At 44.7% G+C, this 117675-nt stretch overlaps 3 protein-coding genes across 6 annotated transcripts; 2 read left to right on the top strand and 1 right to left on the bottom strand.

Moving 5' to 3' along the window:
• The first annotated feature begins 16700 nt into the window (after positions 1 to 16700).
• Positions 16701 to 84355, top strand: mical3 (microtubule associated monooxygenase, calponin and LIM domain containing 3). Of its 3 annotated transcripts, XM_023956088.1 has the most exons (46): positions 16701 to 17064; positions 37054 to 37468; positions 38326 to 38533; positions 38608 to 38724; positions 38837 to 38938; positions 42170 to 42325; positions 43851 to 43951; positions 46832 to 47089; positions 47160 to 47275; positions 47562 to 47688; positions 48910 to 49009; positions 49128 to 49157; positions 49505 to 49652; positions 50877 to 51073; positions 51941 to 52059; positions 52149 to 52211; positions 52296 to 52475; positions 53786 to 53887; positions 53988 to 54071; positions 55411 to 55521; positions 56323 to 56433; positions 57262 to 57363; positions 57819 to 57932; positions 58102 to 58288; positions 60103 to 60197; positions 60277 to 60376; positions 62373 to 62568; positions 62638 to 62891; positions 63116 to 63208; positions 63572 to 63715; positions 63972 to 64034; positions 65506 to 65580; positions 65935 to 66096; positions 66951 to 67045; positions 67121 to 68984; positions 69061 to 69155; positions 69440 to 69607; positions 71025 to 71075; positions 73445 to 73552; positions 73965 to 74058; positions 74551 to 74562; positions 75638 to 75688; positions 77996 to 78061; positions 80083 to 80182; positions 83046 to 83119; positions 83197 to 84355. In XM_023956088.1, exons 2-46 carry the CDS (start codon positions 37190 to 37192, stop codon positions 83379 to 83381), a joined length of 7257 nt encoding a protein of 2418 aa, XP_023811856.1. In that variant the 5' UTR covers positions 16701 to 17064; positions 37054 to 37189; the 3' UTR covers positions 83382 to 84355. The 3 variants fall into 3 exon arrangements, with proteins under 3 accessions (XP_023811856.1, XP_023811859.1, XP_023811857.1); XM_023956091.1 differs by lacking the exons at positions 16701 to 17064; positions 49128 to 49157; positions 53786 to 53887; ... (8 more) ...; positions 75638 to 75688; positions 77996 to 78061 and having other exon boundaries at positions 37123 to 37468; XM_023956089.1 differs by lacking the exons at positions 16701 to 17064; positions 49128 to 49157; positions 53786 to 53887; ... (9 more) ...; positions 74551 to 74562; positions 77996 to 78061 and having other exon boundaries at positions 37124 to 37468; positions 65986 to 66096.
• A 997-nt stretch (positions 84356 to 85352) lies between these two features.
• ttc38 (tetratricopeptide repeat domain 38) lies at positions 85353 to 99270 on the top strand. The gene is made up of 14 exons (XM_004069856.4): positions 85353 to 85485; positions 85713 to 85790; positions 85868 to 85949; positions 86218 to 86389; positions 86882 to 87055; positions 87373 to 87448; positions 87692 to 87811; positions 88936 to 88995; positions 89206 to 89244; positions 90149 to 90230; positions 92182 to 92347; positions 94294 to 94453; positions 94886 to 94959; positions 98806 to 99270. Exons 1-14 carry the CDS (start codon positions 85456 to 85458, stop codon positions 98891 to 98893), a joined length of 1401 nt encoding a protein of 466 aa, XP_004069904.1. The 5' UTR covers positions 85353 to 85455; the 3' UTR covers positions 98894 to 99270.
• On the bottom strand, positions 99046 to 113711 carry LOC101158193 (tetraspanin-33). 2 transcript variants are annotated; one of them, XM_004069857.4, is made up of 8 exons: positions 113498 to 113707; positions 107721 to 107778; positions 106728 to 106855; positions 106546 to 106620; positions 103828 to 103923; positions 103315 to 103443; positions 101616 to 101777; positions 99046 to 99415 (listed from the first exon to the last, which is right to left on the bottom strand). In XM_004069857.4, the coding sequence occupies exons 1-8, from the start codon at positions 113591 to 113593 to the stop codon at positions 99347 to 99349; spliced, it is 813 nt and encodes a 270-aa protein (XP_004069905.1). In that variant the 5' UTR covers positions 113594 to 113707; the 3' UTR covers positions 99046 to 99346. The 2 variants fall into 2 exon arrangements, with proteins under 2 accessions (XP_004069905.1, XP_020559940.1); XM_020704281.2 differs by lacking the exon at positions 103828 to 103923 and having other exon boundaries at positions 99210 to 99415; positions 113498 to 113711.
• Between the last annotated feature and the right edge of the window lie 3964 nt (positions 113712 to 117675).

The following is a 117675-nucleotide window of genomic DNA, read 5'->3' as shown; positions in this document are numbered from 1 at the left end:
CCTTCCTCCTTTTTCCCTCAGAGAGGAGGACAGAAAAGACTTTTCTTTCTTCCTGCGTCTTCATCTTTTGGTTTTTTTTTTCATCTGAGCTGCAGGGGGGGGGGGGGGGGGTCTCTCCTCAGCAGCAAAAGTCTTTTTTTCTGCATTACAGAAGTATCAAAATCAGCTGTTGGTTGGTGTTTCTCAAGTGGGTGGGGGACGTGTTTTGCAGAGCTTTCCTCCTCCTCCTCCTCATGATGAAGCTGCGTCACTCTGAGCCCCCCGCCCTCCTGAGCAGTAATGTGTTGTGGAGTCCGGACGGCCTCGGCGCCACAACGGCACGCCCAGCACTTCATCTGGATCGTGATGCTGGTTACCGGCAGGCTGTCGGGCCTGCAGGACGGGGCTGTCCGCTGGAGGAGGAGGAGGAGTCAACCCAGCAGTTCTTCCCACTGACCTTGGAGAGAACTGGGAGGGAGGGAGGGAGGGAGGGAGAAGAGGAGGCAGGCATTAGCACACTGACAGAGTTCCAGCACCTCCTTCATTCAGTCTTCTGGTGAAACAGCAGCGAGGAGGATGAGTGTGACAGAAATCCCCTGATGGATGACAGTCCAGGAGTTCTGACCCGCCTGACCTCCGCTGCTCTGTGAGTATCCGCCAGAGCGGGAAAACGTCTCAGGGGGGGTCGGGAGGCCGTTGTGTTTGGGTGACGGCGGTGGTTGCTGAGGGTGGAGGTCGCTCCGGCCCTCCTTGTTTACATCTTCTGTTATGCAACCCCCTGCGTGCCGCATGCAGGAGTCGGTGGCAGCGAGGCGCTCTGCAGCATCCGTGCAGATCCTCTGAAGTGACGGTTGCTGCATCTGCTGCTGACGTCTGCAGAAAAAGAAGAGCATCATCTCTGGACGGTCTGGTTTCCTTAAGCCGCCAATCAACTCCAGCAGTTGGATGTCAGAGCTGGAGAAGAGGACGCGTGACGTCACGATGTAAAAGGAGAAGACACCTGTGTGTTTTCTTCGTGGGCAAACCTTTGACCTCGAGGTCGGAGAGGTCGGCCCCCCGTCCCACCAGGCTGGGTCAGAAGACACAGTGGGACTTTGTGCGTTCTGGTGTCCGGGTGGGAGGCAGCGCTCATGTGGTGTTCAGGGGGGGGTGAAAGGCTGTCATTCACGGGAGCGCAGCCTCTGCTGTGACGTCACACGCTGATGCGCGTCGGCTCCGTCCCTGACACGCATCAAACACGCTCGTCTGCTCTGCAGAACATCTGCTCCTGCCAACCCAGAACTCCTGACGTGTCCAGTGCAGAACCCAGAGGTCCAAACGCTTCCTGGAGCTGTGACCTGCAGCAGTCCTGATTGGTGGACCTGGACTGAGTCACGGTGGACCGGGTTCAGTCCTGATTGGTGGACCTGGACTGAGTCACGGTGGACCGGGTTCTGCATGGTTCAGTCCTGAAGCAGCAACTCGTTTTTCTCTGTGCAGCTTCAGATTTAGTGGATTTATGAAAGTCTGGTTGAAAATTAGCCGGTAACCTTCTTAATCTGCAGAAGCTGATTGCCTCGTTGGGCTGATTTCAGGATGATTCCTAAAGAAAATATGAGCGATGAGCTCATGAATGTGCATCTGTGGTGATTTCTGCATGTTGGGCAGCTCTGTCTTCTTCCTCCTGCTGAGGGGGGGGCAGTTCTGCTCAGGAAATCTGCTGAGCTCAGCAGCAGCTGGAGGGGAAAGCAGGAGGCCTCTGATTGGTTCAAATGTTGCGATCCAATCAGAAAAGCTTTGAAGTCCCGCTTCGATCCTCTTCAGATCTATTTTTTCAAATCCTTCCTGGTGCCTTTTTGACTTTTAATTATGTCGTTTTTAGCCTAAATTTTACAAACGTGATGTTTTCCAGGAGACAGTTTCTGCAGAGTCGCCGTGGAGCAACCCCGCCCCCCTTCCCCTCCTTGTTGCTGAGAGCGTATTTTACATACGATCTCTTTCCAACTGCATTTTTTTCGTCTGCTCCAGATTCACAGCGATTTGATTAAAGGAATACTCGGAAATTTCAATCTTAATTTTCTCTGTCTGTGTCCTCCATCGTCAGAAAAATGCTGCAAAACCCCCCCCCCCCCCATCATTTTCATGGAAGTCGGTTTTGACAAAACATCTGATTTTTAACAAAATTATGACTTGAAGCTTAAACTTCTAACTTATACACAAAAAATCCGACTTAATTCCTATGAAAAGGGAATTAGAATTTTAAAATAGTCTAACTTTTTTCACGTAAATTTAGAATTCTAATTCACTCCCATTGTTTCAAACCTTTTCTTCTGGGATGAATCCAAATGTTCCGGTTCATCCGTCGCCTCTTCCCGACGCGGTTTTTTATATTTCTTTAAGCTAAAACAAAGAAATCACCGGTTTGTTCACAACATTTAATGGTTTTTGTCTTCGATCGAATTCTTTTTCACAGTTTAATGGAAAACAACAGACCTGCATGTTGAGGCAAATAAACGTTCTCGTCCATAAATTTTAACATTAATCTGAATATTTTGGAAAAGGGAGGAGAAAACAAGTGAAGCAAATGTTCTCAAACATCCGTGTGGGAGTGACCGCCTCCTCAAAGAAGCTCCAGCATCCCCTTCACAGCTGAAATGGTTGTGAGGCGACGTCTGATGATGCTGGGCGGACACGTGCTCGCCACATGGCCATTGCTGTGGAGCAAACGGCAAAGAGAGGCTCACGTCAACAGACGGAACACTGAAAGCTCAGCTTCCTTTTCCTGGTTCGGTCTCTGAGCAGCTGTTGTTATTCAGAAACCGTCTGAACGTTTGAACTCGCTCAGACGTGGACGCCGTTCATCTCCAGAGACGTCTGGAGAAGGCGGGCCCTTTGGGGCCGCGTTAAATCGGATGGCTCTTAGGTTTTTTCCCCCAAATTCAGGCTTAGCGGGTTTCTTTAGGATGCAAACAGACACTCCGGAATCAAACCCTTAAGAGGATGCTAAGCAGAAAACTGCATGAAGACACAATCTGAACTGCGTGGTTCTTCTGGGTTTGGACGGAGCCGCCGCCATCAACCGTGAGAGCGTTTGTTGGAGCTGAAAAACCAAACGAGGGGCGGCAGAAACAATCTGAACTCAAAGCCACTGACTGACTGACTCATAAATGACGTGCTCTCCATAAACCAGAAGAGAGCCAAAACTTTTGGGATTTTGGAGAATCCGTTCATCTTGGAGCAAGAAAGCGGGATGAGACGTTCCAAAAGTTCCTGTTCTACCGTAGGATCCCATTACGGAAACCCTCCAAAGTGAAGATCCACCCAGAGCTTTGCAGTGAAAAGAGGAGCAGAGGCGTTGGAAAACCCTCTGGGTCGGCGCCCACCCTCCATCCCGGTTTTATTTGCATATTAGACACCCTGATTCATCTAGGGCCTTGTGGGGAGGGTCTGGTGGAGGGGGGCACGGTGAAACATCCGTGCTCATCTTTAACTGGTCCCCCCCACAATTTAAACTTCCACTTTAGACACACACACTGCATGTTAGCAGGACACACACAGCGAATACACACCACACACAGAGGGACCCCGGAGTGGGGGGGCTCTGTGGCTTGGCAGCGGGGGGCCCCCCACACTGGAAACCTCCTATTTTACCTGCAGCACACACGCAGCACACCCACACCTCCATACATGGGTGGGGTCGGGGGGGGGCGGCCGGTCTTCACCCGCCTGGTCCTCTCAGGGCGGCCGGGCTTATGGGTATCCTGTCGGCTGCAGTAATTGGTCGGGCATGCGGCGCTGGGGGGTCGGTCGGCCGGAGGGGGTTACTGCGTGGCGGCGGGGGGTGGGGGGTAACCAGAAGATTGTATGTGTGCGAGAGTGCATGGGTGGGACGGACCTGGGGGCTGGCTCGCTGGGATCCTCTGGGGCTCTCCCGCCTCCTCACAGAGGGGGGAGGGCATTATGGGGGTTGGGGAGGGGGGGCTTAGATAATATGGCGGTGGAGGAGGGTTGTAGAGGGTAGGGTTATGGGGGGTGGCTGTGGGTGCGCTGCGATCTCTGGGATCCTCGGGCCGGGTGCCGAGGCTGGCTCGCGGAGGCGGGGGCGCCGGTTGGGTGTTGGGCGGCTCATGGGTTCTCGGGGCCCTGGCGTCGTCCCTGGCCCTTGTCTCGGTGTCCGGCGCCCGGTGGCCCCCATGGCTGCCGCCTGGTACGGCCAAGCGCTCCTGTTCTGTGGCCTTGGGGCCGGACGCCGGGTTCGCTTATGCCTTTGGGCATCGGCGGGGACCCCTGTGGGGGGCATTCTCTGCGCCTGGCTGGGTGGTTGGGCGATCCCCTCCTCCCCCCCTCCCGGGCTGCCTGGGTCCAGTGCCGGGGGGCTTCTGGCCTGGGGGGCTCTCCTCCCCTCTCCTGGTCTGGCTGGTCTGGCTGGGTAGGATCTGGCTCCCCTCATGAACACACGGTTCACGTCGACAGCATGCATGTATCTCCACCCCCACGTGCACGTGCACACTGCCACACTGCTCCCTGTCTGCTTCATCCCTCCTCCTAACCCACAGTGTAGGGATGGACAGATGTTTTCCACTCATCTTAGTGTCAGATTTCCACCTTTGATGTAATATTTGTCTTTCCAGCAGATCTGGTATAATTGTTACAGCTTAAAATAATAACTTAGTCAAATCAGTGCTTGTATCCCCCACCTTTTCACCTTTCTTCCTTTTACTCTCTTCCACCCCCCCCCCCCACATTCTCCCCCTCTTCCTCCCCACACACACTAAATGTAACAAATAAATAAAAAATAATACAACAAAAAGGGGTTTATACATATCTACACTCTAGTTTCTTGAAGCTATATAACCTCTTTTTGTGATAGTAAAACCTGTCCAACACAAAAAGCCTTCAGCTCTGATCTGTTTGCTCAGCTGTTGGACAGAACAAGTTAAAAAGGAGAAAAAAAAGGAAAACCCTCTGGGATTATGTGGGGGGCAGCTTCATAATCCTCATCCTCTCCTCTTCCTCAGAGCACCTGAACTGCAGGAGTCCAGCTCCTTCAGGCGTGGCGGCGTGCGTCTCACTGCGGCCTGTCTAAAGTTTGCAGGGGATCAGACAGGAGGGAGGGGGGGCTCTGTCTGAAGGTGTACGGTTTCCACGGTGACCAGTTAAAAGCTGACTGCAGGACTTTTTTCTGTAACACACCCAGGCTGGGGAAGGAAATTATGGGATGTCTGGCAGTGGCGGTTCTACCCTGAATTACTCCCCGGGCGAGACCCTCCCCAGGCGCCCCCCCCCCCCCCCCCAGTCACAACAGAACTTTGTTTGTCTTTGTCAACTGACATGTTTTATTGTCATTGAAATTAAGAAGTGGATACAAAAGATGTCAGAATTCTGAACAGCATTATAATAGTTATAAGAACACAAAAAATAAAAGACCATAAGCATGGCAAAAATACAGTTAGCTAAGAAAATATTGAATCAAACTCAATATTAAATAAATAATTTAAAATAAATATTATAAAGCACAAACCTTTTATCACACAAATAACACGCTCATCTTGAGCAGTGGTAGACGATCCAAAATATCTTAGAAGTGCCCCTGAAATTGCATTTGATACTGACTTCAAAAGACCATAGACTACAATATAGGCCTTAGAAAAACATTTATGAATTGGAAATTTAAATTGTCATGTTCTATCTCGATCTCTATTTCAGAGAGGAAAAATTAGCTCATGTTTTCCGTCCTCAATCCTTTGATTGGCACATTTTTAGTTATGACCTGTTACATTATGTTTTCTCCCCATAGAGTTGCAGTAAATGGTAAATATTCATTTTTAAAACTACCTACAGATTTATGGAAATTCTATTGGCTAAAAATATAACCCAACATTTGTAAAACAAATAAAAAATAAACTTCATATGCAGGCTCAAAATTAACCCCTAAATCCCCAGTTAAATGTCAAAAAAACATTGTCAAAACGTTTAGGCTGCCACAAATGATTATTAATTAATGACCAATCTCAAATTATTTGCCCCCTTAGCATCTTATGGCAGCAGCAGCAGCATGCTGTGTAACCATCACAGCTTTTTTAACATTATGAACTAGTATACAACAGCAAAACACAACAAAACCGTTGTGTTACAGCACAGCAGACAGACACATGAATCATAACTAATGTTACAAGTTAAGGCAGAGCAAATTTTTAAGAATAAAATCTAAAAAATAAAAATAAAAAATGACGCTATTTGCAACATTTGGGCCTACTTCAGTGTTGGTCATCGACCAAAATAAAGTTTTCATCGGCAACGTTGTTGTAGGGCCGGTAGCATTAGAATTTAGAAAAGACATGCATCAAGCTGTGAGGAATTACCCTTTTCTTTATCTCTTTTCTCCTCTTCCTCTTTTCTTTTCTTTCTAAATTGGGCACCAGATGGCTTTGACCTTTTTTTCCTCCATATTTTAGATGTTTTTGGCGTTTGTTTGGCATAAATGTCCTCACGTCACGAAGAAGGCATCAAGTCCGTCGACTGAACCAACTGTCACCTTAGTGACAGCATTGTTTTGTGTTGCCATTTTTTCATTTGGGCATTTCACACAAAATTAACCCAAAAAAGCAGAATATATTTTAATACCTTTATTAAAATGTTGGTTATAGAATGTCACCTTATGACTGACTTATAAAAAGGTTTTATAAAGTAGATTCAAACCCCCGCCCTTGTCCCCACATAGCCACTTAATTTGGAAGCGTCCCACAATTGAACTGATTCCCCGCAGCCCCCCCCCCCCCTTTCTTCACACATTTCCAGCAGGAGCGCGTGCAGCTATAGCCAGGGGCGCTGATTCGCTACATGACGGCGCAGTCGCAGTTTATACTTTTATTTTTTTCATCAAGCCCGCGACCGTCGCCTCCCCTGAAAGATGAGCCCGTCAGGTTTTGCGCATGCGCAAACGCGGTGGCGCTCCGTGCTCCCCCCGTGCCCCCTCCCTTCTTCTTCACACACATTTGTGTCTACTTCTCAAAGACAGGAGAGCGCAGCTGCGGGGCGAGGGCGGCGGCGCGGCCAGGTTCAGGCTGTTACAAACTCACAAACTGTGACATAAGTAAACCAATAGTGGTGCATATAATATTTTACAAGCGCTGAGCCGCCGGTGCCGCCCCCCTTCAGTTTTCCGCCCCAGGCAACCGCCCGGACGGCCCGTGCCTAGAACCGCTACTGATGTCTGGTCTGGTGTCAATGGATGTTTGTGTCTTTTTGACGTCCGTTGCGGACATAGAAATGCAATCAATTTAATTGAATCTGGTCCATTTTTAGAGAACAGCTGGACTGAGAGAAACTTTCATGTCGAAGGAAAAAAGTCATCACTTTGCAGAGGTGGAGGAGAAAAGAACAGACACGACGTCAGAAAAACAGCCGTGGGATTCAGCGACATGTGAAGTCACGGGCCGACTTCAGAGCCGGCAATTACCGTCACGCAAGCCGTGATCATGTCTGCCAGAAACCCCGCCTTCAGTGGCGTTTCTGTCGGGAGGATGGTGAGGTTAGTCATGAAGTGATGGGGAAAGCTGGTTTTCTGCTTCCTCGCATGGATTCGTCTGTTTCTGGGTGAACCTTTATGTTTTCAGAATGTTTACGTTTATAATCTGATCAGATCAGAAGAAAAACGACGAAGGCGGAGCCTCAACACAAGGCCTCTGTGATGCCGCCACGGCGCTGGAATCATAAAAATATCTCATTATATCATTGTTGCCTGCGCAGTGGTGCAGTGGTTAGCACCCTTGCCTCACGGTGAATTGGTCCTGGTTCAAATCCCAGCTCGGTACTTTCTGTGTGGAGTTTGCACATTCTCTTCATGCACGTCAGGGTTCAATCCAGTTTCCCCCCACAGTTAAAAAAAATGTGTAATATAGGGTAACTGGTGACTCTAAATTGCCCCCTAGGTGTGAGTATGAGTGACCTGCTCCCCCCATCGGTAGCTGGGATAGGCTCCAGCAACCCTGTGTCACCAAAGGGGTTTCAAAACCGGATGCGGTTTCATAGTTCTCAGGCAGAGAAAGCTCAGGAGAGTCATGTTCTGCAAACGCATCAGAGGGGCGGAGTCTCAGACGTCAATCAGCTGATGATCCACCACATGTTAATACACGTGCTCACTTTATGGAGTCGTTTTCATCAGAAACTATATTTACGTTCATAAAATACGTTTCAGTTCAGCTCCGCCTCCTTCGGACTCCTGACTTCTGGTGACCGGGGAGCTTTCAGGCGGATCGCCGCTCCTCCGTCCGTCTGATGGAGTCCTTGCTGTGTGCCGTCCGTCCTCGCTCTCTCTCAGTCCCGCTCCTTCATCACAAGCCGCCTTAAGTGGCGGCTGACAGATCACATGTCGCCGTATGTGAACAGCTGCGGTCAACGGTTGTGCGTTTGCTCTTTGTCAGTCGACACGGATGACTCGTTGAAGCAGACAGAGGGAAGCTGGAAGGGACAAGGGGTGGAGAGGTTTCTCCAGAATCAGCCCAGAATGAGATACGGATCTAGTGGAGGGGATTCTCCTTCCTGTGTTGCGATGGGTGAGAGATGGACTCGGGTTGGTGAAATCATTGACTGACGGCGTCACGTCTGACCTGAACCATTCAGTCTATCGATATCAGCTCAACAGTGACCCGAGCCTTGTATACCTTGTTCTATCCTAAGCACGTTAACATTGGGAGATGGGTCATCTAGACCCACTAGACAGTGCTCAGAACCTTTTTTCTTCAATGATTTGTGATCTTCACTGGTGTCCATGGATTACATGAAATCTTTCCACCTTTATCCACCTTTGTCATGGTAGGGAGAACACGTCAATTTAAGGGGGGGGTCATCTGGACCCTATAGGATAGCACAAGGGTTTAAGCTGAGCAGCTAAATAAACTCAGACAGTGTTGGAATCACAGCTGGTTGCAGATTTAGCCTAAGTCCAAACTGCCCTTTCGAGGGGATGCCGGGGGTCAAACCTGTATGGGGGCGGGTCCCGCATGGGAAATTTCAAGGTCCCACACGTCTCAGAGAACTCTGTGGAGAGAAAATGTTCATGCATGTTTATGTCTACGCTCTGCGGGTCGTGGCGAGCACTCATGACACACAAGGGTTGAGCAGGTGAGACGCAGGCGTGTCGTCCAGATTTTCCCTGATTTTAACCCCGCCCATAAATCCTGCAGACTATGCAAGACCGTGCACGCCACCCTCCATGGACCCGGACAACCCAAAAACTCGCAGCACAGGAACAGGTCAAGCCCTAGAAATGCCACTTCTAGAGTTTCCATGGTAGGAACTGCTCTCTGTTGCCTTTTAGCATATGTTGTATTTTCCTTTGTATTTAAATTGTTCTGAAAGACTTAAAAGGTTGACATTAAACTGTTAGTAGCTTTTGTTTTAATCCTACTTAAAAATACAGCTTTTAGAAAAAACGCAGCGTTACAGGACAGGAGCCGATTGTTCTGACTTTACAGTGAAGACATTCAGCCTCCTGCAACAATGCTCATTGTGAAAGATGTGTGCATGTGCGCACGTGAGCGTGCACGTGTGTGTGTGAAGGGCTCATTCCCCATTGGCGTAAATACATGTTTGAATTATTGTGCCGTTCCGTTTGCACTGTTTAGACACCATAAAGTTGTGAACTTTCACCTTCCTATTTCAAGCCCAGACCATGACACTGCCCCCACAGGCAGCAGCAGACGTGATGGAGATGAGTCCATCGCTTCATGCGTTCCTCCCTTCTCTGATCCTCTCTGGACTCTGTAGACCCACCAGACCATAGAGCGTTTTCCCATCAAGTCCATCTAGATCCGGGCTCTTCGGCCTTCAGCCATTTTCTTGGCGCCCAAACCCAACATGTGGGTTGGCCGTGTCACACAGCGTCTGAACGGCGGCAAAGCAAAACCGGTGGAACTCGGCAGAACCTTTGCAGCACAAAGACTCCCCGGTGTTCATTTCAGAGGTGAAATCCTAAACTGCAGCAGTCGGATTTCTTTTCTAATCTGCAGCACAGCTATCTGAAGTGGTGGATCAGCTGCCGTTGAACCTTTTCTGTTCCGGGATGTTCCTGACAGAGACGACACATTACTAACATGCATCTGATTCGCTGTTTTAACGTTTAAAGTCACGTTTTTCCTGTTTCGCTGACTCAGACCTAACATTTGTCAGCTGTTGCTCTCCTCCCATGAGAGGAAGAGGTTAAAGGTCACCGCCTGCAGCGTAATGAAGCTGCATCTTCCAGCAGCTGAAGCTTTTCTGGTCTGACTGCAGTCCCACTTGTTGGTGGAGAGGCCCGAACGACTTTATTCTAACTGTATGAAAACATATTTAAACCATCCACTTTTTTCAACTTTTATTTTGCTTTTGGGATGACTCTGTTTTGATGGTGTGAGTGTTTTTACCGTCAGGTTTTTAACTAGAGTCTATCTTTTTGTGAACAATGGCTGACATGGTGAAGAGCGGACGGGCAGCGGTGGGAGGAGCTTGCAGCAGTACTGCAGCTTCAGCTTCGACTCTGGCCACGTCTGAGGGCGCCTAAACACCAGCTGTTAAATTTAGAGCGCCCCGCCTGACCGCAGGCCGGCGCACCTCCTGACGTCTGCACTCATTGTTTTCCTTCCTCCCTCCTCCTCCTCTGATGTGGTTTCACTCTGAAACGTTGATGGCGTCCCGTCTCACACACTCATTATTCCTTCTACCCATCATGCTCTGGGGCGGCGCGGACTGGAGCTGACTTGTGCGGTGTTTGCTCAGGGTTAGTGGTGTTGGCTCTGAAGGGAATAAAATGCCGGAGTTACGGCTCTGGCCAGATTCATGTTCCCTAAAATACAGCTGAACTCTCCGGTTCTGCCATCGGAAGAAAGCTGAGCGGAACCGGAACTTCACTGAAACGTGGCGTCCTGATTGTTGCATCAGCATAAGAAAGAAAGGCAATAGAAGTGAACGTGGCATGGTTGTTGGTGCCAGACGGGAGGATTTCTGAGGATTTCAGAAACTGCTGTCCTACTGGGATTTTCACTCACAACCTTCTCTAGGGTTCACAGAGACTGATCAGAAAAAGAGAAAATATCCAGTGAGTGACAGTTCTGTGGGAAGAAATGTCTTGTTGATGCCAGAGGTCAGACTGGTTCCAGCTGATAGAAAGACAACAGGAACTCAAAGAACCACTGGTTCCAACAGAGGTCTGCAGAAGAGCATCTCTGAAAGAACAACACGTCTAACCTGGAGGCAGATGGACTACAGCAGCAGAAGACCACACCGGGTACCACTGCTGTCAGCTAAGAACAGGAAACTGAGACTACAATTCACACAGACTCACCAAAACTGGACCATAGACGATGGAAAAACCTTGTCCGGTCTGATGAGTCTCCATTTCTGCTGCCACATTCAGATGGTAGGGTCAGAATTTGGCCTCAACAACGTGAGAGCATGGATCCCTCCTGCCTCGTATCAACAGTTTAGGCTGGTGGGGGTGGTGTCATGGTGTGGGGATATTAACTTTGGACCCCTTCGTACCAAATGAGCATGGTTCCAACACCACAGTCTACCTGAGTATTGATGACTGAGTATTGACCATGTCCACCTCTTTCTGACCACAGTGGACCATCTTCTGATGGCTACTTCCAGCAGGATAAGGCTCCATATCATCAAGCTGGAATCATCTCAGACTGGTTTCTAGAACATGACAATGAGTTCTCTGGACTCAAACGTTCTCCACAGTCACCAGAACCCAATAGATGTGGTGGAACGGGAGATCGGCATCATGGATGTTCAGCAGACAAATCTGCAGCAACTGTGATGCTGTCATGTCAACGTGGACCAAAGTCTGTGAGGAATGTTTCCAGAACCTTATAGAATCTATGCCACCACGGATTAAGGCGGTTCTGAAGTTGGAAGATCCTTTACAATGTAAACTGTAACAGTCATCACTTCTGGTGATCTTATTTCATTAGGATATTTGCAGAATGTGTTTTTTATGGCCACTCACAGTAACGCATCTTCTCATGTGTGTCCATCCCTGCAGCAAGTCGGCTATTTTTAGCCTCATACGCATTTCCCAACATAAAAAAGCCCATTAGTGAGGCCTCTTTAGGCAAACGCGCACAGCTTGACCTTTCCTTCGACCCGAGTCGATTGTCCTCTTTGTCTTCCAAAGGACACATTTACATTAAATTAAATAATCTAAACTAGATTAGTCTGTTTGGACAATGCTCCTCAGTCTGAAATTGAAGTTTTTGATCGTCCTGATAAATCTGTCCGTACAGAAACAGACATTGAGCTTCGGCACCATGAGGGGGTTTACGAGGAGTCATCAAGTGCCCTGCACGAGCTTCCTCCTCCTCCTCTGCAGTGCTCACTGGCCCATAGCTGGTTGTTGATGGCAGTCATGACCATGATGAGATCACCTATTAGCACAACAGCTCCCATTATCTTTTTCACCTTCGTGCTGACAGAACAGAAAGAGGGCAAAGAAACGGGGAGCCTCAGTTAAGGAAACGCACACACGTCATCCTTTCTTTTATGGAAGCATTTCTGTAGCATAATTAAAAATAAGAGTCAATACCAGAAATGCATTTTCAGAATGAAGCTGTATTTGTTGACTCAAAATTAAAAAGAAGAAGAAAAAACATTTTTGGTATTGACTTTTACTTTTAATTATGCCACAGAAATGTTTCCATGTATTTTATTCTAAAAAGAACCAACACTGCGTCAGAAATGAGCTCTCGGTGCTCCTGCGAGGAATACATACAATTATGGTTATTGTGATTTTGGTCCAAATACTCACGAATCGGATCCAGAATCTGGTTTAAATCTAATTTTTCGAGTGTGCTGGAAGGAAACAGCTGGCAGTACATTTTAATTACTCAAAGGTGACAAAGAAAAACTGTCAGCGCGTGGTGTCTGCAGATGAACAGATGGCTCTGGAGACTGCAGAGCATATTTTATTAATAAAGTTCGTGACCCAATTTCAGCTTGGGAGGAAAAATGGCTGCTTGATGTGCCGCCCGCTTACTTTTGGGAAAACATTTTTACACATTTATGTTTGGTTCAGGTGGAGTTTAGCAATCCGAAGTTGAGGACAGATTTCCAGGGAAAAAGCAATCCCTGGAAATGTTCATGACGTCGGCGCTACCCTTCCCCGCTACTTTGCTGAGAGCTTTCTGTTTACATGCTCTCTCACACCCCCAACCTAACGTTATCGGTGCAACAAAAATGGTGGCAATATCAGATCTGTCCAGCCGTCCAGTTTAGATCCAGATTCCAGCTCAGACGCAGGAAAACAAAGACGTTCGTGGATCTGTTTGTCTGCAGGTGGATGCATCAGAAAGGGGCGGAGCATGGAGCCTGTGGCCCCGCCTGTTGCAGATTTTACGTCATAAATGTGAACTTTTTCAACCGGCATTTTTTTCGTCTGCTCCTGATTCACAACGATTTCAATAAAGAAATCCTCAGAAAGGCAGTTTAGAAGTGTATTTTGTTTATTCAAGTCCTCCATCATCAGAAAAATATCACGAGAACACGTTAAAAACACCAAAAAAAAACCTCCAGAGTGGGTCTGTAAATGAATATGGAAACCCCTTTGTGCCAGTATTTCATCCACTCCAAAGCCTAAAAACTCTTGCAAAGTTTGACAAATGTGCAGTTTTTTTAAATGTCATTTTTATTTTGCTCCACGATACTTTAGTTTCCTTTTATCTGCTGGAATTGTGTGTTTGGAGTGGAATTCCTTTGCAGGACAAAACGAGCAGCAGCTGCTCTGCTCGGGTCGCTATAAATAGGTTCGTGCAGCGCCTGCAGGAAGCTGCGACGCAGCAGCAGGTCAGTCAGCCGTGCGTTGGCCGTTTCTTTAGCGGCAGGCGGGGACGCCGTGGAAAAGGCCGATGGCTCAGACTGGTAATCCCTGGAGTCAGTCATCAGGCTGCTAATCCAGCCACTCACCCACCTTAAGAGGACCCCCCACCCACCCCTGACCGTGTGGACTCCTCCTTACTTCACTGCATTCGTCTAATCAGTGCTGGAGGAGTTCAGGTCACGTGAGTCCCCCCCCCCAGCCCTCTCAGTTACCATAACAACAAGCGCCGGTCCAGGCAGCATCTGTGGTGAGAAGAGGAGGTGGGAGGACGGCAGACGTGAAGGAGGAAGGAAAGCGGATAATCGGAAACAAGGGGAGCACCTTTGTGGCTCCTTTCTCCTGTCCTGCTCCTCCTTCAGCGGCGTAAGTCCTCCAGCGCTTTGATCCTCCTGCTGCTGAAGAGCAGACGGATGGAGACGTGTTTGCTGTCTGCGTTTGATGTGGAAATGCGGCCGCTGCCTTTTGAGGATTTCTGGAATGACATCATGTGTTTGTCCTTTGTGAGGATGGGAATAAGTGTGCAGGCCGCCTCACCTCCGGCGAGGCAACGCTTTGTCTGTGAGCTTCATTCAGCATCTGCTGATCCCTCCTGACAGCTCTTTGGTCGACCGAGGTGCGGTGGAAGCCAAGAGCATCGACACAATCAGAGCCAGCCTCTCCCACTGATGTATTATGATGCAGCAGAAAGCCTTGCATGGGACCACAAATCCACCTTTGTTCTTTTGGATTTTCCGTCCCTCTTTTATTCTCACTGGAGCAGATCTGCCTGCCTGCATTCTCTTGTGGTTTGTTTAATTAGAAGATGTGTACAGCCAGAACTAGGCCAGCTTGTTCTGATGTGACGTCCTTGTGATGGTGGAAGCTGGAAGACTTCCTGACTAGAAATTGTACTCGGGATTCAAAAGATCTAAAAAACCTACCAAAAGGACGGTCTTTTCCGTGAGTCACTGTTGTCACGGCACTTTAGAGGCAAAGTCAGGAAGTCGGTGACACGTCGTCCCATTCCTCCTTCAAGCGAGTGAGCTGTGGAGCTGCAGAAGCTCACGGCGGTTGCCTTTTTCCTCTGAAAGTTGTGGGTCAGTCCAGAGCACACAATGCCCTATTCTTCCACAAAGGGTGACAATGCACGCCCTCTGTTTGATGACCCATCCAACGTGCCTCTGAGCTTATAAATGACACCAATTCTGGACAAAGGTGATGTTTTTATGGCATCAAAGGGGTTGAAAAGACTGTTATTTAGTGCAGGACCCCAGAAACTGAATGAAAATGTAGAGGAGGAGGCAGCTGGATAACAAGGATAGCTCATAGTTGTTATAAAACAAACAACAAAAAGCAAAAAAATGGACTTTCTAAAAGCAGGAAAGTGAACAGACACTAGAAAATTAAAAACGCAGGGAGAAAGAGAAACGTATCATCAGAAACCAGGAAGAAGGCATTTATTAAGGGCAGCTGGAACAACGGAGTGAAAAAAATGAAAGAACTACAAGAAATTGTAAAGAAAATCCAACAATTAGTTTATAGGCAGTGAGAAAATGATCTATTTTCTATCATACTGGTGTGAGAAGAGACGCCATCCAGGATGTGACAGGCGTCCGCGACCAGCTGGTGTTCTTCACGGGCCAGATTTGATTCAACAAGAACCTGAATTTCAGACCATATATTTAGTTTTTACAGATTAGATTGTTGACAAGAATTTTTTACTCCTTTCAAAAAAAAATTTTATTTTATTTCTGGTTTTATTATTATTTTTTGAAACTTGAAACTATTGAAACTTAACTCAACCATTGATCGCCGCTTTGCTGTAATATTTTTAAAGCTTCCAGCCGTAGAAGCACAAAAACAGTAATTTTTTTTAAATTTCTTTTTAGAATTAGAATGAGAAAAATTGGAAAACAAAGCAAACATCATCTTCTAGAAATGGGCTAAAACTAAATAGTTGTCATTTACAGATTGTCCATTTCAGTGGTTTGTGATTCAGCTGCTTTGCTTCTGTGATGGATTAAAGTGTCGACAAATATACCCAGAGGCCCTAAAAAGGCACGAGGCCAGATTTGAAACGTTAATAAAAAACATTCAAATGACTAATGATCATCCAAAATGAGCTCACATTTTTAGTTCTACATATTTCAGCCTGTCGGGCAATAATACCACTAACGGATTCTTCTCATGCAATATGCAAAGGTAGGACTTTTAAAAAGAAAATTTCATTCTGATGTTTTAAGCAAACATCAAGACATTCAAAATTAATTTTTTTATGAAAAAATGTGAAATTTATCATGTGTTTGAAATTTATGTTGTGCATGTTTAAACGGGCACAAAATAGCTGGGAAATTAGTCTGTGACAAGTAATGGCTGCATGCAAACGTCTGCAGAATCCATTCATAAAAGCAGGGACTTAGAAAAAAATACTTTGTACTTGTTAAGAACTCAGATATTATTCTTCAGGACTTTAGCCAAAGCAGATTTATTTAGTGTCCAACTAAATGAAAGACAACAGGATTTTTGAGGAGCGCCGTTTAACAGAAATTAAGGTGTCAAATATCCATTCTTCTAAGAAGTCTTCAGCTGCTATTATTGCTACTTCAAGTTAATCGGGTTTTTTAACTGCTATGTTTTCCCGCCTTCAATTTTAGGCAAAGTAACTCATTGTTTTGCCAAAAATGATCTTCATTTCATTCATGACAAAGAAGAAATTAAGGTTAAATGGAGTTGATCAACGCGGGGTGCAATATCTGAAAGGATCATTTGCATTCTTTGCGCCAGAATGAGTCGGTTAGAAATTTTCCTGGATAATTTGAACGCATCACTCACTTATTGCGTCACGCCAGAAAAAGACCTATCGGATTAAACTGAGCTTGAACGGGCGGCTCCACTTTCTTTTGTGATGTGGGTTGTTTGCTTTGCTCAGTAAACCGAAATTTAGTCAAATACCCGTATTTAAGTAATTTCCACAGTCTTGAATCATGTCCGTGTTTTTGTATTCACACCAGTCTGTTGCGCCGTCCAATATATTTCTTTTTACCGGATTTTGTTTCCCAGCCGCTATTGTCCCCCCTGCCCTTCGTCGTGTTGGTTCGGTCCAATCCTTCTCCGTCAGTTTCAAGTTGCGCCTTCTCCCTCTGCTGTTCGCCTCGGTGCTTGGCCCCCAGAATGCATTATTAACGAACGGATGGGGATTTTTAACGTGGAAAAACGTCACGTACGCTCGGAAATGCGCGCGTGCTGAGCAGAAAAGGATCTAAAGGATCTAGGTAAGAGAGAGAGACCATTTCGATCGCTGTGTTTGGATCTGAGATGTTTACCTTGGCACAGTTTGGATGGCTCGCTGTGGTTAACTGCTCCTCGGTTTAAGCCACCCGGCCCCCGTAGAATGGGATGTTAGAGGGAAAAAAAAACAAAAATCTATTTTTGAGGTGTACTGGTTTGCGTGCCCGTGCGTGGTGTAATGGGACAGCCTTAGGAATGCAGAGGACGGTGACAACATGCCGCTGCATTCTCCCCTCACTGACTGTTCTGCAGTTTGAAACTTTTTCTGTTGTTAGCTCACAACAGCAGCAGGGGAATGTCTGTCAGCCTGAGCTGTATTACTGCAGAACCGTGCGTGGGTCCATTGTGTTGGGACTCGTTTAAATACAGTAGGTGTCTGCAGCCAGCATGCTTTTCCAGCCTGCTGTAATCACGTGGTGGTGACAATGACAGTGTGTCCACTTATTTATGAGGGGGTTCTCTTTATTCTCTCATTTAAAGGCCATACATTTGAAGTCATCATTTTGAATCTATTCCAAATGCCTTCACAGTGGTATTTTAATGCTATAAAGTATTCAACCCATTGTTTTCCTGTTTCTCTTTCTTTATTCTTGTATCTTCCACCATTTTTTGGTGCTTAACTCCTACTAGACAGACTGGCGACCTGTTCAGGATAGGCTCCAGCAGCCCGTGACCCCGAAAGGCATAAACGGAAGAAGATGAATAAATAAATGAATTAATAACTCCAACAATATTTCACCTATTTTTAAAATCCAACTATTCAAATGTTCAGCTCTTTCCAGCTGTGACTTTTGGTCCTTCAAACTTGAACTTTTCAAGATATTTCAGGATTTCTAGGATTTTTTCTCCATTGAAATCCATGGGGGATCCTTGGTGCAAAAACTCACTGGTTCGATACCCGGCTCTGGCACTTTTTCACAAAAATATCTTTTTTGTTATTTAGCTGTTTTGACTTTATTTACGGTCAACTTTGATCATTCCTTTATTTATTTTTTTGTTGCCAATTATTACCCTTTAAGTGTCATTTTCATTCAGCAAAATAGCATTAAACTCTGTATTTTCTTCTGAAAATGCAGCTCCTTCTAGTTGTGATTATGATGTTTTTTTTAGCAAAATAAAAATAAAAACAGAGAAAACCCGGTCATTTTCTAGGACATAGATTCTGCGGAGCGGCAGGAGTTCATTAGAAATTCACCTCTGAATTAGTCGTGCCTATTTCCCATCTTCTATCGCAACGTTTTTCAACCAGTGCAACTATAACTGTTTTCGGAAAAGTCCCGCCCCTTAAAATGTCTCCACCAATCATTCTTGGAGGCTTAATCACACGTCATCAGTCTGACCAATCAGAAGTGGTTAAAGTCTTCACTTCCTTGTTCTGATTCTGCTCATAAAGTCTCTCAGTTCTAACAAAAAAACCAGCTAAAGCTCGTCTTTAGCGGTCTAGCTTTCCACAGAATGTGGTGTCAGACCGTGGAACAAGTGAACAAAACCATGAAGCTCAGAGACGCTAGTCTGTCTGCGTTCGGCGGCTGTTTGCACTACATCTCCCATGATGCATTGGGTTAAAGGGACATCGTCTCAGCGCACAATGAGTCTTCCTTTGACGTCTTGAAACCACAACGAACACACATAAACCAGTTTTTAAATCTTTTAACTTAACTTTTATTCCATCTTTTAGATAAAACAGCTGCAGCTTCCAGCTTTTTCTGCCACAATTATCACAGAAATGCATGTGAGATCATGGAGGGACTGTAGATCAATACAGACTGAGTTTCTCCTTTTAAAAAAATCTTTGGATTCTGGTGTGCCGCGGAATTTTTGTCGAGGTTAAAGTGTACAAAAGGTTGAAAAAACTGATCTATGGGGTTACACCCTCTCCTGCTAGCTTACAGCCCCTCACACCCCCAAGCTAGCATTAACACTGCAGCAAAAATGGCAGCAATATCAGAGCTATCCAGTCGTACCGCTTAGATCCAGATTCCAGCTCAGACGAGGAAAACAAAGATGTTCATGGATCTGTCTGTCTGCAGGTGGATGATGCATCAGAAAGGGGCGGAGCATGGAGCCTGTGACCCGCCCACTGTAGCTCTGAAGTCACAAATGCACTCTTTTCCATGATTCCTTTTTTCTTCTTTTATTTCATGATTTCACAATGATTTGAATGAAGTGGTCAGAAATGCAATTTTAAGCTTAATTTTCTGAACATTTGACCTCCATCATCACAAAAATACCACAAGGACAAGTTACAAACACTATTTTCATGGGAGTGAGTCTTTAAATGGGTTTGCTGCCCACAGTGCTGAGGTCAATCCATGTAAAGACTCTGCAATCATGAATCTTTGAAGTAATGAGGCATTTAGTTTCTTTGAGTTTCAGATCATATGAATCTGATTTCACTGCCCTTTAGTAACTGTGCAGACTTGACACAAGCTAAAGCTTTTTAAAGGAGCATCGTAGAGAGAAATGACTGACGTGAACAGAGAGGCGGGAGTTCAGAGGCGTTTTCCCGCCGGTTGCGTGAACATTTCCTCTGTGCCGGATCACGCCTGAGCCGCTGGCAGACGTGTGGAGGCACAGTCTGACGCTCCTGCAGATTCTCCCAACAGCCCTCCTTCCTCAACAGAAAACAGGACGGTTTGGCTGCAGTTTATGATGCAATCCCACATTTTACATTTGTATTAGTCTGCTTTGGCACACTTGCACCAACCTTCAGTCTGGCTGACACACCAACCAACCCGCCGCTGCAGTCGGGGTTAAATCCAGCAGCAAGGTCCTGACCTGACAAATGTTTCTGTCAGATGAAGGCTCCTATTCTGCCTCAGTGCGGTGATTTATCCTGTTTTATTGATCTGTTCTATTGAACTCTAGTTGTTTCTTACAATTCAGCAGCAGGACACAGTTAAATAATAAGTAATGCAACCCAAATGTTATTATTTATTAGATGCTGAGTCACTAAAGGGCCTCTGCGTTTTGTCACTTCACTGAGTTCATAAAGATGTAAACATTAGCATAAAAGTGAAAAGCTGAAATGTAAACATTTAAACGACTGGCTTTCTGCTTGCGTTGACACACAATGTCAACAGAGTTGATGTTTTCTGGAAGTCCCTCTTCTGGTTCTTCATGTGGGATGAGAAGATTTGACACTTTTTTTTTTGTTCTGCTTTTAAAGCTGAATTTTTTTCTCTAAAACTCACTAAAAAAGCATACAGAGTTTTAACAAACCCAAACCACCGTCCTACTGCTTCAGCTGAGCTGTAGTTTGGATGAGGAAGAACGCTGGACGGGAGCGGGAGGTCAGCAGTGAGAGGTTCTGTAGGTGTGACAGAGGTGGGACTGCACCAAGGATCCACTTTGAGCTCCTTCCTGTTTGCTATGGTGATGGACATACTGACAGATGAGGTCAGACGGGAATTTCTGTGGACCAGGATGTTTGCAGATGACACTGTGATCTGTAGTGGCAGCAGGGAAGAGATGGAGGAACATCTACAGAGATGGATCAGGAATGAATCCGTCCAGCTCGTCCTGAAGATGTCAACGTCACCTGACGAGAAGATGGTGAAGCTCCCGGTGTGTCGAGAGTCGATTCTCAGCGATCAGGTGTTGCCCAGAGGGTCTGTTGCTGCTTGATTCACCAGAGGCACGGTGGCCCCCTCAGATGTCAAACCACCACGTACATGGTAGCAGGCGGAGACGGCAGCGAGCCCCTAACAGGAGAGGGTTGTGGCTCCATGCTAATGGAATGCTGTTAACCGTCAGAGGGTTACGGCTTTCGGCGGCTGCTCTGTGAGAGGAAATGAATGTGTTGAGGGACAATTCCCGTGTTTGGCTTCAAGTGAGTCTAGCATGAGGTGCTGGTTTGGCTGCTCTCATGACATCATCTAGTTTAAACAAACTTTACCGTAAGATCCTTTGTTCAGGTGATTGTTTTTGTTTTACAGAGCAAAGTCAGAGGGTTGGAGATAGTGTCCGTCCTTGTACCTCACCCTTCTGCAGCTTTAAGATCTAAGCATTAGAGCTGAAATACCCATGTTGCATCAGGTCTGAGGGAACTAAAGGTTTGAAGTTGAAAACTGCAGCTCTCACAGGTCATACCTGAAGGATGACCTGTGAGAGGACGACTTAGTCGGTGGCTTCTGACCATTTGTTTTAGTGGTTTCCCACAGCTGAGGATTAAAGTCTTTACTCTACTTGGCTGTTTCTTCTGTCGTAGAAGTCAAAAGTGGGTCAGGATGACAAATGCATTCCTGAGGCCACGCCAGGGAGGTTGTTGGTAGAATCTGAGGGTTTAGGATTCAATCGGTTTGGAATAAATGAACTCATCATTGCATAACTGATGGGAAATGGGAAACAACACAGAGTAGTTACTTTGACAGTCCTTGACCTCAAAATTACAGACAGTTAGAACCCTTTTCCATTCTTCTGACTGCTGTAACTCCTCAACCGTTGACAGAGTTAACATTGTGGATAAAGCAAATGCTGCACTGAGCAAAGCCACTTCAGAATCAGCTGATTGCATGAACGGTCAAAGATTTACGGTACGTCAAAGAGCGCGTGTTATTTAAAAGTGTTAAAGGTTGAACTAGAACCAGGTGGAGTTTATCGGGGAACCGTTTAGGGAGTGAGGCATAAAGTAAATTTACTTCAGTTTTAACAACAGAAAACAAAGCAACAGCCTACTTTTGTACCGGGGATGTCCCGATCCGAACATTTGATCGGAAATCACGACGTTTCAGACCCGATCGTTATCGGAATTTTACGTTTGATTTTTTTTTTTTCATTATTTTGATCAACGCTGTTTATTTTAAATAAATGTCCTAGTAGAAGTCTGCATATCATAAACCCAACACAACATTTTATTGCTATAAAGTTCAGCGGAAAACGGACGCAGTTTGAGCAGAAGGCGCAGAAAAACAGCTCGGTGAAGTTGGCGAGATATTCACAGATTCGGACCTCGAGGCTCATGTTGGCGTGTTGTTGGGCCTAGAGACAGCGAAGAAAAGACGGGAAGCAGAGCTGGAGGCAGCAGAGATGGAGTTGCTGAGGTTCTCTTTGGGAGTGACCAGGATGAATCAGGAATGAGGACATCAGAGGGACAGCACATGTTAGAGGTTTTGGAGATGAAGTCAGACTGAGATGGTTGGCACACGTCCAGAGGAAAGACGGTGAATATGTTGGTAAGACCAGTGTTTTTCAACCTTTTCTGAGCCACGGCACACTTTAACCTTAAAAAAAATCCCGCGGCACACCAGCATCCAAAAATTAAAAAAAAAGGAGAAACTCATACTCTGTATTGATCTACAGCCCCTCCACAATCTCACGTGCGTTTTTGAGATAATTGTTGCAGAAAAAGCTGGAAACTGCAGCTGTTTTTTTCTAAAAGATGCAATAAAAGATAAGTTAGAAGATTTAAAAACAGTTTGATGTGTGTTCGTTGGTTTCAAGACGTTTAACAACAGATCTCCGTATGCGCTGTCACTCTCACAACCCAATGCATCATGGGAGATGTAGTGCATAAAACGGCCGGAGATCGGTTTTCGGAGCTTCATTGTTTTGTTCACTTGTTCCACGGTCTGATACCGGATTCTGTGGGAAGCTACACCGCTAAAGACGAGCTTTAGCTGCTATTTTTTTTTAGAACTGAGCGACTTTACGAACTAAATCGGGACAAGGAAGTGAAGACTTTAACCACTTCTGATTGGTCAGACTGATGACATGTGATTAAGCCTTCAAGAATGATTGGTGGAGACAGTTAAAGGGACGGGACGTTTCCAAAATACAGCCGAAGGTGCAGCTGAATCGCGGTACCTTATCAAAATGTCTTTATTAAAATAAAAAAAACACAAAGAAAAAGTATTTTATGATCTTTTATATTCCTAACTCCTCAGTGTTTTATCAGGGCCTGTTTGGATGAACAGAGAGCTGAAATCATGGAGATGGTAATTGCTTTTAGATCAGTTAATGAGGGCAATTTCCCAAGGCACACTTGACCATCTCTCACGGCACACTAGTGTGCCGCGGCACACTGGTTGAAAAACACTGGGTAAGAGGATGCCGAGTCTAGAGCTGCCAGGCAAGGGGTCCAGGGGAAGACCAGTGAGGAGGTTTCTGGATGCAGAAGACAGGGTTAGATAGAGCAAGCTGATTGGCTGTGGTGACCCCTCAATAAAAAGCTGAAAGAAGAAGAGGACTTCAAGGTTCAAAATCTCTTTCAATAAACATTTCAAACTGACTGCTAGTGTCTCTGGCTTTTTGTCTCAACGCCTACGACCTACAAAGGTTTTTAAAAGAGAAGTATTTGGATTTTTGTTTTTTTTTCCAATACGAACGGCGCCGCCTGAGAGACGACAGTGAAAAGTGCAACCTCTGGAAAAAAAGTCATAAAAATGCAATAAAAAAAAAAAAAAATCTATAGTCCTTAAAAAAAAAACAGCCCAAACCAATGATTTGTTCTTTTGATATGATCTAATCATGAAATCTCATCATCACATTTTTTCTACAACAACGATATTGGAAGAAAGTCCTTGTTTTTCATTTTTAATAGAGATTTGAATCACATCTGATCAAAAATGTTGAATAGTTCCGAAGATCCTAAAGCTGCAGTCACCAAACTTTCCAATATGACTAATTATCAGCTGACTGTCTGTCATAGTGCAACAAAGATTTTGGGAGAAAATCTCTTCTATTGTTTTTTTAAAGATTTTTTCATACATAATTACTCCAAAATAACCGTATAGTTCTTCAGGAACCAACGCTACAGTTTCCAAATGTTCTCACATGACTAATTATATAATTATTATTTTTTTAATCAGTGAATATATTTACCAATTCTTTCCAGTTATCAGTTGGTCTGTTTTTAAAAACTTAACTGTTAAAGCTACTAGGGTTGCCGATGGACGATACCATCTTCCATCCCAATGGTTTACTGCAAACATCGTCAACTGCCAATTTAAGGGACATCGCCCAACCCTAAAAGCTACGTCACAGAATTTCTCTGTTTAAGTGTGAAGTGATAAAAGAAGGTTAATGGAAAAAAAGGTACCATTGGGATCTGTCAATAACTTTTTATTTTCAAGTATTACAAAAGTATTGGATCGGGACTCGGGATCAAAATGAATCAGACTGGGGCCATCATCTGTGTAAACAGTGGGGATGCTACAACTCTTGGTTTAAAACCGAACTGTGTGTCACAGCGTTGAATTGAATTGTGGGAAAAGTCAGTGGTTACATCTCTACTGCAAACCAGTAAATTTATGTTGAAAATGAAATACATTTACTGTAGTATTTGTCAGACATTACACTAGGCTTAGTATAAGTCACCCGAAGGGTTGACTCCACCGTTACTTATTTTCGAATTTTAAAGAAGTATTTTTCAGCATTTTTGGTTTTTGTTAAACGCAAATTGTATATAGAATAAAAACAGGTCAAGGTTTGAACTGAACTTTTTTTGAACTGTAGTGTTTGGTAAGTTTTTATGAACCTCGTCATCTTATTTTCATTTGACCTTGGAGGGAAAATGGTGCACAGCGTTTTGTTTGATCTCAGTTTAGAGCCGAGGCTCGTTTGCTTCCTTTGATTCTCCATTTCTGAGAAGACGAGGGTTTGGTGGTGCCGCATCTGGTCAAGAGGTTAAGGCATATTAAGCTAAAACATGGATTCCACTCATCTACAGGGTTGACATTCCTTGGAAACAATTCATTCATCTTCTAAACCTGTTTTGTCCCTTTCGGGGTCACAGGGCAAATCCCAGCTACTCATGGGCGAAGACAGGAGACATCCTAGGGACGATAAGCTATGAAGCTTGTTTTTGAATGGTGGGAGACAGCCGGACTCCCACGTTTAAGTGCACATGGAGAACATGCAAACTCCACACAGAAAGGTCCCCCATTGATGGTCTGTTTCAGGTCCCCCAGCTGGGACTTTAACCAGGGGCTGTCTTGCTGTGAGGCAAGAGCACTATAACCACTGCGCCACCGTGCAGCCCTCTTTGGAAAACGTTTATGAACCAAAAAAGCAGCATCCCTGTAAACTAAGAATGGGTTAATGGTTTCTAAATGAAGTTATTTGGCAAAAAACTCTTGTTCTTATATCTTTATGGTTGTGGTGATGTCGTTATTTGTGTTCTTTGGTTTCTGCTGTTCTTTGGTTTCTAGTTAGGTTATTTACTGAAACATGACCAGCAGAGAAGGAAACTTCCATCCTGTTTGTACAAAGCCTGAGCAACACCTGCCAGAGAGAATTATAGACTTCTACTGTTATTAAGTTACAGGAGAAGTCAGGAATATTTTCGTGTTTTGTTTGTTTTTCCGCTGTAGAGCCCGCAGCGCTTCTCCTGACTTTCTGTTTGGTTGTCTTCATTCTGCAGCTTTGTAGCGTCCACACGAGGAAAGCACTAATGACTTCCTCTGCTCTGTCTTGGAGAAGAGTTTCGGTATTGACGAGCCTTCAGGTCTTGTCGATGCTTTAGAGCGAAGCTACAGCTTAGACTTGTACTTTCCATTAATCGAGTATTTGGATGTCACGCGTTCCTGTCCCCGCGGCGTCCTGACTCTTGTTTACCATCCGAGCTGCACACGGCCACACCCACACAAACCGATTAGAGAAAGCAAGTGTGGAAGTCCAGGGATTAAGGTCTGTGATGACTGGAGTTCACGGTCGGAAGACCCGTCGAGGCTTTACAAGGCGAGCTCCTGGTACTTTGCCCCAATCGGATAGTTTTGATCATAAAGTGTTTTAAAATGTTTTTAATTGATCCTAGGAAAACCATTTGAAACTATCAATCTATCAAAAATATAATAAGAATTTGGGGCTGTAAAAATGCTGTTTGTGTGGTAACATGAATTTTCAGTGCTATATTTGACATCAAACAGGATTTTACAGGAAAAATGTATTCGACTGTCTGATTTCTGATGTCTCTTGGTTTTTAAAAACCAGTTACTTATTATATGTTTTACATACCAACTATAAAGTGGAAATGTGTTTGATTTACAGTTTTAACATGGGCAATCAGACACGCTGAAATAAAAACTAGAGTTGTTCCGGGCTTTGAGCATGACCTGCTGGAACAAGAAACTTTGCGTTAGAACCTTATGCATATTTCGGGCTGTTGGTTGGTTTTCCTTGTTGGATCCCATCTGTTTGTGTTTCTGTCCATCAAACCATCCGGATTAACGACCGAGAAATGCTCAGTCTGTCAAGGAAAACACTAAAACTGACAAGTCATATCCTGTTGCCGTAAATCCTTTCCAGATTGTGTTACTTCTTTTATCATTTATTGGACATCTCAATATCAAAGGGTACATTTTAGAAACAGAGGTATAAGGTTTTCCAATCCTCACCAGTTCAGATTAATGCTGCTGGACTCGTCTCAGATTACATCTATCAGTTCTCTGTGAGGGATGGATTCAGGTGTTTGAGTAACCAAATACAGTCCGCCATCTCAGGTTTAAAATATGCAAACGAATGTCACGGATAATCAAATGTTCAAATCCGTCAGGCTTGCTTAGGCTAATCCATTAGGAGCGTAGATTTAGGAGAAGATGTGCTGTTGCTTTTGCATTTTTCCATTTTGTGGTTATTTAGTCCTCCTGGCTGCATAGCTGTGGCGTCTGCTTCATGGTAGTTTTTGATATGCATGAAGGTTAGATAGGTAAAACTGGACCATTATTTATGACTCGGAAGTAATTAAGGAGAGGGAAGTCTGCCAGTATTCCCCTTTGTCAGCAGCTCACATAATTTTTATGAGGAAAATAACATTTTATTTCCAACATACTTTCTATAACAAATATCTGAAGATGTGAAAGCTTTGAAAGTTCTCACCCGCATGTCCCAGACCAGGGATGGGCAACTCCAGGCATGGAGGGCCGGTGTGTCAGCAGGATTTCCAAATAGCCAAACCCTACTCATGACTGATTACCTGGTTCAGGTAATTGGAAAATTGGAAAACATGCAGGAATGCGGCCCTGAGGCTTGGTGTTGTCCATCCCTGTTTTAGACTACTTTTATCACAGCCAACATCTATTATAGTCCGGTTCCCTCTCCAATGAGTATACATTCAATTTCAGATACACATAGAAACATCCATTTTTTACCCCCAACACACCCAAATGCACCCCTGAACAACTCAAATTTATAGTCTTACATATTTACAGAGATATTGGTAATTTATATTTTTTATCTGAACATATGCCTCTATATTTAAATTTCTATATTTATTCTTACACTTTGACACTTAGTGATGCAAATATGCATCAAACCACTTTTGCTTCAAACTCGCCTTAATTTAGCAAAAGCATAAGTGAAGATTCTTTATTGCTGAAAATCAATTCATGCGTCAAAGTGTTAAACTCTTATGTTTGGGTGTCGTGACGCATTGTTTTAGTTACTAAACTGGTTATGCTCCACATTTTCATTGGCAACACTTTGTTACACTTTAAAAATGGAACAACATGCTAAGATTAATTGCAAATGCCCCTATGACAATAAAAAATATTGTAACCAGTGGTGTTTTAATGACGTTTTTAACTAAAATAACACAAACGAAATGTCTTAAAAAGCCAAATTTATCTCTAGCCTCTGTTTCCAGAATCTCCTCTACGTGGGCGTGGCCATTGGTTCTAAGCAGAGTAGCCCCGCCCTTGACCCCCCCTTTCTTATCATGATGGCTGTGTATTGCATGAGTGAAGGGGGGGGGGCACAAACGACACAGACTGTCTTTATTCTTTAGCGATGAAGAAACAGAGAAAAGTGACTTATTGTTGGTTCCAAATCGACATTTTGTGAACAGAATGACAAAATGAATGCGTGTACAAGACCCTGCTGTTTAATAAAATGACACTTTTAGAACTATGATAAGTCCATGAAAGATGCTTTGAATGACATGATAATTTAGGCTACATTGCACTGGCTGTGGCTCAGAACTGATGTGATGCTAGCACATGCAGGTTGTTGAATTACCTTGCACAGCAAATAAGTTGAAATGCCAGAAAGAAAGTTTTTGCACGTAATAACTGTCTTTGAGACAGTTTGATTGACAGCAATTTAAAAAGAGAAATACTCAGAAAAGCAAAAATTAAATGACTTCTTATTCCATTTATTCTCTTTCATAAGAAAAATGCCACGCTTGCATGTCAAAAACTCAAAAATGATTTCTATCAGAGTGGGACTCTAAAGGCCCGTACACACCGGGACGAATTTCGCGCGCGATATTCGCCGACGTTTAACGCCTCGTGACTAAACAAAAGGGGACCAATGTGAGTGTGCAAACTGACGCAAAAACGCCACGCGTAAAAGCGTCATTTTTAAAAAAAACGCAACGGGACAAAACTGTCTTGCTAAGCACACATACGTCACGGCGAAGAAGATATACGCCAAGTAGCGTCTACACTGCCGCGAAGAAATAAGATGAAGATGCACTCACTGACGGACATTCTAAAATATCCCCGAAAACGCTCACGATACATTTTCAGCTCTTGTACCAGTAGATAAAACTCCCCATGTTGTTCTCTTCTCGTAACTATGGGATGTAACCAAAATCGACGTCTTCTCCAGGGTCTTTCATCATTCAACAGAACAATAATTTCTTCATCGTTGGAACTGGAGCTGGAGCTACTGGTGTTGGAAATATTCATGTTTTCTTTGTATGATTCTGACAAGCGCGTAAATACTTTCTCTCTTCTTCTGAGTGAAAAGCGACTTTAAGAAGCGTAAAGTTGCGCAGCGCCACCTTGTGTACAGGAGTATTTCTGTTTACATTAAGCGCCATCTAATGTCAGGGAATGAAATTGCATGTTCGCTCGGCTCATCGTCAGCGAAAATCGCCTGGGTGTGAACACAAAAAACGTGTTGAAAAACGTTGGCGAAAAACGGCTGGCGAATATTCGTCCCGGTGTGTACAGGCCTTTATACTATATTTTAAGGTCGTGTCCCACTACGTACACTTTGAATATATTGCACGGATGAGAATTGGTCATTCGTAAATATACATAGAAAAAGTGAGAAAGGTCTTCATGTTAAAGTTTTACAGATGCATAACGAATGAACCACGGAAGAAGTATGAATAAACTATGTAAAGAAAACATAAACCAACGTAAAACATGAACCGTGCGTGATTATTGCGCCGTTTGTATGCAGTTCATCATGTGCACCGTATACGTGATATAAATCTGTACTTCAGTGGTTCATGCATGGAAAGGCTGTAAGGCATTTTAGGAACGGTCGTGGAAAGACACAAATTTGTGTATGCACCTTACAAAAATCACGCCCAATTGCATAAGATTTAAGTAATAATTGCATATAAATTACGCAAAATATGCACAAAATGTGTAATTATCAACCAACCAAAAAATGTGAACAGTTCAAAACACAATTTGCGTAAAAAGCCGTCAGCACAAACCCTTGATGAACATTACTGCACATCGACAAATGAGGAACGCAAGAAACACGTATGAATTACACGTATCACGGAAGACCGAAATCTCATGTTCAGACCGCGCACAAAATGCATGGTGGTGAGTAATCAGGAGATGTCCCCTTAGTGCCCTACTCGCCAATTTTAACTGCACCCCCCTTAGTAAACACACCCCTCCCCCTTCAATATATACACTCAAACATAAACACACACACATGCACACAAACACCCTCTCAAACACCCATACACGCACACACATTTTACAAGGAAGGTGGGACCTGGGTCCATCTGTCCCCTACCCCTTCCCTGGTGGGGGGTGTGGGCCCCTTGGCGATGGCGGCCGTGTCCCTTGGGTGCCGGCTCCCTGGGCCCGGCGGTGCTCTCTCCGCACGGTGGGGGGGTTCATATTACACCTGAGCCGGGGGTGTTCGTGTCCCTGGGGGGTGGGTCCTGGTCCTTGCCCCTGGGCGCTGGGCCCCGCCAAACTTCCAACATGGCCGAGCCTGGTCGGGCCATATTTATAACACCCCTTGTGGGCCACCCTTTTTTCCCCGGGGTTCCCCCCTCCTGGGCGGGGGCGGCGGGCCCCTGCCTTGCTCCTACCTGGACCAACCGTGGGCCGGGTGGGTGGCTGCCTGGAGTGCGGAGCGGGTCTCCCTTGGGGGGTCCTGGCTCGTACCTGGGGTCGGGGCGGGGGGATGCCCGGAACTCCTGGGTGGTGGTGGGGTGCTCGTCTGGGGCTGTGGGCGTCCTTCTCCGGTGGGGCCCTGCGTTGGGCTCTTCCGGCGCGGCGGGGGGGCTGCTTTCCTGGCTGGGCTGGGGCGGCGCTCTCTTTCCCTCCGCGCCTCCCTGCTCTCTGGCTCTGGGGGCCTCGCGGCGGTCCTGCTGGCCCTGGCCTGGGTGGCGGTCTTGGTCGCCCGGGGGGCGGTTGTTCCCTGCCTGTTCCCGTGTGGCGTTGGGGGAATTCCGGCTGCCGCTGCTGCTGCGGCGGGGGTCTGGGTGTGGGGGTGGCTGGGCGCTCCTCCTCCTTCTTTTCACATTCCACCATCCATTTTAGAAGAACATAAACACTCACTTGAGCACAGGTGTTAGCTCACCTTTGCACTAATAGTTTGCATTATTGAATGAATGAAATATTTCACACTAGTTGGTTTAAAGGCATAGGTATGCGTTTGTGAACACTATCTGTTTTGTGTACATGTTGACATGTGGACATTTTTGCAGCTAGCAGGTGTGTTGATAATATTTGAGTGTGTGTGAACAGGCCCCGCCCTTTTTGTACTACATTTGACCGTACCGTAACGATAAACAACCAGTAAACCTGTCTGCTCTATGCTGCTTCATGGTCTTACCCCCCTTCCCCTCCTATTATCACCCTCCTACCCCCCCCTCTCTCTAACGTCCCTCTCTCTTTTTCCCCTCTTTCCTTTTCCGTCCGGTCCAACACCAAAGATTTTCAAACATGATTGCAATTAATAAAGTTTAGCCTCAATTACAAAAGGGGTTTATTCAGACATACCTTTGGTTTGTCTGAAGATTAATAACCTCTCTTGTTAAAATAAAATATGTCCAACACAAGAGGCCCTCAGCTCTCATCTGTTTGCCTAGGTGTTGGACAGGACAAGTTTAAAAAAAAAAAAAAAAAAAAAATGCATGGTGGGTGTGTGACACGGGGATGACTAGGAACTGGGAAGTGTGAGTCATAGTAAAACTGGAGAACAGGTAGCATTACTCTAGTCCAGCAGCAAAATTGCAAAAATAAATTAAACTAACTGGGCAAAAACTTTTTCATATTGTAAACAGAGCCAGTGATGGACGGATGAAGCTTCGTGAGGCTTCAGGCAGTAACAAAAATTTAAAACAACAGTGACACCTGGTGCTCGAGCGAAGCCAAAGCACCTTTATAAGAAAGATTCAACGCTAACAGTTTTAATCCCATGTTGGAATTAAACTTCAGAATTGGGAATTGGGTCATTCCCAGAGGTCCATGCTCCTCAGTGGCCTGGCTGGCATTTTTGGCCAACAATGTCAGTACTTGAAAGCACCACATATGTATCACATTTACAACTGTTTGTGGCTTAAACCAATGTTGTCTACGAAGGGAAAAGCGATGCCTCCCTGTATTTTGAACCCCCGTGAGTCCGTTTCTTCACCTGAGTGCCTTTTATGACTGTTGACGCGTCATGCCGTCCTCTTGGACGGTTCATCTGTCTAAAGGTCGAGATGGCCATCTATGACAAAGGTCTTTAATATTCTGGCGCATTGATTATTTCATTGGCATTTTATAAATATTTCTATTCCAAAAACTGGAAGTAATTTTGGAAATCTGAGCCGTGCTCTTTGTAAATAATTTCATATATGGCAGCATAGTAGGCTTGACTGACAGCTATTTCTTTTATCATAGTGTAGAAAAACCTGATAATGTATCGGTGTGCAGAAGCCACCTTTTCTTTCTTTGAGTGAAAGCCACTGATTGGTTTCCGTGTTATTTGTTTTTTTCCCAATTCCTTGAAGTTTGTCCAAATATTGGACAGTTGAGTTCATTACTTTGTAATCAAACTCCCCCTTGTTGGTTTTATGGTTTAGGGACAGCTTACAAATGGACCACACCTCTCGTCACGCTGCTCCATAAATAGTTTTCTGAGCTACTGCACTTCTGTCACCGTCATCATGCTGAGATGATCATTAACGCCGGACACCAAAGCCAACAAGCCACCGCTGCTTTGGGAATAAAAAAGGCTCCTGATCACTGCAGATCTGCTCCTTTCATTTTTGCTTTTGTTAATCCTCCTTTAAATTGTACACTAATGTACAGCCTGTCTGCTTTGATTGACGACTTGGATTGGATGAGAGACATTGATCCCAGAAGGGTCCTCTGAAAATCTGAGTCGACAAACGCGTCTGTGAGGATGCTGTTCCTTTGAGGGTGAGGATTTCGCTCTCTGATCCTGAAATCTGGATTTATCTGACGCTTCTCATGAATCTGCGGTTCGCTGCGTGTTTTGAACAAACGCCAACATCGCCTGCTTAAGTCTGGAAAAGGGCCGGATGGCATTCGGTCAGAGAAAAGGGATAACGGATCGAGATTAGACCGACAGGCTTTCATATTTTACCGTACACTTTGTCTTAACTCTAAAAGGAGAACGATCGGATTTGTCAGACGTATCGTCTGAAAGCATCGCTGGGAAGTGTGCTGCCTCCTGGCTTTATCCTTTGATCTTTTTGTAGGTTATTAAGTGACGTAATACTGCAAGAAGAAGGCCATAGTGTCTGTGGAATGTCATCCATGCGAGGATAGGCATCCAAGTGGAGGAACGCCATGGGCGAGTAAAATCCCACAGTTCATCCAGTTATGTAGTGGTCGGATCTACACCGATTATTTTATATCCTTAATCGGTGAAAGAAAGTCTTCCTCAAATAATGAGTGAGGTCCATCCTCACTCATTATTTGATTGTGAATTAATTTAACAGTTTGATTTCTATGTGAATATGGATTTGATATCTATGAAGACATTTTGTAAACCCAGACCTTTTATCTTGTGCGGTAAAATCTGCAATAACTCCACCTGACAGTGAATCTTAATTTCTCCAGGGAACTGGTGCAGAACGCTGATCCAGTGACTGTAAACTGGACGACTTTAATCCTTTTTAATGAGACCGGAGCCAAAAGGGGGGCAGAAGGTCGTCCTGAGGGTGTAGGAATGTCCACACGAGCCGCACTGAAGTGCCCCCATGGGGTCAGCTGGCCGTCGTTCAGGATCTGCAGAGCAGCATGATCTGCATCAACCCGGATCCAGTCAAGTTCCTAGTTCTTCGTTTCATGAAGAGTAAATTCACAGCAGAAATCGTTGAGTGTCATTTTGTTGGTTCCTGAGGAATGCCTCATAAAAAAAGGCTTTGGACACAGATTAGCACCTGCTTAATGACAAATTAGCCCTTATCAGTGTTTATTTAAGCAAAGGCCAAAGGCCTTCATGCGTAAGCACTCAACTCAGAGACGTAGTCTCACATCTTTTTATCCTCTATTTTTATTTTTGTTTATTTTATTTATTTTTGTTTCTCATTTTCGTAAACACATTTTTAATTTTGTACATCTTTACTATAAACATTTCAATCAAATGATGCAGTAACTTTGATTTTTAACGCCTTTGCTGATTAAGTCTGTTTGAAAGACCTCATGGTGTTCAGAGGAGTTCCTGTTTACAGTTTGAAGCAGTTTCTTTTATGAAGGGGACTAAATGTCATGTTTTTGGGCGTCTGTGTGTCGTTGAAAATGGCTTTGAAATCTGTGGAAATGCTGGTGTGAAGTCAGTGGTCACATGTTTGTGCTGATGCTTCTTGCTCATACGGTCAAATGTTTTTGTTTTCTTAAAGGGTAAAAGGTTGGTTGGTCTAGTCGGTGTCTGTTCTGCCCGGCCTGTTCCCCTTCCAGTCAGTATTTTTTTAACACTTGGCAGGCTGTGAAAAGGAGGCCTGACTTCCTGCACTGGCCGGTTTCCTCCATGTTGCCACTGGTACCGGGACCACAGTACTTTTTATAAACTCGCTCAGTGTCCTGGTCAGTAGAGTTAAGAGCTAAGACTTTGATTTAAACAGGTTTCCCATGCTAAATATTTCTTTAGACTTCCATATTTCTTTGTATTTTTTTGGTATAGAACAGAATAGATACACCATCTACTATATAAGGTTGTGATGCACGATAATGAGTTTTTATGACCAATAACCGCTAATTAAAAACTAATAATTATTTGTTTTAAAGTAACGGTGTATTGCTCTGAACTGTGCTTTTGTTACCTGCAAAAAACTTAAGGAAAATGTAGACAAACACGTTTGAATGGCTTTTTCACGCTCTGCCATAGTGAACAGTGAAAGGCGGTTACTGTCACAAGAACAGGCAGACGGCTTGATCCAAGGTTTATTAGCAAAGCTAAATCAGGGTCAGGGGTCAATAACAGGCATGAGATCATCAGAGGAGAGACAAGATGGCTAAAATCCAGGCGAGGGTCGGGGCAGGCGGCAGGCAAACAGGGTCAGAGTCTGGGTCAAGAGACAGAAGATCAGGTCCAAATACAACGCTCGGTAAGAGGCACAGTGGCACAAACATTACTTCGCACCAAGCTGAGCTCAGTGGCACTGCAACAGGCTAAAGTCAGCCCACACGGGTAAATGCAGCGCGATCGTCCTGCTTTATTCTGCCTATCGTAATTATTGGGATGGAGTCATAATTGTTCATTATCAGCCGATAATTATATATCTACAGTAAAAATGTGTTTTAATTACTTACGAATTATATGATCTTAAGTAAAAGCTGTACAAACCATCAGCATACTGGGGTGGAACTACAGTTTGATCTTTTTCCTCTGTGCCTGTTTGTCTGTTACACACTCTTGTTGTTGTCTAACCCCTACATGACTATATAGTACAGGACTGTAGGCTCCTGGACTTCAATGTCATTTGGACATATACTCACTACTTTCTGTTTTTTAAATGCTAAATATTTACCATTTAATATTTAAAATATTTAACATAAAAATGCCTTTTTTTTTCTTTGAGCTGCCATGATGAGTGAATTTCTCCCTGTGAAATTTGCAGAAGTAAAAGCCTAATAAACATTTTATGAAGACTATTTATGAATCTACTGTGTTCTGATGATGAAAACCTGGATGGTTTATAAAAATAAATGAATATACTTTTTTTTTTAAATTAAAAAATCGCAATGCATTGTGGTTTATTTTTGCCTCAATGGCACACTGGTGTATTGCAGAGACTTCTGGGAAATTTCCAGTACATTTTGTGTACTAAGTAGTGAAGGAATTCGTTTTTTTTCTAAACGCCGTTGCGTAGGATAAGTGTGCTGTTCTATCAGCTCTGCAGCTGTAAAGCTTTGAGGTTTAAGGCTCTTTAAGTTTAACGACTAATAAGTTAGCACGCTGTTGCTAATGTGATAGCATGAAACTAAAAGAATGTCTATGATGTTCTGACCGATGGTCTTTAAATACTTAAAATATCCTTTGAATTATAGAAACCCACTAATAATGCAGACACACTCACCCTGTTAAGAATTAAGCTCTAATTTAACTCATAATTCTAACCAGTTGCATTGTTTAGACAGAACGAGGAAATGGATGTTTTTAGAGCGACAACTCAAGTAATTGTAAAAATGATCAAAAGAGGAAATGACGACCAACACAACTGTCATTTGCAGCCATGTTTTTCCTGATTATTTGTTTTGACAGTTTGTTCTCACAGCCAGAAAACACAGTTTCAAAATATTAAAGTTATAAAAAGCTTCTTTTTTATCTACTTTTTACCACTTCTTGAGTTGCTAAAGCTACAGATCTCATTAGGAAAACGCCAGCTCCCCCCTCGGTGCCTCCGGCGTTTGGCGCGGAGCAGAGACGTGGGAGATCAAGGGCATTTTTTTCACTAGGTGATCTCCACGACCGCTCCTCTGTGGCGTTCACGCCGGCTCGGCTTTGGCTGGTGATGACGTTTAAAGAGCTGCTTCTGTCAGAGTTAAACTGAGCCTTATTACAACATTCTTCTTTTATCAGCAAAAGGTTTAAGGCCTGTTCACACCGGGACGAATTTCGCCGGTGATTTTCTGCGACGTTTAACTCCTCGTGACTAAACAAAGGGCACCAATGAGAGTGTGCACACCGACGTGAAAAAACGCCACGCGTCAAAGCGTCAAAAAAAAAAACGCCTCGGGTTCGTTTTTTTTTTTTGACGCCTTGCGTCGAAATCTATTCGACCAATGAGAATGGCGCTTTTGCACACGTGTCTGGAGCTTCTGAAGTTACAGTAAAACACCACTTGTGGGCGCTCAAACACAAAACTGCCTTGCTGAGCACACATACCATCGAAGAAGATAGACGCCGAGTAGCGTCTACACTGCCGCGAAGAAATAATGACGGACATTCTAAAATATCCCCGAACCAAGCACCAGTTGGAGCTACTGGTGCTTGAAATATTCATGTTTTCTTTGTATGATTCTGACAAGCGCGTAAATACTTTCTCTCTTCTTCTGAGTAAAAAGCGACTTTAACAAGCGTAAAGTTGCGCAGCGCCACCTTGTGTACAGGAGTATTTCTGTTTACATTAAGCGCCATCTAATGTCAGGGAATGAAATTGCATGTTCGCTCGGCTCATCGTCAGCGAAAATCGCCTGGGTGTGAACACAAAAAACGTGGCGAAAAACGCTGGCGAATAACGCCTGGCGAATATTCGTCCCGGTGTGAACGGGCCTTTACACGTATGTTTGTACATGTTAACACATAGACGGTCATTTGATTTCAGTATAAAATTTCTATTTTACACATGTTTTAACATGCTCTTGTTGCATTTTTCTGATAATGGAGGACATTCATTGAGAAATTTAAGCTTAAACTGACATTTCTGAGTGGCGTAGAGAATAAGAGGGCCGTGCCCTTTCATTCTGATGCAGACGAATAGATTCATGAACGTCTTTAACCGTCTTTTCTTGTGGGTATATAATTGCCAACCTCTGCTTGTCCCTTCAAACCCCTCAAAGTGCTGACGATGTCTCGTTTTGCTTTTCCAACAGAATAAGAATGCTCGACGGTGGGAGTTAGAGCCATTCATCGGGGGTGGGGGGGTGGGGGGAGGCTGTTTCAGGGCAGGGGGTTGGACCCAGAGTCCCCTGCCTCACGGGGGGGCCACCACAGACCTGAGTCTGGACCATGGGGGATGGAGGCGCCTGTGCAGGTGGAGGAGTCGGGGTGAACAAATCCCACGCCCTGTTCGACAACTTCGTCCAGGCGTCCACGTGTAAAGGCACGCTGAAGGCCTTCCAGGAGCTGTGTGAACATCTGGAAGTCAAGCCCACCGAGCACAGGGTCTTCTACCACAAGCTCAAGTCCAAACTCAACTACTGGAAGGCCAAAGCGCTCTGGACGAAGCTAGACAAGCGGGCCACCCAAAAGGAGTACAAGAAAGGACGTGCATGTGCCAACACAAAGGTGAGCCTCTGCCATCAGACATAAACCCCTTAAACCGAGGTTACAGCGACTGGGGGTCCACCCCGGTACAGGTGCGGGCGACCCAGGTTTTACCCAGGTGGCGCTGTCTTAAAGTTGCGTCATGGCATCTGGATTTTAGACCTTTTTCCTTGAAGCCTTTCCTCACTCATCCAAGTGGATGAGTGCCATTCGGATAGAGTCCAGATGACAACCCAAAAACTCGCAGCACCCGCACAGGTCAAACCCCCCCCCCCCGTACAGGTGCAGTTGACTGAGGCTACACTTTCGTGTCGTATAAATGTTCACTACAACCTGTCGCTCGCAGCATGCCCAAGGAAAAAAACGACTTAAAGGTTTTCTCTCTACGGGCTCACCGAGTGATCTACAGCCTTCTCCTGCGGGCCCGTACCCTTTTTGTTTATAGCCCCCCTTAGGGGCAGGTGGGACTAAGGGATTACAATAGAAATATTATCAGATGTGAAATGATCTTGGAATGCTTGTGAATTGGCAGAACAACACGTGTGAAAATAAAACCAAGTCTTCTGAGTGATAAATCCTCTCTTTGTCATTTAGGACAATGCGACCTTTAACCTTTGTGTTATCCTAGGTACTTTAACATTGGGAGTTGGGTCATATAGACCCACTAGACAGTGCTCTGAACCCTTTTTCTTCAATGATTTGTGATCTTCACTGGTGTCGATGGATTACATGAAATCTTTCCACCTTTATCCACCTTTGTCATGGTAGGGAGAACACGTCAACAGAAGGGGGGGGGTCATCTGGACCCCATAAGATAGCACAAGGGTGTTAAACCGATTCAGATGGAACAAATTTTGGTTTTTCTGTCTCTTGTTTAGTGTCTGATCATCGGGGCGGGGCCATGCGGCTTACGTACCGCCATCGAACTGGCTTTTTTGGGAGCCAGAGTGGTGCTTCTGGAGAAGAGGGACGCCTTCTCCAGAAACAACGTGCTGCACCTTTGGCCCTTCACCATCCAAGACCTCAGGGGCCTCGGGGCCAAAAAATTCTACGGGAAGTTCTGCGCCGGTGCTATCGATCATATCAGTGAGTGAATACTTTAGTCCGGCGTTCACCTGGAGGTGGACCACAGTGGTGTGAAAGTCTTCTCTGCTTCGAAGGTATTCGTCAGCTTCAGTTGATACTGCTGAAAGTGGCTCTCCTGCTGGGCATCGAGATCCACGTCAACATAGAGTTCAAGGGTCTCATCGAACCCCCCGAAGACCAAGAGGGTGAAAGTAAGTGAACCGCGCCGCTACAAGCAGACAGAAGGAGGACTTCCACGCTGACGCTGTCAACTCGGCTGTGCCAGATGCATTTCTGTCTGATTCCGCGGTTGTGTCTCCCCAGGGATAGGCTGGAGGGCCGAGGTCCACCCCAGGACACACCCCGTCAGCGAGCTGGAGTTTGATGTCATCATTGGAGCAGATGGGAGGAGGAACACGCTACCAGGCATGTTTGCAACCACAGGCGAGAGTTTGCCTCCCAGGAGTTGTTAAATTCCTCCCATCCGGACTTCACCACAGAGTCCGGATGGAAGAAGCTGCAGGTTCCCCTAAACCCCTCGTTTCCACTGAGTGGTACATTCCAGTCCGCTTTGGTATGATCCAGGATGAAGCATAACGAAGATCGTATTTTGAACTTTTAATAGTGAAAAAGGTCATAAAATCCACGTATTATAACGTGATCAAAAAAGGGAAAAAAGCAAAGAATCAAGAAAAAAAACACAAAAACGGAAAAGGCCGTCATCAAAAAATACGGCAGGCAACCCAGCTTACCCCCCCTTCCATCTTACATGGGGACAAACCACAGGTGAGTTAAAACTACTTGTCTCCACCCACAAACATGTGACCACCTGGGGGGTATTCCAGGAAGCATGTTTAAACTAGCCTGACTTTAACCCTGAACTCTGGCTGAAATCCACCTGAACTTGTTTACTCTGGGTATGTCGGTTCCAAAAGACCGGATATGAGTTAGCGCAGGGGTGGGCAATTCCAGGCCTCGAGGGCTGGTGTGTCTGCATGATTTCAAGATAGCCTTTCCCTACTCATGGCTGATTACCTGGTTCAGGTGTGTCCAGCCAATAATCTTGCCCTACTCATGACTGAATACCTGGTACAGGTGTGTCCAGCCAATTAGAACATGCCAGAGCAGGGTATGCTGGAAAACATGCAGGAATGCGGCCCTCAGTGCCCACCTCTGAGTTAGCGTAATTACGCTCCACTTGGTAACCCTGGGTTAATGCACGTGCACAGCAAGTACCGTAATTTCCGGACTAAAAGCCGCTACTTTTTTCCTGCGCTTACAGCCCTGCGGCTTATTTAGAGACGCGGCTAATTTATGGATTTAATTGGCGGCCGCCATGAACGTACATTCGGGCTCGGTGAATGGTATTGTATTCGCCATCCGACACCAAGCGCAAGTCACTTGTTTTTTAACACGCCTTCAAGCAGCCAAACAGCATGGACCTCACTTCAGGTCTTAGACACTTCAGTCATGGTTCAACAAAAAGAAACACGCATGCCCGGCCGCATCCCAGAATCCTTTGGTGCCATTAGACCCAACGTGCACGTGATCGCTGCTACAATATGATGAAGCTTTCAAGTTAAAAGCAATCGTTAAAAGCAGCGTGAAAAATCCCCCATCAGTAAATGGAAATGCCGGTCAGCTGCGTGACGGAGAGAACAGCGCATGCTCAGAAGTGTATTTACCTCTGAGTCATAGTGACTCGGCTGGCTGCACGTAAATATGTGTGAATAACATCAGCCTTTATTTTGTCGGGACATGACTGGAAACACAAATCCATGTGGTCGTTTTTACGGTTTCTGACTGAGCGGAATTTTGCATTGAAAAGCTCACAGCCTCCGTGTGAGCTTTTCGGATAGGAAGGGGAGACAAGGAGCCCGCTTGGCGAGCGCGGAGCAACAAGTGTTTGTTGTGAAAGGAAGCTTCTGACGAACGCGCCGCGCTGAGGCGCGCGTATTGCGCTGAGGCGCGCGCTATTTTACTGGTGTTTTTTTAACCAGCCCCGTTAGTACCATAATGCTGCCGCGACACAAGTGGAAGGAGAGTTGTTCCTTTTCACCCCTCCATGCACTGCTGCTCCTTGCTCATTCTTAAACACGTACAACAGTGTGGCGAGCCGGGCGTTGGCCCCGCCTTTAGCCCCTAAGACTCATGGGAAATGGGGGATCGCGGATGTAAATTTCCTCATCATAACTGAGGGATGTAATGTTGATTATATGGTTACTGTTAGTAATTTTATGTATGATACCTAGTTTGTCAATAAGTAAAAAAAAAAAAAATCAAATAAAAAAACCCATAACTGAGGAACTTGTGAACAGAATAGAGGTCCATGCTGTTTCAGATGTGGGTGTATCTGGATACATGAGCTTGAGTCAAAGCAATACCCGCCCACAGTGTGGTTATGAGACATGCTCACTCTGGGAGTCAAGATGCACTTTGTCGAGGCAGCGGCTTGTAATCTGATGCGGCTTGTGAATGTACAAAAATAATTAAGCACGTGATTATAGGTGGGTGCGGCTTGTAATCGGGTGCGCTTTGTAACCCGGAATTTACGGTACATAAAGACATTCTCAATGGATCGCCGATTTCTGGAGTCACCATGGAAATGCGTGGAGAAAAAAAAGAGAGCGCTATACTTCAGTGAAACGGAGTCTGAGATTTAAATGACGGCGTATGAAGATTATACGTCCATCAAAAAAGAAACACGACTGCATCATCAGCAAAAGAAAGAGTTTCTGCTTGGAGCAAAAGAACGGACTAAGTAAACACACGAGTTTCTATCTAATTTCTATTTTCATTGTGACGCATAAATATATAACTTATCCAACTTAAATTAATTACTTCAATTGGTAACAAGTAATTGAGTTAAATTTTTTTCAACCTAATTTCTTACGTCTATAAAACTCAATATTTTTTTTACAACTCAAATTTACATATTTATCTAACTACCGTAAATGTCATATTACTCCAATTCAATTAAATGTTTTTCCATCTTCATTTGTTGTAATTCTTGAACTCTCATATGTTTAAGTTTGAGGCTGCAGACATTCTCATTTGTACAACAATAAAATGATTGAAACAAAATGGGTTCACATCATGAAACATAAAATCATTTACCATTTCTCCAACTTTAACATTACACCACTATGCACTAGTGGTGCTAAACAAACTCATCCTCTCCCTCCCTCTCACTCATGGTGCAGAAAGAATTAAACATAACTAGACAAATAACTCGGCAAAAGACAGTAAAACAGCTAAACGCATTTGGTCAAAAACCCACACTTAAACCCAAATCCATCCAGACAGGCAAAGGGAATGGTATCCCACAATTCTCCTGGGAATACCCCCCAGGTGATTACCGCCAATAATACTATAGTCAAAACAAAAAACCATATTCATTCACCATAATAAAGACCACGCTTAAAGAATGGCACCTACAAACCCGACCAGACTGCACCGGACCATGGCTCAATGGAAACAAGGCACAAGAGAACCATGAACCTCAGCTTTGAACTGGAACCTCTGCATGCAATTAGAACAACATTTTTTTTCCAAATGTTAACCTTCTTTGAAGTTTATTTTACGTCAAACCCTCTGAAGTTGTTGCCGTTTCCTGTTGCTGACCTGAAGCCCCCCTTTCTCCGTGTTCTCCGGCAGGGTTTCGCCGCAAAGAGTTCAGGGGCAAACTCGCCATCGCCATCACCGCTAACTTCATCAACAGGAACACAACAGCGGAGGCCAAGGTTGAGGAGATCAGCGGCGTGGCCTTCATCTTCAATCAGAAGTTCTTCCAAGACCTCAGAGAAGCCACAGGTTGGTCAAACTCTTCCTTCTGCCTTCAATTCTGTCCACTGCTGAAACCTAAACACACGTGTTGGTGGGCTATCCAAAGAAAGTTTGACAATCATTATGGGATGGCTACAGGGCCAACTGCTGGCACAGTGTGAAATGTGGCAGTATTGGGGGAAGAACGTTCGTTTAAGCGATCTTTGCAAAATTTCACTCACTCGCCACCGGGTTAAGTCTCCGACCACAATGGAAGTTTTGTTGACCTTTGACCTCAGGAAGAGGCCGCCATCTTGAATCCTCCAAAATATTCACCTTCTGTACCTTCTAAAAAAGGTAAACTCCTCCCAGGGATCCCGCTCTATCGCATCCTAACTTTGTGGAGCATCATTGGGAAGCTGTTTGGGAAAGTTTGCGTCTGAACTTGCAAAAGCGCCGTTTCCTTAAAGCTTGTATGGTTTTTTTTCTACCAGAATATTATAAAATTTAATAAAGGAATCCTTGGCTTCAGCTACATTAGCAAATAAGGAATATTGGATATTTTTAACTAAAACCTCTGTTGCTAAGGAAATTAAAAAACGTGCGACTAAAAATAAATAAATATAATATAAATAAATAAATATAAATCGACCTGTTCGCCACCGTCTGGCGACCAAAAAATAAAATGGTTGCTATGGAGATAAAACCAACAGAAAATTTGAAAACTTCCAAATGACCAGGAGTGGCAGTTGGATGTTTTTGTTCCTCAAAGGTTCTTCACACTACAAAAAACTGTGGGTTTGAACATATGTAAAGAAAAAAAATAAAGCGTCAGAAGCAAATCCAAGCTCAGAAGAAAGTTTTACAAAATCTTTTCCCTGTGTTCAGTTCTGGACCTTCACGTTATAAAAGTCACATGGTTGACGTACCAGACCGCTCAAAAGCTCCAGAATCTGCTTCAGCAAAGCCGCTGCGGCGGCAGAAACGCCAGCGCCGCAGCTCTTCAGCGTAAACGTCCTCTGCTGCAGAAACGCCTCTGAAGGTTTTCTGGGTGAGCCGCGGGATTCACTCAGGGGAGCCGCTCCAAACTTCCCCCGAAGGCAACCATCGGAACGTGACGGCGGGCAACGAGCGCGGCGGATCTGACAGCCGCCGAAAACTAATTGCTGTAATTGGCTGCAGGAGCCGAGGCCTGCAGCAGCTCGTGAACACAAACGTGGGAAGGTAGATTGTTGCAAAGTGCTGACGCAGATGCAAAAACAAAAGACAAAGACCTGACAGAGAAACAAACGAGCCTGCAGTTATGCAAACGCTTTAGCATCTGGTTAACTCTGCTAATTGACCCACATTAGTTTAAATGACTCCACGAGTTATTTTCTTATCATATGCACCTGTATTTAGGATTCAAACAGGTATTTGTGGTTAATAAATGCAGATTATCCTGATCATTTTTGCCCTTTCTAACACAGATTTGAAGGAGTCTGCATTCCTGTGGAAACTTTAGCTCCCAGATAAAATTGGCAGGAAAGTTATCTGTTTGATTTATAACCATCTCCCCCCTCTCCCCCCACAGGTATTGACCTGGAAAACATCGTCTACTACAAGGACGACACGCATTACTTCGTGATGACTGCCAAAAAACAAAGCCTGCTGGAGAAGGGAGTCATTTTGCATGTGAGTGATCAAAGCCGCGTGTTTTTGCAGGGATGCACGTCTGTCTCCGTTATGTCCTCCAGTTTTCAAGGTTTTTGTCCTGCTTTGGTGTAATGATCTAACAGAGCCAACGGGGTTCAGCAGCAAACTCGCCGCCGACTCGAACCGAGTGCCGCGCCGTAGACAGTAGCTCTTCCCACGGGAAAGACCGGTTTTCCATCCTTGACTTTGTTTGTAGACAAGACTAAAGGTGTGCCGAGGTAACTTGATGTAAAGTGGCGTTTTTATCACATGTTGGTGAGACAACTCCCCCATCCCACATCACCATGAGCAAGATTACGCTTTAAAATTCACCAAAATTCAAATGTACCAGTTTTTGTGTTATTAAAACTAAAAGGGACATAAAAAATCTCCTGAAATATGTGTATTTATCACAAAGAATTCCTGAAAATAAGAATGATGGGTAGAAAACAGGCCTCAGGAGTCATGTCCCACCTCGCTGTAATGTTGGGGAGCCACTGGATGGATGGATGGATGGATGGATGGATGGATGGATGCACGTGTCATGCTCTTCCTGCAGAAAACATGCGCCTTTGATGGCATTCTGTGGTTGAGTGCTGATTAAATGAGCTTCCTGATGGTAAATCAGCTCTTTATTGCTCATTTATTCATAAAAAGGAGACCAGTGAACAGGTTAAGTTGTTGTTTACTCTCCATAACATCTCCTAAGTCCTGAATGAACAATGAGGGTTAAAGTCGGATCATCTTCTGATCTATTTTCAATTCATTCCCAGTGGACTTTTGAATCTGATGACGTCATTTTTAGCCAAAAAAAAAACCTGTTGTTTTGTCGGACTTAGTTTCTGCAGAGGGGTGGAGCTCTTGGCATGGAGCAACCCCGCCCCCTTCCCCCTCCCCGTTCCTGTAGTTTTCTTTTTTCCTTGACAGAAATCCCGCGGCACACCAGCATTCAAAAATAAAAAAAGGAGAAACTCATAGTCTGTATTGATGTACAGTCCCTCCTTGATCTCACCTGCATTTTTGTGATAATTGTGGCAGAAAAAGCTGGAAATTGCAGCTGTTTATCTAAAAGATGGAATGAAATTAAATTTAGTTTTCCGTAATAATTTTCAACTAAATTATTTGACATTTTAGCCTTCAGTTTATTGACATGACATTTTATGTAACCTCACAAAAAAAAATATATGTTCTTTCTAAATAATGAATCATTTTTAAACATGTTTTTCAATGTTAGTTCAAAAGTAACTATAATTTTGGAACAATATGTTTGATAAATTTTACACAAAAAACAAACATATTTATATTTTCTGTAGCTACACAAAAAGTGAACATGTTGAAGTTTTATTAGTTTTTCTAAAGTCTTTGAAAACTTAAACAAAAATGTTTTATTTCATTTTAGATGATTAAATTGTTTCAATTTAGTTTAATTGTGTCTGTTGGGCACTTCACCTTAATCCTGTTTCTTAAATGTTGTTATTACTTCTTCTTAAGTTTAAACACCTAAAATAATCCAGACGTTATTATAAAAGTGTTTCAGTTGTAAAGATGACTTGGACCAAACTCTGGGATGTTTGTCTGCTAAGAAACACAAACCTGGAAGGAGAACTAAACTGTTGACCTCTGATGTCATCAAGAAGATTTATAAACTGTTTGATGTGTGTTCATTGTGGTTTCAAGACGTTTAACAGGGAAGACTCATTGTAGAGCAGAGAAGCTGTCACTTTAACACAATGCATCATGGGAGATGTAGTGATGTCAGACAGACTAGCATCTCTGAGCTTCATTGTTTTGTTCACTTGTTCCACGGTCTGACACCACATTCTGTGGAAAGCTACACCGCTAAAGACGAGCTTTAGCTGGTATTTTTGTTGGAACTGAGAGACTTTATGAGCAGAATCAGAACAAGGAAGTGAAGACTTTAACCACTTCTGATTGGTCAGACTGATGACATGTGATTAAGCCTCCAAGAATGATTATTGGAGACAGTTAAAGGGGCGGGACTTTCCCAAAAACAGCGGTACCGTCATTCTTATCAAAATGTCTTTAATAGAATCAAATAAACACAAAGAAAAAAGTATTTTATGATCTTTCATATTCTAACTCTTCAGTGTTTTATCAGTTTGGATGAACACAGAGCTGATATCCTGGAGATGGAAAAATGTTTTTAGATCAGTGAATGGGTCATTTCACACGGCACACCGGTTAAAAAACACTGGGTTAGGAGGAGAAGAATCGTTTATTGTCGTTTTTACAACAATGAAGTTGTCTTTAATGCACGCACAAACGCACAGGAATAAAACGAATAAAGAAAATAGAATAAACAACAGTAAAACACTAAGAAACAATTCATTCATTAGTAAAACAAAATTGATTAGTAAAACAAGATTTAAATAACATATTTAGAAATCTGAGGTAATAATGAAAGACTTATTAAAGGAGACTTTAGGAATTCCTTTTTTTTAAAGAGCATTTTTGGGCGGGAAATGAGGCCTTTTATTTGTGACCTGTCGGCACACAGAACTACGTTTGTCAATCATCTTCTTTCCTTTCTGTAGTGGAACAGCTGAGCGTTTCCTCCTTTCTGTAAATGGGAATATTGCTGCTCCTGGTTTTTGGTCAGAGACCCTGAGAAATGTGTCGAGCTTGTTGAGGGGTGAATAGTTCAGATAAAGAATCACTACCGGCATCAGTTTTCCTGTGAAAGCAGACTTCAGCAATATTTTCTTTTTGGGTTTGTTTTCTTATTTACACATCAAACTGGTTGCAGTCAAAGAAATGAACAAATTGGATTGGACATGCCGTGATGCATTGTTTTGGTCAGTACTACTGCATACGTCTTGACCGCCTTAGCTGACCGTTTTCCCGCCGTTGGTCCTGCAGGATTATGCCGACACAGAGCTTCTGCTGTCCAGAGCCAACGTCGACCAGGCCGCCTTGCTGTCTTACGCCCGTGAGGCGGCAGATTTCTCCACCAACCATCAGCTGCCTACGCTGGACTTTGCCATCAACCATTACGGCCAGCCGGATGTCGCCATGTTCGACTTCACCTGCATGTACGCGTCGGAAAACGCCGCCATGGTGCGGCAGCGCAACGGCCACAAGCTGCTGGTGGCGTTGGTGGGCGACAGCCTCTTAGAGGTGAGCGGGTCCCGCCTGTTTCTGTTTTGTTTGACCCTATTCGGTGCCTGAATCCTGCTTTCATCTGCAGCCGTTCTGGCCCATGGGCACCGGCATCGCCCGCGGTTTCCTGGCAGCCATGGATTCCGCCTGGATGGCGAGGAGCTGGGCGCAGGGAAAAAGTCCTCTAGAGGTTCTGGCTGAGAGGTGAGCGCGTGGAAACACTGATACACTCTGAGGTCCGAGTTGTTGTTGCACTCATATTTCCACACTCGTGCACACGCACATGCATGCATGCATAATCTCTCTTTAGACACACCCTGTTATCTCTAAGTGCTGTACTAGGAAATGTGCCTTCAGTTCCTCTGAGTCCCACCTCTGCAGCACTAATGGTATAAGAGGGCGGATGCCATGCGGCTCCAGTGTTTTGTGTGCGCTGAGAGCGCGGTAACGATTTGTTAATGCGCTGCTTTTGAAAACGACTGTTCTTCAGGGAGAGCATTTACCGACTTCTGCCGCAGACCACGCCAGAGAACGTCAGCAAAAACTTCAGCCATTACAGTTTGGATCCCACCACACGCTACCCCAACGTCAGCCTCAACTTCCTCAAGCCCAGCCAGGTGAGTATGAGTCAGGACCATCGACTGTATATGAGAACTGGACTGAGTGGCTCCAAACAGATGATGATGGAGGGCAAACAGTAAGGTGGAAAAATGTTTATTTATTCAAATGTTTGTGAATAAGAAGCAGATTAAATAGAAATGCAGTTTAAAAAAGATCATAATTGTGATGTAACTTTTACAATCTGTGACGCACAAGCTCCAAGCTCCGCCCCCATCCTGATCATCCACCTGCAGACCAATAGATCAATGAACGTCTTTGTTTTTCTGGTCTGAGCGTGAATCGGGATCTGATATCGCTCACCGTTTTTGAGGCACCGCTAATCTTAGGTTATGAGGGGCCGTAAGCTAGCAGGAGAGCATGTAAACCAATGGGAAATGAGGCCGGGCTTACTCTGCGCCAACGACTCCGACCACAACTCAGAGGTGAATTTCTGACAAACTCCAGCCGCTCTGCAGAAACTATGTCCTCGAAAGCGACACAGGTTTTTAGTGTGGATTCTGTCTAAAAATGGCGTTGTTATGATTAAAAGAGAACTGGGACCGCTTTGAAAATGGATCAGAAAATGATCAGAGTGGAATTTTATAATACATTTTAAAAAATGACAACGTGTACAAAAGACTGTCATACTGTAAAATATTAGTTGGATTGCTAGCATGCTCTATACTGTAGATGGATGGATAGATAGGTAAATAGATAGAGAAAGGCGGCTTTGCACCAAAAGGCTTTCCTAACAAAGTGTTGCATAAAAGCTGCTTTTCTCCCCGACAGCGTAAACTCTGCACCTTCTTCATTTTAGCGCGAGGCTGCTTTTCTGCGCTTCAGAATCGATTGGAATAATGTCAAACGGTTGAAATGTTACGGCAGTCGAAAGAATGTAGAGTTTAGTAAAGAATCAATAAATGTGAAAAAAAACCTACTATCAAACCATACTATCAAAGATTGAAATGTTCTTCTGTGCCCACTTTCAAGTGGGAGGGGTGTGGACTTCAAACAAGCCTGATTGAAGAGATTGGTTGCCATAGAAACAAGCCGGACCAATCGCGGCTTATTAATAGTTTTTGGTTTGCCAAAAAATGGGGACTAAATTGACTTGATTTGGTTGGAGCCGGAATTTTCTATGGGTGATGTCGGAACCACTGGGTCCAGTTCTCACATACAGTCGATGTAACCACGGCGATGTTTCTGCTCGACGCGAGAACTCACTCTGGCGCTTGCAGGTGCGGCACCTCGTCAACACGGGCGAGGAAATCCCCAGGGAGATCCGCATCGAAATCGAGAACGTCATCAACTCGTCAACGCCCAAGCTGTCCCGCAACGGTTGGTACCCCCTCGCCGTAATCCCACAACGACATCCGCAGCGCTGAGGGGAAAAGCGGCCAGGCTTCCCGTTTGGGTGGGACAGACCTCATGTGTCGCCTTTGTATTTTCATTTTAGACGATTACCTGCTTGACGAGGAGTCGCAAGGTAACATGAAGCCCAACCGCATGGGTTGACCGGATCTTTTCAACAGCATTGCGTCCAAATTCCTGAATGTTCTCGATCTAACGAAGACTAAGGGACTGAGGAATGACGACAGCTGTTTGAGCTCCTCGGCTGTTTTGGACTTTTAAGGCATCCCCCTCTAACCTTTCATGTGGTTTTATATCGTAAAGTTGTTGACCTCTAAACGTCTGCTTTAGGTTCACATTAACACCAGATGCTTTTTTTCATGTCCACCCTAATCCTCAGAGCCGCCCGTCCCAATCTAGGAGACGTCTGTGGCCGAGCCGACGCTGGATTCCTCTCTCCTCATTGGCTCTTTTCTTTTCCAGAGTCCATCGCTCGGTCCAGTAAGCTGCTGAACTGGTGCCAGAGGCAGACGGAGGGCTACAAGAACGTCAGCGTGAAAGACCTCACCATGTCCTGGAAGAGCGGGCTGGCGCTGTGCGCGCTCATCCACAGATACCGGCCCGATCTCATGTGAGGATTCAACCCTTTGGTTTCGTCACAACTGCCCCTATCTGGGGAAACGGGCTGTCTGCGGGTCAGAAGGTCGTAGACCGCTCAGGGAAAGAATAGGACGTGCTGCAGGCCGCAGGTCGTAGTGAACACTTCAACGACACGCAGGGGGAGGTTTAGGGGAAGAATGCACTTGCACCTCGCCGGCGACTAGAGGGCGGCGTACGGACACCGTACGACGGCATCAGGCGTACGTCTGGAGCGCCACACCCGTCTATGCATGACCTAAACCAGCACAGTAGTGACCCACGTTCAGGATAAAGTGTTTACTTGGACCACGATCGGATCAACAATCGTTATAACCCAACTATCTCCATTGGAAAGAAACTTTGATCCGAATGAGTCTGATTGGTTCAGATTATTCAGAACGGCGTGTTTACACGACGCACCTTTATTCTGATCCGGTGTTCATTCTGATTACTTTTGTCCATGGAAACACAGCTAATGTTTGATGCTGGGAAACGGATGGATGGATGATTGATGGATGGATGGATGGATGGATGGATGGCAGTGATTGCAGCTGCAGCATCATGACTTTTGCAGGAGATCTTTGATATTTTTGTCACAAGCTGACGTCTGTGTTCATCGGTTCAAATAAGCATCAAACCACATTGACCTTAATGTAGAATCGACACGCCAGCGTAAGCATAAGGTTTGATTTCATAGCTGGAGATGATTTCAGGCATCAAAGCGTTAATTCTGCTGTTCTGACGTTGGTCCAAACTGCTGACTGAGCGTTTCAATGAAGGATTTATCTCATGCGAATCATTTTTTTTTTTTTTTTTTGCTGCCATCGTGTGGTGTTTTTGTTAGAACTCGACCCAGAGAGTTTCTGTTTGGATCCAGACCCCTCTCTGTTTTGTTTTTGTTTTTAAAAGCCAGTTCAGTCAGAATCGGAGGCATTTTCCCTGCAGACGACGCAGAAACCTGAAGAGTGATGCATGTGGCGGCATTTCCCGGACAAACCTCTTGGTTTGGATTTGGGGATTGAACGTGTGGCTAGTTTGTGTAGGAAGAGTGGTAGAGCTGAAACAAAGTCATCCGGGGTTCTGAGGCGCTTCGGCACTCAGACGTTCATCCTGGAAGCCGAACAGTATTCAGGATAACTGTGTTTCACAGACACGCATTTCTTTCTTTTTTTGTGTGTTTCTGTAAACACTCTGCTGCTCTTTTTCTTCTCTGCAGCGACTTCGACTCTCTGGACGAGCGAGACCAGGAGAGGAACAACCAGTTGGCGTTTGACGTGGCTGAGAGGGAATTTGGCATCTGTCCATGCATGACCGGCAAGGAGATGTCTTCTGTGGTGGAGCCAGACAAGCTGTCCATGGTCATGTACCTCAGCCAGTTTTATGAGATGTTTAAGGACACAGTGCCACCTGGAGGTAAGACGCTGTCTGTGCGGCTGTCCAAAGTGGTCTCCACCCGTTTTCAGGCCGCAGAGCGGTTTATTATCTCCATCTAGCCGCCTGTTTGAGGCTCAAATGGACGGCCGTGTTTTTTTAATATTAGGCTACCTGTTTAACTTTTCAGGGTAAAGTTTATCTTCATCCTCTGTAAAGTATCTGCAGCTGCTTTACATTTTTTAGATTTCATGTAGAAACCATTAAAATATGATCAAGAGTTTCTCGTAACCTAAAAATGTTGACTATTTCTGACTATTGAGGCGGACAAATACAAGGAAAACGGTCACTCACTTTCTAAATATATTACCAAACGTGGATCCCCCGTTTTTGAAACTTTATCAGCAGCATCCTCATAAGATTAGTCAGCTGGTTGATGAATATTCTGCATTATTATTGATGTCTGTGGGGATCAACTGTTATAATAAATCCAAATTTGGAGCAAATACTCCTGGTTTTTGTTTGTTAAACGTGGATTTCTTTTATTTTGAAGTCCAAGGCTCTCTGCCAAATGAAACTCTCTAAAGGCTTTTTTTTTAACTTTGCCAGTTTTTGGGTTTCAATTTAGCGGTTGGAACGGTCGCTCACAGAAAGCGGCGGGTGGATTTTCCACCAAGTGACCCGGCGTGCGTCAAGAAGGAGTCGGATGTGGCCGAGAGAATCCAGTAGATTTCCAAGATAAAACTTCATTCTGAACCAGATTCGAAATTAAACGGGGAAAAATGGATGTAGATTGTGTTTTGTGGCCCGGTACCAACTGCCTGCCTGTCCGGTACGGGTTGGGGACCGCTGGTCTGGTGATCATAAAAGCGTCTGGTTAACGGCGTCTGTTGTGTTTGAAAACCTCAGACAACCAAAACCTGAGTCCGGAGGAGCGGGCCGCACTGGTCGCAACCACCAAATCCCCCATATCCTTCTTCAGCAAACTGGGTCAGAGCATCGCCATCTCCAGGAAACGGAACCCCAAAGTGAGTTCCGGATCAGTGCCGGACCGTCTTCCAACGTTTGGAGCTGCTGTGTTTAGAGAATGAAGATCTCCTGACTGCTCTGTCGACAGGACAAAAAGGAGAAGGAGGCCGACGGTTCCGGGAAAAGAAGGAAGACGAGTCAGTCTGAAGACGTGAGGAGCATCCACGCGCGGCGCTTTGTCCACGTGACAGCAGCGGCGATGCGCTGACGGGGCTGTTTCTGCTGCTCTCCGCAGGAAGACGCCTGCAGGCCCGCCCACGACGAGCGGCCGCCCGTCCCCGCCGGCCTGTCAGAGAGAAGGATCGACTCCTCCGCCGGGGGCAACAACAACAACAAAGTGAAGGTCATGGCCACCCAGCTGCTGGCCAAGTTCGAGGAGAACGCCCCCGCCCAACCTGCCGGACTGAAGAGACAGGTGAGCAGCGGGAACACGGGGGGGGGGGGGACAGGTGAGCCTGGAAGCAGAGATTCCACAAACTGTGGTTCTGAATGAAAGAGTGGAGTGAGCCTCGGCGCTGATTCTGCATGAACTTCACGAGTCAAGCAAGGGTTAGCGGCCGACAAAGTGTGCATTATCAGAAATGAATGCTGATAATGCACACTTTGAAGGCCGTTAACCCGCCTATACCATGGTTACTTACTAAAGAAATAAATATTAACCACTTTTTAGGCCTTTATTCTCATTGTCTTTACGGTTTGGATCGCTTTTTTCACAAAAGTGGACTTTTTGTTACGTGGTGCGGTGTGTTGTGCAGTCAAGGTCTGGTGATATGAAGCGATATCTATGCTGATGATCATGATGTGATAAATAAAGCATCAGATCAGAGAGAAAGTTCACCTCTTCCCGCCTGTTTTCGTCCACATGATGAAGATAAAGTTTGTTTTGAAGAAGCCAGTGCAGTGAAACAGAACATTTAAGCTATGTGACCGGAACTACTTTTGCGTTATCACTTTCTAATGCACACCCAGCAGCCAATCAGAATCCAGTATTCACCCGGAACATGGTGTAAGCTCAGAATGGTAAACCGGTAAAACAAAGGTTTGTTGTTCGGCTGCGTTGGGGTAGCAGGGGGGGCATCTGCTGGCTGTTCAGTGGGACCTTCTGGGTTTATAAACCCTTTAGAAGGGTTTCATATTTACAGTTTATCACCATTTTCATGCATGAACCCCATTTGTGTTCCCTCCTCATGTTTTCATGCTGTTCACCAGCTTCCCAACCTTTTCTGCAGAAGCGCAACTCTGATGCTGCGTTCACACCCGGCACGTGATGGGCGTTCAAGGGCGAGCTGAACGCGGGTTTCTGAACGTGTACGGCGTCCACACCGGTCGGTCGCTATCCGACACTCGCGCACGTTTGTGCAGCTGTGCACACCTCACCAATCTTGCTCCAGGCTTTTTCTTTCCCATACATGAAGGACGTAGAGCCGGGCACAAACTAAAAAAGGTTCATAATCGATTTTCAAACGTCTGGCCCCTCCGTGAACTGAAAAGGACGCCGTCCAGGTGTCACGTGCAAATCCGAGTCACTGGTCGTTCAAAATCCAACCTTCCAGTTGCGTTTTTGTAGGAAGAGCCCCAAACGGACTTAAACACAACGTAAACGGAGCGTCCTGGAAACGTGGACGTGTTTCGGCTTTTGGCCTGAACGGTGTGAACGTAGCATCCGCCTGTCCTGTTCTTCCCACGGCTCCATCTTTTCTGCTCCATCTCTTCCTCGCCACAAAGGGGGACTCCCTTCCCAATCTGGACCGCCTTTCGCCCCCCTCCCCGCCGCGAGTCCCCGCGAGCGAGCCGGTGCGCCTGGCGCCCGTCCCGGCGTGGAGGAAGGTAAAGCTCGTCCTCTCAGAGGACTGACCGTTAGCTCCGCCCTCTAACGCTTGTGGTGGGTGGGGGGGTCGAACGGTCACGCTCTTCCTGTCTGCTTCAGAGGCGGACGCAGCAGCAGGAGCAGCTGAGCTTCCGCTACAAAGAAATGGTCAGGTGTCAGACACTCCCCCACGCGGGGGAACAGGTACGGTCCGGACGGACAGGTACTGGCTGATAGTCCACCCCCCCCCCCCCACCCCCCACCCTTTCACGCCTAGTTAGCTCTAGAAGCCCGCCTAGATGCCACAGAAGCTCTGGAGTCACAGAGAAGAGGATCATGGGAAATAAACGCACTTCTTCTGTCAGTTGCGTCTGTTTGTCGACACGTTTCCCAAAAAGTGAGATCCGTTTGTGGTCGTTGGACCTTTGTGTGGCGTCGGACAGACGGGTAGATAGAACTTTACAATTTAAAATGATGTTACCATAGATCCAAAAACCGCAGACGGCACAAAACTTTCAAAATAAAAGCATGATTTTCAATATATGTTTTCTGATTCTTCTGAAATTTGAAATCCTTTGAGACCACAAGAGGAAAACATACGGTAACATTTTCAAAATAAAATTCAGCGCTCGCACATCGGGAACTGTGAGGCTTTTTCCAGCCGGACGGTTTTCCTGGTGTGAACTTCAGGATTTCAAATGTAATAAAAGCAGGATTTTAATTACATAAATCAGTTTTTTCCCTTGTAAATGCTTTGCTTTAAACAACCTTTTTGTTTTGCGTCTTTTCATGACGGTAACAGTTTCCTTGTCGTTGCCTCCTGTCCGTTTTTGTAATCGACGTTTTTCTCGCCGAAGGCTTGCCGTCCATCAATCATTTCTCACGTTCACAGATTTATTTTTGCCTTTTTGTGGAAAAACCAGCTTAGACATTCATGTGAAATTCCACTTCCTGCTGAGCTCCAGTCGTGTTTTTTCTCTTCCTGTGAACTTTTTCTTTGTTTTCTTTTCTACTTCCTGTGCAGAAGAGTGCAGATCCTTTTCTTTTAGATCACTGACCTCATGTGTGTTTGCTTTAGGTAGCAGTAAGTATGAAAGGAAAGAGGCGCCCTACCAAACCTGACCATCCTCATTAGAGCTGGGTTTAAACAATTGACAATAAATAAAAATGGATTTTATGCATCCATGGAATGATTTTCCATTGATGTCATTTAAATAGCAGTCATTTCCAATATTTTTTATTGTAAGAATTAAAATGTTTATTATTTAAAAATCCACATATGTTTATTTTAAATTTATGGTAAAATAGTTATTTGTTACCAAACAAAGATTTTGAATAAAAATGTCCTAAATGGAGTCATTTGTCAGTGAGACCCGGCTCTAATCCTCACTAGATCAGCTGGATTTTTTACGTTTGCATTGTTGTTCCATTGTCGTCTGAATAATCTTCATTTTTTTAAGGTCAGTGCATCTTTCTGAGTGTTTTTCTTCCTCCATCTCTCCTGCTGAACATTTTTTTCCCCCCCTGCTGTTCGTCTCTCAAGGCCAGAACTGTTGCAGACCAAGAGTCCGGCTTGAGCTCTCGGAGCTGCCCAAAGAAAACCATTCTGCTCCCCTCTTCCTCCTCCACCTCCTCGCTCTCTCTGCACTCCGAGGTGACGCTCTGTCTCTTTACTCCTCTTCCTCTCCCCACATCCGTCCATCTGTGTGTCACCCTCTTCCTTCTGTCCGGTTAGAATCGGCGTTCCGTTAGTCCGTGTCGTTCCAGCCGGCGTCGCTTCTGGATAATCTCATGGGGCGGAGCTTCTGCACAACAAGCAGGTTAACGGATGACAAAAAGTCAAAAAGCCTGTTTGTTCGAGAGCAGAAAAGGAGCAAAAAAGATCGTCTTTCCTTCCATCTTTGAGGAAACTTTTTCGGAGGCGTCTGACTCTAGGGCGCCGATGGATCGCATCAGAACCTGGTAAAACGTCAGACGCCGATCCGTCATCTGTGAGCCTCACCTCAGCTCCTTTGGCAGGAGGAGAGGCGTCGGATCCTCGGCCCTGTGGTAAAGCAGAGGCTCGAGCGCCTTAAGAGCCAAAGGTGATGCTGCGGATGCTGCGCGCACGTTTGTAGAGAATCGGCGGCTCGAACTCCCTGTTCCACTCATTCCTCTCCTCTAAAAAGCCGTCGCGGTTCTTTTTAGAGCAGTGGTTCTCGTCCCGAGGCATGAATCTCCGCCGTCCTCTCCTGATGCCTCCACAAAGGTTTGGTGACGTCTTCCGAGACTTTTCACTGATCCCATAACTTCCGTTCATTTCATTTTTCCAAAAGAGTTGCTGACACTTAGTTCAAATCTGGGGCTTGCACAGATTTAAAGGCAGTGATGAATAAACCAGCATTGCTCTGAGTTTGTGTGGTTTTTCACGTTGAACCGACTTCCTGTGGTGATGGAGTCCGTCGTTTGTCTGCAGGATCCAGCAAAGCCCCTGGACTCTGGCCAGATGCCCGTTTATGTGCTCAGTATTCAGGAGAGGGCCGAACAGTTGGCCTCTATGTTGGAGGGTAAACCCGCCAGACCCGAGGTGAATGCCCCCCCCCACGGCAGGTTTAGGAATTCAACATTCGTTCTTAATTCTTTTGATTTTTCATCTTTACATGATGAAATGCCTAACGTGGTGTGAATTATCAGAAATGAATGGGCTTTGCAGAAACGACTGCTTTGGTAAACATCTATGGATGCATTTCTGTAGCATCATTAAATAAAAGTCAATACCATAAATGCTGCATTTGTTGACTCAAAAGAGGGAAAAAAAAAGAAAAAGCAATCCGCCCCTCAACGCCTCTGTCACTTCATTAAAATGATAAGGAAAATGGAATTTCATTTTCCCTTCTGGAAATGCCGACTGGAGTTGAATCATTCGACACTTTTCGCACGGTGAAAACGTGAATGGAATCCACAGAATGAGCGGTGTTGAAGAAGAAAATGAAAAAGCATTTTGGAGGATTGATTTGTAATTTTATGTTTGAGGCGGTTACACTGTGAAAAGGAAAAAGCATTTCTGGTATTGACTTTTATTTTCAGTTATGCCACAGAAAAACTTCCATACACTTCCGTCAAGCCTGGCGGCAGACTGAGCTGCGCTGTGACTCACCTACAGCGCCCTCTAGAGGTTGTTGCTATTTAACACATATAAGTCCCGCCCCTACGCAAAAAAAAACCCTGAAACGTGTCATCAGATTCTTCTGAAGCCTTGAAATGACGGTCACTTCAGGACAAAACGTTTAACATTTCTGAGAGATTTTCTTTTCCAATTATTCACCAAAGTAAAAGATGAAACTGGCAGAAAAAAGTGCTTGAGGTCTTTGGCTTCTCCTCTAAGGGTTTATTTTTCTCCCTCTGTCTGTTGGAGCCCAAGAAAAAACCCTCGCGGTTTTTCATGGAGCGTTGGCATCTGGCCCGAGCCCAGAGTCCCCCCGATTCCCCCCGCTGCCCCTCTGACGCCCTCAGACAGGTATTCCTGCAGCCGCCAGAGAACGGAGTGCAGTGGACGCTTTGAAGATGATTGTGGGAACTAACGGCACTAAACCGATTCACAGGATGCTCACAAAAACGAAAAAGTTCAATTATTGTTGAATTGAACTTATTTATCGAATAAGGACAAATATAAAAGATGGACATAATGCTTTTAGCTGTAGCTGTTTATATTAAGAAATTGGTCAGAGGCTTTGGTCCGGTATGCTTTTATTCTGAAAATCTTTGTCTTTACTCATTTCTGGTTGGTTTTTTTGGGTTTGTTTGTAAAGAAACTGCAACCGCATGATGACTCCTCGTGCATGAACACGATTTCCCGCTTCCCTCCTAACAGAGTTTTTGTTTTGTCCGTCTGTTCACTCCCCCTTTTTCCACAGTTGTTTTGCCTCATTTCTAACGTCTTTGTACGCTTTCCTCCCTAAATGCCGTTGATAGCAGTATGTCAGGATGTACACGGGGGGAGTCAGCTCTCTGGCTGAGCAGGTAACCTGCCAGCTTCAGTCTCAGGACCATTTCCGGCCCACACATGAACCCGAGAGGCAGGATTCGGTGAGCACTTGGTAGAGTAGACGTGGCAGCACCAAATCACATGTGATGCCCTCTGGGTTCAGGTTTCACCACCTGTAAAATGAATTCCTCATTACGATCCTGCTATTTAAACTCTTCCACTGAAAAACATCAGAGACGTCCCTCTTTTAAGGCCTCCTCCCTCTTTTAGGGCTCGCTCCGGAAAGAGTTCCCGGCGAACATCGGAGGCAGCGACGTCTGCTTCTTCTGTCGGAAGCGGGTGTACGTGATGGAGAGGCTGAGCGCAGAGGGGAAGTTCTTCCACCGCAGCTGCTTCCAGTGCGACTACTGCGGCACCACGCTGCGCCTGTCCTCCTACGCCTTCGACGTGGAGGACGGTAGGACGAACCTTCGAAAAAACTCACCCCTGTGCCTCTGAATAACAGCAGAAACATCTCAAAGGAGGAAACGAGTGAGAACAGCCATCATTGAGTTCTCTGGCGCCCTCTAGTGGCGGCATTAGAACTGACCGCATCTTACTTTTGACAGAGAAGATTATTTATACATTTTATTTTCCATTTTATGGATTGTAATCCATTATTTCAAAGAGGGTGGAGCTTATGACAGACCAGGAGTAAAGTATCAGATGTTCGTTAATAAGTGATAAGGAAAATGCAAACAATTTCAAAATAAAAGCAAAGATAGAAAGGGTAGAGAAGGAACTTTCAGATCTTTTTTTGCTATATTTATTGTAATATTGATAAAAAAGTTTTTTTCTTTTCTATGCTGGGATATTGACCATAACGTCTGCCAAATCCATCCGCGCTTAAAGTACGAGGAAGATATTTAAGATTCATTCATTCATGTGCCTCATTAACATTTGTTTTTGCCTCACAAAAGGCTTTATTTTTGCTTTTAGATTGAGCGTTTATTTGCATAATTTGTGGTTTCATAATTTAAATAAGGATAAAACATCACAATTTCATAAATATTTTCTTTTTTTAAAACCAAAATAAAGACCTCCAGTCCTCCAATAGATGTTATTGGATGTATTTGATGGAATCTAGGATTTTAAAACCTGTAGTTCAAGTGTTTTTAAAAGTTTGAGAACAGCTTTATTTCCTTCTATTTGGCTGTTTTCTGCAAAAAAAAATTAGTTTGAGCAGAAAAATAACTATAAATAAAATAAAATTGATTGATTTCAAGCATTTTAGTCAAAGCAATAAAGATTCATCAAACTCATTGCAGAAATGATGAAATGCATAGATAAAGAAAAACAGAAATAAAACATTTGCTATTAAATATAGTGATTATTAACTAAAGACGAGTGGAGCTTGATTTATTGCTTGAAAAGGAGCCGGAAGAAACGCGTTTATGTAATCCCACTCCTACTTAATTAATACATTTTAGAGTTTTACATCCAATCCACTTTATTTATGGAGCACATTTCCCAAACAAACAGTTTCCAAACTTCTGTACAGTGACTAAAATTAGACAAAAAATTATTAAACAAATGAAAAACCAGCAAAATACAACAAAAAATGAATAAAAATAAGACAAAAACGCAGGTGAATTGCAGATAAGAACACATAGTTTCTGTAATCCAGTTCTGATCCAATAGATTCTTTTTAAGTTACAAAATCCAGTGCCTATTAATGATTGATCGAGATAAATCAATAAATCAAGAATTGTTTGTCCTTCAGACATTTTTTCTGTATATTTTGACAAAACATAAAATTATTTTTTCCTTTTTTTAATGACAAATCAATGTTTTATTCCTTCAAATTGAAAACCTTTTTATGAAAACGTGAATCTTTTGATGTTAGTAGATCCTGCTGTTTCCACAGGATCCACAAAATCCATCGTTTACATAAAGGAAAGAAGAATTGATTTGAAAAATGTTATTATATGTTTAAGAACAGTTTAGTTTTTAGGAGGTTCTTGTGTGCACGAGCAGCTGCGAGGACCTCCGGGTCGCGGGGGCGACCCCTGTGGTCTCCTGATCCAGGATCGGACCCTCTGGGGTCGGTCCTCATGAGCTCACAGACAGGCCACAGATTGTTCAGACAAACACTGCGTCTTTCTCTCCAAGTGACGGTCAGGAGGGAGTTCCTCCCCCAGAACGGACGCAGCAGCGCGTTCAGTCACACTGCACAGATGGCGGCGTGGCCTCAGCACGCCGTGAACGTTCTTGGTTTCTGTGCTTCTGCAGGGAAGTTCTACTGCAAGCCTCACTACTGCTACCGCCTGTCCGGATACGCTCAGAGGAAGCGGCCTGCTCCCTCCCCAGCTCCAGCCCCGGCCAAGGTTCCTCCTTTTTGTTCTCTGGACGCCTCCCCGACGGTTCTTGAGGGGTCTGTTTCATGATTTCTGCTCTCACCTGCAGTTTCAGGACCACCAGACTCCCCAAAGCGCCACGATGGCCACAGATGCCCCCGGAAGGGCGACCACGGCGGCGGCTCCCTCGGCTGAGCTCCAAGCCTCAGGTACCCCATTTTCCTCTTTAGATGCGCCGGCGCCCTGCCGCTTGGCCATGGCGGTGGAGATCCCGCCGCTCCTCGGCGCGCTCTCCTGGACTTACCAGCAGGTGGCGCTCGGCCCCTTAGCCTCCCCCCTGCTGTGTGCCTTCTGCCTCTGCCTCCTCTGCTGCTGCAGCATCTGCCTCCTGCTCTGCCTCCTCTAGCATGAACCGCGTCGATTCGGACTCTGAACAGACTTTAGAGGTTTGCTTGATGCTTGAAGGGCCCGCTTTCCTTTCTGGAGATGAACTTTTCGCTCGCAGAGCTCCCGTTTTCTGGTTGTGCCGCTCCTCCTGCCCAGTTCCAAGCAAACCTGCCTCCGCCGTGACCGTAAGGTCCCCTTTCCTTTCCTGTTCCGTGCGGCGTGTTTTCCGTGCGGCGTGGGTCCCCTCTCCCTGTACGATGGTCTCTGCCAGCCGCTAACGTCCTGTGATGGAGTTCCTGTTCTTCTGTGAGCTTGACCTTTTCCCCTCCGGCCAGAGCGCCTTAAAACTGAGAGCATCCCTGCTGCTGCTTCCAATGCTGCACAGTTTCTGATGAGTTTTAGGTAAGAAAAAAAATTATAGAGTGAAATTTAAAGTTTTAGGCTTCTGAAAAACACATAAAGGAGAAGATTTACTCCTTTTTAGGATTTAATCATAAGGTTTATAAATAGTTACATATAAGTCTTAAATATAACTTAAAGCTGTAAGCTGCGTTGTGTGGCCCCCCCGCCCTCGCTGCTCCCCTTTTGATCCGCTCCAACGTCTGCCCCCGCCACCCTGATCAGAGCCAAATTCATGACAAAAAAAAAAAGAGAAACACTTTTCTGTTAGTTTGATCGCCATAGCGACCATTTACTTATTCGGTCGACTGGGGGTTACAAACGGGTCGATGTAGTTTTTACAAGAATCCCAAAAAGTAAATTTTGGGGATTTCCTTGGCAACGGAGGTTTCTTGTTAGCCACGCCGACATTCTTAATAATTTCATGTCGTACGTGATACAATTTTGTTCAGTGTAAGCCAACTATTCGTGTATTTATTTTTTCATGAGATTCTGCTTAAACAAATGCGATCAACAGGGGAGCAACACAATAACTTTTCCAACGATCAACGATGCTCAAGGACTGAGAAAGCAACACAATCAAATCCCTAAGCCAAAGTTTTGGTGACCTCTGACCTCAGAAAGAGGCCGCTATCTTGAAATAAAAAAAAAAAAAATTCTAGTACCAGCTGCAAATTTAAACATTGTAAAAATGTAAAACATGAACAAGGAGTCAACAAAGAACCTCCGTTGCCATGGAAACGCAAAGGATTTCTTTTGCCGATTCTTCTAACAACGACATCGATCTGTTCGTCTCGCCCACGTGACACAAACGTGAAATGGTTGCTATGGAGATAAAACGGACGTTTTTCATGGATTTGTCACGTGCCGCTCTGACCCGGGTGTTAGGGGCAGATGGGGGGGTGAGGGTCAGATGGACGCAGCGAGGGCGGGGCAGGTAGTGCCTGTGGTCCAACGGCACGCTCAGCTTTATCTGATTATCTCTGTTCAGAATTTGAATCGGGTTGAGCTCCGGAATCACAGAAAGACCGTTTTAGGATCCTCCTGATCCTTTGACAGAGACTGAATCCCGACTGGATTTGAGGAAACATTCATTCAACCTTTTTCTGTTTTGGGTGAATGTTTAAATAAAGGACAGTTTTAAGGTTTGCTGCTCAGGATGGGATGAAGGGAAGGCAACCGGAACATGTAGTCTGATGCTTCTATTAGAGTTTTCCTTTTCCTGTTGTTTGTTTGAAAATGTTCGAATGCAATAAATCCATCTGCAGATTTTGACTGCTGTGTCCTCGTCCCTTTTTCCTTCGCTTGGACTTGACATTCTGCGGTTTTTTGTGTCGTCGGGTTTGAAATCCCCTCGCCGATTCTCAGTCTGTGCTCTGTTCTCTCCCCCGGCCCGCTCACCTTGCGTGTCGTCGTCAGCGCCGGAGGTCAACGGCCTCCAGGAGCCCAGTTTGGCCAAAAAGCTGCGAGGAACGCCGGAGCGCATCGAGCTGGAGAACTACCGACTGTCTCTGCAGCGGGAGGAGGAGCTGGAGGAGGTGCCGGAGGAGACGCTGGCTGAGCACAACCTGAGCAGCGTGCTGGACAAGGCCACGGACGCCGACCTGGGTTCCAGGTGGGAGTCCCGACGGCGTCCCGCCCCAACGCCTGAAAACAAAGAGTCCTAAACTCCTGTTTATCACAGCAGCTCAGAGTCGGACATGGAGGAGGAGGATGAGCAGGAGGAGGAGGCGGAGGAGCAGCCTCCCGACCCGTCGGATCTCGGCGGCGTTCCCTGGAAGGAGGCTGTGGAACTGTACGCCAAACTGAGGGGGGAGGAGTCAGAGGGCGAGGCTCTGGTGGACGCAATCAGCAGAGATGGTGACGTGGATGAGGAGGAGGAGGAGGATGTGGAGGAAGAAGAAGAGGATGAGGAAGAGGATGAAGAAACCAGCGATGGTAATTTGTTCTTGTGTTGTATTTTTGTCCGTCACGTTGTGTTTGTATGTTTTTGTGTATTATGAGTCCAGATCCTCCCTCTGCTCCCATGTGTCTCCGTGTCCAACGTTGTCCTCCTTATCTCCTCTCTTCCTCCTCGTCTTCATACCCGCCTCGTGCCCCTCGCACACCCATTTCACCTGGTCTGTCACTGTTCCGGGGACTCTGGCGCCCCCTGCTGTCAGAGGGGGATTACTGCCCCTGGAATCAGGAGCTGCAGTCCGGCCTTTGGCTGGAGAAGTTCCTCAAAGATGAGGAGGATGTTGGTACCTTCAAAGGTAGCAGCTGAAGAGCTTTTGGCTCTCTTTTTGTGTGGTGTGTGTGTGTTTTTTTTTTAACAGGGTTGTGTGTTTCTTTTATTTTGCGAGTCTTCCCAATTGTGTTTTCCCCTCAGGTGCTGCAGCTATGATTTGATATGGAATGACAGGAGAGATGCTGCTTTTTTTTTAAGCTAACTTGATGCTTTGACTCTTTTGCAGTGTGATTGCATGCAGCTTGATGCTCCGTCGTCTTTGATGACTCATGTGTTTTTTCTTCCTCTTCTCTTTCATTTTCACCTCTCCATTATTTCTGTCTTTTGTTTTTATCCTTTTCTTTTCTTGTTCCCCCCTCATAAATTGTTGCACAAAACCCGCATTTAGCCAGGAATCTGCACATCCAACAAATCCTGCATCCCGTGGATCCCAGCGGCGTTCCGCGTTCGCTGAGGTCCCGGCCGGACTCTTCGGGGGACGAGGAAGGCCGGCCGGCCTCGGCCTCTGACCTCGTGCACCCCTCCCCCACAGGTAACGCGCCCAAAGGAGCAGCCCCCCCCCCTCCAGAAGGGAAGAATGGCGTTGTGTTTGCCGTCAGGACTCATCCTTCCGGCACTAACTGATCTTTGTTGATCTCTCTTGTCTGATTTGGATTTCCCGTGATGGATTCCTCTGGGGTGTTTTTACCGTTTAACCTCTCTTTGATTTTGTGTCTAACGGCTCCACGTTTTGTTCCCCCTGACGTCCGTCTGTCCCCCTGTTGTTCTGAACCCTCTGGTTTTGGTAGCCCGCGCCCACGCCTCCGCCCGGCACCAGGCCGTGAGGGTCTGGTTGGAGTCCCTGTCTGGAGGTAGCTCAGATCTGAAGGGATCCTGACTGTTTTTCCCGTCTGTCCTTTGGCCGCTCTTCCTCCGGAGCATGCAGACGCAGACGCACACGCAGACGCAGAGCAGCCGACTCACACGCATGCACGCCCCTCGCGGGACCGCGGGGTTCCGCCTCTGCAGCCAAACTTGTTTTTCCACCTCGTTTCTTCTAACGCACACACTCAGCGGTTGGACGGAGCTTCTTTCACAGCCTGGTGCGAACATGTGTGACCTTAACGTGTTTCCACAACTAACAGCTGAGCGCAAAGCTGAGCGGGCGCTTCAGCCGTCCTGAACGAATGATTCCAGGATCCTTCGCTCGGCGTCTTCGTTCGCAAACTTTGAGCTGTGGAATTAAAGGTTGGGTGGAGTTCTGATGGATTTTTATCCGTGCATCTGAGCGCCGCAGCGATCCGCCAGCGCCCACTGGCATTTACCGGAAGAGAATAGGGATTAATATTGTGATAACAATCCAATTTGTGATATATTAATTAATTATATGAATTAATTATATGAACAAATGGCAAAACAACTGTAAACATAATTCTCATTGCAACAGTTTCAAACTGATTCTCCAAAAGACCCTCGTCTACACTGGAGACCAACATTTAACACCAAACATCCCATTGATCAAAAGAACAAATGGATTTATTTAATTTGTTAAATACTTCACGCTGCCATACGATTCTTTTAGCACATTTAAGGGAACCATTTATCGCAAGTTTTGCATATTTTTGCGATACGCGTATTGCACAGCTTGATTTGCAATAACGATAAATTTGCGATTTATTGTGCAGGCCTAGAGGAGAAGATTAAAACAGATTTTATTTTGAAAGGTTTTGCAAAGTAAGTCAGTAAATCTTTATTTCTATGGCACTTTTCTCAGAGAACGACTCACAAAGTGCTTCACAATGTTATTAAATCAGAGAAAGAACACAGAATGGAACATCTAAACCCAATAAAACCCACTCAGGCATAGAAGTAAACAAACAAACAAAAGGGATCACAATGGAAAGTCAGTAAAAGCACAGTTAACGTCTTAACTTGAGTTTTAAAATCTGGCCCAGAGACGGAGGGAGGTCCCTCCAAAGTCGGGGAGATTCCTCTTTTTAGTGGAAAAATATTATTAATTCAAAAGTTTGCTTGTTAGCTTTTAGAATTCAGTCATATGTAGAACAAAACTTTATTGTTAATTTGATTGTATGCAAATGGAGAGCTGCGTGTTTTTTCCACGTGTGCAGCTCCAGAAAGCGGTTTTCCTTTTACCGCGTTTTCCTCCTCGCGCTGCCCGTAGGAAAGCGGATTTTGAGTCTTTCCCGCTCTTTTTCAACCTTTAATTTCAGCTCCTTTTTCCGTCTTTAAGCCTGAGTTTGAGTAAACTTCACCGCAGCTCTCACTGTTGGCGGGAAACGGAAAGCTGCTGCCTGAAAAACGACCTTCCTCCTCTGGTTTCAGAACCCTGCGAGGATGAGGAGCTGGGGGCCGAAGCCGAGAGTCCAGACATGGAGCCGTGCACGGAGCTGGATCAGGGTACGTCCTCGGATCAGAACCGACACCAATCTGTAGTTTACAGACGGAACCCTGGAAAACCATGGGATCAAATTGGGCTGCTGCTTTAACGAAACATTTTTTAAATTATCTTAATAATAACAAAATCAATTGTTTTTAATATTTCTTTTATTTTGATAGCTGTTGTTTACCCTAGAAGAAAATGTTCTTGGCTTCCTCACATTGTAGATTTTTTTAATGTAATATTTAGTATTAATTTATCTGACAGGCACATTACAGATGAAAAAGCACCAGTGTCTGTTGGTAAAAGCTTTGTTGTTTGTTATTTGTTGTGATGAAAAAGCAAAAAGCAAAGTCTTCGTTCTCCTATTTCAGTTCATGATTTCAAACCCAGTAAGGCGTCACCTGATTGGTGTTTATTTCCAGAGGAAATCCCCTCCGATGCTGAAGCCGAGGCGCGTTTGCATCGGACCGAGCTCCAGGTTCCTCCTGAAGTCTGCGGAGAGGCAGGAAGTGTTGGAGGGCCCCCCAGTATCGGTACGTCTCACACATTTACTCTAAACTCCAGCATTCGTTTAACAGTATGGAAGCATTTCTGTAGCATAATTCAAAATAAAAGTCAATACCAGAAATGCTTTTTCATTTTCACAATAAAGCTGCATCAAATGACTCAAAATTAAAATGAAAAATCAATCCACAAAACCGCTTTCTCTTCTTCATCACTGCTCATTCTGTCACTTAATTAAATTAATACAGAAAATAGTATTTGACATTTAATTTTCTTCTCTAGTAAATGTGATAAATTCAATTAGAAATGTCTAATTTGACAATATAAAATGGATGAACAGAAATACTTTTTCATTTTCTAAATGAAGCTGCATCAAATGACTCAAAAATCTAATTAAAGATGCAAAGATGGGACTGCATTTTCATTTTCACATCCTCTGTGCGAAAAGTGTTGCATAATTTAATTCCAGTCAGCATTTCCAGGAGGGAGGAGGGGCGATCCCCTCTTTGCATTTTCGCTTTAATTATGTCACAGAATAAGTATAAAATGCTAAAGAATTTTGGAGGATTGATTTTTAATTTTGGGTCATTTGATGCAATTACATTGTGAAAATGAAAAAGCATTTCTGATAATTCATTTTAATTGTCAAATTAGACATTTCTAAATTAATGATGCTACACATTTACTAAAGAATTTTTGAAAATGAAATGTCAAATACCATTGACAGAAAGATTTTCATTTTGAGTCAACAAACGCTGCTTTATTGTGAAAATGAAAAAGCTTTTCTGGTGTTGACTTTTATTTTATTTTTTTAAATTATGCCACAGAAATGCCTCCACATAACAGAACATAAAACAGGTCTTTTTTTTGTGTGTGTGTTCAGACTCGTCAAGCATCGGTCCCATGCAGGAGGAGGAGGAGGAGGAGGAGGACGCGGTTCCGCCTCCTCTCAGAGCATCTCCAGAGCCTGAAGCCCAGGTCAGAGCAGCCCATCCTCATCAGGATGAAGGTCTGTCGTGTATTTGGGTTGAAATCTGAACGGTTTCCCTCCAGGTGAGTCCAATCAAGCGCTTCTTCTCAGACCCCTTCGTACCTGAGGACTCCTCGACGGAGAAGACAACCGAGTCTGTCAGCCCCCCACCTGCGCCGGCCCCCCCTCCTCCACTGGATGTTGCTGCTTCTCCTGTCAACGTCCCCGACTCCTCTTCCTCACCTCCCGCCTCGGCCGCCATGCCACCTGTTGCCTCTGCAGTGAAGCCCACTGATGTCAGACCGGCAGCTAGAAGGCCCGGTACCTCAGCCATCTGTTCCCAGCCCACCTCTCTGCCCGAGTCCAGGGCGTCCATATCTCCGGTCTACCCCCACCGCTCCATTTGCCCCCTCACGGGTAACCCCCTCTCCCCGATCTGCGCTCAGCCGCTGTCCTGCCACGAGCCGTCGTCCCCGCTCAGCGCCGGGTCCCCCGTCAGAACCCAGCCCGTCCCGGCGCTCGCCTCCACGCCGGCGACCGCGGCGGACAAGTCGGAGTCTTTCCGGTCGTCCGACTCCTCTTCAGAGGAGACGCCGTCCAAAAGGGCGGATATCATCGAGGAGTTCTGGATGAAGAGCGCCGAGATCCGGAAGAGCCTCGGCCTGACCCCTCTGGACCGCAGCAGCAAGATCTTTGACAGCAGCGCCGAGAACACTCCGCCTCAGGACCCCGCCCCCTCAAAGCCGCAGCCGTCACACGTATGTGCGGGACAGAAGCCGGCTTCCGGCGGGCGAACCGTCATCCGCCGGCTGAACATCACCCTGGAGGGTCAGGTCATCACTCCCATCGCGCCCGCTGAAACCAGGAAGGAAGTCCGCTCCGGCGTGAACGGAAGCACCGCCCAAAAGGCTAACCGCTACGACACGTCAGACTCCATCATGCTCACCCCGCCCTCCAGCCCGCCGCCGCCTGTGCCCGCCAACCAGTCGCCCGCCGTGCTCCGGCAGCAGAGGAACCAGGTTTCCTGGAGCAACGGGACCAAAAAGCGTCCTCCGGAAAGCGCCAAGGAGGCCCCTCCCAGGAGCCCCGTCCCGACGCCTACGCCGGCCCCCAGGAAAGCCCCCTCCCCTCAGGCAGAGGCCCCTCCGGTGGTGGTGATGAGAGAGAAGAAGAAGCCGCGGCAGGAACTAACCAGGAAATCCTTTGTGGAGACCGTTGAGGAAATCCCGTTTGCCGACGACGAGGAGGAAGCCTTCGACGAGCAAACGCTGCATCAGGCCCCCGCCTCCAGCAGGCCCAGCAAGCCCCCGCTGCATTTGGCGTTAGCCATGGAAAACGGGAAACCCAGCGTCCCGGCCAACCCCGTTTCCAGGCCCCAGAGGGCCACTCAGTTCTCCGCAGAGGCCAAGGAGATCGCCGAGGAGAGAATCAAAGCCAGGGAGAAGTCCGTCAAGAGCCAGGCGTTAAAGGAAGCCATGGACAAGCAGCTGGACAAGATGAAAGAGGCGGAGACGGAAAAGGGGGCGTCACCCAAAGTCGCCTGGGGCGCCACTCCGGATTCAACCGGGAAATCGAAAAAGTCTCAGAAGAATCCGGGGCCGCAGAAAGCTGAGACCGCACCCGAGCGTTTCTTCAGCAGCAACAAGAGTCTGGACAGCTCGGTGACGTCATCGGAAAGCTCCTCGGCGAGCAAAAGCAAGAAGCGAAGCTCTCTGTTCTCGCCGCGCAAGAACAAGAAGGAGAAGAAAGCCAAGAACGACAGCAGCCGGCTCTCCGGGACGGACGAAACGCCCCCCAAACACAAGTCCCTGTGGAAGGCCGTCTTCTCCGGCTACAAGAAGGACAAGAAGAAGAAGGACAACAAGTCGTGTCCCAGCACGCCCTCCTCCAGCTCCACCACTCAGGACTCGGGGAAGAAGCGAGTGTCGCCACTCAGCAGGTCTTCAGGTCAGAGTTTGATGACCAAGTTCAAATTTAAGGAAGCTCACCAAAATAAAGCAGTTCTCTTGATTCTGTTCAACAGACCTGAAGGCTGGCAGGAACCTGAGCGTCTCAGAGGACTCGGACCTGTCCTGTGACGACGTGCTGGAGAGGTCCTCCCAGAAATCCAAAGCAGATGTCAGTAACACGCCAGACTTTTCCGTTTTTGTTGCTTTAAACGTGTTTGTGGCTGTCCAGGTTTTTGAGGCTTTTAATCTGAAAAGCTCGAATTCTGAGCTTTTGCCGTTTTCTAGGAGTCTCTCGGTTGATTTTCTCAGGTTTATCTAGAGGTAGATTTACTTATTGATACTTAGGGCAACGTCCCGCCACACTCCTTCTTCTGCAGGGGGTGCTTGGACAGAGGGGGGGTGAAATCCCAGCCGTCCGGATCACACTCATCAGCATCTTTTTTCCCCGTCTAGCTGCACACGGATATCTTTGACCTAGTGTCAGGCATGCAGAAGGACGCGGTAAAGGAGGAAAAACTGGAAAAGGAGAGAAGAAAAGTGTTAAAGGAAAAGAAAAGGGCAAAAGAAGGGCAAAGGGAAAGGGAGACGGAGGTGCTAGGAGAAAAGGAGAAAGACAAGGAGGTATTACACAAGAGTGACTCTGGATTTCACATTAAGAGGTTTCAATCTAACCTAAACTACTATTACACATTTATTACTTTTCAGCTCGTAAAAAGCTGTAATAAAGAAATAAAATAAAGAAAATGCAGAAATGAATAAAGTGAAATTCAAAGTGACTCTTCTGGCTTCTGCTGGGATCCTGTTTGTGTTTGTGGTGGTTTAGTCCAGAGGTCTGCATTTGAATAGAATAGAATAGAAGGAGCGTTTATGGTGGCCTTAATGTGTCAAGAATCACAAGAATAAAAGACAACAATAAAAGAAAAAGAAAAGCAATACAAAAGCAGGAGCCAGATGGACTATGGGTAATTTATTGTGATGGTCTGGCTTTGTGGGATCTGTAGTTCCTCCAGTTTTTGGTCCAGTTTCTTAAAGACCAAAATCCACCTCACTGTTTAGAAAAATTGTTTTTTTTTTCATGTTTTTGTGGCCATTAAGCTTTCTACTGATCAAATGTAGCTTATAAATATATTTACAGTAGGTGAATTATAGTGATAAATAAATCCAAATAAGTAAATAAATGTTTGTTTCCAGAGAAACATGCTTCACATTAGGAAAAACACAACCTTACAAGCATCATCATACATGTATCAGCAACAAGCAAAGTAAAAACAAAGTAAAGCACAATAGAAGCTCTTCCCCTGACTTTTATAACACCAGGAGCTGCAGCTGCAAAGGGGACGTCTCGTATGGTTCTGGATCCGGTTTTGGAAATTCCTAAAAGTTTTGGGTTCAGTCCGAAGATCAGGACTTAAAAGCCCAGCAATGTTTTTCTATGCAAGGTTCTGAAAACTAGAAGTACTATTTTAAAAACACAATGATAAAGTCACAAGTTTTTCTACACAACACTTTAAATTTCCTCTACTTTTGACTGCAGCACAAGTTCCTTTCAAAATAAAATACACCCTGTGTCAAATGGGACGCAGATCTGCTGCAACAGACTTAAAACTAGAAGATCACTTTGACTAACTATAAGAAACACGGCATGAAAGGTGAATAAAAACGTATTCCACCCCCCCAAACACGTCTTCCCCAAGAGAAAGAGAGAGAGAGGCTGTTGATGAAGAAAGGATGGAGCCAAGGAAGTTATGCACAACATGTCTACACCTTGTTCATATTTTGAGTTGTTAAATAATTTAAAAAAAATCCGACATTCTTGTGATTCGCTTTGAATCCGAACTCCGCCTTCATATGGGCGGTGGCGTCCGCCTCCCAGACCCCGTTTCATCAGTTCCCCTCCTGTAGTCTGTCGTGTCTGTGGCTTTGAATGCATCGTGGGTAGAGTCGTGTTGGGATCAGAAGCTACTGACTGTAGAGAAATGTTTTGAACTCCGTCATTAACCCAAATCATCTGTGTGATGTTTGTTTTCTCCTCCCAAAGTCTGTTTATGTCCCTCATGCACTGGCGTTCAAGAGATCATATGCCACCAAGGTAGTATCACACACATCCCATAATAACCCTGTCCACCTGTCTGTCGTCCTGCCACCTCATCACAGTAACTAACCCCCCCCCCCCCGACCTACGAATGCATGACGGACCAACCGCAGCGTTCGCTCAGACCTTCCTGGACGTTCTTTCTGCTCAAACCTGACTTTTCTGCAAAGCGCTTACTTTCCTGGTCTGGTTGACACTGTGGGCGGAGTCTCTGACTGACGCCCTCCGGCGCCGCGTCTGAACAGCTGCTCCTCTTTTCTGCTTTTTCTTCGCTCTACACGCCGGTCAGAAAAAAAAAGGAGTACACTTAAGATCTACTGTACATCACAATCATTGACTGAATATGGGAACCGAGTGGCTCCTCCCCCCTGGCGTTCCAAACAGGAAGTGGCTCCAAGAAGCCAAAATCCCATAGACTTGGTCAGAATAACCCTTCTGGATCTGTTAAATGTATTAACATCTTCTAGATCAGTGTTTTTCAACCAGTGTGCCGCGGCACACTAGTGTGCCGTGGGAGATGGTCATGTGTGCCGTGGGAAATTGCCCTCATTAACTGGTCTAAGAACATTTTTCATCTCCAGGAAATCAGCTCTGTGTTCATCCAAACAGGCCCTGATAAAACACTGAGTAGTTAGGAATATAAAATATCTTAAAATTACTTTTTCTTTGTGTTTATTTAATTCTATTTAAGACATTTTGATAAGAATGACTGTACCGCGATTTACCTGCAGATATGACAGTTTGCGGAAAAGTCCCGCCCCTTTAACTGTCTCCGCCAATCATTCTTGAAGGCTTAATCACATGTCATCAGTCTGACCAATCAGAAGTGCTTAAAGTCTTCACTTCCTTGTTCTTAATTCTGCTGATAAAGTCGCTCAGTTCTAACAAAAGTACCAGCTAAAGCTCGTCTTTAGCGGTGTAGCTTTCCACAGAGTCCGGTGTCAGACCGTGGAACACGTGAACAAAACAATGAAGCTCATTTTCTGCTGCAATTTTTCGGCAGTTTTCACACTACATCTCCCGTGATGCATTGGCTTAAAGGGCCAGTGTCCCAGCGCACGAGTTGCAGAATTGTGAAACGTCTTGAAAGCACAACAAACAAACAGTTTCTTAATTTAACTTTCATTTCATCTCTTAGAAAAAACAGCCGTAACCTCCTGCTTTTCCGGCCACAATTATCACAAAAATGCACGTGAGATTGCGGGCGGGCGGGGGGGGGGCTGTCGATCAATACAGACCATGAATTTCTGCTTTTTTTTTTTTTTTTTGGATGCTGGTGTGCCGCGGGATTTTTGTCAAGGTTAAAGTGTGCCGTGGCTCAAAAAAGGTTGAAAAACACTGTTCTAGATAATCCTCTTCTCTTTTTTCTGTATTTCAAACTGACCAATCAGAGGCCTCAATAAAAGTGGGTGGAGCCAACGCTCAAAATGTCTGACAGAATTTGGATTGCCTACTTTCAAGTGGAAAAGGGTGTGGCCTTCCAAAACTCCTGATTGGCCAGAGTGGTTGCCATGGAAACTCAGACTGTCCTGGATCAGTCGCTGATTACCGACAACGTCTGGCTCAAACATGGCGGCGTCTGTATCGCAAAAACATGGCGACTCAATTGGCGGCATAGCACTGACTCGGTCCAGGTCTCATTTACAGTCAATGGTCTCAATGTATTCATAGACACCTTAAAAAGATGTAAATTTCAGAGTTTCATCCAAATTAAACTAATTCTAATTTAGAAAAATGTTCATGGATTCTATAAATCCTTCACTTGGTATTCCTTCAAGGTGATTTTTTTTTCTAATCCCGGCTAAAATGCACTAAAACCTTTGAACTTCCCGCTCAAACAAATGCTTTGAAAAACAATGATTGAATATTTTACTGGCCCATTTAAATGTTGGCTGTTTTTAGTGTAAAAAATCCTTAAAACTCATTTTTTCCCTTGTAAATTCTTAGAAATTCTTCTTAGAAACGTAATTAACAAAATTAATTCCAGTCCTTAAAATATGTTTTCCTAAACTAAGAAATTTGTATTTTAGCTTCAATTTCTCAATAGTATTTTTGGCAAGACATTTTTTTCTTACTTTTTACTTTCTTAAGATTCAGTTTTGCAGTGTAGTTATTACATTTTTTGCACCAAATAGAAAGGCTTTTATGTTGAAATTGAAAATATAAAGAAATTCCTGTTTGCAGACTGACTGGATTCAGTTTTTCAGCTCGGAGTCCAATGATAGTTTAGTGTTTGAATGTTCCTCAGATCTCCCCTCAGCTCCTGTAGACCTTCTCTGGGGGGCCAACGTTGATGGAGTCCCATCACCGGAGGTTCATCCATGAAGCCCCGCTGATTCTGATTCCTGCCTTTGCTGTCCTAACAGAAAACCTACACCGAGGAGGAGCTGAACGCCAAACTCACGCGCCGAGTCCAGAAAGCTGCACGCCGCCAGGCCAAGCAGGAGGAGCTGAAGAGGCTCCACAGGGCGCAGGTACATCACGCCGTTCCGCTTCCAGTCACCTCGCCTCTTTTATGGTCACGGCGAGTTTCCAAACCTCTTAACCTGACTCTTTTAGCTCATGCTTTTAATTTGAAAAATTCCAGTCTTTTCACTGAAAGTAAATAAAAAACAGGGCAGAGTGGATTTTCTGAACTCCATGCTGCATTTCTACGGAGCCCTCCAGGTGCCAGTGGCTGGAAAAAAAAATCGGATGCACACGGTTTATCCGATTTGTAAAGTTTTTTTAACCACTGGCACCTGGAGGGCTCCGTACATTTCTGAGTTTCTGCAGCAATCCAAAAATGCTGCTTTTGTTTTGATAGTTGTGGTAAAATTGCCGGCATTGCTCCTGATTCCTGTTTGATGTGTGAACATTTCCCTTTGATGGGGTTGATGGCCTCAGATCATCCAGAGACAGTTGGAGCAGGTGGAGGAGAAGCAGCGGCAGCTGGAGGAGAGGGGCGTGGCTGTGGAGAAAGCCCTGAGAGGAGAAGCAGGTGAGAACTCCTCCTTCAGGTTAGACGGAAACAAGAGCAACTTCTTTTTCAATAAGACTTGTGGTATTTTTATGGATCCCTGAAAGTTCTTAAAGTATAATGTAGAGATGCTGCTGCGATTGTGATCATGGCAGCCCTTTCTGGACCCCCAAAGGTTAATTACAGTTACGTAAGACGGCAGGACTGAACTAAATTACACTGAAATAGTCTAAAATGTTTTGTTTTCTGGTTCTGAAGGATTGTCGTTGCCTTATTTGTTTATTTTCCAAGTAAAAGTCTAATTTCTGACCATAACAGAACATCTAAGGTGAAGAAAAAAACATGTGAGGAGCAAAAACCAGACACAAAAATTCAGTGAATCAGATGTGGAAGGAAAGTTTGCTTTTATTTTGTAGATTGTACGCTGATGTACTTCCTCTTTTGATGCATGCACAGACAGTCAAAAACCTTGGGATGTTGTTTTAACGGCTGTGCTCCTCCTCTCTCTTAAAGGAGTGTATAAAGGTACTTATACGTTACCCAAACAGCACAAAAGAAGATCAGGTATCGGAGCGGCGCTCTTGTCTCTTGTCGCCCTTCCCGTCATTCATTCGTGGTGACGCGCAGCAGCCGTTCTCTGTCTGTGCACCATCTGTCCGCCATCACCAGCTCCAGGATGCATGTCATCAGCACACTGTGTGTCCCGCCATAGATCCGTGTGTGTCTCCTCTGGATGTGTTTGCCGGTTCAACTCCCACATGATCCAAAAGTAGAATTGACTCTTCGTCAGACAGTTCTTTGCAGAACGTGAAGCGTCTGGACTGTGGTGGAGATCCGACCGAATGTTTTCGTTGTGGAGACGCAGATTACAACCAGAGCCGGTTTATAGACGGGCGGACTTTGTTTCGTCCGTCCGAACCGACCTTTAAATCTTCAATCTCTGCCCATAAGACGGTCCGCGGGTGAAAAATGGTCAAGCCTGTACGGTGACCTGCAGGTCGTGCACCTGTAGAGAGAAAATGCTCGTGCACATTTGTGTTGTACAGCCATGCCGCGGGCGACAGGTCATAGAGAACACTTAAACAACACGGCTGAGATGCAGGCGTGTCGCACAGATTTCTAACGTCCCCAAAATCCTGGGGACTGTCCTTCATGTGATTAGTGTGTGCATCCTGACTGTTGCACTCAATAAGATTTATGGGCTAGAGACGCTATGCTAGCGTATAGAGCGACACCTTATTGCAAAGGTCAGCAGACACGGCTTATTAGCAGCTGCAGTAAAATGACCACAAAGGATTATTTCGTCCAATTTAAAAAAGAAAGGTTTGCAGGTTTACAGTTTACAGGTTTGCCCCCACCTTTCACCCGTGTCCGCCTGTCAGGGCGGGCGTGTCTCGGGCTTGACGCAGCGCTCTCTGGGGGCTCGCGTGCAGCAGACCGCGCGATGCATGCGGCGAACACGGACAGACGTTGTGTGTGTGTGCAGAATCACGCATGTGCCGCTGTTGTCTGCTGTTGTCTCTGTTGTTTGTGCGTCTTTGTTGCCCGGTCTGGGGCTGCGTCCGAATAACTGTCATCTCTAATATCCCTGTCGTTGTAGACTATTGGGGAGATTCTAATTACAGTGAAATCCTGGACTTGCATCTGGGCGGTATGTATTTCAAATCTGTTGCTTCAAAACTAACTCAATGGCTAACCCCACCCGCCCCACCCCCTGTTTTTACTACTTTGTACCCATAACACTAATTGTTATCAGCTGGCTCTTCACCTCACCTGTACTTTGTGAACCCCCCCCCCCCCCCCTCCATTCCCCTCCACCCCCCACCGCCATCCATCCTCACTGGATTTATAGTTGACATCAAACAGAAACAGACTCTGCTTCACGCCGTCCTCCTTAAGAAAAGCTTTGATCTCCACAAACCCATGAATGCTGAATGAGTGAATTAATGAGTGACGGCTTCCTGTCCCTCCTTAATTCACACCATAAAACACACAAACAAAAAACTCTGCGAGACACCACACATGGCCGTTCAAGCTAGTTTGTTTTAGCCTCTTCTCCACAGCGGCAGCAAAAACACACGTCTGCCTATCGCTGTGCTTCTCATCGTCTCGCCACGTCATCAGATTTAGGTTGAGATTTAGACTGAAGAAGAAAAAACAGTCTTTAAGATTCTTATTCACAGAGAGGACGGACGTCTTCTGTTCTGAAAATGACGTATCTCCAGCATGGACAGACCGGTCTCCGTCTGGTTTTTCCCTTCGCCGTGTTTGTCCCGACGCACAATCCTGCAGACACGCTTACCACCATCAGACAACACGTGTCTCGCTCTCGATTCAAAGCGAGAAACTTTGTCGAATCCGTTTTTTCTTTGGTCTGGAGACGTTTCGCACATTTGAAGACGTTGAGCCCTCCAACAAATGCTGGACTAACTCCTTCCCCGAGTGCTGACCTTTGCTCTGACCCCCCTCAGTGACCTCCTCATACCCGCTCAGTTTGCATAACTCCCAGAGTGCATCTGGAGGCGGAGTTTAAGCCCCAAACCTCCCGCTGACGGCGTCTGGGTGGTGTTTGTCTTTTCCTGCTTCGTGACTGGAGAAAGGTTTCACTTTGCTGCGATGGTGAAGATTCGGTTCTGGTCTTTGGGTTTGCTCTGCTGGTTGTTGCCGCTCGTACGTCTGGAGGTTGTTTGACCACCTTGACATGTCTGCGAACGCCGCAGCCGTCGGGGAGGGTGGTGCAGGAACGGTGCAGAACTGCTGCTCTTTAACTCCCGTCTACAAAGTTCCTGGAGTTCATTCGAGCTCCTCAAACACAACCAGGTACGTTTATTAAAGACCCACTCTGATGGAGACCTTTTTCTAATGATGAAGGATATAGAAGTCAAAAATATTTGTGACACGCTGGGCGGGGCCACAAGCTCCCTGCTCCGCCCCATTCTGATGCGTCCACTTGTGGATGATTAGATCCATTTATGACTCGATGTTTCGAGCTAGCCTCTGGCCCAAAACTGGCGCTGTAAGCTATTAGGGGGGGGGGGGGGGGTGTAAACGGAGAGCTTTCAGCAACGGGGAGGGGAAGAGGGGGCGGGGTTGCTCTGCCAACAATCCCATCCACAGCTTGGAGGGAAATCTTTGCTCTGCAGAAAGTATGTCCTGAAAATAACCCACAGTTGTAATAAAAATAATAGCTTTTAAAATGGACGAAAAGTGGGAGTGGGTCTTTAAGACCCGTATTCGATCTCCTCAGATCCTGTCAAATGCAATCAGGTAAGTTTACTAAACCTGTTGGGATTTTGCGAATATTAGGAGCGATTTTTGAGGCATCAAACGTTTTTCTTTATTTCTCTGAGAGCCTTTTCTCACATTTGGATTTCGGAGCCGGTCCGTTCCGTTTGTCGGCAGGTGGAGCATCAATAACTGCCATCTTCTTCCTGCAGCTTCTCTCTTCAGGTTTTTAAGTTTTCAGCTTCTTTAGGGGATCTCTGCTTTAGGATTTTCTGTTTCTTAAAAAAAAAAGATGTTTTATGCAAAATAAAGACGTATTTGCATTTCAAAAGTAGCTCAGCTTCAAAGTGACCTCAGCAGAGGAAGCGTCTTCCTGTTGAGGCCATTAAAGGTGTGAGGCGATAATGGGATTAAATGGACTGTGATTAGTAGTGATCGTGGATGTGGGGGGGCTGTTTCATGTGGAAATGGACATGAGGAGAGCCCCCTCCTCATTGACGGACTATCATCAAAGGAAGGTTGTTTTTCTGCTCCTCTTTTGGCGTGTTTTCCTTTTTTTCAGTCCCTCCCCGCACCGCTCTTCTCCCCTTTTTCCTTCTGTTGACTCCTCTCCTTCGTTTTCTCTCCACCGTTTTCCTTCTTGCCCCCGTGACGCCCCCCCCTCTGCTTTTCCGTCCACCCGCTGCTCCCACCTGCGCCCCTCCCACACTGTACCTGCCTTGTCTCGTGGAAGTCGAGGCCTTTGTGGAGATGCCTCGCCGGCGCCCGCTCTCCATCTGCCCCTGCTGGTCCCCTGAAGGTAACCCCCCACCCCCCTCTCTGCGGACCGCTGTCGACTGACCGGATGTCGGGATGAGGACGACCCCTCCCCCCTCTAACGCCTGTTGCCCCGCCTCCCCACGCCTGGCTCTTGCTGTGTTTGTAAGATTAGACTCGGTAGATTTCCCCCCGAAAACTCCAAAAAATGAAAAATCCTCCAGTTTTAATCATATTATTGTAATCTGAATAAAAAATAGACAAAATGAGACTTGAGGAAATATTTGACCCTTTGAAGGAACTCATTCTGTCCCACAGCGCTCCTTAAAAGAAGAATTTTTCTAAATCCACTAAGGATCCACGTCGCTGTCCTCTGCCAAAAGGCAGTGTGCATCGATGCTCATTAGATTGGCTAATATAGACCACAATGCATTGCGTCTGAACAATTTTTGACCAAAAAAATGTATTTAAATGTATTTTTTTATTATACCATCAATGTTTTTATCTTCAGAAGACAGCGGACTCATAAAGAATCGTCACAAAACGCTCATATTAATTAGATTTCAACTTTGTGGAATCGTTGATGATTCGCCCTTTAAAAAGAAAAAACAGAGAAAATGTAGTGAGAACGGCGTCCGAGATGCTGTTAAAATCCAGGGCACTACATTGTCAGGTTGGGGGTCTGGTAGTGGGGGGTTTTGCATGGTGTGACTTCCTGTTTCCGTCTCTTTCAAAATAAACCAACCGATTGGATCTCCTGTTTGTCTCTAACGCCCGTCAGTTTGGTTCCTTCTTTTCAGACCTTTCTAATGAATTTGCCCTTTTCTTCCGTTTGATTTATTAACTTGGTGGTGATTTCGCTCTTTATTCCCCCCCCCCCGTGCTCTGGGTGGGGGGGAACAGCTGAACTTGAAGGTGCCGGTGGGGGCTCCCCTGCAGATTCCCCTGCAGTCCCTCCGTTTACAATGGTTTTCTTCTTGCAAGCCCCCCCCTGCACTCCCATGCATCCCCCAGCAGAGTTTGTCACGTTGCATCAAGGTTTGCGTCCTGGACGTCCACGGGAACTGCTTGGCTGCACTCCCGCATAAGAGAAAGGGTTTCTCTGCTTTAAGGGACGCACCGCGCCGGCTCCACCCACCCAGCATGCTGCAGAGCCCCCAGGTGTTGGTGGAGCTGCATGAAAAAATTCCCTTTTTCCCACAGGAATTGGGATCCCTGCTAGTTCTCCCTAACAAATCACCCCATAAATGTATTAATATTTTATTGGTGTTAAGTGGAGCAGTGTGCTTCTTTTTTCCTTTTATGGTTATAAAACCTTTGTGGGATTATTGAAACATTTCAATATTGTACAACAAACATGGAAACATATTGGACAATCAATATTTTTTTATGAAAGGAACAAATAAATAAATGAATTTATTACATGGATTTTAAAGCAGCAGAGATAAGTTTTTGTTTTTATGTAGATTGATGCGTTTGACCCACTCTGATGAAAATGGTGTTTTTATGCATTTCTGAGTATTTCTTGACTCAAAACTTGAATCGGGAGCAGACGAAAAAATTCAGTTTTTTTCTCTAAAACATCCTACATGTGACGTAGAAAAAATACGTTGGGAGGGGCCACCAGCTCTCTGCTCCGCTCCACAACGGGGAGGGAAAGAGGGGCAGGATTGCTCCATGCCAACGGTCCCGCCCACAACTCATAGGCGACATTCTAATCAACTACTGAAGCTTAAAAGATGATCGGAGTGGGTCTTTAAGATCAAGGACCGCAGAAGGGTGTTACAGCCCAAACGGGGTGACACAAACTCCTAACCAATAGGAAGCATCGTGTGTGTGTGTGTGTGTGTGTGTGCGCGCGCTCTAGAGGCTGACAGTCATCTTGAGTTATGGTGCGACTGAGCATGTGGAGAGCGTCTCCCACCCCTCCATCTCCCCAGCACTGACATCCGTGCTTGGCTGTCAGTCGCCCTCGCCTGTGTGGCCTCCATGTCATCATCCATCAACCCCCACTCCACCACCAGCAGCGTCTCACCTCCCCCCCCTCTTTACGCCTCCCCCCAGGTATGGGCAAGAAGGACGATCCCAAGCTGATGCAAGAGTGGTTCAAGCTGGTGCAGGAGAAGAACGCTCTGGTGCGCTACGAGTCAGAGCTGATGATTTTGTGAGTACATCGGCGAGCGCGGCGTTCCTCTCAGAACGTCATGATGTCCTGGCGTACGGCGTTGGCACGTTGGCTGATCGGTTATAGGGCAGCAGAAAACGGGCCAGTAAACCCTCTGCCAGAGTGAGGGTCCACGTTTGGTCAGGAGAAACGGTGGCAGAGAGATGGCACGACTCCAACACAGAAGGAGCGAGCGGGAAAAACTCTGCAGGAGTTTTCTAACGTTGGGTTTTGTTCTGCTGGGCTGTGGGAGGATGATTAGGCAAGGCAAGTTTATTTGTATAGCACAATTCGTACACAAAGTAATTCAAGGTGCTTCACAAAACAGAAAAATGCATTAAAATCACAATACATCATAGAAATAATCAACGTAAACTTTAATATAAAGGAAAAGAAAAAATTTGAAAATTGATTTAAAAATAAAGGAAGGAAAGGAAAGAAAAGTGCAGATAGGACCTTTCAGTCATATACACGGCTAAACAGAAATGTTTTAAGTCTAGATTTGAACATGAACACAGAAGAGGCCTGTCTTACGACTTCAGGGAGGCTGTTCCAGATTTTAGCTGCAGAATATTGAAACGCTGATTCCCCTTGTTTAGTTTTGACTCTGGGAATCAACAGGAGGCCGGCCCCTGAGGTCCTCAGAGTACGAGATGGTTCATATGGCACTAACATGTCAGAGATGTACTTTGGTGCTCGGCCATGGAGAGACTTGTACACAAGCAGAGCTGCTTTGAAGTCTATTCTTTGAGGTACAGGGAGCCAGTGCAAAGACCTGAGCACAGGACTAATGTGATCATACTTCCTGGTTTTGGTCAGGACTCGAGCAGCAGCATTCTGGATGTACTGAAGCTGTTTTACAGCTCGTTTGGAGAGGCCGGTGAGCAGGCCGTTACAGTAGTCTAACCTACTGGAGACAAATGCATGAATAAGTATCTCCAGGTCTGGCTTTGACACTATGTTTTTGATTTTGGCAATGTTTTTCAGATGGTAAAATGCCGCTGATGTTACTGACTTGATATGGCTGTTAAAGTTCAGGTCAGAGTCCATGATTACCCCTAGATTTCTGACTTGATTTGAGGGTTTAAGAGACAGAGAATGAAGGTAGCTGTTGAGACTTTCTCTTTGTTTCTGTGGGCCAAAAATAATAACTTCGGTCTTGTTTGAGTTTAGCTGGAGAAAGTTGTTCTGCATCCACGCACTGATCTGTTGGAGGCAGTGGTTGAGAGAATCCACCGGCCCATATTCACCTGTTGTCAGTGACACATAGATCTGAGTATCATCTGCATAGTTGTGATAAGATATGTTATTACTGCGTATTAACTGCCCTAGTGGCAGCATGTAGAGGTTGAACAGAAGGGGTCCCAGGATCGATCCCTGGGGCACACCACAAGTCAAGGCCATGTAGTCTGAGACACAACTCCCAATTTCAACATTACATTATTAAGCCTGTGGACCGTCACTTTAGGCAGCGGTCCGATCCAAAATCACAAATCCAGATCACCGATTCACAGATCAAACCCAAATTCTCACTATTTCAGATATCATTTTTGAATTCACAGCAAGGAAAGGGGTGTCCCTGTGCAATGAGATGCTCACCTCGCCGTCTGCCCTGAATGCCAAAAGGTTAAATAAAATAAAGATAGGATAGGATATATCCAGGATATATGAAACATTCACGCATAACATAAAGTATAACTATGCATCAGTAAATGACTAAACCTACAAATAAAATATGTATTGAATCACCGTCATTTATACCTTTATTTAGAACAGGACATCACTAAACATAACAAAGAAAGAAATAATCCATTTAAACAGAGTCACACTCTGTCAACTTCCTGGTTAACTTCAGCAGGAAACAAAACATCACTGTTGTTTTGGATCATTTAACAACAAATCCACAGTTTGTCATCCTCAAAGTGTAGCTGACTACAGTTCCAGACGATCGATGATGAATGAAGACGCAACAACACCTTCATAGAAATGGAACAACTAGAAAAAACCACAGAAAACATGTTTGTCACATGACGTCACATCCTTGATTACGAGGTAAACTGTATAAACAGTTTTTTAATTTGTTTTTTTTTTAAATCATAATTTTGCAAGAACGGAGACGAAAGTGTCGGAAAAATGAACCGAGTTTTTTTGAAACTTTTGTATTTTCGGTAATGTAGCTATGAGCGCCGAAGTTTTTTCCACATTCCGCCTGACAGACTATCTAGTCCACAAGCGTGAGAGTCAAACGCCGCCTTCTGCCGCTCAGTCTCGCCCGCAGGCGCCAAACTCCCGCATGTATTCCACGTTCCGCCGGAGCCTCCTGTCGGCAAAACGCGCAGGCCTGGAGTCCGGCACTTCTTCTGGCCAACAGAAACAACCTGTGTAGTGCAACTAATAGAGCCCATACCACTATGCTTCCACCTCGGTGCTGACATTTGGTGTTTATGATGTAAAGACCAACAATGGATTCTGGCATTTTTAGTTAAATTAGGTGGTGTTTCTCCAGCTTCTCTTCACATTCGGTGGTTTTCAGCAGCCTGTAGCGTCTGAGATGAAGCGTGTTCATTTACTTCTTAAGGTTGGTCCTGGAATGAGGAGACTTTAGGCTAAAGTCGGTGAAGATCCTCTGCTGCTAAATGATGAACAATTTCACAGAAGGATGTTTTATTCATGGAAAAAAAGTGATGGTTTTATTATAAAGGGTTGCTTTGCATTATAAGTACTGATCGTCCAATTACATCATGACTGGCTAACAGCTTTTGGAACGACCACTCATTTCTAAAATGAAAAACTTTGAAAGCTGGAAGACGAATCTGAGCGGCGAGCCAAATGTGGGTTTTTTTTTTGTCTCTTTGCCTTAAAGCGCCAGGGAGCTGGAGCTGGAGGACCGCCAGAGTCGGCTGCAGCAGGAGCTGAGGGAGCGCATGGCCGTGGAAGGTAAACGGCGAAGGCCACGAAAACGCTCAGACGGGGGTCTCCTCTCCCGGTAACCGCACATCCATTTGCCTCCTCAGACCACCTGAAAAGCGAGAAGGAGCTGGCGGAGGAGAAGCAGATCCTGAACGAGATGTTGGAGGTGGTGGAGCAGCGTGACGCCCTGGTGGCCCTCCTGGAGGAGCAGAGGCTGAGGGAGAAGGAGGAGGACAAGGACCTGGAGGCCGTGATGCTCTCAAAGGGCTTCAACCTCAACTGGGCCTAAAACCAAACCGTTTTAGGGGGAAAAGGCTTCAACTGTTTTTTAGAACTCCAACAGTTAGTGTCTGTGAAACTGCATTTCCCCGACAGCAGGGTGGAGAAGCTGCTTCAAGTTGAAGGTAATCTGTTGGCGGAGAAGCCCCGCCTCTCACCTGAGGAGGAGCACGTGTGACAGGTGTGACTCTGGAATAATGCAGTTCAGTCCTGCTGATGTAAGAGGAATTGTAAAAACCACGTTTGTTGTGTATTTTGGCGTTCATAGTTGGGTTTTTTTACGTCTCTTGCCGTGGAAGGACTGTCCCCCGAGCCGCGTGACCTTCCCCTGCAGGACCCCCATCTGCTGAAGCGGCCTTGCTTTCCAGGAAAACCTTTGACTTTCTGAGGAAACCACAGAATCTATTTTTCACTTTAACAGTCGACTCTCAAAGTTCATGGAAATTTGCCGTTTTTACGCGTCTGTGCTCATCCTGAGCGCTTCGACCAGAATGAATGTTTCTCCCGAGGACCCACACACTACACAACACGCGCACAACAAGAGTGTTTCACTTCATGGAGAAGAGGCCTTTTTTTCCCCCCTTCACAAGAATCTGTTTTATTGACACTTTTATGCAGCAGGGGAAAAAAAGAAATCCTCATTTTGGTCTAAAAAATAAAACCCAAGACCTTCGTATTTATGATGCATCAAACCCTGCAGGCACCGCCGTTTACGACTCGGGCATAGCTGTGGGTAAAAACGTTACGGTCATTTGTTGTTTTTAGATGGCGTGCAAAGGTTGACATGACTGTATGAATATTTATTAACATGCGTGTGAATTGTACTATATGTAAAGAAAATGAATCCTAATTTTTAAATGGTTTTGTTGACACACGAGCTGTAATGTAAAAAAAAAAAAAAAGCTTCTTGTAGCTAAAATACATCATATAGGAGTGTTGGATGTTTGCTGAAAAAGGTAATAAAACAATGCAGCTGTTTTTGAATTCTGACTTTTCTTTAACTTTTCTGTTTTACTTTCCTGAATCATTTTACCGACAATTACTGGAACGTTTAGCTCCAGTTTTGCTTGAATTAAATTGGGATTCGCCTGTCATGGAAGCTCACAAGAAAAAACAAAAAACAATCAAAGATCACCAAAAAGCAAAGTGCAAATAAATAAATAAATAGCTTTCCTGATGAAATTGTTTTGATGAAGCTTTCCGTCTCCAGTGTCTGGCTTCTGGAATGATTCTACTTGGATGAGCGGCGAAACGTTTCCAGGAGAGAAAAAGAAAAATGCAGGCGCCAGACTAAACGTCGAGGTAACATCACCTGGATGAAGGAAAACCTTCACGGACATCAGTCTTTAGACTGCAAAAAGAGGGAGCCTAAACATAGAAAAGGAACCCTGAGCTCAAAAAAGAAAATCACTAGAAAGTAATACAATGATGTGTAAATGCAGCAAGAAATTGGATAGGAAGAAATTTGGAAACAATAGTTCCACACAAGCATTAAAAAAAGCTAAATGTTAGATTGACTTCAAATCCAATGTTATCAAGCACTAAAAATGTTTTGATAGTTCTTAGAGCACTCTCTAAAGCCAGAAAAAAGATTATTGCATAATCTACAAAACAAATCTGCTACAAGTATGGAACCAGATGGGACTAAATTATAAAATGTTACAATTCTTAAGACACATTCAGCAACTGGAAGTTGTTGAGACTATTTGCAGCAATTGTTCTGTAAAAAAAAGTTTTGTTTCTTATCTGGAAGTCTGGAGGAAACTTTTTCCCTGAATAATCATAAACTGATTAGAGCTGTTGTTTCAGAATAAAATAAGTTAGGTTGAAACGTGCAAGTACACGTCAGCCCAACTTTATTTTGTTTTACAAGTACGGTCTATTTGATAATACTTTGAATGTTTCCTTTAAATTTTATGAAGTAAAAGCCCTTCGGAATAACTTTGTTATGATGTTATTTTTTCCTCCTACTTTTATTGTGAAAGTCAATTGAACCAGGTTCACTTCCGATTTTTTTTTCCTTATTGCTCTTTTCTCTAATTTGAGCTGAAAAGTTGTCAAAAACCTGCAGCTTCTCGCCGAGAATGAACGCGTCAAGTTTCAGGGATTGCCAGGTTTGTGTTAAAAATAGTATTTTTTTAAAAAAACTGTAATTATTTATGTGTTGTCTTTTTTTTGTACAATAAAAAGAGTCGTGAAGTGTCGATAATTACTAGTTAGAATAAAGCATCATGAATGAATTCCTAAAGGATAGAACCCGGATGTTTGCTTAAACATGTGAGTCTGTTTTGTTTGGGAGCAAAAGTCGGACTTTTACCCTGAAAGTGGTGTCGCTGTGCAGGCGTGGAAGGCTGAAGGTCTGCCGCTCTCCACCAGCAGCAACGAGGCGTGTAAACTGTTCGATGCCACGCTGACGCAGGTAACCGAGCCGGACACAGCCCACCTGCGCGCGTGCAGCCAAACAAACAGCTGTGCCCCCCGCCTCTTGTGTTTCAGTATGTGAAATGGACAAACGATGAGACCCTGGGGGGGATTGAAGGATGCATCTCCGCCATGAAGACAGCGGACCCAAACTTTGGTACTTTTTTGTTAGCCATTTAAGATTTAAATAAAGTTTTTTTGTTTAATTCCACCCTGTTTTGAATTGTTTACAGTATTTTTTTGTGGAATTGCCCTTTAATAAAAGTAAAAACTTGTTTATTTTTTAAACTTATGTGCTTTGATTCTTTATAAAGTAATATTTTCGCATCGGCTCATTTGGGCCTTTTTAATTTGCAAGTTGGGGATCTTGACACATACATTCATTTTACTGATGACAGCTTTCTTATGCCACGTTTCTCCTTCAGTGATGGGTCACGTCATCAGCACCGGGCTGGAGCTGGTGTCGACCACCAGCAGCCCCCGGCTGGACGAGCGCCTGGCCGCCGCCGTGAGGCGAACCGTGGAGCTCGCCAACACCCAGGACGTCTCTCCCCGGGAAAAACTCCACGCCACAGCCGTGGAACTGTTTTCGCAGGGGTAAGTAAGACAGAACTCATTGACCTTTGACCTCAGGAAGAGACCGCCACCTTGAATTTCCCCCCCAAAATGCTCATTCTATATGTTGTAACTCCTAGGATTACAATCTAACGCCTCCTGACTCCTCGGTAAGGGAGTCGCAGCGCTGCTCGCCGCTTCAACTTGATCTTCTTTCTTTGTAACGGACAAGATCCATCTAAAACAGTTTATTTTGAAACAGTTAAGGCGGCAGATTGTACCGTTTTTCTCTCGATAAACAAGTTTTCATCTCTTAATTCCCGGAGCTGTTGTTTGTGTTCCACCCCGTGATTCAGTCACATGCAGGAGGAGAAGAATCTGGTCTGTTCTCCTGCTGCACAGACTCAGTCTTTGTTTAATTGCAGTAGAAGCAGTGATGTTGAGGACAGTGGGGACCGTTCTCCTCATCCTCCTTGAAGCAGTGCTCTCTCCATCCTCACTAAGAACCTCCTCTGAAATCCTTTTGGATTGCAGGAATTTTCCCAAAGCCTGTGAGGTCTGGGAGGACATTCTCCTGGATCATCCCACGGATTTCTTGGCCCTGAAGTTTTCTCATGACGCTTACTTCTACATGGGAGCCCAGGGCCCCCTGAGGGACTCTGTGGCCCGCGTGCTGCCCCACTGGAAGCCCCACATGCCTTTGTTCAGGTACCACAGGCAGAGGAGAAAACAGAAGCTGTTTAGATCAAAAACAATATTATCCAACAGAGAAGGAACAAGAAAAATGTCAAATTATTTCAAGTTCATATATTTTGTTTCCCTAATTGGTTCTAGTTTATAATCTTATAATCTTAAATCAGGTATTAGATTATTGGTTTATTTTATTAGAATAAATATTTTCATTTCTAAAGTTAATAAAACTTTAGTAAAAGGTACTGAAGAGGATATTTAAAGCACATTAGACTATGGTTTCTGCCTATCTTTCAGATTTAAGCACTGAATACATGTTTTCTTTTTATTTTCAGCTATTTGAAAGGACTTTATTCTTTTGGCCTCCTAGAGATGCGTTTTTATGACCAGGCTTTAAAAGAGGCCATGGAGGTGAGGCTTTTTTATATATTCACTCACTTTTGTTTGTTCAGCACCTCTGGCGGTTTTCTATTCCAGGTTTTTGTTTGTTCAAATATAAGAATAAGACGTTTAATAAGAAGTTTTCTTCTGTGTGAGTAAGAAGACCAGTTCTATGTTTAAGGAAGCTGTTTGCTGAAGAAAAGTAGAAAAAGAAAAAAAATGTAGCGAAACCTTTTCCCCAAAGTTCTGAGCGACTCTTCCCGTTGACCTCAGGGCCTCAGTCTGACTCCAGAGGACGCCTGGTCCGTTCACTCTGTAGCCCACGTTCATGAGATGAAGGCAGAGGTGGACGAAGGCCTGAGGTTCATGGAGAGCAGGGAGAAAGACTGGCAGGTGCTTCACTCTTCACTAGACCCAACCTGCAGGTAGGGATGTCCTGTTCCGATGGCGTCATGGAAACTCAGGCCGGATCGCGTCGTTTCAGATTTTTATTTTATCCTTATTTTGATCCCTGGAAAAAAATGTCAAACTTATTATTATTATTATTATTATTATTATTATTATTATTATTATTATTATTATTATTATTATTATTATTATGCGGCACAAGCTTGAGCAGGCGGCGTACAAAAGCCCTTCGGTTAAGTTAGCCAGAGGTTCGCAGATTCAGACTCAAAAACGATTTTAATAATGATTAAAACCGACAGCAAGTTTCTATGTTGGTTTGTCTGAACGCAAACAATGACCTTAAAAAATGTATCTTTCTTTTTAATGAAAAACTATTGGAGCGTCTAGAAAGTGCGAGCTCCAGGAAAAGGCCGTTTGTCCATTTTTAAACCAGCTATTTTCCTTTTGGGGTCACAGAGTTGCTGGAACATGCCCCGCCCACGGGCCGGGACAGCAGACCAAAATAAAAAAACTGTGTTGCTTTCTAGGACATAGTTCCTGCAGAGCGCCGGGAGTTCAAAAGAAATTCCCCTCCGAGTTGTGGGCGACGCTGTTAGCTCCTGCTTTCCGGCCCTGTTGGCGAGAGATCTCTGTTTATGCGCTCTCCCGCTAACTTACAGGGTAGTCAAACACAAATATGATTCTTTTTTACACCGCATTATTTCGTCTGCTCCTTGATAACAACGATTTGAATAAAGAAATAGTCAGAAATTTAATTTTAAGTATAATTTTCTTTATAAATGTCCTCAAAATGCCACAAAAAACATGCTGCAATCAGCCCAAACACCTTTTTTTTTTTTTTATTTCACTGGCGCTGCAGTGTTAAATGATAAAAAGAAGGTGAATAAAATCAAAATGGGCGACAACCTGGATGTATCTGTGAATATTTTTTGAATTTGTTAAAAAAAAAGTATCTGGACTCGGTACCACTCAAGATCCAACCACTGAGTCGAAACGGGACGTCCCCACATACAGGTGACCTTACTGTGCTTCAGAGACCACTTTGGCTTTTTCAAACCTGCATGACCCCAAAGAAAAAGAGGATTGAAATGTGTGACGGTGATTTCCAGGCGTCCGACATGCTGGCGAGCCACAACTACTGGCACTGGGCGCTGTACCTGATGGAGAAGGTAAGGACCATGCAGGCCTTTTTCACCATGCAGGCCAGTAGCTGGCAGCAGAGTTGTTTGTGGAAGTGGCATTCATCATTTCTCCCGGGTTATTTGAAGCCCGGAGTTGATCATATATTAGGATTAATTTGAGTTTGCAGCTGTGCAGCACAATTCATAAAGCGTTCAAAGGTGGCTGGCATCCTTCTTTTCTCTGGTTCTCCTCCGCAGGGCCAGTACGAAGGCGCCCTGCAGATCTACGACACTCAGGTGGGTCCCTGCTTCAACTACACTAATGTGTGAGCCTAAACACCAGGAGTGCTAACTGGAAGCAAACGCTGCGCTTGTTGTGAGTCAAGCGGGTTAAGTGTGAGCCAGCGGAGGCTGAACGCACGAGAGATTTTGGAGCCAGAGTACCACCCACACAGGCTGTGCAGAGCGTGCAGCTCGTTATTAGATCCGCATTCTCTCTCCCAATTTTTAAAACCTTTGGAGTGACTTTCAGCCACTGCTTCCCTCACTTTGACATCCTTGTATTTAAGCTCCACAACATAGTAGTTTGGTTGTTCAATCACATCCACAGTGTCTGTATTAACCCTTGTGCTATCCTAGGCACTTTGACATTGGGAGTGGGGTCATCTAGACCCCACAAGACAGCACAAGGGTTAGAGCTGCAGGATATGAGGAAAACATTGCGATATTACTGATCAATATTGGGATGATGATATAACTTGCAATGAATAAACAAATGGCAAAACAACCAAATAAATAAATAAGAATCAACACACCTTAAATTGACCCTCGTCCACATTGGAGGCGAACTTCTGACATAGAATGGCTGCATCCAATTGGTCAACAACGTGAAGGCGTCCGTCCCATTGGTCAAATGCATAAATTTTTATTTGACTCGTTACATATTTCAAACTTCCCGTCTGCCACATTCTTCAGGTAACCGTTTATTGCACTTTTCGCCATCTCTTGCGATATGCGAATTGCACAGCTGGATATTGCGATAACGATAATTTCGAGACTTATTGCGCAGGCCTAGTCTGTATTAGTAACTGACTTCGACGAACGTGGAAACATGGCAGGTATGTGGAAAAAGAACACAACCGTGTCTGAAGTCATAGTAGTTTGGTGTTATGGAGGTTAACGCGTGTCGTTGTTCCTGAAGGTCTTCAAGCGCTGCAAAGCTTCTGGAGCCATGCTGGACATCGTTGACGCCAGCTCAATGCTCTACAGGCTGGAAATGGAAGGTATGTACGGGGGGGGTGGGGGGGGTGGAGAACCTACCGGAACTCAACGCAGCGCGACTTCAGACAACCTGCAATAACATCATTTTATCTATGTATAACTTTAAAACACAGATACAACTGTCACACTCTGGCTGGTCAAAAAAATCTTACATTTTTTTCCCAAACATTTTATTGAAATTTTTCATTTTAGTTTATTTTAAATATTGCATTTTGAATGCTGTATATCAGTTTACACTGGTGTTTTTATCCACTCATAATTGTGCTTGTAGCGTCTCATTCACTTTATGATAAGATGTTCAGGGTGAATGTTCATTCCTGCTAACAGGTTTTTAGGTGTTTGCGTCTCAGGGGTGGGGCCTATTACCCGTGTGCACAGAAATGGTAATGAATGGGGCCAACTCAGTAAAAAAAATACAGGATTTAAAAAAAAGATTCTCCAAGTTTAGATAAATTAATAGTAAGTATTGATGACCATCACCATAAAAAAAGATTATTGTTTAAATTTAAAATTAAGATAAAAAAAGGTTTCAAATACAGGAGGAGTTTATACAGATATACTCCTCGTGTGTCATAACCTCCACAACTCAAGAGGCCTTCAGCGCTGATCTGTTTGCTCTGCTGCTGGACAGGTCAAGGTAAGAAAGAAAAATGTAAGTAGAATATTGTGGGGCACTGTTAACCCCCCCCCCCCCCCCCCACCCAAAAAAAAACCACCACCACCACCATTTATTAGCAGACTCCTTGCCAGTTCAAACACACTCTGACCTTGGTCCCAACTGCCCTTATGGGTGGAGATGGGGGTCTTTGGGGGTGAAAATCGGCCAATATCTATGAAAATCGGCCAATATCTACGTCATAGACCACTCAATGAATCCATGATGAGAAAATCTTCATGCACATTTTTTTCTCCCCTTCGGACGTACTTAAAAAAAACAACTTCTTTTTACCTGCAGTATACAACATGTTTCCTTCTAAACTTCCCGTGTGAGTCATCTCGCGGCGTACTTAGGGCTGCAAAAAACGATTAGTGTCACGGTTTCAGAGTCACAGCGCAGTGTTGGAGTGTTTGTGCCGAACTGTGGCTAATGGCCCGTATGGACCACCGATCATCTATAACCCATTGCCCCCCCCTAGTTGTAGTCAGCACTTATACAACACGTATAAGTAGGGGTAAGTAGGTGAGATGCCAGCGTATCGTACAGATTTTTTATATTTTTCTACTCCTCAAACCGTGTGCATTGCGCGAGGAACTCGTAGGTGTTGTCGATTCGTGCGTGCTCCTTACGTGCAATCTGACTGTTGGAATTCTGTTTGTGTGGACGTCCTACGTGGACGTTCCTGCGTTTTCTCCTCTAAGTGACCTGCCTTAGTGGAGTCAAAATGTTTTCACGCCTGCGGCTAAGAGCGTCCTCTGGAAGAAATGACCCAAACACAAACTAGGTCTGTTAGTGTGTGTGCGTGGGGGCTGGGGGGTTTGTTGCCGTGATGCACGGCGGCATCATTTACGTGAACTGATGCCCCGTGTGGTTCAGTCCGGGTTCGTGGTTTCGCTCAGATCTTGTGTGATGATAAATGGGAGGTGCCGTCTTCTCTGTCGCCCGCTGCCCCACTGAGGGCTAAACAACTTTCTGCCGGCCGCGCCACATTCATCTCCGCTGTAATGTTTCAGCGAGGGGGGGGTCTTACCTGTTTGTTTAGATAAATCTGTGAGGGGATTTTCAGCGGCTGGGCAGTACATCATGCTCACGGCTTTACAGAAGAGGCAGTAGAGGATCCAAATGAGGCTCCTTCAACCGTCAGGCGGCCGGTTCCTTTAGCTTTTTCAAGAGGTGTGGGCGGGGTTTATATGTTTTTTTTTTTATTGGCACCAACTTGATTGAGTAATCTGAGACTTTTGGTCCTAAAATTAGATTTTGAATCTGATCACGCTTCACCTGACTGTGTGTCCCAGGCGTGTGCGTGAAGGACCGTTGGCGGGAGCTGCTCCACGTGACGCAGCCTCACACTGACGATCATGTGACCGTGTTCAATGACCTCCACTTCCTCATGGTGTCGCTGGGAGCCGAGGAGACCACAACATCCCGGCGTCTCCTGGAGGGCCTGCAGGAGCTGGCTAAGTGAGTTCCAGCCTCTCCTCAGGCTTACGTAAGAGCGAAGCTCACGCGAGGAGCGAGCGGCCGGCGCTGTCGGGGAATGGGCGGTGCCTCCCGCCTGCTGCAGATGTTCCAGGACCTGCTGCCTCTGTGGAGTTCGGTGGTTTGAATGTTTCTGGCTTCCTGACCGCGGAAACGCTGCCTTTCATTTTTAGTCAGGCTTCGAGCCACAGCAAAGTTCTCAGTTCAAAATGAATTATTAAAGGGTTATGTTTTTATGAAGTAAATGTTTTATAGCCTTGAAAGTTAATTCTAGTGTAAAAAACTGACATTTTCTTCTTGCTTCACTCGTCTCGTTAAAGCTTCTGATCTGACCTCGGTTTGAAAAACTCCCTGTTTTACTTGTAATTGCCGTCTTTGGTTTGACGGTTGAAAGCTGAGAGGCTGAACGTTCAGTTTCAAAAGAACTCGACGCTTCCTTCCACAGCTCCTCCTAGACTGAGGCAGGTAAAAAAAACGGTAACCTCCTCTTCCAAAGAGTGCAGCGTCTCTAGATGGGGGGGCCCGGTGAGGCTGGCCCCCCCCATCTAGAGCCGACGCAGCTGAACAGCGGCCGAACCAGAGGGGGAGGATCCAAAAAAAAGATCATTAAAAGTAGAAAATATTGATAAAACAGGAAACACTTAAACATTCAATAGTTAATAGTAAGGAATGTTAAAAAGAATTATTGATCATTTTTTTGTGTGAAATAATAAGATATAGTGAAAAAAATTAAATGTCCTGATGGCGCTACACGCCCCCGCTCTCGTTGCCCCCCTTTGACCTGCCCTCCCTGGCTGAGCAGCTGCTACACACCCCTCTGTCCTTTTTTTTTTTTTTTCAAAATTGTGCTTTTCTGCTTTATCTCCATAGCAACCATTTTATTTTATATTCGCCTGCAAATGACGAACAGGTCGATGTGATATTTAGAAGAATCTGAAAAAGTACATTTATGGATTTCCTTGGCAACAGTCTTTTTCTTAAACCTCGCCCACATTTCGTAATCTGTTTATATTGTGTCGTTCAGCTTGAGCCAACCGTTCATGTGTGACATTTTTGCTCGAAGGCACAGGAAGAAAGTCCAGGACTGCCGCGGGACAAATCTAGATAAATGGGCGGAGCCTAGCCGAATTTCCAAGATGATTAAAACCAATTCTAATCACCTGCTTAGTAAGAGCAAAAAAAATGAGCCTAGAGTAACAAATAATGCACCGTTTCTGAATAAATTAATGAAAATTCTGTCATTTTCAGAGCGTTTTTATCTTTTGGTTTTAGGATCAAAAACTAAAATACATTTTTTTTTTCCTGATTGAGCTGCAAAAACACTTCAACAATCTGTAGTTCATCCTTCTACAGGCTGGGTGATAATTTCTAAATTAAAGGTTTCATCATTTAACTCCAAAATGAAACGTGAGAAGTTCTATTATTATTAAAAAAACAAACTCAATGCTGATCCGGTCCGGTTGCATTCTGGCACCAGAACAAACATCCCAAATTCACCTGATCAGAGCATCTGGAAGAGGTCGGTCTGTGCCCGACCCAAAAGCCCGGCAGAACTTCCAGAAAGTCGAGTTCAGTGAACCTGGACACCCAGAAGGGGGAGCAAACGCCTTCCAGAACAATCCAGGAGATGGATGGCGTGCAGAAAGGAAATAGCTTTGGGTTAAAGCGGCGCTCAGACTGTGCTGGAGGACACGCCCCTCCTAACCCTCCAGATTGTGTCATTCTAACTTCTGACCAAGAAATAAATGAAAGATGGAGCTCACGAGTGTATTTTGAAGGATTGGATGGATCTTTGAACACCTTCCTGTCTCCTTCACAGGTGATCCTAAACGTTCAGAGTCGCCTAATCTACCCCTCAAACCTCAAAAACAGTTTTTCAGAATAAAATGCATTTGACTTGTTGAAGCACCTGCTGCTCTGCTGCACAGGGAACCGGGCGAGAATCAGCAGCATCAGGTGGCTGGCAGTGTGGGCGTGTCCGTATGCAGAGCCATGGTGGAGTACAGTCAGGGGAACTACGCCCGCGCCGTGGAGCTGTTGTACCCGCTGCGCTACAGCATCGTGGACGTAGGTGGCAGCGACGCACAGGTGAGCTCCCACTTTAGGCCAAACACCTGCTGTCCTGTTACTCCAATCAAATGTTTTCAGCCTGGAGGCCTTGTTTTTTTCATCTGATACCATCCATCACACTGCGCTTTGCCTCCTTCCCCCCCGCCCCGGTAAAACAGAGCTGGAGTAAAACCCTCTGCTGCTTCAGCGTCTTTAAGTTAATGAACGCTTCGCACTCTCCGATGTGAGATTGGAGCGCGCTGCGCACCAGCGTATGAATAATGAATCTACACATCTTTGTGATGGATGATGATGATGGACTTTATGCGTTTTACGGAAGCCGCTCTTAAAGGTTTTATTTTTTTTTTTTTTTTGTGTATGTGTGCAAATGCAGCGTGGGGTAAAGTTATCTGAAAGTCAGCACGCCGGCTTTGTTTGTGCGCTCTAATGTTCTGTCAATTGTTGCCTCAGAGGGACCTGTTCAGTCAGCTGCTCATTCAGGCCGCCATCAAGTCGGAGAGGAAACGCCACCGGAAGCTGGGAAGGTAAAGCACAGCCGGCGTTTGAGACCAAATGATTCTAGTGCTCAGTGTTTTATGAAAGGATTTTAGTCATTTTCTTTCTAAATAACTCCACCTGAATGATGCTAAAATGAACACATGATTAGATATGACCAAGAGGATACCTTTTAAATGAATCTACCCTTCACAAGGTAATCTGTTCTAAAAGAATCTGAGTCGTCTCCAGCTGAGATTTAACGTATAGTTTCTCCAAAAACCAGCCTGAGGAACTCTAGCAATTCCTCATGTTTACTCACAACAAGCTTTCCTTTTTCTCTTGGTTTAAATTCAGTCGTCTCTTTGTTCTAGTAACCCGTCCGTCTGCGTGTCGTTTTCGGTTCTATTTATTAAACTCGAGCAGCAATAGAAGTCCAAATCATGAAACTACTGCCACCATGTTTCAGAGACTAGCTCATGCCTCTGTAAGACAGTTTTTATTTTTTCATTTATCAAGACATTTATTTTAGTTTAGTGCTGGGAAACAATTACAAATGTTAAATCTTATTGCTGGCTGCAAAATGTAAAAGAAATTGTAAAATTTTATTTTGAAAAGCAGCTTGCTTAAGAAAAAAGGACATGAACGTAACAGTCATTGTTTGAATGATAAGATTTTCACCTCTAATAATCCTTTTTGTCTGTTCAATAAACAAAACCAACAGAGGTTTTTTTCTTGGATCAGAGAACAGCAGAACAGTTCAGTCATAACTCTGCCTGTTAGAGAAAAGGATCAGAACACACCTCAGATTTTCTTTACATGGAACTTTTCCCTAGTTTGCCTAAAAATGTAAACGATAAAAATCCATGGAGGAGTCATCTTTAGCTTTTCAGAAATAAAAGTAAAGCATGTTCTACCAAACTGGAAACTACATCTCTGAGATGAAATCATCTTGAACAACAGCAGAGAGAATAAAAGCTTCTGTATGGAACCTATGACTGATCAATAAAGCTATTGGCTGATTCAATCATTTATAATAATTTATGCTTTTTTTTCTTTTGGCTGATTCTTCCACCGTCATTTAAGTTCATGAAACACTTTATTTTTGACTAAGCAGCAGAACCATTGACTGTATAAGAAAACTGGACTGAGTGACTCCTCCCAGGAAGTAGCCGCTGGTTCCAAAAAGCCAAAATCCCATCGACTTCTATAGAGACATAAACAGCTGTTACTCCGTCATTCTATTGGTCAGAAGTACCGGATCTGATACCTTTTTTTTAAACATCTTCTTGATAATCTTCTTTTTGTTCATAAGATTTTTTCCTGCAGTTCAAGTTATTCAAGTTATAAACTGACCAATCAGATGCCTCAATAAAAGTAGGTGGAGCCTGCTGGCCCCCCACGTCCTACGCTCCACACCTTTGATTGACAGATTCTCCCGAGCCCGATTTCAATTGGTAAGGGGTGTGGCATTCCAACAAGCTCCTGATTGGTGAGAGTGGTTGCCATAGAAACGATGATCTAGACCAGGGGTGGGCAAAGTGCGGCCCGTCAACCTATTTAATCTGGTCCACCAAGCTGGCGTTTCCCCCATAGATGGCGGACTACAAATACACTGACCCTTGTTTTTGTGCCGAAGGTTATTCAGCCTTCATGGGGACGTCTGAAGCATTTTTTTTTTATTGTTCATGTATCAGACACTCATTTTTCCGATCATTCCGATAAGACACGAATGCAGCATTTCTTTAATTTGTGTTCCTCCCTGAGGGACATCGACCCATCGGTACAAATGGGACTAAAAAAACTTAAAACAAGAGTGAAAACTCCTAAATGTTCTCTTTTAAAATGCATAAATGCTTTTGTCCACATTCCACATTCTTTTCTTTTTCTTATGAGTTGGATTACCAAAACACTCCACACTTCTGCTCTTGGTCCGACCCTTCTTCAGATTTTAGACGTTTGCCTACCGCTGGTCTAGACCGACTCGAATCAATCGTTGTTTACTGTTGTCGTCTGGCTCAGAAAGCATGTTTTATCTAGCCTGACTTTAAGCCTGAACTCTGGCTGAAATCCGCCTGAACTTGTTTACTCTGGGTATGTCGGTTCCAAAAGACCGGATATGAGTTGGCGTAATTACGCTCCACTTGGTAACCCTGGGTTAATGCTCGTGCACAGCAAGTACATAAAGACATTCTCAATGGATCGCAGATTTCCGGAGTCACCATAGAAACGCGTGGAGAAAAAAAAAAAGAGCGCTATACTTCAGTGACACGGGGTCTGAGATTTAAATGACGGCGTATGAAGATTATACGTCTTATATATATTATATAATATATATATATATATATATATATATATATATATATATATATAAAATCCAGAACCCTCTCACTCATGGTGCAGAAAGAATTAAACAAAACTGGACAAATAACTCGGCAAAACACAGTAAAACAGCTAAACACATTTGGTCAAAAACCCACACTTAAACCCAAATCCGTCCAGACAGGCAAAGGGAATGATATCCCACAATCCCTTGCAGTGCCAATCTAACAGCAGCACCAAAGTTACACCTACTTAATTGAATTAATTTGAATGAAAGTAATGTAACTGTCTGATAACTACATGTTATTTTTAAACTGACTTAACAAAAAAAAAAGATTTTTATTTATCTTTACTAAAGCAAATAATTAAGTTAGATCAAAGTAAAAAAGTTTCTCTTTCCAACATGCATACGTGGTCTTATCACCCTCTCATGGTGGAAAAAGTATTATCTGAGCTTCTTCATCCACTAAATCATCTTCAAATGGACACGCCATGCTGCTTCACCTCTCTGTAAACAAAAATGTTCAATTCTTTAAATCGATGCTTCTTTTTTACAGTAAAGGTTGGGCTATATTTTTTTTTTATTGGTTGACTACTAAAAATCCTTCAACCCATAGTTGTCCTGTTTCTCTTTCTTTATTCTAGTATCTTCCACCATTTCTGTCTCTTAACTCCTATTTCAACCATCCAACTATTCAAATGTTCAGCTTTTTCCAGCTGTGACTTTTGGTCCTTCAAATCCTTGAACTTTTCCAGATATTCCAGGACTTCCAGGATTTTTGTTCCATTGAAATACAGTGGGGATCCTTGGTGCAGAAGCTTGCTGGTTCGATACCCGGCTCTGGCATTTTTCACAAAATATCTATTTTGTTATTTTGCTGTTTTCACTTTATTTATGGTCAACTTTGATCATTCCTTTATTTATTTTTTGCCAATTTTTCCCCTTTAAGTTTCACTTTCATTTAGCATTATAGCATCAACCCTGCATGTTCTTCTGGAAATGCGGCTCCTTCTAGTTTTTGATTTTTTTTTTTGAGTTTACTTGTTTTTTACATTATTTATTCTGGATTACAGCAGTTTGTGCTTCCAGGAATGACAAGTGCTGTATAACTAAAGATCCATTTGAACATGTGATTAGCAGGTTAACATTTTTTTAATTGTAGCAGTAAAGTTTTTGTTTTTATTCCTTAAGAAATCTTTTTCTTAAAAATCTGTTACCAGCATCTTAACCCGATATTATGCCAGAATAGTGAGGAAGATTTGAATTTTTTCTTGTTTTTGTGTGAAAATCGGTTGTTGATTGAAAAACTGACAGATGCTCAGATCCGTTCTTGAAAAACTACATTCATGGTGATGTTGAGTAGTCACTGTGCAGACGGCTGTCCGCTCCGCTCTCCCCAATCATCCGTCTCTCCTCGACAGCACGGGGGCGGTTTTCCTCCCCGCCGCCCCCACCGGGCCGGCTCTTCCTGTCTGTGGAGCGGCTTATATGTTTGTGTTATCGATCGAGGTATTATTTCAGCCCGACCGCTCTGGATGTGTGTTCACCTCTGTGCTGTGCTGAATTTCCCCAGATGTCTGCTGGTGGAGCGCGATTCGGCGAGGCCGCGCTCCCCCCTGACCCGGCGCCTGATGCAGAGAGCTCTGGCTCTTCACGACTAGATCGATGGCAGGTCGTGCGAGCGGTTCCCACGTGAAGAAGGGGCCTCGGTAATCTCATCCTCCATCGTTTCGCCTTCAGAGACGTCTCTGTTAGCGGAGCGGCCAGACTGTTCGTTTATTCCAAAAGTGAGGAATAAAAACTACAAAGACAAAAGTTTTTGTACACTATTCTTTCAATTGATTCACTTTACTATTACATAGTGTGATTATTTCATATTTTCTTATTCAAATCAATCATGACATTGAAACATTTGCTGGAAACCAACAAGAAGACTGAATGAATTGTTAAATGATATTTTAGGTAAAAATGTCACATTTAATCCCAAGTGTTGATGTAAAAACTGCTGGAGAAAAAGAATAAAGTGCATCTAAAAGCAGCAAGCGTTATTCCTGCCCTCACACTCGTCAGAAACCTCCAGGAACGGCGTCTTTTCCTGATGTCCCGCGTCCCGCTCATGAAAGCGAGGTAATCTCCTCCTGGATCTGAGAGATGAGGATCTGCGACAGCACGATGCCGGCGATCTGGAGGACAGCAGAACCACTTCACAGTCCATCGCTGAGCTTCTCAAACAGACGCCGTGCTGGTTTACAACCTTGTAGTCGTTTTGAACCGGACATTTGTAAAAAGCTGTTTGTGGACGCGCAGGAACAAGATCCGTCTACTTCCCAGCCATGTTTTCTGACGTGCAGAAAAGGCCTCCATCGATGACTTCAATGACTGTTTTGAGGCTTTTCTTATGTAACTCGATTGAGCAATCCTAGTTGCTGAAAGAACTGGCTATTATGGGATTTCCAATGTTTATCTTCAGTCAGTCCCTCACAAATCGGTCTCTGTTGTTGAAGGAATTTTTGACGCATGATTGGTTAAAAATCGGATTTTGATCCAAATATGCTTATAAGCTTTGCTCCTTACTGATATGTAACCCTTGTGCTATCCTAGGCAATTTAATGTTGGGAGTTGGGTCATATAGACCCACTAGACCAGGGGTGGGCAATTCCAGGCCTCGAGGGCCGGTGCGTCTGCATGATTTCCAGATAGTCTTGCCCTACTCGTGACTGCTTACCTGGTTCAGGTGTGTCCAGCCAATCAGAGCATGTTGGAAAACCTGCAGGAATGCGGCCCTCAGTGCCCCCCTCTGCACTAGACAGAGCTCTGAACCTTTTTTCTTCAATGATTTGTGATCTTCACAGGTGTCCATGGATTACATGAAATCTTTCCACCTTTATCCACCTTTGTCATGGTAGGGAGAACACGTCAATGGAAGGGGGGGGGGGGGGTCATCTTAGATAGCACAAGGGTTAATGGTGGCTTTTCTATAGATTTTATCTCCATAGCTACCATTTTATTTTTTGGTCCCCTGGTGATGACGAACAGATTGATGTCATTTTTGAAAGTTTCGACAAAAGTAAACGTCTGGATTTCCTTGGCGACGGAGGTTTTTTGTTACTTTTAAATAGAACATTTTTGGAAAATCTAAGATGGTGACCTCGTGCTGAGGTCAAAGGTCAGCAAAACTTTGATTGTGATTGTAGAATTACCCTTTTGTGGCTCAAACAATATATTCTGATTCAATATTGTGATAACTGACGCTAAATGGTCGCTAAGCCGTAGGCCCTGTGGCCATCCCATAATAATTTCAATACTTGTGTGTGTTTTGGCTGCATTGGTGGGTTTTAACATGTTTGTTGGAGCCCCAAAATGGATTTAGCCCCGTTCCTTTTATCAATGATTTCTCCGTCTGTGATGTCATCGTGGTTTTTTGTTGTTCTTTATGTCAAAAGTGTCTTTCAGATTCTCTTTATAATAAAATCCTTATCAAGTAACAAAGACACTGACTTTTTGTCGGTGAGACATCTATGTTTCCATACATGGGGGGGGGTTCTACTCTGTCCCATCGATCCAATTTGCAATTCGCCCGACTGAAATCCTGCTGTGTGTGGAGTTCATTCAGTCTCAATGTGCAGAAATGCACACAATCTGTTTCACAAATACACACGCTCTGATTCACAACTCTAATTTTATGCAAACCTGCAATAATAATTTGGAAATGTGCACGTTGTGTTTCACAAAAACGCAATTACTGTTTCCGAAATGCACAGTAGATGCTCCACAAACATCATTTTCGGTACACTTGTATAATGAACTCACAGATCATGTGATTTGCAAAATGTGCATTTATAAACCCCTCCGTTTGTGAATCTCCCAACATTTATGAGAGAAATCCCTGCAATGAATTTTGAGAGTCTCTTGACGCTGGCAGGTCAACTAATGTCATCAATCTGTCAATCAAATTCATCAGCAAAGCAGGCGTCTTCGCTTTCAGCCAATCGAACGGCCCTGTGTGTTCATATTACAAGTGTACCTAGCGATTGTGTTTGTGAAGCATCTATTGTGCATTTCGGAAACATTTATTGTGTTTTCGTGAAACAGAGTACATGTGTGAAATACAACCTGCGTGTTTGTGAAACACAGGGTGTGCATTTGTGAAAAACAACGTGTGCATTTCCAAATGTATATTGCACGTTTGCATGAAATTACAGTTGTGTGTATTTGTGAAACGGGTTGTGTGCATTTCGGATTATTGAGCCTGAATTGACTCCATAGCTGTGTGCCGATCTGCATGTTAGCGCGTGAAGGCCCGCACGCCGTGAGTCTTATCTGATGCCTCCTGCTGGTCCGCCCCCCCATGCAGACCCTGCAGGTGTGTCGGGGCTTACTTACCTGAGGCAAGGCCAGGCCCAGCGTGAGCGCCCCCACCAGCAGCAGATGGGTCTCGATCCACATCACGGCCCTGTCGGCGCAGCCCACCGGGTAGATCGACTTGTTTGCATCCAGATACTTTTGGGTCTGGACCCCGAAGCCACACATGGTGTTGATCACTGTCTGTTGGCAGCAGAACACACAGACCAGGTCAACCTTTTCCCTCAGTCTTGACTTCAGGCTGCAGTTTCTCCTGAAACGTTCGGTTGGAGGCAAAACAATGAAAGTGGTTTAGCTCGTAGTGAAGTAGTTGTGTAGAGAGGGGAGTCTCTTTGCCACCAGCAGGCGGCAGCACTGCATCAATTCTGTCTTCTTTAATTAATTGCCTTTTTTTAACCTCATGCTTGATAAAAAGGTTGCTCTGATCTGTTTCCCATGAGCATGAGGTTTCATCGATATGCACGTCTTGGCTCAGCGCGCCTGTTGGTCTCCTGGCCCTAAAGCTTCCCTGCTGACTCGGCACCGGGATTAGGCGGAGGTTTTTGCACAGAGACGTGTATTCATACCGGCAAAAAGCTGATTAGACATGCATAAAACCCAACGGCTGCATGCGTTTAATGCGAAAGTCCAAGGCGTGCCTCGTTTCTGTTTCTTTCAAGACTTTTCGAATTATTTGTTGTTTTTCTGTGATCCATATTCCCTGGGGATGTTCTCCACCATCTGCAGCTCCATTCTGACCCTTTTCCCAGAAGGATTTGCTCTTCTCGTTCAGTCGCTGAACTCTGAACGAACCAGCGCCCAAAGTTCCCATCACCGACAATATATGAAAGAAAACTGGGAATGATCTTTAGCATCTGCATGTTTCTATGAGGGAGCATCTCATAGCTAATTAGATCAATTTTCAACAGCTCATTGACATAATTGGATATTTTCTTTCATTTAAAAAAACAAAAACACAACCCTAGAAAAAGCTTGATTCTTGTTAACGATGTTTCGGGTAATTTGCAGCCTTTTAAAAACATTTTGTTTTTGTGCCTAATTTCGGGGAATTAGGAGATCGTTAAAGACTGACAGTTGGGAAGAATTTCTTGAAACAGAGTCAACAGTCGAAGCACGAACGAAACCGGGAAGCAGACCGGTTTGATGAACACAAAGGCAGCCAAAAACGTCCTTTAGGTTTGTGTGTAACCCTTGACCTATCCTAGGCACTTTAACATCGGGAGTTGGGTCATCTAGACCCACTAGACAGTGCTCTGAACCTTTTTTCTTTAATGATTTGTGATCTTCACTGGTGACCATGGATTATCTTTCCACCTTTATCCACCTTTGTCATGGAAGGAATAACCCGTCAATGTAAGGGTGGGGTCATCTAAGATAGCACAAGGGATAAACGTCTTGAAACTACAACAAACACACATCAAATCATTGAAGAAAAAGGTTCAGCACACTGTCTAGTGGGGCATAGATGACCCCACTCCCAATGTTAAAGTGCCTAGGATAGCACAAGGGTTACTTATAAACTTTTTGTGCCTATTTTCGTTCTAACATTTTCAAAATGTGACATGCAGCTCATCAGAATGCACTGGAGCTTCTTAACGTTTTGGGTCGCAGCTCTCTAACTGCAGTGTGTCCTCACATGAAGGCGGTCAAAAACCCTGTTTGCATCGAATTGACACCGTCGTTTTGAATGCATTCATTCATGAGGGATGAAAAGAAGCACCTCGCCGGGGACGGGAGTGCAGCAGGAGTACGGCACGGCGCAGCGCTCCGAGCTGGGGTTTTCACGGGTGCAGTTGAAGTACAGATTCCAGGACCAGTCCGTGTAGCTGTTCCACCCACAGCACTTGAACTAAATCACAAAGGAGGGACAGGGACACAGACAGACAGACAGACAGGCGGACGGACGGACGGACAGACGTATATTTAGAAAGATGGTTTTGGTCCACGTTGGACATCCTGCCAGCCTGGGCTTCCCTATGGGAGAAGCCCAGGCTCTCAAATGTGCCAGTTTGTGCAGATGGAGGAGAAATGTCACATGAAGAGACCACAGAGTTGCCGGAAGTGTGTGTTTTCATGAAGCCGCTCATGTGGAAAATCCTCACCAAGACCAAAAATAAATGAAGGGAATAAACACATTTTCTGGCTTCTGCCTGTGAGGTTTTGGTTTTGTGTTCTCAGAAAGCCAAGAGGTGATGGAAACAAACGGGAGGGAAGCGCGGATTTCCTGAAGCACCTCCTTTTGGATGTAATCCATGAGGTTCTGCAGGTCCAGGTCGTCCCGGTAGTGCACGATGGCCTTCCTCGCAAACTTTTCCAAAGCGCTGCGGGTCTACGGGAGCATGAGTGAGAGAAGGCAAACAGTAATGTATCTTTAATAGGCGCTGGTTCACGGTTTGAAAGGCAATTAAAAGCATCAGAGCTGCAGAGGCGAGTCATTTAGACATGTCACGTCCACTGCAGCGTTGGGAGCATTCACTGGCACACAGAAACCTCGCACAAATCTCGGCACCATCAATTGCTCACAGTGCATTAATGTCAAATTGTAAAGTGGCTTTTTGTGTTGCATCTTTTCCTCAAATGCTCCGGGAATCCCAACAGAGGCTAAAAGCGATAATAGCTGGGATCGTTTCTAATCAAAGGTGCGTCTGCAGACTTGTCAGGCTTCAGCATTCATGAGCAGTGAAGCACCTTAAGCTTTCATGTGGGAACCTGTCAAAAGGAACATTAATTCATTTTAAATGAGAATATTAAAATACAGAAAAAAAACAATTGATTTGACTGTAAGAGATTATATAACACATGCAGCTTCATTGTTCTGCTTAACGTGAAAATAAATAAAACACGCAGAGCATTAAATCCTCTGTTCCGGAATGTAAAAGCATCTTTTGGATCGCAGTTTAAGAACAGGAAGTGGCGCTGCTGAAGTACAGCATGAAAAATAATAACACTTAAACCCTGAAAGTATAAGTATATAGACTTATTACTTATGTAATTCTAATAAGCTCTGCAGGATTGAATGAAACAAATCTGTATTTGAGCTTTTATTTTACTTGCTAAAGTCTCCACCCGATCATCTTCTGTTCTATTTTCAAAGCGTTCCCAGTCGTCTTTTAATTATGATGATGATGATGGCGTTTTTACCCAAAATAAATGTTAAAAATTTGTTTTCTAGAAAGTAGTTTCTGCAGAGTGGCAGGAAATTCACCCCTGAGATGTGGGCGGGGCTGTTGGCGGGGAGTAAGCCCGCCCTGTTCCTATCATCCCTCTGTTTACATGCTCTCTCCCACTAGCTTACAGCCCCCCACACTTATATTATTACTATCCCACAATGGGGAAATTCTTCTCTGCATTTTGGCCCGTCCCCCGGGGGCAGTGGTGAGCTGCACACTAGCTGGCTCGGGGGGGGCAACAGCTGGCTGGGGGGAGCGGGGATCGATCCGCCAGCCCTTCGGTTGTCGGACGACCCGCTCTACCGCCTGAGCTAAACTGCTTCCCGGTGCAGAGAAGCACCTCTGTTTGTTAGTGGTGCAACAAAGATGGCAGCAATATCAGAGCGATTGTTTAGAGCGTCAAGTTTAGACCCAGATTCCAGCTCAGACTCACAACAGTTTCAATAAAGAAATACTCAGAAATGCAATTTTAAGCTTGATTTTCTTCATCCATGTCCTCCACCATGAGAAAAATGCCTCAAGAACACGTTAAAAACACCAAAAACAACATTTTCATTGGGGTGGATCTCAAAACCCAACATGATAAAAGTATTTCTTCAGTTTTTAGGATGTTCTCGGGGATTATATGTTTCTTTAAAATAGTGAAAAGACAGAAGGCCATCATGGCTGTAATGAATGCTAATTGTGTGCTAATAAGCTGCTGAACTTTAAAATGTTATCAGGCACCAAATGAACGTCTGTCTGCTAACGGCTTTGTCAGCTGCTCTAATTGGAGGTTTTTCGCGCAGACAGGTTATGTTGCTAAACGCTGTTTTCCTGCAGTACTTTTGCCCCCACCTGCTTCAGGTGCTTCTGGGCTTTGGAGCCCGCCACAATCGCATGTCATTAGCTGCACAGTCTCCCTTCAGATGGAACATTTGCTTCCACTTTGAAGTGGAGGCTCCTCTGAATCATTTAGCGGGGAAGGATGCTGGGAAGGATGCTGGGAGGCGTGTTAAACTGCTCTGTTTAGCAGCAGGGAGTCCGAGTGCTAACAGAACACAGGAGAGAAGCGCCGCCATCATCATCATCATCATCTCTGAGCAACGGGACGGCGAGCGGCCACTGCTGCCTGTTGTCTTTTCCTTTTCCCACTTGGAGCCGCGATGGGATGTTTCTGATAAGAGGACGCTCAACGCCAAACGCTTTCATGGAGATTTTTAGGCAGATGTAGATTCTGGGGTCATTTTTCACTGAACTTTTTCTATTCAAATTAATTAGATAAGCCCATTTAGATGGGTTTTCTTTTCACAACTTTGAAGTAGAAAAGGTACAAATGATCCCTTAAAAGGTCGATATGTTTGTCTAAACTGTATCGTTTACAGGTTTAGTACGAGACATCTTGATGGATAATTGTTTATAAAATGTAGATGTTTTTTTTTATTTTTTTATTTTAGAAATGTGGGATCAAATACACATTTAAATATCTGGAATCTCAGAATCTTAGATCATTTCTGGCAAATCTGTTTACATTTTTCCCCTCACTGGTTGTCTTAAGGGAACTAAAGATGTGCCGTAAGATGTAGCCACTGCAGGACTATAAGGCTTCACCTTTAGGGGTTCAATGGTTTTTGTGTTTGCATAGAGGCAGATGTTTAAAGTTCATCTATGGGTTTGTATTCACGACTCTCTGAAAGCGTCCAAAAAGTAAAGTGCGTTTAAATAAAACTGTAGAAGCTCATGAGGGGACGGGATCCAAAAGAACTGTGGAGCTGCACAGGAGGTTTTCAGAAACAAAATACCTGGTCGGAGTAGAAGAAGCCTAGTATTGCTACGGCCAGGTGGATGAGGAAGACCAGGGTCAGGCTGAAGGAAAACTGGAAAAGCAGAGGTTGAAATGCTGCTTTAGCGGTCCGTGTGTCGTCTTTCTGTCAAACACAAGCATCAGCAGCCGCTGTAACAGTGTGCCCGGTTGGACTTTTACTGTCTTGAGGAGGCGAATGTTCTCCCTGAGGGCTCCGATGCAGCCGCAGAACGTGATGAAGAACATCACCACCCCCACCACAATTAGGATGACAGCTGGGTCGACCAGGAACCTGTCCCGCACCGTTTCTGGCAGGCAGACAGACAGGAAAACAGCATGTTTCAGTAGCTGCTGTCCTGTTCTAGTTTTCTACCCTCATTTCTAATATTTGATCCGGTCCGGAGTCCTGCAATAGCTGCCCCTCATCGCCTGAAAGGAGTATATCCGATGAGGAGCCCTGATCTCTGGGATTTATCCAGATTATTCATGCAGGTTAATCTCTCTGTTCTCCATTAGCTGTACATGGCAAAATTAATTTGACAGTTCAGACATCAGGTAACCTGAGGACGGAACCAAATCCCAGACCGCAGCTGCTGTTTGTGTGGAAAACTCTGAGGGCTGCCGTCGTGTCGAGCCGTTTTTTTCCCTTTCTTCACTCTTTAGTTTCTCTCAGAAATAACACTTTCTTGCTGGAATTCCTTCATACAACGGAGTATTAGGGCCACCAAAGTATTATTTTACAAGAATACAATTGTAAATGTATGATTTTTAGATGCAGAAACGTCATGCTTTTTCAAAATTGTATGTAAATAAAGTTGCATATTTACAAAGAAGGAAAGCAGATTCATGAAGATCCGTGGGCAGAGTGAGATTCATCCTTTTTCTTTGAATTATTTGCAACATAAATTGAACTGTTTGGTAAAAGCATTTAGTTTTTGTAAAATCAAGACTTTTCCCCTGCAAATTGTGATTGTTTGAAACATAAACGTAGGACTTTATTCGTGCAAATTGTTAAATTTATGTTTTCATCATTTTACGACTTTTTTCTAATAGTTGTTTTTATAATTCTCATATATTTGTCTATTTTATTTTATGTTATGGTAGCCCTAATACTCGTATCTTCCAATGATGTTGAAACGTTTTAATTATGAGGAGTCAAAGTTTGGGTGGTACCTGTGGCTTTCTGGACTTTGGCGTAGACCCCGATGGCAACAATCAATAAGGAGAAAACCTGCAAAAAAAGGAAAGAAATGCTTGAATAAGATACACCACTTCTGATTATTAGGAAATCCCTTTTCTAGTTTGTATTTGTTTCTTTAAAAATGTTGAAGACTAGTATCTGAAAACCAGAAAAAGCAAACCTAAACTCAGAATTATGTTTGAACTACGCTTTTACGCAGTTACGCTTTTATTTTGAAACAACAAGAGAACAACTAAACAGCATTTATTGAACCATCGTAGTGAGTTCTTTTAATCGGTTTGAAAACAGGATCATGGTCTGAGATTCACAGAAAAATCCAAAGATGTTGGGACACAGCAGCACCCTTGGAGACCACCTCCATTATGCTGCTTTGCATCCATGTAGAGAAGCAAAAAAAAAATGAAACATTAAAAAAATCAGCAAATTTCACATGGAAGCAAAAGACGGTCAGTTCTTTATCTGACCGCTGTTCAGAGCTAAAAATCTGGTATTGATTAGAGAAACTTCTTGGTTTGTCCACAGTTCAGATTCCCTCCTCTGGAGTTTATAGATGTTTGGAACTCACGTCCTGATGTTTTCCGTTTCCATCCCATAATGGCTAAGCCCATCTGTGAGGGTGTTAGGATTCTGCAGCCCCGAGCCGCTGATAACTCTGCTCCGCAGAACGGATGAAGCCTTTCCTCTGGCGGGGAACTTGAAGCCCACCTGTTGTCATGGCAACCGCCCCCGTTTTTACTTGTTAATAGTAAAATGACAGATGGATTTTGACGCTGGGGAAAATGAAACACATGGGGTCTGGTATGAATTAGAGACATGTTGACACGGACCTCTTACACCAAAGATCCAGACTTGCTCTTTACGTCGTGTTTTTTTTTTTTTGTTGCCTTTTGACAGAGGCCAGACAGCTCCGGGAACCGGTTCCAGATGCCTAACTCGGTCCTGATTAACTGTGACGGGCATGCGGGTGCTGTGTTTTGGTAAGATTTGGAGATGTGTGGTTAAGCCGCTCAAATATGCTCCTTACTTTCAGGAAATGTTCCCAGCAGAGCTTTCAGCTGCTGTCAGGACGCTCAGCCTGTTCTCTGAAAAAAAAACGGATTCATTTTGAAATCATTTTAACCCTTGTGATATCTTGTGGGGTCCAGATGACCCTACGTCCTGTTTTCCGTTCAGGTGGATGCGGGTGGCGGCGCATGTCTGAAAAAACCCACCAGGCTTGTTTTCTGTTTGGAGCTTTTCAAAGGGACAAATCCGCCGCCTCCCGTTGGATTGTGCGCCGAGGGGAGAATCCGGCTGAACTGAGCCCTCGGGACAGAGGGACAAAGGCCTGATGGATTAGGGCTTCGCTGATCATTTGTGAGCCTGTGTCTGGCAAACAAAGTCGACTCAGGCCGGGCGTGGTTATTGCTGATTGGCTCAGAACGCTGGGCTGTAGGTGTGTTTGCTCCCATTCCAGAGGTGTAAAGACTGACAGCAGTGCAGATGTGACGTCGGCCCATTATGTGGGACGGAGGCAGGGGAGTGACCTGATGGATGGCATTTAATGATCAGAGCGTCTTCGCCTCTTTCTACAGTCGTTCCAGCGCCATCCTCATCATCACATCCTCTGCTGTTTAGGTTTTCAGAGGAGATTACTTTTGTCATCATATTGGTTCATTCCAGCTCCTGGAGTAGTTGTGACAGTGAATTAACTGTGTCGAATATGACAGAAATAAAACTCGGGTAGAAATGAGAAATTAGTGGGAATTGACAACATCTTTATCAGAAGGAAAAATGATTCACATTCAATTTTCTTTTTAACAAACTGTGACTTCAGGAAACAACGTTATCCAGCATTTGAATGCTTTCCTTCTTCTCTGTTGGCAGACAAAAACTCCCAACAAAAGTCTCCCATCCCTGCAGTCGGAGGATTTCTGTCGCTGTCGGCAGGTTCCTGATCCGTTCTTCCAGAACAAACGTCTCCAACTGTCTCGGGTCAAAAAACTGGTGAGTTTTGGGTCATTATTGTTTTAGAAGACCCGTGAGAACTGAAACCAGGAAGCACATTTCTGTGACAGATTTGACAAAGTAGCCCAGACCATAACTAAGCCTCCTCCGTGTTTCACAGCAGGGACTTTCTTCTTTTCATTTGTATGACCTAAATTCCCTTCTTCCATTGAGTCCACTTTGACTCAAACATGGATGACCTTTAAGGTGTATGCAGGTTTGGCTCTTTGGTTACCATCAACAGGATCCATCTCTCCATCTGTAAAGATCTACAGTGGATCTGTGGATCCAAGAACGCGCCTGAGATGCTGCGGTGAAACGCTCTCCTCCTCCACCTTTGGTCCATCTTCTTTTTTTTTTTTTTTTCTAACTTGTCCTGTCCAACAGCTAGGCAAACAGATGAGAGCTGAGGGCCTCTTGTGTTGGACATATTTTATTTTAACAAGAGGGGTTATTCATCTTCAGACAAACCAAAGGTATGTCTGAATAAACCCCTTTTGTAATTGAGGCCAAACTTTATTAATTTCAATCATGTTTGAAAATCTTTGGTGTTGGACCGGACGGAAAAGGAAAGAGGGGAAGAAGAGAGAGGGACGTTAGAGAGAGGGGGGGGTAGGAGGGTGATAATAGGAGGGGAAGGGGGGTAAGACCATGAAGCAGCATAGAGCAGACAGGTTTACTGGTTGTTTATCGTTACGGTACGGTTCAAATGTAGTACAAAAAGGGCGGGGCCTGTTCACACACACTCAAATATTATCAACACACCTGCTAGCCGCAAAAATGTCCACATGTCAACATGCACACAAAACAGATAGTGTTCACAAACGCATACCTATGCCTTTAAACCAACTAGTGTGAAATATTTCATTCATTCAATAATGCAAACTATTAGTGCAAAGGTGAGCTAACACCTGTGCTCAAGTGAGTGTTTATGTTCTTCTAAAATGGATGGTGGAATGTGAAAAGAAGGAGGAGGAGCGCCCAGCCACCCCCACACCCAGACCCCCGCCGCAGCAGCAGCGGCAGCCGGAATTCCCCCAACGCCACGCGGGAACAGGCAGGGAACAACCGCCCCCCGGGCGACCAAGACCGCCACCCAGGCCAGGGCCAGCAGGACCGCCGCGAGGCCCCCAGAGCCAGAGAGCAGGGAGGCGCAGAGGGAAAGAGAGCGCCGCCCCAGCCCAGCCAGGAAAGCAGCCCCCCGCCGCGCCGGAAGAGCCCAACGCAGGGCCCCACCGGAGAGGGACGCCCACAGCCCCAGACGAGCACCCCACCACCACCCAGGAGTTCCGGGCATCCCCCCGCCCCGACCCCAGGTACGAGCCAGGACCCCCCAAGGGAGACCCGCTCCGCACTCCAGGCAGCCACCCACCCGGCCCACGGTTGGTCCAGGTAGGAGCAAGGCAGGGGCCCGCCGCCCCCGCCCAGGAGGGGGGAACCCCGGGGAAAAAAGGGCGGCCCACAAGGGATGTTATAAATATGGCCCGACCAGGCTCGGCCATGTTGGAAGTTTGGCGGGGCCCAGCGCCCAGGGGCAAGGACCAGGACCCACCCCCCAGGGACACGAACACCCCCGGCTCAGGTGTAATATGAACCCCCCCACCGTGCGGAGAGAGCACCGCCGGGCCCAGGGAGCCGGCACCCAAGGGACACGGCCGCCATCGCCAAGGGGCCCACACCCCCCACCCGGGAAGGGGTAGGGGACAGATGGACCCAGGTCCCACCTTCCTTGTAAAATGTGTGTGCGTGTATGGTCCATCTTCAGTTTGTTACCAAACCATCTCCACCTTTAGACAGACTGATGGATGCTGGGATGCTGATGCAGCGGTTCAGCTCAGGAATACATGTCCCTGGTGATCATTTGGTTTTAGTTTTTTCAGTGGAAAACCCTCCTTACTGTCATGTTTAGAGAACATTCTAATGGTTCTGTTGTTGATTCAGTCGGTCTGAACTTCTTTTAGAGATATTTGCGGATTTTGTTCAAACTGAAGGAAACCAACAGTGTTGTCCATGAAAAAAGTCACAAACAGACGGAGAGCAACAGCTGGAACAGGAGAGTTGACACAGAAAAATGGTCATGAATAATAGCTAATAACTTGTCTGTATTTGTGTTTATTTATTTATTTTATTGCGTAGATTTTCCTTTAACCCTTGTGCTATCTTAGATGACCCCCCCCCCTTCCATTGACGTGTTCTCCCTACCATGACAAAGGTGGATAAAGGTGGAAAGATTTCATGTAATCCATGGACACCAGTGGGTCTAGACAGACCAGCTCTGTCTAGTGGGTCTAGATGACCCAACTCCCAATGTTAAAGTTCCTAGGATAGCACAAGGGTTACCCAGGTTGATTCCATCGAAGGGAAAAAGTCAGCTGGACCTGGTTTGTGTTTTATTATTGAGGCAGTTCTTGGAGGAAGAGGTGAAGCGTTTCCATTAATAAAAGATAGAGCAGGTCCAGGTTTTACCTTCCACTTCAATTCCTGTTGATGAAGTTTACCGGTGAGATGAAGCTCTCAGGGATCAAGTTTTAACTTAAAATATTCAAATTTTCTTTCATAAATGTGTGATTGATTCATAAATCAAGAAATCTTGGTTGAAGCAACAAAAAAGTCCCAGGATTTTGCTCCTCAGATCAGCTGGAGATCAAAGGTTGATCTAAAGTAGATCATCTGGATCTTCTAACAGCTGATGGAGAGTTCCGGTTCTTGATGCTCCGCCCCCTACAGACGTGCAGCAAAGGTTCAATAACTAGGCGTCATGAGGGCCGATGCAGTCATTAATAGCACGGTCCCATCCTGTCCTGTTACCCGGTGGGGGTCTTGGTGTGGCTCAGAGTTGGGGGCTTTTGTTAGTGAGGTCAGACCAAAAAGTTTGAAAGTAGTGTTTTTATCATGTTCTTTTGGCATTTTTCTGATGATGGAGGACATATGAATCGGTTAGTTCAAAAGGGGCCCAAGTCCACAATTTTTCAAAATAGAGATATGATATATTCTATGATCTTCAAAGAAAAGTTCCCAGTTCCGTTGTAATGTATTGACTATACTTGACATTTAAAATGCATTAATGCAAAGTCCTGGACTTGGGCCTCTCTTGCATGGGTTTAGCTTTATCCCAAAGATGGCAGCACTGGTTAACCAATATGGCAGCTCCCCAGTTTAATTCAAGAAGGGCCCAAGTCCAGAGACTTTAGTTTGCTAGTCCTCTGAAATGATAAAAGTTAGGTGCTTCATATTATAGCATTTGTAAGCCATGAACTGGTGCTAAATCTGGGTAAAGTATGAATCATTTGGTGGAGCCTCCCGTTAACCCTTGTCCTATCTTAGGCACTTTAACATTGGGAGTTGGGTCATCTAGACCCACTAGACAGTGCTCTGAACCTTTTTTCTTCAATGATTTGTGATCTTCACTGGTGTCCATGGATTACATGAAATCTTTCCACCTTTATCCACCTTTGTCATGGTAGGGAGAACACCTTAATGTAAGGGTGGGGTCATCTAAGATAGCACAAGGGTTAAGATATGCAATTAAAATCATTTTGAGTTGATTAAAATCAACCCTTTTGAACTAACCAATTCATATTTAAAGAAAATAAAACCTAAAGCTGCATTTCTGAGTGATTCTTTATTCAAATCATTGTGAATCAGGAGCAGACGAAAAAATGTCTTATTTGTGACGTAGAAAACACGCTGGGCGGGGCCTTCTCCTTCTCTGTTTTCTGATTTGTGTGCTCAGGAACACGAGCGGAAGTAAGTCTCTACTCACCCAGAACAGGAAGCTGAAGAAGAAGAGGAAATATCTGATCCAGGGGTTGACGAAGGAGAAGGTCTCGGCCCGGTTCAGACTCAGTTCCCTCTCCATTGTGGTCGTTTTTTTAAACCAACTTCTCACCCAGAGCTACAGTGACTTTTCCTTTCACGCTCATGGTGTCCACAGGCGTGTGGCAGGAGGGGTAGAAGGCAGGCTGCTGGGGTGTCGAGTTTCTAAAAAAAAAAGGGGCGGGGGGTGTTGGCAGGACCCAGAACCGTCCATGTGGGCTGACGGGTCAAAAAATATCTCTGGCTGACTGCAGCTGAATGAGCGCGCAGCTTTGCTGCATTGTCGGGCCTCGCCTGCTTCCCGCTCTTCCTCTCTCGCCACGGCGTGCTGCCTCCTTTCCGTCCGTCACCATTCCCGTCAGTCTGCAGTGACTTTCAGACGGTGAAGGACATCTTTGGAAAAAAAGAAAACACATCACATTCGGGTTAAGCTCCTATCTGATGAATGCGCTCTCTCTGTTTGTACTCAAAGTGCAAAGTGAATTATTGTAAAATTATTGTTCAGGTAGAAATCTGGTAATCCACTGCCCCTGATCGATAATCTGGCTGAGTAGCCGAACGGATTATGGATTATCCAGGAGGGAAACTCAACTACAAACGTTTGAGAGACTCACCGCTGGGTGATTGAATTTTAAATAGTAGTTTGAGGTGTCCTTGGCAGCTGGAACACAGTTTATGAATGCATAATCACAGGGTTGTTTTGCTGTTTAGTTATTCCTCTGAGGAGTGGTAGAAGGACATGAAGTCCCTCAGGAACGCCAGCACCCGCCAGACAAACACCGAGACTTAATGAGATTGATTCCAACTTTTTTTTTTTGTTTAATGGAATACGAGCTAAAACCCTGAGCTTCATCTCACACATCAATAACCTTTTTCCAATGATGCATCATTTTGATTTTCCACTTTACATTTCTGAAGGAGTGGTGTTTTGGTGATCCTGCTGTGGTTGAAGCGCAAACTGGAAATGAGCTTTCCGATTTGTTTGAACCTCTTCTTCAACATGTCTGTGTAACCGCTAAAGCCTTAGAGTTTGTTCACGCCGGCGCTCAAGCGACTTCTTTGTAATGAAAAGCCCACGTGAAAGCCAGATTCACCAGATTTTCACCGCTTCCACATTTCGGACCACAAGGGGCCAAATCTGGGCCAATGGCTTTGAAAACTCTAATGCAACGACTAGAAACTGAAGGCTGAAAAACTGGTGTTGAAACTTAAAAAAAATTGATTTCTTTTTCCAGATTCAAATTGACTTTTTTTGAGTTTCAAAACTCAAATTTTTACTTTCAGTTTTGCTTTTTGTTTCCAATCAGAAATCTTCGGTTTCAACCTCTGGCTTCTTTTATGGTACGTTGGGGCGGGGCTTAGATGAAGGACCAATCAGACGGATGAGAATGGTAGCCTCAGGCTCGGTGCCTTCACTGACGGTGGAAACTTGGATAATTACTACCGGAACATTAAAACACTAACTATTCCAGGGGTCGTTGTGAACAAAGTGGCCACAATAGACACACATTTATCCTCTACATGTAATTCAAACTGTACTTTTCCAATAGAAACTGCTCAAATCTTATAAGCCGCTTCAAACATCAAACTGGTAAAGGTAACATTTGTGCGAACAGCACTCTGCTCTTCCCAAAAAAGAGAAACAATTATTTAAAAAATCGATGATACATTTAGCTCTCGGTGTCTCACTATTTGCAGTTTTTTACACATCAAATCACAGATTCTGTTTCGCGTTTTTCATGGGTCAGACATGGATGCAGCCTTCTATGGGGCGCCGAATGTAAAAATTAACCTCATGAAATTTATGTCTCAGTTTCACCACATTTAGACATTTCCTTCCATATGTGCTGCATTTATATCACATTTTGTCTATATTTATCACCAAAAAAAGAGTTATCTGTGACGTGAGGACATGTACTTTTAGAGGCTATATCTAAATCTAAATATGAATGATAAATGATAAATATTGTAAATATTAATGTAAAATGTAAATGGAGAATGTAAAGCTATTAACGTTTAGTATTTAGATTTAGATTTAGATTTACCATTTAGATTTAACATTTAGATATACATTTAAATGTAGCATTTAAATTTAGATTTTCATTCGCATTGAATATTTACTTTTATATTTAACAATCACATTTAACATTTGCATTTATATTTAGTCTTACATTTAACATTTATATTTAGATATAAAATTTACATTTTACATTTACATTTAAATTAAACATTTAGATTTAATATTTAGATATATATTCAATAATTTATTTTTAACATTTACATTTCTATTTCTATTTCTATTTAACATTTACATTTATTATTTACATATAGCTTTACATTCTCCATTTACATTTTACATTTATATTCACATTTATATTTATCATTTATCATTCATATTTAGATTTAGATATAGCCTCTAAAAGTACATGTCCTCACGTCACAGATAACTCTTTTTTTGGTGATAAATATAGACAAAATGTGATATAAATGCAGCACATAGGGAAGGAAATGTCTAAATGTGGTGAAACTGAGACATAAATTTCATGAGGTTAATTTTTACATTCGGCGCCCCATAGCCTTCATGTTAAAGTATCAACAGCTGGGAGAGCGGTGAGCTTAACTTTGGTGGTTTAATCTTCCAATCAAGCCCCTTTTTGTTCCCAACAGGGAATGTTTTAGACATTTTTTCACAGAACTCACCTGTGGATTTGAACCTACGAGTCAGAGGGCAGACACTCCTCCACTAGGCCACTGAGTTGGTTTGAGGCACAGACGTGCGGATGCGGACTTGTCTCCATCCTGTGAGGAGTTCAGGGCTGCAGGCTTAAATCCCGAAGCAGACTGTTTTCTTTTTACTCGGTTTTATATGCAGTAAACAAACATCTGTGGATTACCAGCCGAGCAGCATCTGAATGATGTTAGCGTCTACATTTATAGGATCATTTTCCACATCTGCTGAACACTTGTTTTAGCTCCCGCCACCCCATGATTACAGGGGGGTACTGCAGCGATGGGATGCATAATTAACCGATGTTTGGAATGAGCGACCGCATGCTGCTTTCCCTCAGAGCATCATGCGGGAACATTTATTTTTTAATCAGCTCCACTTCTGTAACTGCACGGCCTGTATTTTCAATTCACCCTTTAATCCCCCAAATGTGTTGCTGCTTGAGTGGTCGGTGGACAAATCCCACGTTGGTCCTGGGATTCGTTTGGAGACGGTTGCTTCAGATTCAAAGATCGTGAAGTTCTTCTGAGAAGCGGTTTGGTTGGCGTTCTTGTGCACCTGCTGTAACAACAGTTGAAGATGATTTCCAGACGGACTTTAAGTACAAATCTCCTGACATTTGTCTTGATAAATAATTCCATGTGTTTGCAGTAGCTGAACTAAACTGTGAGCTGAACTGTGGAAGAATCTGGACCATAGATGGATTTATCCATAGAACTCTACAATGCTGTTTAGAGACCCTTTTTTCCACGTGCCACCCAAAATCCTTTAGTGAAACCTTTGATTCTCAGACACTAATGTTCTGAACTTTGCACTGGAACTTCAACACGTCTTTATTGCTTCGGTTTTATGTTCAACCATTTCCATCCATTATTTGTTTTTACTCTTGTAACCCTTGTGCTATCCTAGGCACTTTAACATTGGGAGTGGGGTCATCTAGACCCACTAGACAGAGCTCTGAACCTCTTTTCTTCAATGATTTGTGATCTTTGAAATCTTTCCACCTTTATCCACCTTTGTCATGGTAGGAATAACACGTCAATGGAAGGGGGGGTCATCTAAGATAGCACAAGGGTTAAAGGACATTTCTGTTCATCCTTTGCTCCTAAAAGGTCTTTTGTGACAAATCCTGACTTCATGTGTTGAAAATAACTTTATAGCGGTTATATGTAGACCTCAACTCTGGAGAACCCACAGGGTCAAATTTGTCCACCTTCAGTTTTTTTCTAAATTTCAATTTTTTTTCTTCCAGTTTTATATTTTAAATTTAATTTTGGACTAGAATAAAACCTGCTCTATGGTCATTGAAAACTACTCATGTTTCTGAGTTTTGTGGATGTTTTTTTTAGGCTACATGTGTCCCATGGCCCTGGACCACCAGAGGAAAAAACTCTTGA

Source organism: Oryzias latipes, chromosome 6 (assembly GCF_002234675.1).
Source record: "Oryzias latipes chromosome 6, ASM223467v1".
In the NCBI taxonomy this organism is placed as follows: Eukaryota; Metazoa; Chordata; class Actinopteri; order Beloniformes; family Adrianichthyidae; genus Oryzias; species Oryzias latipes.
Note: the sequence above shows the minus strand (reverse complement) of the source record. Positions and strands in the feature narration are given on the sequence as shown.

What these genes read in the sequence shown, in the direction of transcription:
- mical3 (XM_023956088.1), top strand. Translation starts at nt 37,190, where the DNA reads ATGGGGGATGGAGGCGCCTGTGCAGGTGGAGGAGTCGGGGTGAACAAA. An exon ending in CGCCTTCGACGTGGAGGACG is followed by an intron (nt 58,289 to 60,102) that starts GTAGGACGAACC and finishes GTGCTTCTGCAG; the next exon opens with GGAAGTTCTACTGCAAGCCT. An exon ending in GGATGAAGAAACCAGCGATG is followed by an intron (nt 62,892 to 63,115) that starts GTAATTTGTTCT and finishes CCCTGCTGTCAG; the next exon opens with AGGGGGATTACTGCCCCTGG.
- ttc38 (XM_004069856.4), top strand. Translation starts at nt 85,456, where the DNA reads ATGAACGCGTCAAGTTTCAGGGATTGCCAG. An exon ending in GCAGGGAGAAAGACTGGCAG is followed by an intron (nt 87,812 to 88,935) that starts GTGCTTCACTCT and finishes GGTGATTTCCAG; the next exon opens with GCGTCCGACATGCTGGCGAG. An exon ending in TGCAGATCTACGACACTCAG is followed by an intron (nt 89,245 to 90,148) that starts GTGGGTCCCTGC and finishes TTGTTCCTGAAG; the next exon opens with GTCTTCAAGCGCTGCAAAGC.
- LOC101158193 (XM_004069857.4), bottom strand. Translation starts at nt 113,593, where the DNA reads ATGGAGAGGGAACTGAGTCTGAACCGGGCCGAGACCTTCTCCTTCGTC. An exon ending in TCTTCAGCTTCCTGTTCTGG is followed by an intron (nt 107,779 to 113,497) that starts GTGAGTAGAGAC and finishes CTTTTTTTGCAG; the next exon opens with GTTTTCTCCTTATTGATTGT. An exon ending in GCACTCCCGTCCCCGGCGAG is followed by an intron (nt 101,778 to 103,314) that starts GTGCTTCTTTTC and finishes TGCTGCCAACAG; the next exon opens with ACAGTGATCAACACCATGTG.